Source organism: Phodopus roborovskii, unplaced genomic scaffold (assembly GCF_943737965.1).
Source record: "Phodopus roborovskii unplaced genomic scaffold, PHOROB, whole genome shotgun sequence".
Lineage (NCBI taxonomy): Eukaryota > Metazoa > Chordata > Mammalia > Rodentia > Cricetidae > Phodopus > Phodopus roborovskii.
Window position 1 is genome coordinate 1 of NW_026125856.1, and position 114,329 is coordinate 114,329.

At 42.0% G+C, this 114,329-nt stretch overlaps 2 protein-coding genes and 1 pseudogene across 2 annotated transcripts; 2 read left to right on the top strand and 1 right to left on the bottom strand.

The window, feature by feature from the left end:
- Positions 1-1,172: 1,172 nt before the first annotated feature.
- On the top strand, positions 1,173-5,954 carry Taf7l (TATA-box binding protein associated factor 7 like; the record flags this gene model as incomplete). Its single annotated transcript, XM_051178831.1, has 7 exons — positions 1,173-1,214; positions 1,951-2,023; positions 2,440-2,541; positions 3,121-3,384; positions 3,570-3,682; positions 5,096-5,155; positions 5,891-5,954. Coding segments are annotated over 7 exons (699 nt in total), but the record flags the coding sequence as incomplete, so codon positions are not given.
- A 9,368-nt stretch (positions 5,955-15,322) lies between these two features.
- On the bottom strand, positions 15,323-67,943 carry Drp2 (dystrophin related protein 2). The gene is made up of 23 exons (XM_051178815.1): positions 67,371-67,943; positions 45,067-45,244; positions 40,842-41,005; positions 38,794-38,950; positions 37,802-37,922; positions 34,246-34,514; positions 33,770-33,916; positions 33,255-33,333; positions 31,120-31,180; positions 30,753-30,814; positions 29,229-29,303; positions 28,142-28,343; positions 27,857-27,942; positions 26,873-27,030; positions 26,386-26,552; positions 24,513-24,624; positions 21,644-21,780; positions 21,305-21,370; positions 20,997-21,062; positions 20,101-20,244; positions 18,306-18,543; positions 15,949-16,069; positions 15,323-15,639 (listed from the first exon to the last, which is right to left on the bottom strand). Exons 2-23 carry the CDS (start codon positions 45,181-45,183, stop codon positions 15,515-15,517), a joined length of 2,874 nt encoding a protein of 957 aa, XP_051034772.1. The 5' UTR covers positions 45,184-45,244; positions 67,371-67,943; the 3' UTR covers positions 15,323-15,514.
- LOC127217816 (PRELI domain containing protein 3B-like) lies at positions 52,405-53,012 on the top strand (annotated as a pseudogene).
- Positions 67,944-114,329: the final 46,386 nt, after the last annotated feature.

Consider the following 114,329-nt stretch of genomic DNA (forward strand, 5'->3'; position numbering starts at 1 on the left):
TTATATTAACACCAATAGTATATAATGCATTCTCCACCTCCCCACCTGCAGTAAGTCTTGTCATTTTTATTTTATTTTAGCCATTCTTGTAAGTGTCTAGTGATTTGTATTTTTTGTATTTGTTTTGTAATTTGTATTAATTTGTATTTTTTGGATAGATAATTGCCTTGAATTTTCAGCAGTACTCCAGCCTCATTGTCTGAATGCTGAGATTGCAGACATGCACCATGACATCTAGCTTCTTTTGCCATTTTCTCAAATGACTTGATTGCTAAGTCTCAATAGTTCTTTTTCTATTCTGTATACTAACTAGTCTTTCACCATATATACATAGTTAACTAACAACTTCTCATAGTTGTTAGTTTGAGTTTTTAGTCCTCTTCATAAGCTTATAGACAGTAAGATTTTTAGTTTTTTTTCTTATTTTACATATGGATCCCAGTTCCCTCTCTCTTCCTCCCTCCCATGCTTCTCAACACCCCTCCCATCTCATCCCCTCCCCACTCCTCAGGGAGGGTAATGCCTTCCAGGAGGGGTCAACAAATTTTTTTTTAGTTTTGATGAGGCTTAATTTATTCATATTTTTGTTTCAAGGATTTTGGTTTTTTGTTATTAAATCTAAGGAGTATTTGCTTAGCCTAGATGTTATATTTATGCCTGCAATCCATATTTTAGTTTTATGAAAGCACAAGCTGTAATTTAAGATTCCCCTTCTCCCTTTCCTCCTCCTCTCCTCCTCCACCTCTTCCTCGGGAATATTTGTATGGAACTGTTTAAGGGTTCTTTATTCTGTCCCACGGATCCATGTGTTGATCCCTCCACAGAGACTGTAATGTGGTAAGTCTTGAAATCAGAAGATTGACTGCTACCACTTCATGTTGCATCACCAATATAGCTTTAAAAAATTTTAGAATCGGTGTCCTTCATATGAATTTTAGAATAAGCTTGTATATCTAGACAGAAAACCTTGTCTAGAATTGTCAGAATTTTAAAACTGTGTTAAAGTTGTGGATCAGCTTTCCTAATTTATGTGTTAACATTAGCTTAATAAACTTCCAGTCAATGAAATTTGTTGTCTACTTAAATATAAAAGAAGTTGTAGAGCTCTTTAAGCTTGATTTAAGTAGAAAATCAAAATATAATGTTGTTCTTTGTTGTACTTTACTTCATAGCTTCCTGATGTCAAACAAATGGATGAAATTAGCTTCAGTGAGGTACAGCAGTGGTCATAATCTTCGTTGTTTACTTTAGTATGCTTGATATAAACATACATACATACACATGCATATGGACTTTATTCACTGTGAAATAATTATTTATTGTTCAATAACAACTTCTGGGGTAAAAGATCAACAGTTTTGTTAGTGTTGCAATGTATTACAAACTCTTACTTTCATTTCAAAAGGTATTCCTTGGAGTTAAGGGTTCAATTTACCAAACAATTGCTTGAACTAATGGGATTTCTCATCAAAAGCCTTGATTTATAATTGTGTCATGAGGGATTAATTGCTCTGGAATAATTGTTTAAAACTGTGTTTAAGTGAGAACAAGCAGATGGGATTTGATTTTTGTAGGAACATTTTGATAAGATGGAAAAAATGCAGTCTGGGAATTCGGATTTTAAACCAAAATAGTCATAAGTAACTAATATGGAATTATTGCTCTTTGCCAATGAGTCAAGGCAAATAAGACATACATGTTGAGACTCTTTTCCATAGAGTTGTATATAGATAAGGTTAAATATTTAAAATGATTTAATTGTGAAAAAATTAGTTTGCTATAAAAAATACAGATATTGGATAGATTCCTTCATAAATAGTACTATTTAAGTTGGATGAACATCTAACAAGGCCCAATCATTTCAATCTGTTAACATATAGAAAAAGTGTATTTACATAAAACTGGATGCTAACTGACATTACTGCTATTTCCTTCCATACTTTGCTTCAGTATGCTGAATCTCCAAATGTGGAAAAGGAAGTGAAGAGATTGCTGTGCTCAGATGCTGAAGCCATCAGTGTCCGTATCCTTTACATCACAAACTTTCCCTATAGTCTGTTTCATGTCATGTGCATGTGGTTTTGCTTTTGTTTGAGATGTTGAAGATCAAATTCAGAGCCTTACTATGCTAGGTAAACCCTGCAGCACTAAGCAGCATGCTTAGTCCTCACTTGTAGTGTTCAAGTGCCAGGTTTGATGTGTATAACTTAAAAATTTTGAAATGTTATTTTCTAGGTAGAAGTGGTAAATAAAGAGAGTAGAAGTGTCTTTATGCATGTAATTTAATATAAGGTAGTTCTCCATACTAGGAATACAGATACAATTATCTAAATTTGACCTAAATTAAATATTAAGAGCACTTTTAGTTAAAGAGCCACTTCCCTTTCAAGTATATGTTCTCTCTGCCTTCTGCTTTTTCCTTGACTACTATACTTTCAGGCTGGGAAGTCATTGCTGATGATGAAACCAAGGAAATAGAAAGTCAAGGGTTCATCTCAGGCATGCCAGGAACCCCACAAATGAGTGGTCCTAGCTCATCAGGTACTTTATTGAAAATATAGGAGGAGCTTCACATAAGGGCAAGTGTTAACTGTGTGATAGGTCCACAGACTCACAGACCAATCAGAAAAAGGATGCCTTTGTCCTTCCCTCATTGGTCCTCCCTTACTTCCAGGGTTTTTAGATTGAAATTCACTTATTTTAAAACAGTCTTGTTTTACATAATAATCCCAGTTCCCTCTCCTTCCCATCCTCCAGCTCCTTCACCTTCTCCCGACTCTAGTCCCATCTATTGCTCAGAGAGGATGAGGCCTCCCATGGGGATCATCTGTCACATCATTTTTAGATTGGAATTCTATTCTCCTATCTGCCCTAGTATTCAACTTCCTATGGGCCCTTAATTTCCCTAGATATGTTGATAACTGAATACACAAATGTTAGTGTTTCACATTCCTTGTCCTTATTTTTCATAGGGAATACTCTTCCTATAGGAAAATAATTCATAAAATAATTCACTGGTTGCCCAGTAAAGTTCATTGTAAGGCATGTACTTCTACTTGGGATTATGGTCATTTCCAAAGACTCAGATTGTTTCATTTTATCCCTGCTTAAAATCAATAGACTATGATATGCTGCGAGAGATGTTTGGTGATTCTGGCAGTAACAGCAATGATGTGGAAGAAAAGGATGGTAAAATTGAAGATGAGGATGAGGATGATCATGAGGCGAGTGATGGTGATGATGAGGATGAGGATGATGAAGATGATAAAGAGGATGAGGAACAAAAGGAGATGGACAAGTCTGAAGCAGCCTTAGAAAGGGAGCTGCAAGCCAAATTCAATCAACCTGGCTTCTACGAATCAGACAAAGATCACAGTTCAACAAGTAAGTCAGAGGAAAAGACAAAGGAATTGGGTGGGGGGTGGCAGTATAAAAGGCTAACTCTGAACATGCATTATGTGCAATGCTTAGTTTTTAAAAGTTTTTTGTCCTTGGAGTTTTACTTGATTTGTGACTTGGTTCATTATTTAAAGATATATTTATATACAAAAATCCTTTATTTCCTTTAGTCACAGACATTCAGAAATTGATTCATTACAAAGAAAAAAAGCTCCAGCAGATTTATAAAAAAGCACAACGTCAGAAAGAGCTCCTTCGGAATGTGGAAAACTTGACCCTTAAGGTAAGTTCTTTTTAGCTGTTAAACATCCTGGTACCTTACTTTCAGAATTCCATCTCCGTGTTTCCACTCGTGCCACCACTAAGTATTTCATCATAAATCTAAATAACTTCTTAGAAACTTCTACTGAAAATATTCCTGTTTTATTATATCTGAGTTTTATAATCTAAGCATTTTTATGGGGGAAAGGACCAGGTGACCTGAGATACTGACCCATACTGAGCATTTACTATGCAAATGGTGCATAATAGAATTATGCATTATTATTTAATCTTCAGTTTCCTGAAACATAGATACTGTCACCACTTACATTTTACAAAAAATTAAAACTAGTTGGGTGTCATGACACATGCTTTTTCCCCCAGTACTGATAAGGCAGAGGTGGATCTCTGTGAATTTGACAACACCTGGCCACACATAACGGGTTCCACATTAGCCAGGGCTACACAGTAAAAAAGAAGAAAAGAAAAATAGAATTAAAACTGCAAGAGGAACCATAGTAAATAGCAATACCAAAATATATTTCAGTAAAAAATAACCAAACTAATTTAAAATACATATCATGTATGCTGAAACATGAACAAATTATTTTATTTTTATGGATATATTTTTCAGAGTTTCAGTGATAGGAAAATATATTGCTATATCACATTTACTCCCATCTTGGTAGTAAGGTGATTTTAAAGCACTGAGCAAATCCTTTGCTAGATTTCATTTTTTTTTCTTTTTTGGAGCAGTAGTTGTCAAAGGGAAGCAGCTTGGCATAGAGCTATGGACCCACTTTGGCTGTGGTCCTTTGGAATAGCCAAAGTTAATAGGTCTAGATACATCCTGAAAGATTTAGATATCTGACACTGTTGTGATATGTGTGATTTACATATATGTGGTGTTGTATGTAGTGTTAGGAGTAATAATGTTCTGTTCTAGTGAGAGGAAATGGAGGATTTATACAATACCTGGAAAAATGTAACATGTAGACATTTAACCCATTTATTTGAGGACAAGAAAAAATTTAGTTTACCTATTTTTCCTTACTATTTTTCAATATATATTATGTCTTCTGGTTTTGTGTTCTGATGAGATTCCTGAATACGAGAATATATATCTCTATTTGTTTCTTATATCTTGGGGGGACTTTTTAAAATTCTCTTTATTTTGTATTATTTTGATGTTCATTTTTGTTTCATAATATTATATTATAATTATCTAAAAAAAGAAAAATGTTGAAGAGAGTACACAAAATAAGATTGGATTGTTAGGTAGCAGTTTTGTGCTCCAGTTTTTCTAAAAAAAAAAAAAAAAACTGTTCTTCCTATAATTGACAGCTTTGTTATCAAATATGTGACAAACTGTGTTCTGTGGTTCTCTCTTCCTTTAAGATACATCTTTCATCACTGCTACAATTTATTTTTTCAGAGGCATTTCCAGTATGTTTTGGGGCAGCTTAATGTATTGGAAAAACAAAAGCGTGAGGAGGTAAGAAGCATGTTTTTAAATAAATAAATTGCTATGAAGAATTCACCCACCTCTAAGCTAATTTCAGGCTCCTTGTCTTAAAGAGTAGTGGTAAACATATATTCTGAGTGAAAATAGCAGGGTGGATGGATCAAGATCTTTTTGAAAATCTGTTCATTCAGCAGTTATTAAATACCTCTGGAGTGAAAAGCCCTGGATAGAGTGTTGAATAAGACAGTTAAAATACTTGTCCTCCAGCTGACCTGAGCTAGTGGAAGCTCACTGACTCTGGACTGACAGCGAGGGAACCTGCATGGGACTGAACTGGGCCCTCTGAATGTGGGTGACAGTTATGTGGCTTGGGCAATCTTTGAGGTCACTGGCAGTGGGACCAGGATTCATCCCTAGTGCTTGAACTGGCTTTTTAGAGCTCATTTTCTTTGGATGGATACCTTGCTCAGCCTAGATATAGCAGGGAGGTCTTAGTCCTGCCTCAAAGTGATGTGCCAGACTTTGTTGACTCCCCATGGGATGTTTCCCCCTCTGAGTAATAGATGGAGTTAGGGTAGGGGAAAGGTGGGGAGAGCAGGAGGAGGGAGGGAGTGAGAACTGGGATTGATATCAATTCTTTGATATGGTAAAAGCAGAATTTTTGTCATACTTCTGAAATTGTAATGAAGGATGTTTTTAAAAATGAAGTTTGGAATACCAGGAAAAATTCAGATAACTTTTATAATGTTTGTAATCTCCTTACAGATTTATCACCTACAGGAACAACTGAAATATTTTCTGAAGGAGTAAGGAAGCCCTCAGTGTAGCAAGTGGACCTACCTTCCAGATGAAGACCAGGGGGAACCACTAGCTACTTTGTGTTCACCAACTGTATTTGCTTATTTGGATATTTTTCCCAAGTTCTACTAAATTTAAAGGTCATAGTCATATAGAAGAGGGCATTATAAAATGTGTTGTAGGTTTGGAGACCTCACTCAAAATGGGATTTTGTTTTTCTTGGTCAATCTAAGATTAAATAAATATGTGTGCATATCTTTGTCTTTGTTCTATGTCACCATGAGATCATTCAGTCATGCTTGCCAAAGGCAGTTGGTGTAGCCTACAAAGATGTACAGCTGTTCTACAGATGTTAATTTTTCAAATCCTGTTTTAAATATTCCTTACAATATAGAAAATAATCAACTTGTTGAGTTGTAATCCCAGCATTGAAAAGAAGGGTCACAACTGAAAGCCAGCCTGGGATATATGTGAGACCCTGTCTCAAAAAGATAAAAAAAATAACCAAAACCCCCCACAAATCTCTGCATGGAAGCTGCAGGGTGATCCAGTGAGTCACACAGTATATCCTTTACTCCATACATCTTTACTTGTTAAGTGTTCATTGCAGTGAGTCATTGGTCTGGTTCCAGGCCTCTGGCTTCAGCTACACTATGGATACTGGGCCATCACTGAGACTCCTCTTGGCTATCCTGTTGTCCTGTGTTGTGAAGATCCTGCAGCTTTACATCTGTAGGTCTGGCCCCTTCACATGCTCCAGCAGTTCATAGATGAAATGGATGTTGGGGTGGGTACCTTGTAGTCCTGGTTCTGGGCCTGAGTGGTAGCTGGGTTGATCAGCCTGCCAGCTTTATCTCATCCATCGTCACTACCCAGGCGCACTCTCCAGCACTGCGCCTCCCCGCCCCCACCCCTCTAGCTCATACAATGTAGCAGACAGAAAGGAGTGGGGCCAACCCTGCTCTCATACCATCAGGTCCAACTCACCCACACTCCTACCACGAGAGCCAGCGCTTCTGTTTTGCCCAGTCCAGGTGCAGGCTCCAATCTCGGGATTGCTACTTTTGGGGAGGAGCAGGGCCCACCCACTTGTCGCAGGTGGAGGGGGGTGAGAGGAGGAGGGCACATTTCCCTTACCCTTGTACCCCATGGCATACAAGGGAGCGGGTGGGGGCTGCTCTCACATCGCCTTAGCCCCCCCCCCCCCCCACTAACAGGATCAACTCTAGTGTGCTCTCAGTTGAGGAGCTGTGGCCGCTTTCCCATGCGCTGCCCCTGATGCAGGGTGGGAGCAGCTCTCCCACTCTCCTGACTTCCAGGACCACCCTTTTAACCTGCTGCAGATGGCAAGGGGAGAGGGGAGGCTTTTCATCTCATCCACAGCCACACATGGCAGATGGGGGTAGGGCCGGTCCTCCTGCTTTTATGCTCCCCGGGCAAGCTCATGGCACCCCCTACCAAAAGGGTCAGCTCTATTGTGCAGCCTGGGTGAGGTGCAAGAACCTGAGTGCTGCTGCCAGGGGGTCAGTTCTCCCACTCTCATGACCTCAGGGTCAACTCTACTACCCGCCACAGGCAGTAACGGGTGTGGGAGGGGAGAGGTCATGTAGCAGATGAAGGGTGGGGCTCGATCTCCCATGTGAGTTCAAGGCACCAGATTACTTGGACCCCATTAATGTGGTCAGCTTTATTGTGTGGCCTGGGCTAGGTACAGGGCCCACCCTCTTGTGTTCTGTAGCTGGTGAGGAGCAGGATCAGTTCTCCCATTTTCCTGCCGGGGAGCAGTAGGTGATCCACCTGCAGTAGGGGTCGAAGGGCGAGGGGCAGCGGCGGGGAGGTATTTTTTCCTTGCCCACACCACCACATGACAGACTGTGGAGCCCGCCCTCCCACTCTCATGTCTTCATGGCCAACTCACCTGCACACGTGCCAGCAGGGACAGTCCCACTGTGCTGCGCTGGGGAGGTGTAGGGCCTGCTCTTCCAAGTGCTGCAGTTGCAAAGGGGTAGGGCCAGTTCTGCCCAGTACTGCAGCCAGGCCTACTCTGTGCAGCCCTATCCTCACTGCCTTCAGTGGTAACAGGAGCCATGGGCATCAACACAGACTGGCTGTGGCAGGGCCAAGGACCCAGATATGGCCCCTGGCATCAGCCCAGGTCTGGATGACACCATGACCTTGTGTGGCAGCACAATCTACTCAGATCTGCATGGCCGTGGCAGAGAGAGGTTCAACCCTCGGACACTAACCTAACCCCTGATGTTTATGTGCCCTAATTGGCAATGTAGGGCATGGACAGCAATACAGACCCCAGTTGTGGGTAGACCACAGACCCAGACATAGTTCTTTTTTCTTTTTAATGAGTTTATTCTGGAGTCATGATGATGGCCCTGGTTACCCAAATTCTATGTCCCAACATGGAAGCAGTTCCACAGTTTTTTTTTCTTTTCATTTATTTATTTTTTACATATCAATCCCAGTTCCCTCCCTCCCTCCCTCCTCACATGTATCCCAACCACCCTCACCTCACTCCACATGTAGGGTGATGCCATCCAGGAGGGGTCATCTAAATCTGTCTAGTCATTTGAAGTAGGGACTTGGACTTCTCTCCTATCTCTAGGCTAAGGGAGTACCCCTCCACGGGGGATGTGCCCCCAAAGTCCTTTTGTGCACCAGGAATACATCCTGGTCCCACTGTCAGAGGTCCCTTAGATTGTTCCTCCCCCACAGAGGTACCTCACTAGCTCCAGGGAGGGCTGAAGGATGCTACGGGCTTGGAGATGCTGACAGACATATAGTTCTTAGCAGCAGCCTGGGCCCAGATGTCACCATGGTCCTGGTTGGCAGTGTAGGCCACTTAGATTGGCATGAAGCCAACAGCCCTGTGGTCCTTGAATCCCTACATGGCCCCAGGTGTGGGCCCAGACCCTTGGCATCCATACTACCTTTGATGGCAACAGGAGCCTCAGACATTAGTGCAGACCCTGGCTGTGGTAGGGCCCTGGACCCAGACATGGCCCTGGCTATAGGTCAGGCCTGTGAAACACCCTGGCCCTGGGTGGCAGCGCATGCCACTCAGGTCTATATGGGCTCAGCAGCAGCACAGCCCTTGGGTACCAAGAGGGCCACAGGTGGAGGTCCAGATCATGGGCATTTGGTAGCAACACAGGCTCTGGACATCAGCACAGACTCAGGTTGCAGTAGGACCAAGGACCCAAACATAGTTCCTTGGCAGCAGTCTGGGACTGGATGTCATCATGGCCCTAGTTGGCATTGTAGATCACCTGCTCATCATGGCTCCAATGGTGGTGTGGCCCCCAATTGCTAGCATATCCCCAGATGGCAGCCCAGACTCCTGGCATTTGCTCTGCCTTCAATGGTAAAAGGAGTCCCAAACATTGACACAAATCCTGTCTGAGGTAGTGTCAGGGACCCAGACATGACCCACAGCTGCAGTTTGGGACTAGATGATACCATGATCAAAGGTGGCAGCACGGGCCACCGAGGTCTCTATGACCCCAGTAGTGGCAGCTTGACCTTATAAGACCAACATGGTCTCAGGTGTTGGCCTGGACTGCAAGCCTCTGCACAGTCCTGGGTGGCAACAGGAGCATGAACATCAACTAAGAGCCCAGACAAAGGGCCATGGACCCAGACATGGACCCGGCAGCCATGGATGTTGCCATGGTCCTGAGTTGCAATGTAGTAATCCTGGATTGGCATAGCCTCTGTGGGGGCACATCCCTTGGACATCAACATGGTCACAGGTCTGGGCCCAGAGTCTGGGCATCCACAAGGCCCCAGAGGTAATAGGTACCACAGGTATCAACACAGACCCCAAAGTTTCATCAGGGTCACAGACCAAGTTTTGGCCCTTGGCTTCAACCCAGGCCCAGACATTGCCATGACCCTGGGTAGCAAGCAGGGCATCTAACTCACCCCATTCTTCACCATCCTTGCCTCTCTCCCTGGCACATGAATTGTTCTGCCCCTCCCCCCTCTCCCATTTCACCATCCTATGCTCACTCTGACAGCCCAGATGAACTTGTGGGTGAATTTTGTGTTTGTTCTAGGCCTGCCAGATCTAGAAACATGAAACAGTTTGTAAACCTGGACTTCTTAAGGCCTTTTAAAATCTATGTCATTATGGTATTCTGGTGTGTGTGCTTTAAGGAAAAAATGTTTATTTTAAACAAATGGCTGTCAAAATTTATGTGTGTGGTGCTTGAGATCAAACTCAAGGCCCTGCACAAGCTAGGCAAGTACTGTTCTATTAAGCTAAATCTCCTACCCTAATTGCTCTACAATAATCAGGTTCTGTTTTGTTTGTTTGTTTGTTTTGTTTTGTTTTTTGAGACAGGGTTTCTCTGTGTAGCTTGGGAGCCTATCCTGGCACTCACTCTGTAGACCAGGCTCGCCTCGAACTCACAGAGGTCTGCTTGCCTCTGTCCTTTGAGTGCTGGGATTAATGGCATGTGCCACCACTACCTGGCAAAACCACTTTCTAGAAACAGAACTAAACAGATGTGAAGAAGGAAAAGGACAATGGGGAAAAGAAGTTCTATGTTAGAGTAGGCCAAGAGGCTGAGCTTGAAATGGAGACAAACCTTCCAGGGCAGCCAAGGCAGAGGACTGGGACAGCAGAAAGGTCTAAAACACACACTAGACAGGCTGAGGCAGGAAGGATGGCACATGTGCAGGTGGCATCCAGGAGTGAGGCATGTACGAGACCCTTCACGAAGTCTCTGTCCAATACTATAGCTTGAGAGCAGCCAAGAACTCTGCTGAGAGGTGAGGGAAGAGGTCAAACAATACATGCAGATAGAGTTAAGCTTGTACATCCTGAGTGCCCCTGTGTCCCCTCTGATGTCATTCCTCAGTGTCACTCATGGGGACTGCTTTACCACTGCTTCTGTCACAAAGTATTTGTTGCCATGCCTCTTCAAACTTAACAATGACAAACACATGAATTAAGATGTGCATACACACTGACACCTTATGCAGTTTTCCTTTGCCACAGCTCACTGATTGCTTGACAAGTTATAGTCATGTGATCTCTAATAGGGTATCTGTAACATGTAAAACAAAAGACTCAGAGACAGATATTGGGGTTCAAACTTCAAGCTTCATATCAGAAAAACAAAGCAGCTTAGCCACTAGCTCTTGCCTCTACCTTAGCTCAAACCAAAGGGGTGATCCTCAAACTGCTCCCAGCTTCACTGCTCCTCAGATTCACTCAGACTGCTATGCTTTCCTCAATGTGGCAAGAGACTAATTCTCAGACTGAATGCCTTTACCTTTTATGCCTCTCAAATGCCAGGATTAAAGGCATGAGATCGGATTCACTCTGTGGTAGCTCAGTGTGGTCTTGGCCTCCTATTTAGCTTTACTTTTTGGATACGCTGTAAAATTTTAAATTATAAATGTGACTTGCATTTGTATTGGACAGTATTGCTATGGACTGGCAAGGAAAGAAAAAAATGGAGCAGATGAAGGATTTACAGCTTTCTTTTTGGCATGACACGCCATTAAATAACATGATCATTATCATTTCATGGGGCTATTTTAACCCCAAAACTATACAGCCACAACTCAACTCAAAATAATGGAGAGAATGTAACTGAATAAATATGCTTTCCTGGAAACTCACAGCAGTAGTCCTGATTTTTCTCATATTTCACCTGCCAGAAAAGCTCAGATCAATGAGAAAATTTAGGAACCATTACTTCTCCTGTGAGGCAAGCTCTCTTTTGGAAGGGGATTCTTGAAGGGGCATGAACAGAGGGAACGTGGCCTGTTTGGCAGTGTACCTGTGGCTTCTTGACTTTGCTCTTCTCTTTCCATCCTGAAATACTGGAAGAAGGTAGAATGTCATAATTGGAGAGAATAACCAGAGGAACCAAAGTAAACAAATACAAATTTATTCTTTTTTAAAGCAGAATTCAAGGATAAAATGGGAAAAGCACCACAGTGAGTGGCAATTTTAGTTAACCCATTTGCTCCTAGCCCCAACCCTTCATCCCAAATTTTTATACATTTGCATGCCAGCCTTGGCACTTCCCCCCAATCCTACCCCTAATCTTTATTCATTTGATCCATTCTTGCTGCCAGTAGGCACAGCACACTTCAGTCTGCCCTTAACACTGCCTTGGGAACAGCAAGGCTTCATCAGGTCTCCTTCCAAATATGGCAACTAAAGAAAGAGGAGGGCATCGGAAGAGGAGACCTGACCTTGAGTCTTTCCCTGTCTCACAGTCACAAGTGTTACAACACTGAGAAGTTGTTCTGTTCCAAGAACCAGGTTTCTGCAGGGAGGCGGCCCACAGATTGGGCTATCCAGCTGAGGAGCTAAGTTTCCACAGCCTTAGGGTAATGCCTCCAGGCTTTCATAACAAGGCAGCAATTTTGCTGATTAACTGTCCACCGTATCAAGGGAAACTGGATGGAATTACTGACAGACAATGGTCCCAACTCTGCCACCGGAAAAAAAAAGAGTAAAAAAAAAAAATGCTCTAGCCTGAATCTGGACATGGAACCCCCAAACTCTTTTAAAACACATACCCCATGAAGCAAGGAATTTTTTCTTAAAACTACTCTGGTGGTAAAGATCTCCCAGGCTTGGCCTCTGCCTTCCTTTGTTCTTAATTATCGTGGTCTGCCAGACCAGTTCACAGACCACCTGAAATCTCAATCAGGTTTTTCCACAGGAAAAGATTGCCTCACTCTGGATCTTTCAAGAGACATTGAGAGCCTTTATTACAACTTTTGCATTCTGAAGAGAAGGGTACATTTCCTCTTGGGTGGAAACTCTCTAGGGAATGATGCATTGCAGCCTAATGTCTTCTAGCCAATCAGCTTTCCCTAACAGTTGTCAATGTGAAGCTACTCTACTCTAGCTGAAAACACAGCTACCTTTCCAATGACTTATTGTTCTCGATCTAATTCACACTATTTGATGACAATTCCAGTAAACACATTCCTCATCACTGTTACTCATAAGTCAGAAGGTTTTCCTTAGGCTACTAATCTAGCAATTCACACACTACCTTCCAGTCTAGGGTTATACATTACACAAGATCCCTTTAGGAGCTACAACACGCAACTTACCCAAAAACATAGAACACATTTTGCTAAATTCAACCCCAGTGTGGATTGACACTGTTCAAGGAACCATTTTCATCACTGCATGCAAACTGCTTACGTATGTGGCAGTGACTGCTACTGAACCCTTGAACAATATACTCACCTCAGGCATTTCAGGCAAACACAAGATGGCAAAGTGCCAGTGACTCCCTTAGCGAGGCTTCAACCATGACCTGCTGCTTCAGTCTACCTCCAGCACAAATCCTACGTAACGAGTTCAACATCTTTTCTACCAAGTCCAGCCCAATGTAGTTGTCACAGACCCTCAGCAGCCTAAGAGCTCTTGAGTGGAGGCTAACAAAAGGACTCTCCTCATAAAAACTGTTCTATAGTATCTGTCCTCATAAAGCATAGGGAGGCACATATTCATGGTTTCTGAGTCCCCTGCTCCACATCAAATTTGTCTAAATACTGCCTACAATATAGGCCCCTACAAAGATGCCTCATTCTGACAATGTCCTGGCTCTGTGTGTGATGCTTGCTTCCCATATGCTCACCATATAAGCAGATACCCTGAACCTGTGGCTTGGTTGAGGAGAATGCAATCTTGGCTTCTTGAGCCAAGCTACACTTCCTCCCCAGAACAGATCAGTCTAGGTTCTTAGCATTTCTGTATGTTGGTTTATAACACAAACCTCTAATCATCTCACTCCCTCCTGACCTTGGTGACAGCCATTTCTTTCTGTAAGGCCATGTTCCAGACCTTAGGAACTTAGGGGACCATAGGATGTACTCTGTGTCTTAGCCTGGCAAAGGCTAACATATGCCTTTTGTGCCTCCTCTTCTGTGTGGAGTGGGTAGAGGTTGGATGCGCTCTATTTTGATTCCTGAATCATTGCATAGGGGTAGGCAGAAAAAAAATTTCCCAAGGCCCAAGTCTCAGAGAAACAAAGTTTGGAATTAGTGAAGAGAACAGAATGTCTCTTCCTGTTCGATTACTCTGTGGCCATAGACTTCCATTGCTTTGGTATTACCGTCTGCTCACCTCAAATATCAATGGAGAGAAACATCGTAAGGGCACAGCCAGGTTGTATCTATCTTCCCAACCAGAGACTGAGGCTAGCAAAGAGCAAGGCAGGGCACTAATTCTTCAAGAAGTATTAGAATTTAATGTGTCAGTGAGGCTGGGAGAGCACTGATATACAGTAGATATGTAGAATATGTATGTATGTATGGATGGATAAACCCAAAATTTTGTCAATTTCAAGGCTCTGGGGAGAAGGCTCTCTGTAGAAAGTAGCCCAAGTGGGCTTTGTCTCTGTTCCAAGTTCCCCAGCCAACTCTGCCCCCATCTCCACAGTCAATTTTGAACCATGGTATGTACAGTTTAGGAAAAGTTAGTTCACTTTGAGGACAGGGTTCATATTTCAGAGTTAGCAACTGTTTTATGCATAGGAAGACTTTGCTGTTATCTGGGTGGAATGTGGCCAGTTTTCTCATTCAAGTCCAGTGGCGTTTAGCTAAGGACCTCTATTCAGGCTGGTCAGTTGTAGCCTTCCAGTGAATATCTGGGGGCAATCAGGCACCTCATCTAATCCAGCCTATGGTTATAGCTTGGAGAGTGGCAGGCTCACACTCTCCTAGGAGAGAGGGTTTCTTTTCCTTTCTCACCAAAGAGAGAGATAGAGATAGAGATAAATAGATAGAGAGGGGCATCTTTGTTTAAGAGGCTGCCACTCCTGCCCCAGATCTGTGAGGACAGACTCAGAAGACCAAAGAGTGGTTTCAGATGGGTTCCAGAGCATCTCAAAAAGTCTCTTGGGATGACAAGGTCTTCAGGAAACAGGAGGATCAGGGGAAAATATGAACTCACAATTATTTCTTTAGTGTTTCCAAATATAGGGTGGAGGCACACCCACACTGTAATTGTTCCCCAGGAGAAACTGAAGATACTTGAAACATGTAGGTAGAATCCTGAAGGTGAGAACTATGTTCTGTAGCTGAAGTAATAGGACATACCAAAGGGGCACTTTGGAGTGGTGTCTCAGGGATACCCATTTGCCTCTCTCAACTGGGCCAGAGAGCAGGACTAACCCCTCCAGGGATCCATAATGCAGACACCCTGGGGTTATTAGGCTTTCCCCTCCGTGATTCTATGGACAAGGGAAAGGGGCCCATAGGTACGGCTTAGTTCTGCAAGGTAATCCTCTGCTCCTGACCTGGATGACAAGTGTGATTTGCCTTTGCCTGGGCCGCCAACAGCAGGATAACACAAGGGACAGGCTCAATCTTAAGGATTAATGGGAACAATTCTAGAGAAAGCACACTTGTCCTCCCCATCCCCTGCCACATCTCACATACCATCAGTTCCCTGCTGCTGCCCCAGGTCCACATATCTCTGGTTGAGGAATGTGGGGCCAGTGGGTACTGGAAATGTTGGACAAAGGTTGAGGGAAGGCATTGACAAGAATCAGGAAAGGAAAGGTACTACAGGATGGGGATATTACTCCATCAAGAGGCTAGCAGGGTGTTTGCAGTCACATCAGAGCTTCGCACATTGGGGAAGGCGTGGCGGAGTTTCTCCATGATGTCTTCTAAGCATAGGCTGACATCTTGACTCTTTGACCCCACATCATCTAAGTTGGAAGAGAGAGAGGGAAAGATTACTTGAGCTCTCCTTTTATAAAAAGGAAACCAAGAGGCTGAGGTAGGCTGCTGTTAGCTGGATAGCAGGTCCAGAGTACTCTCACCCTCCCATTTGAAGACTAGTATGTAGGAGGCATGCACTAGACATTTTTAAGAAGATGCGTATGAGAGAGAGAAATCATATGAGAGCTAAGAAATCAATTACACACAACTTTGGTCCCAGCTCTAGTAAAACTTTGGACAGGCAATCAAAGCTAGGACAAATTGCTGGAGGAAGGTGCTAGATGGGGGAAACTTACCCGCTGCCTCGGTGTCTGGAGTAGTCTGGCCCTTCTCCCGGGGATGACTGCCTTCTGACTGGTGTGGAGAGGATGCTAGGGATGAGCTGGCAGAGCCATTGCCATCTGATTCAGTAGGTGGCTAGCAAGAGGTAAGACATGATTAAGTAGCTTTGCCTTTCTGACCCCAGCTTAGAAAGGGACCTTAGAGACCTCATGCCCATCCTTTTAGTTCAATTATCAATTAGATTCTTGCTTTAACAACAGGAGGCAAAGACTCCTGTTCTAATAAGAATGTCACTACACCTAAAGGTCTCTTGTTGTCATTTCAACTTAATTAAGCTATTCAGAGCTCAATTTTCTCTGGAGTTTCATCACTGCACATCTGAATCTCAGTTCATGACATAATGGCATGTCAGAAAACATGCCATTCTAGGAATTCACTAAACACTGTCTCTTAAACTAAAGAGGACAATGAAATACATGCATAAAATAGCAGAATGGGGGCCTTGCTAGAGGAGAGAAGGAAGGGAACTAGCTAGAAGATGAGAGGGGGCACAGGAAGGGCAATGGGGGAGGAGACTAGATAAGAACCAAGTATGATGACACAAATGTACAGAGACCAGAATGAAAGTATTTCTTCAAATGTGAACTTAAAAATTGATCTAGAAAAAAAAAGCTATTCCCAGATAATACAGAGAAGGGGTGCCACTGTTTGTTGCACATGATGACAATGATAGTTAATATATGTTTACTATAGTCTTGGTATCTTGCTGAATTCTGCAATATGGCAATGTGCACTTTTAAATTTGTTTATGTGTTTATTTGAGACAGGGTTTTTCTGTGTCGCTCTGCCTGTCCTGGAACTCATTGTGTGAACCAGGCTGGCTTTGAACTCACAGAGATCTGCTTGCCTCCGCCTCCCAAGTGCTGGGATAATTGACGTGTACCACCACTGTCCACATGTTATTTGATTTTTAGGATGATTACACAATCATATGGTATTGTGGTATTAGTTTTTAAATTTTTATTTATTATTATTACCCTCTCTCTCTCTCTTCCTCTCTCTCTCTCTTCCTCTCTCTCTCTCTCTCTCTCTCGTGTGTGTGTGTGTGTGTGTGTGTGTGTGTGTGTGTGTGTGTGTGTGTGGTGTAGACTCATATGTGCTAAACTTCGTGGAGTTGCTTCTCTTTTACCACCTTTATGTGAGCTCCAGGTATTGAACTTGGGTTGTCAGGGCTGTGTGGCAAGAACTTTACCAGCTGAGCCATCTTGCTGGCCCTTTTAATAAAAGATTTATTTTTATTTGTGTGTATGCATCTGTGAGTGTATGATACATGTGTGTGGTTACTTCCAGAGGTCAGAAGAAGGTGTCTGAACCCTTGGACCTGGAGTTACTCATGGTTCTGAACTGCACTACATAGGTGCTAGGAACTGAACTCGGGTCCTCTGGAAGAGCAGCAAGCATTCTTGACTGCTAAGCCATCTCTTCAGCTCCGTTGTTTTGTTTCACTGAAAAATTATTTTTTAGCTGGTATCAGCATTACCTCTCCTTTACAGATAAGAGAACTTGAGCCACTTTTCCAGCACCCCAGGCTGTCTGACCTCAGAGCTGCCTGACCACCCACAGACAAAAAGGGGAAAAAATGCAACAAAAGAGCCCTTTATTTTAAGATAGCTCTCTTGCCAAACATGTCCAAAACTAAAGATGCCGCATTTTGGATGGCGTGCTGGTGTGTATGCATGCGTGAGTGAGCACACATTTGAGTGGGCTCAAATGTACATGTGTGGGCATCCATGTGGAGGCCAGAAAACAACTTTGGGTGTTAGTCCTCAGGTGTTGTTCACCTTTCTCTTCTGTTTTCTTTGTTTAAAGAGACAGGGTCTTTCATGGGCCTGGAACTCACTAAGTAGGCTAGGCTGGCCAGCAAGCACCTGTAATCCATGTCCCTGGCACAGGGATTCCAAGTGTGTGTTACCACATCTGGCTTAAAAAAAAAAAAAAGTGGTCTCTGCAGGTCCAATCCTAGGTCCCTGTGCTTGGTGCTTTATTGAGCCCCTTTGTTTCAAATGGTTTTTGACGTTTGTTCTTTTTAATAGCAGATTCCAATGGGCTGTGAACTAAAAAGTCAGTCCTCTGCCTCCAGGCCGGAGATGGGATGGAGTGAATGGGAAGAGGACTGGTTACGGATGTAGCCATATTGCCTATTTTCTTCTTCATCCCTTCATCCCTTCATGCCAGTCAGCTCTTACCAAGATGTCACCTGAGAGCCACAGCCAAGAAGCACTTTCTCTTTTCTCTGCTGCATCCCCAGCTCTCTATGCCCTCCTCTTTCTCCTGAATCAGGGGCTGCCCTGGTTCATGCCTCCAGCCTCACCTGCAGGAGCAACTCCCTCAGGCGTTGCAGCTGAGACTCTAACTGCTTATTGTGGTCTTCAAGGATCTGCATTCGGGTCTCCAGGCGGCTCTTGTGCTGTCGCAGGATCCTGGCTTCAGCCAGAAGCTCTTCATTGTGGTGGTCAGGAGTTGCTTCAGTGGAGCCCTCAGCCAGAGTTGGGGCCTCAGCTGCTTCCTCATGCTGCCACTTCAGGCGCCTCAGCTCTCCCTGGAGAATCCTGCCACGGACACGGAAGCCAAGGCCTAGGGCTTTAATGGGGTCAGCCAGCTCTCCAGATTCCACAGATCCCCTCTTTCCCAAGTGTGATGGGTCACTCTGCTCTCCCAAACCAACCCTTGGCAATGCTGTGCTTAAAATGGCCACAGCCACTTCCTCTCTAGCCTAGTTGACATTTACTCTGCCATCCAGAGGCCTTAGAGCAGTGAGCTGACATTTCACATTAGGGCTTTATGCTTTGGGGATTAGTTTTGACCTTCAAAATCAGGTAAGAACATGTTCTGCAAATAAAAGAGGCATTAGTGCCGATGGCTTACCTCTTCTTCTTATAGATTTTTTAGATTCTAGGGGGAAGACATAGCATAAATAAAGAGATCACCCATCCTGCCTCTTCTCTCTCTCTCTCTGCAGCCTTCCAACTTGACCTGCTTTGAAAGCTTGTCATCAAGGAGACAGCCAAAGAGACAGCCTGCTTTCAGGCAAACAGAATCACTCTTCCTAGCAGTGCCTGCTCCCCACTGCTTTAATGCAGTGCTTCTCAAACCATCCCTAGCAAGAAGCCAGGCTTTCGATCATAGTTCACTCCATTGTATAATGATAGCCTGCCCTAATGGTCATAACTGGTCCATAGTTCAAACCACTGTCATCCCCTGCCCCTTACGTTCAACAACACTCAAACTGTTCTCTAACCTGTTCAACATGGTGCTTGAACCTGGCAATGTCAAACTTGCCAGAAAAACATCCAAACTAACTCTCTAACTCTCTAACTCTCTCTCTCTCTCTCTCTCTCTCTCTCTCTCTCTCTCTCTATCTATCTATCTATCTATCTGTGTGTGTATCTTTTCTGGACTGGCAACACACACTTTGCAAACTAATTCTCACCTGCACTCCACCACTCGAGGAACACTCTTCTAAGGTTTGTCATTCCAAGAGGGGCGCATGTACCAGTGACACTAATATTCCCTAACAGCTGGATAGAAACAGAAACTCTGCCCCCACTTCAGAAGTCAGGACTTGCATTTCCCCCAAGCTTTGCAATCGACTCCTGTGCACACTAAGGCTTGAAAAGCATTGCTCCAAGAGGCTCTGCAGATGTTACTGCCCTCACTCCAAGAGCCTTCAACTTTCTTCAGGCCCATGCAGCCACCTCTTCTTTTGTGGAGAATAATGCCATCCCTCGTACTTTGTCTCTTCTGGTTTGGAAATGCAGTATGCAATGTCGTAACCCCCTGAGATAATTTCACTCAGTATCAAGGACTAGCTCAGTACAGAAAGTTCTTTGAACAAGGGCAGGTTATGGTCTCTTTTGCATTCTTCTAGGGTTCTCTCAACCTGTATTTAGTGGGTAGTTGGAAAAGTCAGGGTTATATTACCTCTGGTCTTCAAAGTAACCCTGGGAAGTTGGTATCATTATTATCCTTATTATACAGCCGAGAAAATATGATCATAGGATGTAAGTGACTTGATTTAGGTTGTGTAACACATTAAGTATCAAGACTGACACTCAAGCCATCCGGCCTCTGGCACCCATGCACATTTATGTCATGGCCACACCTACCGGTTCTCGTCTTCTAAATGGGCCAGTATCTTCTCTAGCTCCCCCTTGCTTTCTGCCCCCATGCTGCATGGAGCCTGCTGTCCAAAGGCTGGCTCCCTGTCTGTGATGGGGCTAGAGTGCCGCAACAGGTACTGGTCCTCATCTCTGCAAAAGTGTAGGGAGAAGAAAGGAGATGAGCAGGCGCTGAACACAGACACAAGTCAGGGAGTCAGTTCTGAGATCCCAGCTCAGCTCCCAGGAAATGCATGCTGGAAGATCTACTTTGAAGTCACATACAGAAAGCCAGGCCTCAAGTTCAGGCTTTGGGAATTTAAAAGAGGCAGTATCTGAGAGAGGATTGGAAGATACTTCCAGGATGTTGAGGTTTCTGCGGTCTTCTCAGGTATAATGAGAAAAAAAAAATCATTTTTCTTTCTGTACTGTTTTCTTTCTCACCCCCCCCCCCGAACGATCTGAGTCCCAGCCAGGACCAGACTGTTCCATGTAGTCATCTGTCCCTGGATCTTCTTTACAAGCAAGAAATCTCCCTTAGACATGCATGGGCTCTCTGTGTGCTAGAGCTCCCTTAGGCCACACTTTAGTCAAGGCTCTGCCTTCTCCTAGGGTGGCTGTGGCATTAGATGGGGTTTTGCATAGTGAGCACAAGGTAACAGCTCTTTTCTGTAACGTTAAATAGGGGCTTTCCCCCCTCAAAGTTGGGTATGGATGGATGGGCTCTTGTGATATAGGGGGCTTGGGTAAATGGCTTCTCTTACTAAATAGTGTAGTCAGGAAGCAAGCAGCCTTCCTTCCTCAGAGAATCAAGGACCCTAGCCACCAGCCTCCCATTCCCAAGCAGTGGCAGAAGGATCCCAAGGACAGCTATTTCTGGAAAATTAGCAGCTATGGAAACTCACATGCTGTCATCCGGGGACAGGCTGTCATTAAAAAAGGAACAATTTTGACTCTCCATCTCAGCAAGCCTAGAAAGAAAGAGCCACAGTAGGAGAGAAAGCTGGATGTGGGGCCTGCTTCCACTTCCAGCACTGTAATGGCACAATAGGATACCTGGCTTAGGGAGCTGACCCGCACCTACCACACTACAGGTTGGGCCTTGCTGACCATGGCACACTCCACTCTGAATCACCCCCTAGTCCATTCTAATTTCCTTGTCCTTGGACTTCCTACAGTCCCCACCCCAAGCCCCACCAAAAAGCAGTGGTACCTGCTGGCAAAATGCTCAATTCGAGAGTGTGTGTCAGCATGTGGCAGCATCGGGGAAGAAGCAGGTCTGGAAGAAAGTAGCAAAGATTCAGAGGACCAACGACAACTGAAAGCCTGTCTCATCATTCCCGCCCCTACACTGCCCAGATGGTAGTAAGATACGGAGAATCCCACTCTATTTCTCAGGCAAGACTCTAAGTCAGACTCTAGCTGAACTGCCTTGCTGCTAGGGGTTTTCACTTGGGAACACTTTCCAGCTCATCAGGGACTCAGCCCCTTCCCAGCACATACATGAGCTGGAAGAGGTCGCCACAGCCTCTGCTCGGCCACTCATACTCACGTCTCACTGCAGTCAGCCTCCAGTACTGATTGCACAGGCAGATAACCTCGCTGAGGGTGTTTGCTGAAATATTGCTTTGAGCGGAATTTATTCTTTAAGGTTGTGGCAAAATCCCTCATGTTTTCACTGGATGTGGTCTGCAGGAAGACAGGACAGTGGGACTCACCCGGGTGGCTTCCAGACACTATGAGGTGTTGTGACTCTCCTACTGGAGCACAGAATGTGACTGGCACCCCAGTGTTGTTTGTGCCTACCATACCCACCCCCAAATGTCTCAAAAAATATGTCCTAAACTCTAAACTCTGGGAAGGTAGATTGGAAAGGTGAGGGTCAGGGTGAGGAGAAAGGAAGATTTTCATTTGAGAATTTAAGTACCTCTATCTACATAGTTTGAATCTTTTACAGTACATTTTAAGATACCATTTTTATTTTGTCATTATGCTGGGTTTGTTTGGGTAGCCATATTGTTAAAAGTTCACGGGTTCTTTACTGTCAAACATAGAAGGCACTATCTCAGAGCAGGTGTCCTGTGCTTCTGTCTCTTACAATCTTTCCAGGTCAATTTCTGTGACTGTCCCTAATTTTAGGTGTAGGGTTTGTGTTGAAGACCAGTCAGTTGGAGTGCGGGCAGCTAACAGTCCCTTATTGTCTACATTCTGACTAGTTGTGGATCTAGTATTATCAGTGTGTAATACTCCATGATGGATTAGTGTAGCTTGTTGCCTTTGCTGGCCTATAATAGTATCCATAGTGGCAACACCAGCTGACATGCCAACACGGATAGGAAATTGAACATGGTCCCACACCTAGATGCAGAGCAACAAGGGGCAAATGGCTGTTGAGAGAGAAAGAAACAGTCTTCTACAGGAACAAGAACAAGCTCCCATATGGGTTGTCCAATCCCAAGTGGTCATCCCTGAACACATGTTCATACTAGCAAAGCTAGTATGTGTGCACATGTGTGCACATGTGTGCACATATGTGTATGTATATATATGTGTGTATGTATGTACACATGTATATATAGTTAACAATAATTAAAGAAGAGATCATGCATTTTGTAGGGAACAAGGGAAAAGTTGAAGGGGATATATATAGTATGCTGATACACTCCTCATTCATGAAGTTCTCAAAAATAAAATTATTATATAAAAATCCTTTTAACCGAATACATGTTTATAAAATTTGAAATTTTGTTTATATACTCTGTGTGTTTGCATGCATCCACACTCTATGATGTGTAAGTGGAGTCAGAGGACGACTCTCAGGAGTTGGTTCTCTTCTTCCAGTTATTTGGCTTGGCAGAGAGTGCCTTTACTGCTGTGCCATCTTGCTGCCTCTTTTCTATGAATTCTGGGAATGCAGAAGATGAACAGGAGGCAGAGGATTATGAGCTTACCTCTTCTAGCTAGCCTTCTCGGTTTGCCCTTGATAATACTTTATGTAAATGATAATAAAGGGAAATTAAAGGGCATGGCCCCTACTCCCACTGCCTCACACATTCCTGTGCTAGAACAATTTGAAGATAACACCTTAGAAAAGTGGATTATAAAGAAACAGGTTAAAGATGGAGAGGTGGGGTGGGCGAGAAAGCTAGATAGAGTGTACCTGGGGTTCTGGAAGAATCTAAGGGAATAAAAAAGTATAAAGACACTGAGGGCAGGACTGGGGAGATGGCTCTGCAGGTAAGAGCACAGCTGTCCCAGAGGACTGGACTTCGATTCCCACATGGCAGCCCACTGTTTGTCACTCCAGTTCCAAGGGCTCTGAAGCACCAGCCTCATTGGCACCGGACATGCAAGGGGTCCATAGAGACACATGCAGGCAAAGCACCCAGATGCAGAAAAGTAAAGATGAATACATCTTAAAAGACACGGAGGGAACGAGCTCAGGATGCTACAGCTCTGTGGCTGAGTTCACGGACACTGACCAAGATGGGCTTAGGTAGCTCTGAAGGGAAGGCTGCCTACGGAAACTGAGTAGAACTTGTGAGTACAGGTTAAAAACATATCCCTTTCCTTTTAATCGACTGAGTAATTTGAGCACAGACTTTGGTATTGGCAAGAAGGAGTAGAAAAAAAAAAAAAAAACAAAACCAACAGCACTTGGGAAGCAGAGGCAGGCAGATCTCTGTGAGTTCAAGGCCATCCTGGTCAACAAAGCTAGTTTCAGGACAGGCTCCAAAGCCACACAGAAAAACCCTGTCTCAAAACAAACAAACAAAAAATGAAAAATACAAAACAACCCCCCCCAAAAAAACAAAAGAAACAAAACAAATGAACAAATTAAACAAAACCCCAAAACAAACAAACAGAACAAAGCAAAGTAGCAAGAAAAGCCCCAATGATTTAGCATGAGAGACATACATTTTGATTAGTTGTGGATCTAGTATTATCAGTGTGCCATACTCCATGATGGATTAGTGTAGCCTGTTGCCTTTGCTGGCCTGTAATAGTAGCCATAGGGACAACGCTAGCTGACATGTCAACACAGATAGGAAATTGAACATGGTCCCACACCTAGATGCAGAGCAACAAGGGGCAAATGGCTGCTGAGAGAGAAAGAACTAGCCAGGGAAACAGACATGAGAAGAGAGGGGGTACCAGGGATCACTTTGCTCTTTTTTGTCCCTTGGGATATTTTTGGGCAGCAAAACAGCTAATGCTGATAAAAAAGGCTGAGTGTCCCCACTCAACTATGGCTGCAGTGACAGAGAAACTATGATAGAAGACTAAAGGAGCCCGAATTTCCCAAACCAGTGAGTACCTACTATTTGGGGAATGTTCCACCAGGAGAGCCGACATATGCCAGTCAAAGCCTAGTGTCTAAGAGATGTTCACCCCTCCCACCTGGCCCAGAGATGCCGTACCGGTGTGTAATACTCCATGATGGGATAGTGCAGCTTGTTGCCTTTGCTGGCCCTGCCTGTCAAGAAGCAGGTCTGGCAGATATCCACATTAAACTGTTTCAAACTCCGGTACCTTGGGGAGAGAAGACATGGTCACAAAGACAATCCAGTGTACCACAATGACCTCACCATTTCCCCAATCCAAATAGGTACACAGAAGGGAGTGGGGTTCAACCTACTATACCTAGCAGTGTGAAGTCCTCAACATGTGAATAGTCTTATTCTACAGACTGAAAATCCCCATGAAATCATACGTCCCAGGGAGTGTGGGAAAGGGCATTGCTTCAGCCAGGGTTTAAAGGGGGCCAGACGGGAGGACACATCTCACTACGGTAGTTGTCTGACCAAAGATGGCCCCAAAGGTCCCTTCTGTATGCTGGAGAAGTTAGACCACCAATATGAAGGCAGTTTATTCACTAGCTGTGGTTAAGTTGGCTGAAGGTTGTTTTCAAAGGTTTTTCATAACAGACAGAATATAGAACAGTCTTTCCATCTCCTTCTCAAGAAAAGTTAAACTTCCATAGTCATAGTAGCATCAAAGAGTGAAATGCCTAGTCTTCCAAAATCCAATATTTACCCCTGGGTTTACAGCTAAATAGCCAGGTTTTTTTAGGCAGTCATGTTTTGCCTCTGTGTCTAGTTTGCTCAAGTTATAAAAAGCAGAGTGTTCATAGGGACATTGTATGTTGGTACTCTAAAAAACTAAATGGCTGAATGGATTGAGGGTACTGGTCAGTGCTTTCCAAGCATGCCGAAGACCCTGGGCTCTGTCTTCAGCAGCATACCGGCAAACATTAGGCATTTAGGGATCAGCTAGCTTTGTGGAAAAAAGTCATGGATTATAAGAAGGGAGGTTTCAAATGAATTTCAATAATGTTTTATCCTTTAAGCTACAGTGTGCTGCTGTCAGTTGGCACTGTAATGTATTGCCATCTATGAAGTTCATAGCTGACAGGAGTATGCAATTAACTTACTAAAGAACCTCAAGAAGTCTGTAAGTTCATGATTTTGTGTTGGGCTACATTCATAGCCATCCTTGGCTGCATAACTGCAGGTTGTTCATACCTATGAGGCCATTCCCATCTATGGTACTGGTTGGGTCTCTTTTGTGAGAAAGGCTGGTCATGTTTTCTCAGGCTTTCATGACAGGGCATCTGGTAACCCAGAAATTCCTTATGGTGCATTGACTACAGATCTCAGACTTTTAAAGATTTATTTTTCATGCATTTTATATGTATGGATGCTTTGTCTGCATGTTTGCCTACACACCAGAAGAGGGCACTGGATATTACAGATGGTTGTGAGCCACCACGTGGGTGCTGGGAATTGAATTTAGGACCTCTGGAAGAGCAGCCAGTGCTCTTAACCAGTGAGCCATCTCTCTAGCCCCTCAGATGGAAATGCTATGAACATTGTACATGTGAGTGTGTGTCTTTTTCCATTTCTGCACTGGGATCTTTTGTGTGTAACCTGCATTTGTGGTGGGAATATTTATATTACAAATGGTATAAATCAGGTTTCCTCTTCTTCCTTTTGTTCTGGGCAGTTGATTGTGAAATATTTGTTGACTGAACATTTTGTATATAGATTTTTTTAAAAAAAATAATGATTACTACATATTTCTAAAAATCTGTAGTACTTTGTATTACAACCAGAACAAAAAGGTGTCTTTCTCATTTTTCAGAAGTTAAACTTTTTTCAATAAAAAGGTTACAATAATACACCAATAACAAACCATAAATAAGTTGTAAAGCATAATTAACTAATGCCTTTTTGTACCCACTTTTGTGTCCCATGCCATTTTCCCCATCCCAGCAGGTATCCAATCCCATACCTGAACCCCTTGATGGGGCACTGCCTACAGATAGAGCACTTGGTCTGATGCTTTACTTGCTCAGCAATGGTGACCCGATGCAGAACGGCCAGCCACACCATAGACTGGGGCTCCAAGTTGACCCACTCTAGGAACTGGGAAGCTTCAATGACTGGCTTGCCAGCGCTCTAGACAAATAAGAAATCCAATGGATTTGACTGCGCCCAAGTATCTTGCTGCTTGAGTGCTAGCCAGCTCTTAGTGAAACAGGGGAACCAGCACCCCTCCAGAGGTGTTCACTTTCTGTCTTATCTTAATGGACACCTTTCCTTGAAGTACTCCAGCTCCACACTCCAAAGAACCATTAGTTATGTTGTCCAATCTCAAAAAGCACCTTTGTCTCAAAGTACTTTGCACCAAAAATTGAGATGCGTGTTCCCCTCCCTTCCACTCACCATCCCTTCCATTTCACTTCCCTTCCTCCTTGAGTCTACAGGTCCATACTTACAAAACGGAAGCAACTACGGACACTGGGCTCCACATTGCTGCCCCCAAATGCTGCCACTTCACCCAGCTGACGGGGCACTTGAATGGCTTCATGAAGCAGGGCACCAAGATGGCGTTGGTCACACTGGCTGCCTGAATTGGCCACTTGGCTGAAGAGGTCTGCTGGGCCATCATCAACAATAGCCAGCCCCAATTTAGGAATAGCCAGAGAATGGTGTGGGGAGGAAGAAGCAGAAGAGAATGACATAGAAAGCACTTTGCTGAACTAATGCCTTTTGAAACAGGAAAATCCAGAAAGTCATCCCCAATCTCAACACCCAAGGGTTCTAAAAAGAGCGTTCCTGAGTTTGGCATAGGAGAATTAGACAGACACAAATAGGGCATCATCAATAGGGAAGGAAGGAAGGACAAAAAGGGAGAGAAGAGAGAAGAGGCTGATGAAGAGATAGAAGAGAGAAGAGAAAGAAAATAATGAATATTGGTGGGGTGGCAGGGAGAGAGAAAGGCGGGGGAAGAGAAAGAAAGTGGAGAGGGAGGAAAGGAGAGGAGAGAAGGGTGAGGGTGAGAGAGAGAGAGAGAGAGAGAGAGAGAGAGAGAGAGAGAGAGGGAGGGAGAGAGAGAGCACACTAAGTAACACTACCAGACACAGATGTTACAGTACTGGGAAAGGAGATACCTCACGAATGTGGAGACACACTGGGCAGCTTTCCCTGCCCTCAAGAGAGGGCAGCTCTTCCACGACCTCATTAAGCCCAGGCTAATGAGCTAAGCAACCCCCTCTAGACACATCATCCTTTGCTTCAAACCTCACCTAAGACCTAGAAAGTACACAGGGGGGGGTGCTGAAAAACATCACCAGGTCTTGCAAGTACTCATCTGCTGAGTCAAAAGATCTAAATTCTGCTTATTTTATGGTCTCTCTTTCTTCCCCCTGCAACACACCTTCCCCACCCAACATCACTGCAGATGCTGGGGTTGTACTCACACTGGAGTTTTTCTTTCACTTCGGTGCCACACAGGCATGCGATGCCAGTCTTAAAGGACAATGCTCGCATTTTTCCACTGCGACCACTAGGTTTAAAGGAAGAGACAAAGAACATGAATATATGTAAAGGGCTAATATCTTGGCAGTCTTTTTCCTTACTGATTGGACCCAGTGACCAACCATGCCCTAAGCTGAATTGATCCATGGGCACAAGATCTTCCCACCATGGCCAGTGGAGAAGCCCCATTGGTTTGAGCAGGGAGGTTTCCAGGACTGAAAGCTTACCTATCAAAAACATTAAGGAGCCAGTTGAGGCTCATGTCTACACACAGTGGCACATTGACCAGGATGCCTCTTTCCTCCTCTAGTCGTTCATACAAGGCAGTCAGGCAGTGAATGACCTCCACCACGTCCATCACATGTTCACTGGCCTGCAGATCGTGCTCATTGAAGATCTCTAGAGCTGTAGTCAAAGTTACCAGATCCACTGGGAATAAAGACGAAAAGGAAAATGCAGCCCAGGGAACTGATGAGGCAAGGCCACCACATCACCAAATCTGGTACCAACTCCAGACCAACCACTGATAAATATGCCATAAACTTATTTTTCCCATGACCCCCATCCCATGAAAGAGAAAAGCAGTAAGATGTCACCCAAGTTAATGTAGCATGTCTCTGTATACATAAGTTCTTTCACATCAGTGTTGACAAAATGGTGACATGTGAATGAACATACATCTCTTACTCCCAGGGGATCATATCTCATTTTACACTTCTCTATTTGCAAAGTTTCTTCTCTCTTTTAAACTAATTTCAGAGGTACAGAGGACTGAGCCCTGTTCTAGGAAGCTTAGTACTGTTTGCAAAGAGTTGTGCATGGCTGGCTGAATGTGACATACACCAGGAAGATATTTTAATTTCCTGTGGCACTGAGTCAGCCTAGCTAGACACCTGGGAAAGGATGTTTAAATGAACAGTACCTCTGAACAAGGCCAGAAGGTACAACATATCTGCATATGCTGATGACCAACTATTGTCTTAAATAGTTGTCTTAACAATTCTGTTGCTGCATCTAATAACCCCAAGACAGCAAACCATGAATCAGATACTGCCTGCTGCAAAGCAGTTTCTTGTTTATCTAAGCTGGCTAGGGAAAAGGGACTAGGAATCGGATAGCTGTGGAATCACTTTGAAAACAAGGCTTGGGGTGAGTAGAAAGAGCAAAATTTCAGTCAGTATGTCCCAGTATCTGTAGAGTTCCCATCAAAATGTCAATGACTCTGGCCAGGGTTGGATGCAAATGGGAAGAAGCAGACAGGCGAGGGAGATGAGGATGAGGGTGAAAGCCATGGGAAGAACAACTGAAACATACAGCGCAGGGCCTTCTGGACTCTGCGGAGCTTCATGGCAGTCCGATAAGCTGAGAACTTAATGTTGTTCAGATCAGCTGCAAAGAACAGAAAGAGACTCACTTAGGCCAGACAAGGGTAAAGAAGAACAAGTTCAACAAGGATATGTATGAACTAGGGCTGTTAGTGGAAGTGAGCTCTGATCTGACTACTAGGAAAACAACTTGGTATTATTACTCAGTAAAGTGGAACCTATACATCCTGCCATCAAAGCAGCTATATTCCACAACAGTCATATGCAAACACTTCTTTGCTAAGACTCACGGTAAGAAATGTATTTAATATCACATTTCAGAAAGCAAATCATTACTGGACAAAAGAATAAAATTATTATCAAATCTGACCCTTGCTCACCGATAGTTCCTGCTCTATTTCTGCTTTTGAAGAAGATTGTTTTAACATGCTAAAATAATGTTATGATCTACGCACTAAAAGCATACCCTGGAAAAATCCTTGCACACATGTAAGAGAAGCCACACACAAGAACTTTTCAGCAGCATTACACATATTCACTCTAAACTAGGGACCCATGTTCCTGTCAGCAATACAATGGGTAAATAAAGGCTATATCCAGTAGTATCCCCTACAACAGTGAAAACGTTCTAATTGTAGCCACATGGATAAACTTGTGACATATGATATATTTCTCCTAGCAGGTAAAGACAAGACATGAAAGAGTCTCCCTCATTGTAGACCAGAGACTGCCATTCAAATCACATTAAAATTCATGTCTTCAAGACTAACTTTCTAAGGATACTAAAATTGGTCCAGAGGGGAATGGAGATATGCTGTTGAGGGAGATGCAGAGGAGCTGTTCTACCCTTTTAAAAATTACCTTATTGAAGTACAATGGACATGCAAAAAGCTATATGTGAAGTGACAGGAAGCGCAGGCATGTATTTTATGTATATCCCTTGGTAATTTTGATGACAAGTATACACCATGAAGCTATCACCACAATCTGTGTCATAAACCTATCCAATGTTAACAAAGTTTCCTCCCATATTATTTATCAATATTACTATTAGTAATGTATATTGCTGCTAAGAACACTTAATGTAAGATTATTCTCCTAGTAGGCTGACACATGAAAATAGTGCTGTTAACTATATTCACTATGTCATACAGCAGAGCTCTAGGACCTATTCTTGTGGCATAAATGAGACTGGCATATGACCATTACCTTCTTGTTTTCTTATCCCTTAGTCTCTGATAGTCACCATTTTACTGTCTGATTCCATGAATCTATCTTCAATTCCTTATGTAAGTGGGATAATGCAGTGTTTGATCTTGTTTTCAAGCCTTATTTCAGTTAGTCTGATATTCTCTGGATTTATCCATATCATCCAAAGGGTATTATTTTAAGACTAAAGAATATTATTCCATTTTGTGCATATGGTACATATTCTTCATTCATACACTGATGGAGTATAAGACAAAGATAACTGTACACATCCCCACCACATATAAGAATCTTGCATTCTCACCTAGGGTTTGGTATAACTCAGTCATCTTGGGATGGTCCCAGCATGTGGTCTGAGCCTGGTGGCTACAAACAAAAGCATCAATAGCACCAACATCACATCCTCAACACCCTTTGCAGGCACAAGCCCATTAGTCAGTGAAAGGTGGGTTGCAAGAAGCTGCACAATGCAAAGACGAACTCTGCAGATACTAATACACTAGAGTTTACCATCATTCAGGCAGAACCTTCAGCACTTCTGACAAGCTGCAGGAATCATTAGACTAAGCAGGGGACTCTCAATGCACATAAGTGACCAAGTTAGGAAAGTGAAAGGCAGGTGATGGCATTGGCAGGTGACTGACCAACTCCTGGTTCTGATGATCACTCACTTGATGTAGTAGGGAACTTTATTGGGAGAAATTGCTCTTTCCCAGGGAACCTGGACAGAAGCTGGTAAAAGAGAAGAGAAAGAAAGCTGGCCACTAGTATTCTTCAAGCATTCTGGCCTTTCTTAAATTACTTAATTAGATTAATTCATTTTATGTGACTGTTTTGCCTGCATGTATGAAGGACTGTGTGCCACATGTGTGCTTGCAGAAGTCAGAAGAGGACATTAGATGCCCTGGTACTAGACTTAGAGATGGTTGGGTGCTACCATGTGGGAACTAGTAATTGATCCCCTGTCCTTGGCAAGAACAAGTGCTCTTAACCAATTAGCCACCTCTCCAGCCCATCTTGACCTTTCGGGGGGGGGGGAGGGATGAGGCAGGGTTTCACTGAGTAGTCCTGGCTGTCCTGGAACTCAATCTGTAGACTAGACTGGCCTCAAACTCACAGATGTCCGCCTGCCTGTGCCTCCTGAGTACTGGGATTAAAGGCGTGCACCACCACCTTGGCCATTCTTACACTCTATCCTTCCTCAAAGGTTAGACACAAAAGGAAATAACAATTCCTTCCATCTGTTAACAGCTCCCAGGGAGGGACACTTACAATAAACACACTTTGTTTCTTGATGCTGGAGCAAGAGAAGGGGGAAAGGTTGTCACTGATGCCCTAATTGAACCAGACACAGGGCTAGAACATGAGCAGGAATATTTCATAACCCCAATATTTGCCTTAAGAAGTCTTTTTAAACCTATTTAATGCAAGTAACTGGCCTGCTCCTGCAGCTATGAACTATTGTCTCATGAAGCTCAAAGTCATTCCCCTATAAAGTTAACCTTCTCAGAACTGTTGGGGAGAGGGAGTAGTACTGGCCATTTCTCTTTTATAAGTGGCTCTTTCAACCCTCTGTCTATATCACCGAGATCTTAACAGGCTCAGCTAACCTGGCCCCTCTGCTCACTCACTGCAACTTAGCTGAATATAAGAATTCTCTGCAGCTATAGCTCTGTGAACCTGGCTATAAGGCAATAATCCTAACCACATTTATTGAGCTCCTCCTATGTGCCAGATACTATGCTCATGTCTTGTATCCTTTTTGGATATTTTTGCCATCTCCACTGTGACCTCCTTGGTCTAGGCCAGTATCACCATGTGGATTATTGTGCAACAAATTTTGAGAGGTCTCTCTGTACCCTCTCTGGCCCCTAACAATGTATTCTGAAATCATGCCGAAGTGTCTAAGTCAGATCATGTCACCCCACTCCTGAAACCCTATCAAAAATCCTCTATTCCATCTGGAATAAAATCTCAAGTTCTTACTGTTACCTACAAGGCCCACTGTGCTCTGACTTCTCTGCTCTTCCCTTTGTGTTTTTCTCCATAGGTCTCCTCACTATCCCTCAGCCCACCCTAGCCCACCCCAGCCCACCCCACTCCATTCCCGCTTGAAGGGGCTAGAATTTCTGCATTGTGGTTCCCTAAGCTTCCTATGTGGTTATTCTTTCACTGCCTTTAGAACTCTGTAAAATTGCCACCTTGTCAATGAATGTGCTGCAGTGTTACTTCTCTCTAGCCACCCTCTCAGCGAGAACTCTTCAGTGTCTCTTTCCTTTAAGTCTAGTCCTCCCTAGGCATGCCTTCTTAGCTTTAAGGCATATTTTCCATAGCACTTGCCACAAATGTCTCTTGTACCTGTCCACTTGGTTGATTATGATCTGTTTCCTTCACTAGAATGCAATCTAAATCTAAGGGTTTCTGCCTGCATTTTTTTCTCCCACCAGCATGTCTCCAGTGCCCAGAAAAGTACCTGGCTCACAGCAAAACTGTTGCACAAATAAACATATTTAATATTTAAAACATTAAGAGTTAAGAAATCTCCCCTTTTCAGATTGGAAAGAAGAGGTTCAAGAGGTTCAAAGAGAGTACACCAATTTTTCAAATTGGCAGACTTCTTAGGTCAAGACCTAGCTCTCTCAGACTGGGGAGGCTGCCCTAACCATCACACTACACTGCTTTTTCCTTATTGTTTCTTGGATGCCAAGATATACTGGACTCTCACCAGACCCCCACTGGACAACAGTAGATTCTCTTGGAAAATGGCTAAGGTTCTGCTACATGCACTCTAGTTTGGCTCACGTACTGGAGAGGAAGTGCTGTGACCCAGGTCCAAAGTCGCGGTGGGCATCCTGGAGCTGCTTAAGTCTTTCACCAACTGACATCTATGGAAAGAACAGTGGGTTATTTCTAGCCATTTGGTATGGAATCTGCAGTTGCTTTCGAGTATCCTTATGAGCTCCCTCACAGGCTAGCCTTTCTCCCGTTCCAATCCCATCTACAGTCACCCAACTCCCATCCTCCTCTCACACTGACAAGGATCAAAGAAAGTTCTGAGCCAAGGTAATTCTCCCAAGTGTGCTTTCAATATAACCAGTGTGCTTAAATCTAGACAAGCTCCTCACATTCTTCCAGTTCAGCCACTTCCTGCAGTCCAGAGGTTGAGAAGTTTCTCTTCTGACTCCTCATTCTCTCCTATTACTTTCCTGGGTAGTTTTCATTTACAAACCCATGATATTCTTTGGGCCTGCATACACTTCCTCCCAAACCCTGACCGTACCCAGATGCCACCCAAATGCTCATTTCAGGGTGCTCCTCTACCTGAAGCTGCTTCCACCGGATGTTGATCTGTTCCAGAGCCCTTGAATTCTCCATTGACAAGTGTACATCAGAAATGGCCAGTTGGTGGGCCAGATCATTTACTAACTTCACTCCATCTTTCACAGGGGAGAATTCTTCTTTGAATAGCTAGAAAACCAGAACCCAAGTGCCACAGCAGACAGAGAGTAGGAGAAAGGACACATTACTCATTCACCTTCCCTTCCCATGTTCAGTGTCAACATCACCCAGCTACTTGGCCATTTGTGCCACAGACTAAGATGTGAGTGGTCACTGGATTTATTCTTTCTTGTAATCATATCAGAAAGCCAGGGAAAGAAAACAGTAGGATAGAGATGGCAAAAGACAAACTAGCACATAACTAAAAGAGGCTCAGCTGAGGCCCAGGCCAACAACTAAGTCTCAGCAGAAGGAAGACTGGTACTGTGAAAGGACATCAGGAAAGGAGGCCTCCATACCTTGATGGCTTGAATATGCTCTGGAAGGGAATCAATGAAGAGATCCCCAATGGGTTCCCAAGTGGCTCGGACTCCCTCGGCTTGGGTCAGAGTACTGCTCAGTTCCTCCATTGTCCCTTGGATCTCCAATAGATGTTCGAGTGTATGCTCAATGTGGCGATGCTGATCCACACAGCGGGCTGTCAGCTTCTCCCACAGCTCACTGGCTACCGTTGCCTGCTTCCACACAAAGCGGCTAAGATTCTGAATTCTCTGTCTGGGGGAGGTATCTGTGAGTACAGTCAGGAAGCCAAGTCAAACTACCTTGGCAGAGGCAATCCAGAGAAAGACTTAAGGCAAATGCGCATGCTTGCCTATAAATGTGGCGTTTAGGACACCAGTGTGTGCCTGTTTGTATGCAAATATTCATATTCACATATATATTTCCATGGCTGAACTCCTTTTGAACATTTGGAGCTTTAAATTTTTATTACATTTATTTATGTATTTATGTATGTGCATATTTATTTTGTGTTCATGTCTCTGTGTGTGTGTGCATGCATGTGTTTTTTACAGTGCCTGTGTGGAGGTCAGAACACAGTGTGCTGGAGTTGGCTTTCTCTTTCTACAAAGTGGGTCTCAGGGATCAGGCTCTGGGGCAAGCACTTTTATCAAACTGAGTCATCTCACTGACCCACATACCAAGGTTTCTTTAAAAATTAAACTTTTTATATTGAGATTATTATACATTAGTTTTTGGTTGTAAGATATAATATTGATAATTCCTGCACCTTTTACCAAAATGGTAATGTCTTATAAACTGATAATACCACATAACACCCAGGATTTTGGCATTGATATAATCTGTCAATTTTGTTTAGAGTTCCCTGGCTTTTCTTGTATTCATTTTTGTGCAAGTGCACACACACACACACACACACACACACACACACACACAATGCAATTTCATCATGTATTGGTTCATGAATCTACTGCCACATGAGGCCATTTTAGTTTCCTTTCTCCCTTACATTAAAGCTTTCTCATTTTTAAAAGGTAGGGTAAATAATGAATAAACTATTTTAAGAGGTGTGGTGAGGTAAATCATCTAGTCCTATTCATATGCCCCCAGGAAATGATTTAGGCACTAGTGTCCACTGTTCACTAAAATCCAAAGAAAGGAAGCTCCAGTACCTTGTGCCAAGCTTTTCTAATTGAGCTCCTTCTTTTTTGGTTTCCTCCTTGTCCCTCAGACTTCCTGCCTAAAGGGGATTCAGTGTTTATAGACCCAGGCTATGTGGGATGGCCTTACTCATTCTGTACCCTGCCATACTTGAAGCCCATTGAGCAGCAAGTTATGTGCTAACTGGCTCACTGAGAGACAAGAAATCAGCTGAGCTTATAATCAGTGTGTAAAAAGGACTCTACTAGTGAAGGCTTCTTTCTAGTCTATTCACTTCATGTGTCAGGGCTCAGGATTCTTTCTGGAGGGCTTTACTTGACCAACACTCAGACTTAATTTCCATGGATGCCACATTAGCAGTTTACTGGAATCTAGACAGAAAATGTCCCTCCCTATGAAGTCAGTTCCAGAAGTCACCAGGGTCAGTATTGACAAGCCACAATCAATTTTAATCTCAAAGGTTATTACCTAACTTCTTTGCTTTTAAGATTGTTTTGTAGTTTCTTGGAGACTGTAAGAGTTACAGCAAATGACAACTAGTGTTGAACAGGCCAATCTACCAGATGAGCAATCCTCTGTTGCAGAGCCCCACTTGGCATGGCCATGGGGTCACTGACTGTGGATAAATGTGTCTCTGTAATTTCTCTCATGAGTCACTTCATGTTTTCCCTAAGAATAGCTTTGGGTGTTTTCCTACTGTTTGTATGTTTATCTCGTAAAAATATTCCATCTATACTGCTTTCAGTCTTTTGTTTATAATTAAAATGTGTGAGAAGCCCCAATTAATGTTTTAAAATGTGAGGAGATATCAGACTTAACATATACTACATGCAAGGTCAGTCTGGAATAAGAAAAGTATGGTTCAATATAGCAAAAGTAGGTCCAGGTAAAACATGTCATTTTTTAAAAAGTGTACTTGGTCTTTTGTCTGTTTCTGTTTCATTCCACTAGAGTAAATGTGTCCTCAATGTAAATGCAAAGCATTTACTAATTCCTACATGCAGACTTTACAATATAATTCAATAATAAAGTAATTAACCCCTAAAAACAATTCCATCTACTGAGAGAACATACATTTGTGGATGGTCAGGAAGATGAGTTCTCTCCACTGTGCTCTCCACATTATGGTGAAAAACTTAGAAGCCTGTTCTGTATAATTAACTACCTGACAGTATGATTTTGCCAGACAGAAGTCCTTGCAGAGGGATCACAGGAGGAACTTTCACAGAGAGGAATTGCAGATGCCTGGCCTTACTAGATCTAAGTCCTTCAAAGATTTATGACAAATTGGAGAGGTATTACAGGTGTCTGTCCTTGTTCTAGAGATCAGTAGCACATAACTGACTAACAATATCCAGATATTATTAATCACACTTAAGAAATGTAAAATAATACATGTATTCCTTGTCTTTTCCTTTGATCTCTCAGTGGTTTAGTTTTCTCACCTTGTAACCTGTAGCAGAAACCTCCTCACAGCAGCAGCTGTTAAGTTTTGTTATGTATCTTCAAAGAATGCCTGTACCTCTGAGAATTTTCCTTGTAGTTTTTCTTAAGTATTAATAAGTTGCTAGTGAATGGAGGTATATATGCTTGGGATTTTGTAATGGCAGGTAGAATAATAATATAGAGAGAAGACAGAAGATTGAGAACATATAAGATTAGAAGAGTGTAGAATGTAGAAGGAATAAGAATGATAGAACTGGGACAGAAAATCAGAGAGAAATTATAGACAATTAAAACAAGAGAATTTGAACTAAAGAAGAAATAATGAAAATGACCCTCAGATACTATGTGAAGTTACTACAGAAATCTTTTACCCCCTTCTTCGCTCCTGAGAAGCATTTTACCTTTGGAACCTTGGGTAGGGGCTGGGGCAGGTCTCTTAGACCTTACAGTAGTTGTTGGCTAATACCAACATTGCCAATTTCCCTCTATGTTGGAATAAATCAGGTTTTTCTAATGTTTTAAATTTATATTCCATTTATTTATTGGTATCCTCTCATGCAAATTTGAAAATGAAGGTAGTAATTTCAGCTTCTCACTCCTCTCCCCTCCCTCCTCTCCTCCTCCCTCCCTCCTCCCTTCCCTCCCTCCCCTCCCTCCTTTCTTCCTAATATCTCCTTACATAGCTACACATGCTACTCTGAAGAGCCATATACCTCTTTAGGTCACACACTGGTAAAGCCTGCTTAAGATTCCTTTTTTTTTTTTTTTTTTTTTTTTTTTTTTTTTTTTAAATAACTGTGACTCTTGTCCCTTTCTGACTTTGGGCTCACTAGAGAAAACTACCTTCCTAAGTAACCGCTGAGAAAAGGAGCTTGTGAAAGGCACAGAGGTGTTTGTTTAGTGGTAGGGATAGCTCAAGAAGTGGGGGAAGACAGGAAGTCCACCTACCTTTGCTCTCAGAATGAGGCTCTTCTAATTCCTCAAATGGGTGCTGGGACAGGAATGCCTGAGCAGATTCCAGAACGGAGTAGATATAGGGGCCCTTAGACTTGACTTCTTCCATAAAGGCCTGTGAAGGTTTGCAGTTAACAGGAAAAGAAAGCCTTTCAATCACTTCATTTTTTTCCCATGGTCAACAACCTTTCTTCTCAAAGTAACTTGGTCCTGTGGCATTACTAGGTATTTTAGTGTTACCCAGGGTTGAAAAGGTCGGTCCTCCCTATAGGCAGAAAATAACTCTAATGCTAGGAAGTCTGGTTCATGTGCAATGAGTCTGGCTATGGCACAGAGCAGAAGAAACATAGAGTAGAGCTTAGCTTTATGGAAGACTCAGTGTGAGGCCAGCCTGGGTTTTATAATTAGCTTGAGTCCAATCTGAGCTATGTAGTAAATTGGAGGCTAGCTAAGTCTATGTAGTAAAAACTTGTCTTAAAAACAAAACAAAGAGTTATTGGTCATTTTCTGATTATAGAGGTGATGTCACAGAAATATTTAAAAGTTCGGAAACCTATAAATTAAAAATTAAAACTAAATTAAAAATTATGGAGAATTACAAAAATCAAAGAGAATTACAGTCTTATCACCTAGAGTTAAACACTGTTAATGTGTTGGTGTATTTCCCCCACCCCATGCCACTTCTGAATATATACACCTATCTATATACATTTTTATGTAACTGAGATCTATAGTTTTATAATTTGCATTTTAAACATCATAGTATAGTCATTTGTCCATGTTCTCCTTATAAATCACAGCAGGGTTTTAAATTTGATGGCAAGACTTGGCTAGCTCTGTGGAGTGCAAGCTCCACACTAGGATGGCATACCATCACCTTCTGCTTTAGGTGACTGAGTAGAACTGAGGGCCTGTGTGTCAGGGTACTGTGAAAGAGTATTTCCTGCTGAGTGGCTCCATACCAAACCTCCAGGAGTCTAACCTACCGCATGTGTCTCCTTCTCCTGTTGTACCAGGGCCACATCCCCTTGCAGGGGCAGCTGAGCTGATAACTCCTCATCCTTTTGGCTGAGCCAGTCAATAATCTCTTGGAGTGGAAGCTGAAGTTTTCCACTGTGGTCTGAGAAGGCCTCTAGGCGAGCACTGCATGTAACAGTAAGTTCAGTGACTCAATTACTTTTTAAGTGACAAAAGCAATTCTTCCTTTACTATACAAATACTTTAATATACAAAATGCATTCAAATGAACTGCTGTAACTGAAGTGGAAGGAGGCCCAGAAGGCCCAGGAGGCCCTTCCCCTTATATCTACTGATGAACGTTCCTGAGGTTTCACCACAGGTGTGCAGTAGTAGAATAGTGTTTGGGAGCTATTCCATTGCAAAATGGTTTAAAACATTATTTTGTGGGTTTTGGTCACCTCAGCTGCATGTCCAGCACCATGCATGACAAGATGAGTAAGAAACTGAGCAAGGACATTAGGGGTGGCAGCAATCTGGCTCCCTTCTTGCCCTGGCAGAATCCAAATCACATCAGTCTGCTCAGCCACATAGGATACTCTGCACAGAAGAGAATGCAGCTTTTGGGAAGGGCAGGGTGGATGGTTGAATATGGGCAAAAATTTGAGCAAGGATGCACATAAACCCCACCAGCCCAAAGGGACTCAATAGATGACAAAAACATTGGAAATGCCGAATCAAAAAATTATCATATAATCATATGTCTGTTTGCCCCCAACTCTCAAATGAATTATGAGTTAAGGTCTAATGGTAGTAAGTTGGAAGCTGGTCAAGGCCTGATGCAGCTATTAATCTCATTCCTCTTAGTTGGCACTAACAACTATCTTTGTCTTCTGCTTCCCTATACCTGGAAAAAACTTCTAAATTATGTCAACTGGTTCTTACAACAGTCTTATAGGGTGGGCATTATTGTTTCCAAAGATTAGTTTGTTCATAACTACAGATTTAAGTGACTGACGCAGATCTGTGATTTGAAACCAGTTATATCTGGTGCTCCAGCCTGCTTTCTTTCAGCTTTTCTACACTTCCTCACCTCATTACAGACCTCTAGAAGCCACAAGCTTGGGCTTTGGTGGTAGGCAATGGAGATTTTAAAAGAATGAGACTCACACAAGGGCAGAAAGAAAAAAAAAACCACATAGAAATTGCCCTTAGGCTCTTACTGAGTTGCACCTATCCAAGCTGATATAACCCGTGGATGGGAGCAAAGGACATAAAAAGATGCCAAGTGGGCTACAGATGCAGCTCAGTTGGTAGAGTACTTGCCTAGCAGGCATGAAGTTTGATTTCCATGACCAGATAAACTGGACATGGTGGTTTATGCCTGTAATCCAAGTACGAAGGAGCTGGAAACAGAAGGATCAGAAGTTCTAGATAGTGACTTTAAGGACAGTCTGGAATACATGGACCCTGTGTCTAAACAAATAAATAAAACAAAATGCAAGAAAAGGATGGGAGTGTACAGATGAAACGCTCCAAGGCCGGATAGCCATAAGAAGAGGAAGCGGGAACAATCACTTCATTTTTATCAACATAGCAACACTTTTAAGTTTAGAGATCATTTTCCCATGTCATTTGGATGCTCATGACAATGCTGTGAGGTGGGGTAACAGGTGTTATTTATTCCTCCACTGACCAAAAACCAAAGAACGAAGCCAAGTGTAATAAAGCCTAGCCCTGGAGAGGTAAAGTGATTCCATGATTCAAGGCCAGCCTGCAGAGAATGCCGAGCCAGCCTGAGCTACATTCTTAGGACAAAACCAAACCAAGTGGAACGTGGAATTCAGAAGACCCCAACAACTCATTCAAAATGACACAACTACTTAAAACATGTTAAGACAGAAATTTCCTTACTTCTAACCCAGGATTCTTCCCTTGGTGCCAGAGAAAGATGGAAAGAAGTAGATAGTGAGGCTGTTGTGTTTGTGTGTCGGGGGGGGGGGCTGCAGCCACAAAGGTAGCCCAATACTGTCCTAGTCAATCCCTAAAGTATCAGTTTCTAGGAGTTAGTCCTTACCGGAGGTTGTGAGACTTCTTTTTTATTTCATTCCAACACAGATTCATGGCTGATGATTCCAGGGGGCCAATGGCTCCAATGGATCCGTTCAGGAGCTTTGGACTTTGGCAGGGATCCCTGGCACCATCCCAAGGGGGTGCAGGGATGGTGACCGCAGCTCTAACCTGGACAGAAACAAAAAAAGTCTGTGGTCCCTGGACTTTGACATGGCCTGTTCTATGCTAAGCTAAATGTGGGGCACAAGTGAGGAAGAAAAGAGAAAGTCCAGGCCCAGGGTCCAGAAATCCTATCCTACTTTGTGTGGGTGTGGATTCAAGGGGTGAGCTGCAGGACTCTAGAGTCCCACTCACTGGAAGGTCTTCTCTTGGGACAGGCATAGGAGTTCAGTATACTGCTTCCTTCTCTCTTCCCCCTTCCCCATTAGAAATTTTGCCAGAATGAGTGTGCAAATGGGCTCCTGCATCCAATTAGAAGTTGGTGGGATTTGTTCAAACATGAACAATTATAGCATTCAAACAAGGCTATAGACTCAATCCACAGGGGCTCATACTTTGCCCAACTTTCTAGAAAATACAGCTGAGGGGCTGCCCCACAAAGACTCAGATAAAAGGCAGATAAGGCAAAGAAAGTGACCCATTACCCATATCCTACTTTTCAGTGGATCTGGGCCTTTGAGGCCACTTTCCCCCAGTTATAACCCACATTTCAAGCCACTTAAGAAGCCCGGAAATCTTCCTAAAGGGCACTGCTCATGAAGGTGAACATGGACTGAGAGAGAAAAAAGGGAACATTCTGGATTTTTGCTAAAAGGGGACTCTGCCCAATGTCAGCAGACATGAGGCCTAGTCTTGAAGCTCTCCAAACTGTAGCTTAAGTTCTCAGTTCCATACTCTACTGTTGCAGTCCTGGGCACTGGTGAGAATACTGTTTGGTCTAGGTTATAGTTGACCGAATCACCCAATTGAGCATAGTGCTGGAAGTACCCAGCCAAGAGGCAGTAGAGAGTGGGCAGAGGGAGGGGAGTTGGAGGAGGGAATCTATATCTGAGCTGATCTACGATTCTCATGCTTGCTGGCAGGTCTACCTGCATCTTGCTTACCTAGCTGGCCCACCTAGAGGCTGTGGCTCCTCGATTTCCCTGTCTGTCTTAAAATCATACTTCTTACAAGACTCTCTAGGCAACTGAGGATGCCAACCATCCCAGTAAAACCACAGCTCACAACCACAGCATGAAAGGAAAAGTGATGGGGGACAAGTTTTGGGGAACACGCTGAGATCTCCACCACCCTGCAGCCCATGTGCTGACCCTACCTGTGCAGCCCGAGGAGTCCATGGCAGGACCTGGGACTTCCATGATTTTTCCCTTAGCAGGAATCTGCACCCTGTGTTTGGTGAGTGCGGACAGGCAGAATCCTGAGGAGCTCTGAACAAGCCCACTCAGGGAGACAAACAGAGCTCAACCAGGCCAGGAGGTGGGGTCTGGGGGGGTGATACCCTGTTTGTTTACTGACCCCCCAGGAATCTGGAGGGGGTGGCCATGTCAGAGCCTACCCAGTGAATCAGAGCTTTGTTGTGGGGAATTCCGGCTAACTCCCAGGCTGGCAAGGATGGTGGGAGTAGGACTGGGCATTCCATGGTGCTGAGGAGGGGTGTAGAGAGGGCAGCCCCTGTTGACTAACTTTCCCTTTCTTGTGGAAGATACAAAGCACTTGCTGCCTTCAGGCCCAGCCCTGCTCTGAAGTGGACAAAATGATAACACGACTTCAGTAATAAAATTTGTGAAGGCAATTTCTCCAAGGCCTGATGGAGGATGAGCTCGGGAAATAAGCCTTGCTGTCAACTAAGTGAGCCACCTTAGAATGTGATCAGCACACCTGGGGTCAGGGTCCTGAAATGTCTGCATTGGGAGGCTGGGGTAGCAGAATCCTTCTGCATTTGATTATCTTCCATGAGTACAGAGGCCAGAAGATTCACCGAAGGACACTGAAAAGAAGGCTTTGTCCTGCCTTTGAGAGGTAGAGGGAGAGCCATGACCTGCAGACCTCTGTAACCTGAGGACAGAGTCATGGGCTCTGGGTATCCCATTGAGCCTCTATAATGGAGGAAGAGAAGGCAATGAAATGTAGCAGCTCCATGAAGAGAGCCAGGGATGGGGACACCCTTGTGCCAGCCTGTGCAATACTGGGTGGGACTGAGGGAGGCCTCTTCCATTAAGCCATTGACCGAAGGGCAGAGCCTCTACTGGAAATGACCACTAGTATCTCTCTTTAGTAAACTTGCCTGGAAAAAGGTTAACATTCCCAAGCTCAGGCCCCACCCCTGGGCACTTTCAGAAAACACTATGTTTATACCAAAAAGGGTTCTGTTCCCATCCTTATTTATCTCCCACAGTCTTCTAGGCTTTCCACAGTTCCACATTGTTGCCACGCTGAGGTCCACCTACAGGAATAGCTGCAACAGCTGCCTGACCCTTTCTAGAGGCCTGAGTGGAGCCAACTGGGGTGGCTGGAGGATGGCAGGGATGACAAGCCAAGAGTGGGGTGTGGCTTCTAGTTACAGGCATTACTTGTGTTAGGTTAATTGGGCTAAAGCCAGTGTCACAAAGTCCTTTGAACTGGGAATGCCCCAGAGTTGGAAACAGCCCTGCCCCTTGTGACCCAGCCGTGATCAAGCTGTCCTGGCTGTGCTCTGGAGAAGAACACACAATGAGCTGGGCGCCGTTGGCCGTTAGCCTTTCATCCCCTTCATCACTCTTTCTTCTTAGTTTCCTATTCCCCATCCAGCTCCCCCCCCCCCGTGTTCTCTAGAGCCCTGTTCTCCTCTCCTTTCCCCTCTGAAGGGGACCGAGGACATTTCATAGGCAAATGGGGAAAAGGAATAGCTTTCTTTCCCTTTCCATATCAGTTTCTTTCCCTTTCTGGTTTTTATGGATAAGATGTTTGCTGCTCACACCCCATCCACAGAATTCTCTCCCCATACCTTGAACCCTTGAGACAATAATAGCGCAGGCAGGAAGAAAAACTACATCAAAGCAGGAACGAAAGACTGCTATGCCATTCACAATCACACACTGAAGCCCCCATGTGCTCTGCTCATGTAAGACAGCTTGCTGGTTGGGGATGGGCAATAGGCAAAGGAAGCCTTTTGAGAAAACTCGGGCTTCTCAACACCTCAACACTATGAGAGACACACTTCAAGGAAGAGGTAGATTACTGGGCAATTCTAAATTGACCCTGGCTTTAAGGATGTAATCGATGCAATGATTTTACTCTGGCTAAATGCAAAAAGAGAAAATGACTAACAAAGACCTGATCCTCATTCCCATCTGGAGCTTGACTTTTCCTTATGTAGCTTTCCCCAAATGATTTCCCGAACATCTGTACTCTCTCTATTGCTTTCCCCCATCTCTTCCATCTGCCTACAGACTGACCCGCTGTCAGTGCCCCTAGAAATGACTCAGCATTCCAGTTTGTCTGTTCTCTAGGATACACTGTACTCCCTCATGCCCCACCGTCTCTAGACCTCAGAGCTTTGTAGGGAAATCCAAAGTGTATCTATGTCTCCCTCTTTTCCAGACAGCTTCCCCTGAACTTCTTTCCTCATTGTCAGGAAAGGCAGGTTCTCTATCTGGATTACTACCTCTCCCCTACCTAACAATATAGACAGATAGACAGACAGACATGCACGCGTGTGCATGCACACACACGCATGCACACACACACACACACACACATACACGAACACTACCAATATCATCACTGTACTCCTAGAGAAGGAGAGAAAATTCTAAACAGGACTGAGCCAGGAGCTGCAAGGGAGACTAGGGACTTGAGGCCACGAGCCAATGGAGAGAGTGAGAAAAAACCCAGAAGAATATAAAGTACACTACCAAAGCCTAAACCATTCTGTGAAAAACCATGCTATTTTGGGACCTCCACAGACATACATCCCTCAGAAGATTAACATGGGATTCGTCCCCATTAGTCACAATGGGCCTTTGGATTGCCTACCCTGACAATTTTCTTTGCTGTATGTCCCTAATAACTACCTCCTGGCTGAAGAGGGATGGGCTGCAAAAGGCTGTGTGATATCTAAGGGTTTTCATTTACATGTGAGTTTCCTTGCACCTTAGGAAGTACAGGTATCACAAATTCACCCAGATCCTACGTCTGGTCTTTTTACACAGCCCCCCCTCTTTAAAAAAAAAAAACTAATGGATACTTACCTGAGGATGGGGACAGGTGTTTCTGAGGCTGCGGCTGTGATGAAACCTGTCAGCAGCATGCCACTCATGACATCGTGGGAGGGTGTAAGGGCATCCCTGCATGACCAAAGGTTGCATCAGAACCAAGGCTCATGGAGGATGAGGATTGGCAGTACACCAACTGTTGAGCATCAAGTGCCTAGAAGAGTAATAAGGAGAGGATTAGAGACAAGACTAGAAAAAGCCAATGAAGTCAGCACATCCTAATAGCTGTATGGACCAGCTAACTATTGCAGATAAGTGTCCACAGCTAACTGACCTATATAATAGTTCTTCCCAGGATACTGTGCCATACAAGATTAATTGCTAGCCAAGGAAGGATTATTGTTAATCTAGTATGCTTCGTGCTAGAGATACAAAGATGAATTACTATGAGATAGGTTGGAGACACAGCTAGGTAAGCTAGTAATTATAATAAAATACTCATGTGTCAAATACTATACATAAGGCTAGACTAGATTAGGGGAGCACAAAGCAGATCCAAGGCACCCAAATTCAGAAACACTGAATTTAGGGCCCAGGGAGACAGCTCAGTCCATTAAATGCTTGCTATATAAACATAAAAATTTTAATTTGATCCCAAGAACGCACACTTTTAAACAGTCTTGACATGGTAGCTTGTGTTTATAATCCCAACACTGGGGAGGGGAAACAGGCAGATCCCTGGAACACTCTGGCTAGCCAGCCTAGCATACTTATTGAGCTCCAGACCAATGAGAGACGGTCTCAAAGGAAAGGAAAAAAGCGACTCCTGGGGTTGACCTGTGCTTTCCCTAGAAATGTGTGCACACCTGTATATGCTCCTGTATGTAGGGCCCTGTATGGATGCCCAAGGCACCTTGAGCAAGCCTGAAGCTCTTGGCTAGAACATCTTGCCCCCCACCCCCGGAGTTGTTATTGGTACTCTTCCTGTTTTGCTAACACACATCTGCTGGGGAGGAGCTAAGCCTGAGAACCCTGTTGTTTTCCACTGTGCTGTGAGTCAGTTTGTAAGCCCACCCCAACCCCTCAATAAATGGCATTTGGCATTCAGCATCCCAACATTGCTGAATGAATGACCGACCCTCTGTCTTGTCTCTTATTTCAATCTCTATGCCTTAGCCCTATTAGTGGAGCAGATCATAGTACGAGTGCTTACAAGTGGAGGTCCCACCAACATAGGGAAGAAAGGATCACCCAAGAGATCGCCCTTGGGGGCCAGCCAGCAAAGTAAGTGAATGAGGATGTATTGAAGCATGGGTGCCAGTATCTCTCAGAAAATTCTCAGTGGGCAATTAGTGGCCCTATTGAAAAGGCAGGGTACCAGGATTAAAACTAAGACAGCTAAAGAATTCAGTGCCATATTAGAGAAACACAATTCCTGGTTTATGCACTCTGGAGGCTTTGACAACCCCGATTGGAACAGGTAAAAAGAGATCTCCAAAAGGCTCATAAAGGAGAGGGTTCTGATACTTTCCCTATTGCCACCTTTTCCCTTTGGCATCTAGTTAAAGCTGTGCTCCTGAGCAACAATGTTAAAGTAAACGAACAAATGGCAGAGATGAACAGGACTTTTGAGGAAGTACAAGATTTAGAATCTGTGAAATCTGTCAGGGAGCAAGAGGGATCTCAACTAGGAGATGATAGTCCTACCGTAACTGATGAAGAGGATACTTTGGAAGCAGAAGCAGAAATTGAACAATTAAACAAAGAATTTCTGAAGCTGATGAGTGCAAGTGTCGTGTGCCGTGGCAAACCCCCTTTCTTGAGATCCCTTTAGTAGGGCCTCTGTGCCTCGAGGGATAGAGGAGAAGGTCAAAGATTTAATAACCAAGGTAGAAGCCTTAGAAAAGTAAGGACAAATGTTTCCAGTGATTGAGACAATGGATATCCTCAGGATAACAGGGCTAGAACAACTGAAGGAGGCTGTCACTGCTGATGGGCCCTATGCTCCTTCCACTCAGGCAATACTTGAGTCTTTCCCAGAGTTAAGTTGCACCCCTAGTGATTGGATGCAGCTCTGTAGAGCCACACTGAGTGGGGGTGATTATTTGCTCTGGAGAGGTGAATTTCAAGAATATTGCAAAGAAACCACCCAACGCAATGCTGCTGCTGGATTTCCTGCTAGGAATTTAGATATGCTCACGGGCGCTAGGCAATATGCTACCCATGCAGCTCAAATTCTTTTGACCCAATGGTCTATGCACAAATTGCTATTGTTGCTAATATTGGAGGAAGTCTCGATTGTTCTCAGCAGGTCTGCCAACTGGTTAGCTGTTAGATGTATGAAGTAACAGCGGTCATGGTCATATGCAGGGTGGTACCTATGCCAGAGACCTACTCTACAGATGACCAACTTCTGCGGCATACAGGAAAGGAGCTTTCGGGATCAGGTCTATGATTGTTATGGCCCTTGCGGCCTCTGCCACTGAAGCAACAGTTTCAAGGATAGCCCTCTCCCAATCTGTAAATATTGCAAGCACAGTGGATCAACTATCAGGTGAATTGGCTGAAGCCTTAGCTACCCAAAACACACTTGGTAATCTAGTAATAATTGGCATTTTAAAACTAAACCTACAAACTAGCTTTCTATAGGAACAATTGGATTTATTGTGGGAGGCCCATATGGCTTCTTGTTCTCTCTCTTTCACACATATCTGTGTTACACCCGCTAAAGCTAAGAATGCATCCGTTGTAGTTACTTTTCTCCAGGGGTCCTGGAGTGATCAGTTTCTAAATTATACACATGCTTTAGCCATGCAGATCATTAACATCAATGAAACCTGAGTACCACCTGCCAGTGGAGAAGACCTTTTACAAGGACTTCAAATTGCAAGCAGATTAATCAGAGAATGGGCAATCTCAATCTCTCTCTCTCTCTCTCTCTCTCTCTCTCTCTCTCTCTCTCTCTCTCTCTCTCTCTCTCTCTCTCTCTCTCTCTCTCTCTCGAGCTCATAGCCCTTGGTGCTATCTTCCTGACCTGCCTACACTACCATAGCATTAGATAGGTCAAGGGCAACTTTCAACACAAGACAGATTCTACTGTTTTTGGCTCAAGAGAAAATGCCTCTGCCCAAGTATGGCTGAACTTACAGAGGAACTAATCACCAGAGATGGGTAAGGCAGAAGGGGGCAAATATCCAACCTAAGACAGGAAGGCTATGGGCCTGGGTGACCTCTCCAATGATGGGTAAGGAATTATGCTGACGTCCTCTGCCACCCAAGATAGGTGTTATTTTCTATTAAAAGAAAGGGGGATCTGTAGGGCCCTGTATGGAACCCCGAGGCACCTTGAACAAGGCTGAAACTGTTGGCTAGAACATCTTGCCCCAACCCCCCCCCCCCAGTTTTTGGTACTCTTCCTGTTTTGCTAACACATATCTGCTAGGGAGGAGCTAAGCCTGAGAACCCTGTGTTTTCCACTGTGCTGTGAGGCAGTATGTAAGCCCACCCCAACCCCTCAATAAATGGCATTCGGCATTCTGACATTGCTGTCGAAAGAATGACCCTCTGTCTTGTCTCTTATTTCAATCTCTAGGCATTAGCCCACTTTGTGGAGCGGATCATAGCAATGGCACTACACCTGCACATACACATTCATCCACTTGCAAGTACGATTAGGAGCATGCACACGCGTGCGCGCACGCGCACACACACACACACACACACACAAGCACACATGCACACACGATACAAAGAGGATGCATTTTTGATAAGCATTGGAAGTAGTGTTTGCCTACATAGAAAAGGGGAGAAAGGGAGAAGGGCACTAATTGTTGACCCACCCATTTAAAGGCTGATGTCACAGAAAGGCAAAGCATACTATAGCCAGAGTTTTGAAGATAGAGAGGGAAAAGACAGTGTCTGCTCCAAGGAGTTCACATACAAAGAAAACAAACAGTGAAGAGTGAAGACCATCAATTATGTGCATTAATTTTAGAAATAGTGATAGTGTAAAGAAACAGATGAGGACAAGGTGAATTCTTCCTGGCCATGTCAAGAAAAATTTCCTAGAGAAAATGTGCTTTAGATGAATCATGAAAAAGAAGTGGGGTTGCATTAAATAGAAAAGATAAAAAGAATTTTCCAAACTGCACATAAAAAAGTGTAGTATAAACATAGCACAAGATAGGTGCCTGATTGGGTCATGTCCTGAGTGACAACAAAAGATTGTAGCTTTTATCTTGTAGATGAGAAGGAGGCCCTGAAGATTTTAAGCAGGAGACTGACATGGCCAGAATGTTCTCTGCTTGCCTTGTGTTGTAATTCTCCCAGGGGAAGAACATGCTAAGAAGCTAGTATGTAATAAATAGGAAGACAAGATGCATGAGCAGAGACCAAGCTTTGAGATACACTGGAGAGGTAAAATGTTTGGGACTTAGTGGCCAATTGGATGTGAAAGGTGAGGGAGCTGAAGGAGTCAAAATTTCTAATTTGGGAGCTAGGTGAGTAACTTTGCCAACAGCAAGAGCAGGAACACAGGAAAAAGAACTCATTTGGTGTGGTAAGAGGTGAGGGTAACGTTGTATAATCAGATGTGCGGGAGACATTTAGCTTTACACATCAGAATTGATGAGCTTTGAAAAGGAGATATATGAGCAAAAATTAGATGTACAAATCAAATAAATGATGGCTTTATAAATGTATACAGCATGAGGATAGACAGCAGGGATGCTGCTTGCAAATGATAAAGGTGACCTCTTTTAATGTGTGGCCAAAACAAACCCTTATCCAAATGATAAGGAGCAATAATCTTTGATTCGGGTGGTGATGATTAGATAGTGACCATTTTTAGGCTCTATTCTACCAGTTCTCAACATTTTATATATAAGGGTCCCTTCCTAAGATGAAATACAAAGTCCCACTTCACCCACTCATACCCACAATAGTAGCTGTACTTTTAGAATGTACAAAATGAGAAAAACACTTAACACATTTAGACATCTGTAGACTTCATGCATTAAGCACACTATTCTTCAAGGGTCCATGTTCCCAAGATGGAGGGCTATTACAGATTCTGGTGTTTGTAGTGTGATGGACCCTGTTATAGCTAAAAATTCCTGGTAATTATACAGCCACACAACTTTCTACTTACAAAGATATTATCTAAAGGATGGCTGAAAATATAATTCCCCCCAATGAAATACCAACAGAAAAAGACCAGTCACTCAGACAAAATATAATGTATTTAAGTGAGTGTGGTGATGTGCCCTTTAATCCCAGATCCCAGAAGGCAGAGACAGACAGCTATCTACAGAGTGCAAGGGCAGCCTGACCTGCACAATGAGTTCCAGTCCAAATGCTTTTATTTTTGTTGAATTCACAAGTAATTCATGTTCTTAATATTAATTTTTTTTCCTATGGTGCTAGCAATTGAATATGGGGACTTGTGCATACTAGGCAAGCTCTATATTGCTGAACCACAGATTTTTAACCCTTAAAACCTTTTTCATAAAAAAGAAAAACTTTTTAATTTGAAATTTATTATTGTTTGTTTGTATGTATGTATTTATGTGTAGTTCCAGGGGTTGGGCCCAGGGACTTTCAAATGCTAGGCAAGAGCTTTACCACTGAGCTGTATCTTCAACTTTCATGTACATTCTTTACATAAAAACTGGAAAATGTGAAATAAGTCATAGGATGGAACTGAAAATAACCTCCATGTTAACACAACCCAAAGATAACCATCACTAACAGTGTGGTCCTTTGTCTCTGAAAAAATAAACACTGATAAATGCCCCTGGAGGCCGGGCCCCCTGCTTCCCTTTATACAATTCTTTTGCCCTAATTAAACACACACACACACACACACACACACACACACACACACAAAAAAAAAAAAAAAAAAAAAAAAAAACCAATATTCCGGGTAATGTGGAGTGCAGGAAACTGGTTGCATGGGACCAAGAGAAGATTCAGAATAATTAAAAATAGACCATTTCAAAAAGAGAAGGAGAGGAAGAGCTTTGAAATTCCAGGAAGGTGGTATCAGTAAAGCAGAGAAAGTGCAGAATACTCTAAACTGAACAAGCTTTGGCCATGTGGTTCTCTGAACAAAGGGAGGGGAGCTGAAGTCCCATCCTAAAGCACTTTGTTTTCTCCTCTCTGCATTGTCCTAGGGAATTGCGCCCTCCAAAGAAGGCTGTTCAATCTAAGTAAGGCCCAGTAAAACTGAAGAGCTCTGCAGACAATGGAAGTGCAAATTTTATCCCAGCAACCCAAAAAGAGCACAGATCCTCTGTTATTGAATTAATAGATAAAGGAACTGGTAAATGCTAGGTAAAGATTTCAAAGGTTTACGACTAATGAATGACCAATGGTCAATGACTCCAAAAAGGTAATAAGCACATGACCCTCATCCAAGACCTAGGCAAGAAAGTCAGTAACATGGAGGAAAAAATCAGCAAGGAAGTTAAGATTTTGAAAACTAGGACAACATACAATACAAATATTAGAAACAGGGACATTGAGGTAGTTTAATGAGTTAAGGTGCTTGCCATCACTGACAACCTGAGTTTTCTATCAGTAGATGGAAAAAAAAAACTCTCAAAAATTGTTCCCCTGGGTAGGCACTTGGGGGGGGGGCAGAGGTAGGCAGATCTCTGTGAGTTCAAGACCAGACTGGTCTACAAGAGCTAGTTCCAGGATAGGCTCCAATGTTACACAGAGAAACCCTGTCTCAAAAAAAAAAAAAAAAAAAAAAAAAAAAAAAACCAACAAAAAATGCTCCCCTATAATAAATAAATAAATTTAATAATAAAAATGTTAGAAATGAAAAGTCAATAGATAAAAAATTTAAAAATAGTCACAAACACCACCAGTAGACTAAACATACAGAAGAAAGAATATCAGGGATGGAGGACAGTTTCAACAAAACACTATATTTACAAACAAGGAAAAATAAGAAATTAAGTCCAGGTGTCACAGTACACAGCATTTGGGAGGCAGAGAAGGGCAGATCCCTGTAAATTCAAGGACAGCCTAGTCTACATAGCAATTTCCAGGACAGCCATGACTACACAGAGAAACCCTGTTTCAAAAAACTAAAAAAGAAAGAAAAATGAACATGACTGTAACTTCCACAAATTCTGGGTCAAAAGATCAAATCTAAGAATCCATAGGATAGAAGTTGAGATAAAAACAGAATACACGGAGCACTCGGCCCCGGCGGCCTCATGGTGGCCTGGATGGAGTGTTCTGAGCTCCGAACCTCTCGTGATGGCCTGGGGTGCCCTGACTGAGGCCCCCATTCCATGGATCTCCCGCAACAGACATCCAGGCCACCGTCCAGCCAGGGCTAGTTCCCACCCCCGCCACCCATGGGAAATGGTTACCACCGCTGCAATGCAGAAATACCCAAACGCCATGAACCCGTGCGTGGTCGGCGTTGATGTATTGGACAGACATGTTGATTCCTCTGGAAAACTGCACAGCCACAGACTCCTCAGCACAATGGCTTGCCTTCCATTGTGAAGTCTCTTATAAGTGCAGCAAGGATGAAAACGTATGTGCAGGAGCATTCTGTGGTTGACCCGGTAAAGAAGACTATGGAGCTCAAGTCCACCAACATCTACATTTACAAATATGGCCTCAGTAGACGAGAGGCTCACATACAAGCCACACCCCCAGGACCCAGAGAAAACGGTCTTGAACCAGGAAGCCATCATCACCGTGAAAGGGGTCAGCCTCAGCAGCTACCTTGAAGGACTCATGTCAAGCACCATATCTTCCAATGCTAACAAAGGCCGAGAAACAATGGAATGGGTGATACATAAACTGAACGCTGAGATTGAAGAATTGGCAGCATCAGCAAGAGGAGGCATATGGACACCAATGGCGGCCGCCGCAGCATTTGTGGAAAAATGACAACAGAAATAGATGCAGCTACAGGGACCCCAGGACTCTCCAAGATGACATCATATTTATTTGTTATTTAAAGGATACAGCTATTTTAGGTAGATTTTATAATTTTTTTGAGCTGGGATAAGGCTGTGGCTTTTGGTCAAAACAAAAGATGGAGAACTTCTAAATCAGAGTGATCGTCTGAGGTGGAAGGACTTGAGGGAGCCGCCTGGAAAGTCTTGTGTTCATGCGAATGATTCGCGGGGTTTTTTTTTTTTTTTCTGTTTAAGTACTTAGAAGAAACTGATGTTGATCTCAAGTCTCCTTAGGTAGAATCTTAGAGCCTGTCAGGTACTGGAACACTATCTGGCTGTGGACCAACCAGAACAAAAGCCAGCCACCCTCAGGTCCACACAGTTGCCCACTGCTGTGAACTGGATCTGCCTACCTGAGGAATTCATTTTAAAAAGAGAAATTGTAACTTGCCCTCTTGGAAACCAGTGTTTGGATTTGGTACTTAAATGATATTTTTGGAGTACAAATTAGTGTTAAGGTGTAATATATAACTCCAGCAAAAAAAAAATAGTGTTTTATTGTATTAACGGGTACTGTATTAATTTGCCAAAGTTTTGTGACTTAGTAAAGGCATTCCCTTCCTTGAAAAAAAAAAAAAAACAGAACACACACACACTGAGAATCTAGTCAATAAGATAGCATCATAAAAATCCCCAAATCTAGAGAAATAATTGAAAAATCCAGAGAGACATTTGGAACCCAAAATAGGCATGACAGCAATCCTCTCTATGGCATACTACAGTCAACAAACCAAAAATACAAAACAAAGAAACAATTTTAAAAGCTTTAAGAATCCTACCACTTACTTACAAAAGGAAACATGTCATAAAAACATCAGGTCTCTTATCAGCAACCCTAAAACTAACCAAAGAAGGAGGAAGAGGAGGTGTAGGCGGAAGAGGGGGAAGAAGAAGAGATATTTCAAGCTCTGAATGTAAGTAACTACCAACCAAGGCTGTTCTACCAAACATAAACCTATATATTTTTAAATTGATGGAGAAATAAGGACAGCCAGTACAAACTAACCACTGAGCATAAGATTTTTTTATTATCTGTCTTTCACATTATGCATCTGTATCCCATTCATTTCAACCCTCTGTCCTTGCAACACTCCCCCTCCCCACCATCACATAAAATATAATGTAAGAGAAAAATGGAAAGAAACAAGAAGGGAAAAAAATCAATCTTGTCATAGAAGCTATAGTGTGACACAGTGAACCCTTTTAATCATCTGTCTTTACGTGTAAGTGTTCATTGCAGAGTTGGTTCAAGGCCTCTGGTTTCTGCTACACTGTTGGGCCTTCACTGGAATGGCTCTTGGATATCCTGCTGTTGCCCTGTGTTGTGGGGATCCTGCAGCTTTGGGTCTGTAGGTCCAGCCCAGCCCTGTCACATGCTACAGCAGATCACAGATGGGATGGATGTTGGGGTGGACCAACACATAACCCTGATTCTGGGCCTCAGTAGTTGCAGGATTGGTCAGCTGGCCAGCCCTCCCCTGTCTTCACCATCAGGGTGAGCTCTCCTGTGTTGCCCTGCTAGTTCACATCTTTCAGCAATGAGCAAGAGGTGGGGCCAGTTCTGCTTTAATATCCTCAAGGTCAGATTTCCCCACACCTACACCTTCAGGGCCTGCTGTACTGTGTTATACAGGCATGGTGTTGGGGCCACTCTCTTGAGTGCTTCAGCTGATGAGGGGAAGGGCCTGCTCTCTCACCTGCCTTGAATGTTGATGATCAGGGGCTTCTCTTCCCTGCCGTTTCCACCACATGCAGGTGAGTAGTGGGGACAGCTCCCCCCTGCTCACAACTTCAGGGCTGACTTACCTACACCTCTGCCAATGGGGGTTTCCTCTATTGTTTTATTGTACTATTATGCTCTATCTATTGTGTGTAGGGCCTATCAGAAGATATTTGAAGGAATATTACATGCAAAGGAGAAAGAAAAACAGGAACTCTCAATCATGAGATCACAGGGTAGAACAAACTTCGTGAGAGACATAGATGAACAAAGAACAATTAAAGAATCAATTGTGGCCAACACAGTAAAGCAGCAGACCTCAGACTAATATAAGATAAAGAAAAGAGTAAATGATAATCAAACTTACCAAAAAAAAATGACAGGAGTTTTAGAATCTCTCAATAATAACAAGAACTGTAAGTGACCTCAGCTCATCAACAAAGAGATGCAGAACAGCTGGCTGGATTAAAATACTACATCTAACTCTAACTCTGAGTTATCAAGAAACAGACTGGCAAAGACACACTAAATATCAAAGGATGGATGTTTAACTATTAAGTTAACAGAAGCTGAAAATATACTGGCATAGTTAGTCTAGCACCTAACAATGCAGATTTCAAATTAAGTAAGACGAGACAAAGACATACATAATAATAAAGAGGCTATAACAATTGTAAATACACATGCATAAATATTGAGGTTCCCAATTTCAAAAAACAAATGTCAATGGGCATAGAGGTTCACATGGTCTTGATATAATAATAGGAGATGACTTCAGTATTCCACTGTCCCCAAGATATGACTTCTAAACAACCAAAAAAAAAAAAAAACCTAATAAATATTTGAAAAAAAATGAAAAAATTTTTTGTGAACCCATCTCAACCCGTATCAGAGAAGGCACCAGTGAATGGAGGCAACGAGGGAGGGCTATAAAGTAGAATAATATATAGAGACATGGAAAATGCCATAATGAAACTCATTACCTTGTATACATACTAATTTTAAAATTTAATAAAAAATTTGTTGTTGCTTATTTTTGAGATGGGGATTCTATATGTAGTCCAAGCTAGTTTAGACCTTGTGTTTTTCCTGCCTCTACCTCCAGTGTGCTGAGATTACTGGTATGTACTATCATGTCGGGCTTTCAATGAAAATGACGCCGCCATATGCTTTCTATCATTTGTATCCTGCTTTGTTCACGTATCATATAATGGCCATCATATAATGTTATTATTCATCTAAAACATGGTTTCTATTTCTCTCCCCATCCCACTCTGTGTGTTTGTGGGTGCTTAGAATTGAACCCAGAGTCTCATATGTACTACACAAACAAGCACTGTACCTCTAAGCTGTAGTCCCAATCGAAACATGATTTCTAATAACTGCACAGAGTGCTGTGGTTCTGGTCTTTAGCTCTGGCATCAGATCAAACCCAAAATTCTACCAACAGTGTGGCCTGGAATTCCATTTCCTCTTGGAGCATCAGTGCTCTGGTCTGTAAGATGGGGATAAGAATTACACTGACCCTATGGAATTGGTCTAATTATTAAAGTTCATCATGGATTTATACAACTTAGCATACGTCCTGCAATAGGGCATGGCTTAGTTAGCTATCATCATTGTCGCATGTTATTTCTCTGAACTGATATACCAGAATTTATGGGTTGGCCATATATTTATAGTTCTTTTGCTTTAGAAGTCAAATGCTAATGAACAACCTTGTACATAACTGTGATTCTCAGTATAATGTCCTGAAAGGGGGAACTCCTGGAATAAAGATTGTAAAGTTTCAGATTTGTGACATATATATTTAAAGCATCCTAGAAAAAAGTTACACCGATTTATACTACCACCAGAAATTTTTGAGAGTGCCAGTTTGGTCAACCGTGAGCAAAAATGGGCTGTTTAGTGAATACTTTGCATTTTCTCAATTACTAGAAATGTGGACTATCCATATGCATTTTAGCAGTCATTTGCATTCCCTTCATTGTGACTTCTTACCAAACATAGTGGCACTTGTTTGTAATCCCAGCATTTAAGAGGCAGAGGCAGGGAGGTTGCCACAAGTTCAAAGCCAGCCTTTTCTACATAGCAAGTGCCCAGCCAACCAGGTCTATTGTGTTTGAAATCCTGGTTCCCCAAACCAAAACAAGATAGAATTCTTTACAGATTAATGCTTTCCTTAACACATCTGCAGATGTGTTACCAGACAATACTAAGATAAACCAAGGAATAAAAACGTCTATACCTTTCAGGTCATGGTGGCACAGGCCTTTAATTTGTGCACTCACTCAAGAGACAGAGGCAGTTGGATCTTTGTGAGTTAAAGGCCAGTCTGCTCTACAGAGCAAGTTGTAGGCCAGCCAGAGAGAGACCTTGTCTCAACTCTGTCCTACCCTCAACAAAAATTCATAGCTTCTAATTATAACTTAGACATAAAAATACTAACCCCTTCTGACTGGGTGGCAGTGGCACATGCCTTTAGTCCAAGCAATCAAGAGACAGAGTAAGGCTAATCTATGGGAGTTCAAGGCCAGCCTGGTCTACAGAGTGAGTTACAGGACAACACAAAGAAACCCTGTCTTGATTTTTAAAAAAAATACATTTAACCCCTTCTGGTCCCAGTATTAGGATCTTCTGTTTTCACCCTTTGTTCTATGTCTCAAGTAATTTTACCTCTCTAAGCCTTACTTTTTAGTTTTAATTCATTGTCAATTTCATACATGTATATAATGTATTTTGATCATGTTCATTCCTCTCCTCTCCCTCCAGGTCATCCTCTTCTTCCCAACAAATTCTCCTACTTTTTTGTCTTTTGTTGTGCTGTTTGGAGGATCTACTGAGTTTAATTAGGGTATCTGCATAAACAGATGAGACTGGGACATTATTTACTGGAGCATGGGCAACTAACAAGGGACAACACCACTGAAGACAACGGCTCCTTCTCACCCAGGCACCCAATAACTGCTAATAAAAACTCAAGGATGGGTGGGGCCTCAAAGCCCCTCCTCCACTTATGATTGCATATTGAAGAGCCCCATCATTTGCAGGCCTTATACAGGTAGGCACAGCTGCTAGGAATTCATGACCACAACGGTTCAGGACTTACTTTGCTAGTCTGTCAAATATAAGTGGTTAAGATTGGCAGTTATCAAAACACCATTATTCCCACTCTTTGAACAGCATGAACTTGAAGCCTGCTAAACTGTCTTTCAAGATCACCTACACCTAAGGCAGGCACTGTGGTCCGTGCCTATAATCCAGAATTAGGAGGTAGAGAGAGAAGGATAGAGATTTCAGAGTCATTGTTGAGTATATAGTGGTTAGAGATTCTGCATCAAGCCAAGAAATAAACAAAAACAAGCAAACAAAAACTTGTTTTAGAATACTCTGGCAAGTTTGTTTCAGCCAGAATTACAATTTCATTTTGAGGTGAACACACTGAAACATAACTGAACCTGTTCAGAGTTCTTGATTTCTGAGCCAGAGCTTTGGCTCTATGGTGTGAATGAATGAGTGAGTGTGTGTGTGCAAGTGCGTGTGCGTGTGCATGTGCGAGTGTGTGTAATTGGGGATTCAGTTTCATGCATGCTAGTTAGTGCTCTACCACTGAGCTACAGCCCTTGCCGCTTTCATTCCAAGACAGAGTTGTACTGTTCATCAAACTGCCCTTGAACTTGATATCTTTCTGCCTCAGCCTCATAGGTAGCTGAAATTATAGGCATGTGCCACTGTGAACAGGTAAAATATATTTTCCAACAGGAAAAAAGAAGAAATAAACCAAGACTAACCATCTTGGTTTATTGAGCTTTATTTGCTCACTGAAAGGCCCTTATATTTGCAATAAAATATCTTCTGGGCATATATAAGATAATTTGTTACCATTGGAGGAGTGAAATGAATTGCTATTATAGAGAAATTCTCTCCCACTCCTTTGGGACTTTCTCCCTTGAAAAAAGCATTATCCTTATTTAAGAAAGTACATTGAGCATGTATGTAAAATATGTTGAATTATTATAAGTACAGTCCCATATAATCATGGACAAGGCTGAAAAATAAAATTATAATCCACACTATAAAAATCTCATGTCATCAATAAGAAATATGGGTTTTACTTATTTTTGCGTGTATGGATGTCTGCCTGCATTAATGTATGTGTACCATGGAGATCAGAAGAGGGCATCAGATCCCTTGGAACTGGAGTTACAAACTGTTGTAAACTACATATAGGCTGGGCAGTGGTGGCACATTCCTTTAATCCCAGTACTCAGGAGGCAGAGGCAGGCAGATTTCTTTGAGTTCCAGGACAGCCAGGTCTTTCACACAGAGAAACCCTGTCTTGAAACACAAAAACAAAACAAACAAAGATCAAAAGAACAAAAATAATCTCTAACATGAATAATAAAAACCCAGAGACAGATATTGAAATTCAAGGTGAAGATCACAAAAACAAAGTAGCCACCCAATAGAGAGTTCTTACCACTACCAAGACTCAGACCAAAAATGGTCAATCCTATTCTCAGCACGACTGCAGACTGATTGACTCCTATCTCCCCATCTTACATTCCTCTCTAGGGCTGGCATTAAAGGCATGCACCACCACCTCCTGGTCTCTATGACTAACGAGTGTGGCTGCTGGGATTAAAGGTGTATGCCACCACTGCCTGGCCTCTATGGCTGACTAGTGTTTCTAACTTTGCACTCTAATCTCCAGGCAAGCTTTATTTGTTAGGTCATAAACAAAACATCACCACAAATCTCCATGTGGATACTGAGAAGTGAATCCAGGCTCTCTGCAAGATAAACAAGTGCTCTTAACTGATAAGCTGCCTGTCCATCTTAGAAATATGGATTTTAGACTCAGTGTTTGTACTTTTTGAATTTTACCCATGTAAATATGTTAATAATTTAAATGTATCTATTTTCTCCTTTCTCCCCATTCCACTTCAAGATGCCATAGAAGTCTGTGACAAGTAGTGCCAACTGTCAACTTGACAGAATCTAGAATTACCTGGCAGGCCATGAAGAATTATCTAGATTAAGACTAGGCTCTGAGAATGTCTGTGAGGGGTTGCCTCCATTGTGCTAATCAGTTTAAAGAAAGGTCCATTTTAACTGAGGGAGAGACCTGTGTGGAAAAACCTGGACTGAATAAAATGGAAAAGGAGAGCTGAGCATGCCTTCACCCTTCTCTGTTGTCTGATTATGGATGTGGTATGACCAGCTGCCCCAGGCCCCTGCTGTCTTGACCTTCCTGAAGTCTTAGTTAGGGTCTCCATTGCTCTGATAAAACACCATGTCCAAAAACAATATAGGAAGGAAAGGGTTTATTTAGGTTACATATCCTAAATCACAGCCCACCAAGGGAAGCCAAAGCAGGAACCTAGTGCAGAGACCATGGAGGGGATCTGTTTGCTGGCTTGCTCCTCGTAGCTTCCTTAGCCTGTTTTCTTATAGAACCCAGGACCACCAGCCCAGGGATGGTACCACGCACAACAGTGTGGGCCAATCCACATCAATTATTAACCAAGAAAATGGCCTATAGACTTACCTATAGGTGATCTGATGGAGGAATTTTCCCACTTAGGATTCTTTCTTTCCAGATACAACTAGATTTGTGTTAAGCTGACAAAACCCAACCAGCACTCTTATCATGATGTAACACCTGAACTTTGAGCTAAAATAACCCTTCTTCTTTCAGTTACTTTTCCCCAAGTATTTGTTAAATCATCATTTTTGTTATGTGTCTGTATGTAGGTTTGTGCATATGGAGGCCAGAGGTACTAGATCCCCTGGAGCTGGAGTTGTAGGTAGTTGTGAGTGAGTGCTGGAAATTGAACTGGAATCTTTTGGAAGAGGAGCAAGTACTCTTAACCACTGAACCATCTCTCTATCCAAGTATTTTACCATAGCAATAGGAAAAGAACTAAAACAAGGTCTTCAGTTGTATTGTGGAAAAATATCATGTGGTTTTCCATATCCAAACGAACAATAGTAGTTAAAATCTTATCACCAGGCATGGTGGTACACACCTGTAAAACTCAGGAGTCTGGCTGGGTAAAGGTGGCAAATACCTTTAGTCCCAGCACTTGGGAGGCAGAGGCAGGGAGAGCCTGGTCTACAAAGCAAGTTCCAGGACAACCAGGGCAGTTAAACAAAGAAACCCTGTCTCAAAAAAAAAAAGGAAGGAAGGAAAGAAAGATAAAAACCTGAGGAGTCTGCAACAGGAGGATTATGGGTCTAAAGTTAGACAGTCTGGGCTACACATAGAGGCCCCATTTTAAGAGAAAATAACTTACCAAATTCCATTGTATGTATGTATGTATATGTTAACTAAATGTTAATATATTTAATTTTCAGACAGTTCTATAAAAGTCATTATTGTCTTCAACATGCAATGAGAAAACTGACACACAGACAAAAAGTAATGTGTGCAGTCACACTGGAGCCATTTGGCAAAGAGCTGAAATCTGTACCTTGAGCAGTACTTCATTATGTTGTCTTTGTAAATTCTAGAACCCATGCTATGAGGCACTGTTGTCACTGGTCTCCCAGAAAACAAAGAAGGGGAGCTAGCTGGCTGAGAATATGAAGGGAATTAGAAGAAAGAGGGAGGGGAACAAGAGAAAGTGAGAGAGTAATGTACGCGCGCGTGTGTGTGTGTGTTTGAGATCTAGACACACTATGAACATGTACGAAAATGTCACAAATAACACAAACACATATATCTGTAACAATAATATAGAAAATGAGGCTAACAGCTTGAGTGGGGGAAACATAGGATGGGTTCCAGGAGAGTAGCAAGGAGGAGCTGGAGGGAGTTAAGGGAGGAGGGAAAATGATGCAATTGTATTTCAATTTAAAACATTAGTTTAGGCTGCATATGGTAGCATGTATTTTTTTAATCCCAGCACTCAGGAGTCAGAGGCAGACGAATCTCTGTAAGATTGGGTCCAACCTGATCTACATAGTGAATTCCAGGATAGCTAGGGCTATGTAGAGAAACCCTGTTTTAAAAAACCAAAAACAGAAAACAAAATCATTATTGTAACAAGTGTAAATTTTATTCAGCTCAGTTTTAGAAGCTATAAATTCAAACAAAGAGCATGACACTGGTTCAGGCTGGGTCGCAACATGGTGGGGCCTTTGTATCTCTATGTGTATGCTCTCTTCCCCCTCCTCATTACTTCCTCCCCTGACAATGCCAGTAGCAGTCAAGCATTACAGCTCCACCCTAATGATCTAAACTAACCACTTCCCAAAGTGGTGGTGTTTTTTAATGCCTTATTAGCATATATTTATTTCAAATAATGTATGTATGCATATGCACAAATATATAAATACTACCTGCTGAGCCTGTTTTTGTTGTTGGGTATATGGCTGCAGGGCAGAGCACTCTATGTTGTACAACCAATAAGGGGCTCATCTCCGGCAAAGGCTACTTTTCCTTCTAGCACCCATTAGTTACCTGTAGTACTTTGTCTAGGGTGGCAGACACACTTATTTGCTGGTGTAAGGATAGTTTTAGAATGTAGTAAGGAATTATGCTTGTATAGCAAAGTGGCAGTGGCAGATTCTTTTTCAAAGTCCATGACCTCACTAGCCCCCAAAAGCTGGCTAGGTTCCAGTACCACGAATGATTTCCCTCCTGTTGAGTGGGCCCCATCTAAGAAGCCTCTCTTTATAGCAAATGGAAATGATCATAGAAAAACACACCACTGGACACAATGCAGACAAATGAATTACACACACACACACACACACACACACACAAAGGTAGAAGGCAGTGAATGTCTTGGGTAGTATCAGGCTAACAAATCCTGCAAAGCACTCAACTGCCCTTTGCAGGACATGTTAGAAATAAATTTCTGGACTGACAAGCTTCTCAGTTTGAGCTCAGAACTTCCTCAATATCTAGAGCTCAATCAATACTTTAAAATGAACAAATAAATTCTTTCCACCTAAAAGCTGATGGTTAGAAACTTACACTACAAAGAGTTATAGAAGTAGGCAAGGATTTCTACTGCAGTGTAATGTGAGAGAGCGAAAATGTGCAATTGACTAAAATGTCCATTAACAGGGGACTGGTGAGTGGACTATGTCTGAGAGGAAGCACAGCATGATGGTTAAGGGCATAGGCCCAGAGCCAGAATGTTCGTCTTTGCATCTGGCTCTGCCATTTACTAGCAAAAATCTGCACAAGCTCTCCTACCTTATTGTACTTCAACTGCTATATACACAAAACAGGGCAACAAAAAGACCTAGAACACATGCCTCCTCTTTTACTGCCAATGTAGAAACACCACATTGTGAGAGGAAAGGTGGTCGGTCATGCAATGTCACCTTGGACTGAGGAGAAGTCTAGAACCATGGGAAAGAGAGAGATCTGTGTCTCTTTGCCTTGCTGCAAGCAGTTACTGCATGTGTTCTGGTGTTTAGCAAGTACTCAAATGTTTTCTATTGGAGTCACTCACACAGGACTGTTATATAGCTGCTAACTCTCTCTGTGCACTCACTCACCAGATGCTTTCTTAATTTGCTTTCTATTGCTGTGATAAACACCATAACCAAAGGCAACTTGCAGAGGAGAGGGTTTATTTCACCTCACAGCTTCTCATGAAGGCATCGAGGCAAAAACTCAAGGCAGAAGCCTGGATGCAGAAACCGATGCAGAAGCAATGGAGGGATAATGCTTTCTGGCTTACTCCTTATAGCTCCCACACCCTGCTTTCTTACACAGGACACTCTGCCCACGGGTGCACTGCCCACAGTGGGCTGGGTCCTCCCACATCAATCATTAACCAGGAAAATGCCCCAAGAACTTGCTCACCCACCAGTTTTACGGAGCCACTCCCTCAGTGGAGGCTCCTTCCTCCAAGGTAACTCTAGCTTGAGTCAAGCTGACAATACTAACAAGCACAGATTTCAAACATATATTTTAGGTCAAAGAAAACAACTGCTAGAATGCTATGCTTGATATAAGTCCAATTTTGCAAATGCATTTATAAGTTCATGTGTGAATTTGTGCAGGAAGCCCAGGCAAACATACACCAAACTGTTTATTGACAGTTCTGGGGAGCTGTGTAAATGGAATTCTCTCATTTTTTCTTTATTATTCTCAGGAAATAAAAGCTTCGAGTTTTAAGATGGACAAGTGTAGGGGCAAACAGAATGAGAAGTCTTCCTGCAGCTACAGACTCCTCAACTCGGTCCAAGGTGACATGACCATCTTCCCTCTCACAATGTGATTTCTCTACTAGACAACATGCTAGGAAGAGAGGAGGCACATATTGGGTATGTGCTCCTAAAATCATTTCCTGTAGCATAGCCAAAGCCAAGCTTCTGCTTCAGATGCAGCTGACTCAGTGAATAAACCTGAGAAAGTCCAACTGTCAAACAGGGTGAGACCAGGGAGATTGTCTAAGCAACCCCTTAACTGACAGGTGGAAAGAAGGAAAGGTGTTCCTGAGATAAAGCCTATCAAGCACTTTTGAGAAATAAATCCTATTTCTCATTCAGAAGCCTAAAGATCCATCCTCATGGATGAGAATTGTATTCTAAGAGCCAACTAACTCAATATAGCTGAAACTTTCCTATACTGCTAAGTGAGAATATACGACAGTATGCGATTTTAGAGAGGGAATTGACAATGTCCCTTAAAGATGCTGCTGTTTATATTTTTTGAGCTGACACAGATAATCTTCCTGACTGAAGCATTCACCTAAAGTTAACTACCTAAGAATGAACACAGAAGCCCTGGTGATCATAGCTTCAAGCTGGAGGGATAAATAAATTTTGTTTATGTTCATGAATACATAATTGAAAAATGAGTATTTTGAATTACAGCCACATATTACAACATGGATGGATTTCACAAGTATAATTTTGACCGTAAAAACAAGTTGTGGAATAATATAAAATATACATTGAATACCACTGATATAAACTTTTACAATAGAAACAGGAGTGCATGTTCTTTAAACATACATACACACACAGAGGGGGGGAAGGATTATAGCATGAAAGGAAAGAGAATGACAAACACTACATCCATACATCCCGGATAGTGTTCACCATGGAGAAGGGAGCTTTAATTATGAAAGAATCAACTCTATTGGTAACATCTTTCTTAACCTGGACATCATATTAATCTGTATGCTGTTCTGAGTGTACAAAAAAATTTATAGCAGAGTGTTTTTAAAAATGCAACAAATCCCATGCTAAATGGAGAACTGATCATTTTCGGATATAACAAGACACTAAACACAATGTAATAAATATACATGCTGAATTCAAACTTAGAAGATTATTCCTTAAAGCTTTTTCATTTTCCAGGGACTAGTTCCTCAGAAGAGAACCCACTAGAGACCTAGCAGTTGGATGCAGTCAGCTGGAAATTGGGAGGTAATCTCTCAGCCACTCATTAGCTTTGGGAAGGGGAGCAATTTTGTTAAACTCTTGGGTTTGCATGTTTAAAAATACAACGCTAGAGCAGATTGTCTTGCAGATTTTTGTTTTCAGATGACTGCTTCCTTCAAGTTCTTTTGTTGTTGTTGTTTGTCTGGTTGGTTAATAGGTTAGTTTACAGCAACTGCTAAACCCATCCCTGTAAAATGCTGAAGTGTCTCCTATGTCAAAAAAATATTCAGATTTATCCATAGCAGTACTCCTTAGAGCCTTTAATATGGTTTATGTACATTGTCACTCTCCAAGAGAAAAATTTAGTTTAAAACCATTTCCAAAACATTGCTGTAAACCCCACATACACACTTTAAAATCAAACCTATTACTATTCTCCTAAAACTGTTGCTCTAGAAAGATTTTCTTATTACTTTAGCAGCCAGGGTTTGAATCCTTTGGAAGGACTAGTAAGATGGCTCACCTGCTGCCAAGCCTAAGGACCTGTGTTTGATCCCTGGGACCCACATGATAGAAAGAGTAGAGCCGACTTTTGCAAGTTGCCCTCTGACCTCCTCATGAGAGTCACATGCCCTCTTTCACATGAACATGAAATAAATTATTTTCTACTAAAAAGATATTTTTAAAAAGGTCAGGTTCCTTTTGAAGGACAGACTATGATTGGATACTGTAACACCCACTGAGTGTGCTTTCTCAGTGAATGCCCTTGATCAGTGTTGAGATCTAGCCTCACAGGTTTTATGGCAGATGGAACACTAGAAACTTCTGAGCATCTGCGATGGGAAGGGCTGTGTCCTAGATGTGTTCTTTCCATCTGGGTTTTGGGCCTATCCTAAGTTTGCTGCTTCAAGCCTAGGTCCTCTCCTTTAGGTGACAGCAGAGCTGAAAGGTGTTGCTGGTGGGAGCTCAAAGCCCCTCAGCTAGGGTCTAATCCAGAAGGTACAAGTATCTCCCTACCTGCCTTCACTCAACATTAAGGGTCGGCAGGGATCAGTAGTTCAAGGCAGTAAGACCTGGTCTCCTAGGGAAGGAGTGGCTCCATCTTCCTTCAGGGACAGGACATTTCCTTCAATGTCCAGCACTGAGATTCCTCGGACTCGTCTCCCACCCAAACCTCAGAAGATGAATCTGTTGAGGTTTGTGGCTTCCATCAGACTTTCTTGGAAGTGACTTAGTGGTGGGGGCTTTTAATTTAGAAACGAAGTTTCCTTTGTAAAAGTACACATAAGAGATTTTTAATGCCTTTGTTCTTTAGAACAATTGAAAGGAAAACACAAAAGTGTGTTCTCTTCCTGACGGTAAGCACCATGCTCTCAATAGCAGATAACAGGAGATGCTCCCAAAACCACTCCTCTCCAGCCCCAGCCACCTCACTGGCTTGGAACCCATGAGGTCTGTCCCTATCTACCTATTAGAGAAGGATAAATCCCATTTACCCATCCAGTCCCAGGCCCATATACCAGACTAGGGCTCGGAGAGGCAGAGGGTGTAGAAGGAAATGGGGTGCTGGACTCTGGAGAAGTAAGCTCTGTTTGAAATCACTCCAAACTATGCTCTGGAGAGGTAAAAGCTGCCTCACTGTTCCAGGAGGCAGAGAGGGAGTCAGAAAACAGAAGAGACAATGGGGGAAACTGCACCAGGGAAACGAAGGGGCCAGGAAGTCAGTGCAGAGATGCCATGATCCCTTCACCCGGGGCTCTGGGGCCTGAGCCCAGTTCACTTCAGGGAAGAACTCCTGTGTCCTGTCTTCTGGCCAGAATACTCATTTGCTCAGAAAACTGGAGGTCGGGTATTCTCTCTCTTCTCTTTCCAGCAAAGGCTTTCCACGCATACCCCTATTCTCTCACCAGTAAATCTACCTTTAGACAAAAAGCATGACATTGAAAAAAAATCTAAGATAAATAAATAAACACCCCTTTCCTATCAAAGAAGCAAACCATGCACCTTCCTCTTATCCATCATTTAGATGGCAATTGCTCAAATTGGCTTGAGTTACTAGTCTTCCGTATCTTCTTTCTCCTTTATGAATCCAATCAGTGACTACTTCATTAGAAGCATTTATTTAATGCAAGTTTTCCCCCAAAGACACATGCAGGCAGACCAGAACAGGCATACAGACACCCCCCTTAGACAGTGCTACCCCTGAAGCTTCCCTTCTTTCAGCCAGCTGAACCAGGGCGAGGCTTGGAAATAATTTCTCTGTGGCCTACCTTCTGATTCCGTGAGGTCTGCGAAGCAGGCGGTAGCTGGAGGCTGGGAGGCCCAGGCTAAGCTGCCTCTGTATCAGCGAAGAAGTCCCTGAGACAGGGATGCCGACAGCTGCTGTGTGCACACTCTCCCTCCGTCTCTCCCACCTCCCTGTCCTCCTTCTCCTTCTCCTCCTCCCCTCTCCGTGCTGCTCTGTGTTGCTATGCAATCATCACCAGGACTAACAGCACCATTCTGACCTCAGGGAAAGATACCCTTGGCTGGACAAATGCAGAGAGAGCAAGGACAGTTTTATGAAAGTAGCAGAGCCGTGGCAGCTCTCGGAGATTTCAATTCATTAGAAGCAGAAGAGCAAAACGGAAGAGCCTGAAAAGCAGAGGGAGAGAGGGGGAGAAGGAGGAGAGGCTTCCACTGGGAGGAGGAGACAAAAGAGCCCCGGAGATCAATAGGAGCTGCTGAGCTGAGCAAAGTGTCTGGCCCCCAACTTCCACATCTCCAGCCCAGAGCCAAAACCAACTTCGGAGCCAGCAGCTGGCAGGGGCCCCTCAGTAGTCAGTCCAGGATTCAATTTCTGTTCCCGGAGCTGAAACACTCTGCTCTAACAATTGTCATTGACACTCAAGGTACAGTCTGGGGGACAGGGCAGTCTGCCAGTGACCTCTGAGCTCTTGGAGTCACTCCCTCTTAGACCTTCAGTGTGTGAAACTCAACAAGTAAAGGACAGATAGGAGATGTTGAATGATCTGAGCAACACAGCTGCTTCCTGGCTCACCTCACTGGCTACCCACTCCCTGCCTCTTCATTGTTAATGGTTTAAGTTCCAAACACCCCAACAGATCTGGATGCTGGGTATCACATTCCTTTATGGAGGGCTCAGCACACAGCAGGTCATGTAACACATATTTGTTGACAGAATGAAGAATGAATGGATGGCTGGGTAAAAGCAGTCAAAAACCCTCACCACCATCCTCCTACCCCAAACAGACCAAGGCTTGAAGCCCTTGCAGCTCCAGGCCTTGGCAGAGACTCAGCCTTGCCTCTCTCTGCTTCTGAGAACTATACTGGAGCAGAGGAATGATTTTGGGTTTTACTGAGTTACACTGAGAACAGAAACTCCATATGCTCTGATGGTACTGGAACTTAAAAGAGAACGTGCTTCTGAATTTGGGAGAGCTAGGACTGGTGTTCATATGTCTAAAGGACTGAGATTATTACAATGCCCATTATCATTATTATTATTTCAGACTTGCACTTCCTTTATTGTGAGTGCGTGCGTGCGTGCGTGTGTGTTTTGTTTCTTGAGACAAGGTTTCTCTGTACCTTTGAAGCCTGTCCTGAATCTCCCTCTGTAGACCAGGCTGGCCTTGAATTCAAAGAGATCTGTCAGTCTCTCCTGAGTGTGTGCCACCAATATCCGGATAATTTGTGTTTGTTTTCAATACAAATGGTTTTTTATTTGTTTGAAACAGGATATTATGTATACCAGGCTGACCTCAAACTTGCTATGCAGTTAAGGGTGACCTTGAATTTCCGATCATTCTGTCTTCACCTCCTGGTGCTGCCATTATGGGCATGCAGCACCAAGCTGGTTTAAGTTGAGGAAAGGGACAAACCCATGGCTCCATATATGCTAGTCAACCACATCATGAAATGAACTCTATCCCAAGCCCTGAGAAAAATATTTTAGAATAATTTCAATTGAAAAATAGTAATTGCACATATTGAGTGGGGTCTAATTTGATGTATTAATCTATATTTACTTTATGCAACCACTCCAGCTAATTAATATAGCACCATCTCACCAACTTAGCATCTTTTCTTGGTAAAAATGCCATAGCCTTTTAGAAAATTGGAAAGAAGCTCATTATTACCTGTGGTCATGTTACAATATTATCATTATGAATATTTTAAATATGAACATTATTCAAGAGCCTTTGTTAGGAAAAAGCGTGTGTGTGTGTGTGTGTGTGTGTGTGTGTGTGTGTGTGTTTCAGGATGCGATTTTTAAAAAAAATTGAAGTTTCTGACTTCAGCAAATGGCTAGAAATAAGGCCTGGTCTCTTCAAAGCAAACAAAATGTGAACTAATCGCCCGTCCCAGAAACTTTTTTTGTAATTGTTTGGTTTTTCAAGACATGGTTTCTCTGTATTGTTTTGGACACTGTCCTGGAACTTCCTCTGTAGACTAGGGTGGCCTCAAACTCAAAGAAATCTGCCTGCCTCTGTCTCCTGAGTGCTGGGATTAAAGTCATGTGCCACCAATGCCTGGCTCCCAGAAGCTTTTTAAAAGATTTATTTTTTCTTTTATGGCTGTGAGTGGTTTGCTTACATACATGAATGTGCATCATGTGCATGTCTGGTACCCATGGAGGTCAGAGGAGGGTGTCAAACTCCCTAGAACTGGTGTAGATCAGGACAGTACTGAGCCAACATTTAGGAGCTAGGAACTGATTCTGGGCCCTCTGCCAGAGCAGTAAGTGTAGGGACACCAGGTCCTAGCTGGGCACAAGAAAGGTCACTGATTTCTGGGCTAGGGAAATTACTTGATTGGTAGAGTGCTCACTTGATTGGCTTCATTGGTAAGTGTGAGTACCAGAGTTTGATTCCCGAAAAACATGTAAAAATGGCACAGGGGGTAAATGCAATGTTAACAAGAAGGACAGCAGAGATACTTGGAATGCTAGAGCTTGCTGGCCAGCTAAGTTGCCCACTTGCTAGAGTTCCAAGACAAAGATACAACCTGTCTGTAAAGAAAAGAAAAATGGCCCTTGAAGTTGTTCTTTAATCTGTACACCAAGACCTGTCTCCATCTCCTACCCCCAAACACAAACATGCATGGGTGTAAGCATTTTGACGGCTCAGATGGGATGGACCGGGATTCTGGCACTCAGGAGCCCAAGAATACTGAGTGCTACAGCTCAGATGGAAAGGTATTATGGCACTCGGGAGCCAAGGAACACCACAGGTCACAATAAGCATAGCAGCTTACAGCCCTGCTTCAGGGAAAGGCTTCCCCAGCATAACAGCTCTGCTCCTGCAGGAGAGGGCTTCCCTTGCGAAGTTGTTACAGTTCTGCTCCAGTCCTGGGAGAGTGGAGTGTAACAACTTCACTTTGCCAACTCTGTTCAGGGTCTTCTCTGTGTCTCGGCTCTGGGTCATCTTTGCATCTCTACTCCAGCCAAAGCAGTGAAAGAAGGTCTCACCCAAACCTCCATCAAGAGATTTATTGGGAGGGAAGAATCCAGGAGAGTGGCTGCCCTCTGCCAGGGTGGTAGAGGACAGCCAGGGAGGCCGAACAGCCACAGGCTGAACAGACACAGGGTTTGTATAGGGATTCTTAGGGGGTGGAGTTTTTCGCGGGTGGGAGGATTGGTCAGATTTCAGTCCCTGAGCTCAGGGCAGAAGTGTGTTTCTTTCACTGGTCCTTTTTAACCTTTTGGTTCTAACTTTAGGTTCAACGGGTGTATTTCTTTCACTGGCTCTGATTCCAGGGACAGAGTGTGAAAGAAACACACTTCGGCCCTGAAACCAGAGCCAAATCTGACCCAAAACCAACAGCCTGTAGCTGTTCGGCCTCCCTGGCTGTCCTCTGCCACACTGGCTGAGGGCAGCTACTCTCCTCTATTCTTCCCTCCCAATGAATCTCTTGAAGGAGGTTTGGGTGAGACCTTCTTTGGCCGCTTTGCCCGAGGAGATACGCAGACACCACCCTGAGTCCACCGGGCAAAGTGAAGTTGTTACACTCCACTCTCCTGGAGACTGGAGCCGAACTGTAACAACTTCACGAGGGAAGCCCTCTCCTGCAGGAGCAGAGCTGTTACACTGGAGAAGCCTTTCCCTGAAGCAGGGCTGTAAGCTGCTATGCTTACTGTGACCTGTGGTATTCTGTGACTCCCGAATGCCAGAATACCTTCCTATCCAAGCTGTAACACTCAATATTCTGGGACTCCTGAATGCCAGAATACCTATCTCATCCTATTCACCATCAAAATGCGTATAGGAAGTGGTTGAAAGTCTGATTAGAAATCCTTTGAACTTGTTGAAAGAATCTAGACAAGAATTTTATGAGGCAGGGTGCCATTAGTAGGATTAAGAAAAGAGAGAGAAGAGGGATTAAGAAAGGTAGCATTCAGTTCCATATTGGACTGTCAGTGATCAAAAGCATCAAGCTGTTCCTTATATTTTTGAAGTTGTTGAATCTTTTACTATACCTGATTGGTTAAGCAAAGAAGCAACATTCTAGATAGACTGAAGGGTGAGGATAGGCTGAGCTACCTGTTGGAAATCCTGGATGAATTGAGAGGAAAGTACATAGCTAGGGAAGTAGTCAATCCTGCTGCTCCTGTGGCCACACCTGCAGTTATGCCTAGGGCTGCTGGAAGGGTATGACCTGGATTGCTCGTTTGTCCTGCTGTGCTGCTATAAATTTAGTGATGGGAATTGGCCAGGGCTCTTCACTAGGTACCCCTCCTAATTTAGGGATAAGGAACATCCGCGCATAAGTCCCTGACCATCTATCTAGCAGCTAGGCAGTGGTATACTTGTGTGCCACAGAGAATTGAAAAGCATTGTGAATGATTGGATGTAGGGGCCGTGTGGTGGTACTGAGTGTTGTGGTATTATTGCAGTCTGCAGAATCCAGAGTGGCCACAAGGTGTGCTCCTGAGAAGTTAAAGCAGTCTGTGATACCAAAGAGAAAAGAGATGTGGAAGAGATAAGGGTTTGGCTCAGAGAAATTTACCAATGGAAAGGTAGGGAAGTCTAAAAAGACAATGAGTGAGGTCATAAATGGTGGTTGTGTGTTTGACTTAGGAGGGATGTACAATCAGCATTTTTCAAAGTGATTAGGCAAAGCATTATTCAATAGCTGACATACAGAGTGGTGGGATTTGATGAGCCTGACAAGGCTGTCCACCTATTCTGACAATAGAGGAACAAGGAGTGGTGGGTTCCTAAAACTTCATCAGAATTGAAAAAGTGGCTCTGGTGTCCAGAGGGAAGGAGATGAACCACCCTGATATTGTGGTAACTACCTGAGACTCCCTGTTAGACATGGTAGTGCTCAGGCCAAGAGAGCCTAAGCCTCCTCAGTCATTCTTGGCCTGCCCAAGGAGGTCAGATGAAAGGTGATCTGGGGTTGATGTCCTCATGCCACAAAGGACATGGGAACAATCAACACTCCAGTCCCCTTCTTGATGGCATCTTGGACATGGTCTGGGTGGTTTACTAGGATTCTGACAGGCCTGAGCCCAGTGACCTTCCTGACCACATTTGAAACAAGGGCAGCGAGGTTCTTGGGCTTTAGGAGATCAGGGAGCCTGGGCTTGTGGTTTGGCCACTGAGAGACCTTAGTCATCTTCAGATGTTTTTGTTTTGGGGATTTTTTCATCTCTCTCATGGTATACCTTGAAGGCCGCAGCTAAGACTTCTGCCTGTGGAGTCAGGGGCCCCTTTTCTAGACATTGAAGTTTGGCCCTGATATCAGTATAACTTTTGGAGAAACGTAAGTCATAAGGAGTTATTTAAGAAGGCCTTTGTAAGGTGGTTCAGGATTTAAGATGGATTTTGCTACTTTTCCTGGATGACTCTTTGGACTTTTTCATAATTTACTGCTTGCTTTAATAGCAGCCTTGCTGAGACCAGCCAGGAGGCAAGTTAAAAATCACTTGATAGCTAGGATGCCCCTGGGGTATTGTATTCCCATTTAGGACCCTGGTCAGGGACTGCCATAGCCCTAACTGGATAGGTGTCATCAGTTTTGTGGATTCATCTGCATGAGCCCTAGCTTGCTCCCATACTCACCTGCGCTCCTCCAGGAGACTGTTGTCAAGAATCAGATAAACATCATGGTAGATGAGGTTATACGATTGGGAATATATTGACTACCTAATTGGTATTCATGGGGCAAGGCCTTATAGGTGATAGTGGAGTACTCTGCTTTAATGCCACATACTTAGCCTTGACTGAGTGGGCAGCCTGTTGCTGAGGGAGAAAGAAAAACCAGAGAGGCTGAGAGGCTGGAGAGAAAGAGAAGGGACTGCTGGTTGAGTCCAATGGAGGGTGGTCCATTAGTGTGATAGAAAATAGCAAGCAATAGTCTGGTTTGAACTTCATAGGTAGGAATTGTTTCCTCTTTGGTTGGCTTATCCAAACATGACATCATACCACATGGTTCCTTTAAGATGCCTTAGCAAAAGGGTTTAGAGGATAAAACCAAAGCCTATGAGATGAGTAGCAATAGTCCCCATTGCGGAGGACCTGTCCCTTTATTTTGTTTTGTTCTCCTTTCTGACATATAGCAAGTGGCTCACCTGATATGGGACAGAGATTTTTTTTTGAGGAAACTTTTTAAGTAATGCTTTTAAATAAGCATTCTTGGTTATAGAGGAGGGGGGCATACCCCAACTCCAGAGCCAGCTTTAAATTAAAGTGGGACAGCACACAACAATGGTCTGATGCCACTCATACCTAGAGGAAACCTGAATCCCAGTAAAACTGAATACAGTAAGCTTAACCAAGATGCTCGAGATAGGAATTTCAAACCCTAAACAGAGGCAGAGGACACTGCACAAGTTACTGAGAGATACACCAGCCAGGGAGGAGTGGATACTGCAGCTGGCTTACTCCTCTGCTTTTGTGCCCTACCAGATCCAGCTTCTATCTCCCACTTTGCAAAACACTTATAGATCCATCAGTCGTTACTTAAAAGACATGTACACAGTATGTGTGGGGAACAAAAAAAAATGGGCTTAGAGTGGAGAAAAGAACAGGTTTGAATGTAGGGAAAGGGAAATCTCCTTCCACTTCCCCGATCACTCTGACTAGTTATAAAGGTCCCAAATAACACTGGGATCTACCATGCCATTATGTGGTCATTTGGACTGATTATCTAAGGAGTATTTAGGCCAAACTGGATTACAAAAGTGATTAAAGTTAGGGTCCTTCAGTTCAAATGTCAGGTGTAGAGGCTGGAAGTTTTCTAAGAAGCATTCCACTGGGGAATAATAGGGTGTGGATGACACCATTCCCATGGTTGAGAAAAGATGGTCATTGCAGTCTGACACTGAGGGTGTCCCCAGGACTCAGGGAGGACTACTGAACGAGGACCAGACAGTTAAGAGGGTCATCACCCAACTCAATGGGGTCAGGCTTAGCCAGAGGAGACTTGGCGCCTGGTGTGATGGAAAAATTAAAAATTAGGGCTTATGGCAAGAAGCGAAAACTAGAGAGAACAAGAATTTCTGCCAGTAGATAACTCTCTGACTACAGAGTACAGAACCCACATACTGTTCTCAGGAGATAAAGAAAAAAAGAAAGAACCCCCCTCCCCACCTTGCAGGTGTGCTAATCAATCTCTCCTATCCATAAGGAACTTGTAAAGAAACTTTGTACTCTGCGAAATGTCTGTAACCTTGAAAACCTTGTGAACTGAGACTAGCAGTCTCTCAAGCCTCCCTTTCCCTTTTCCCTTTTAAAAACGCTGTGCAATTGTAAGCAGGTGCCTTACTCTTCTGATAAATTGAGGTCCTTTTGCTTTTGCAGTCCAGAGTCTCTTCCTTGGAGGTTGAGGAAACCCATAGGCATAACACTGGTACCAGGGCTTTTGTAGAGGCCAGAAAGCATAGACAGAAACCAAGCTTTAAGAGGGATCTCATCCACAGAAGAAGGGTCAGAAATGGAGTTGCAGAAGCCACAAGGGCCCAGAGGAGCTGTGGGATTATAGCCAGCTCCAGGGAGGAGATGGGAAAGACAGTTAGAAGGGGGCGCAATGACCCATTTGGGCCTAATGAAACTTCAGGATTGCAGTTCCCAATGGTGGTGGGATGGGGTCAGGTGAAGAGGACCCGACATAGACTTAAGGACTGTGGCTGGGGGAGCCTGGGCCTCTAAGAGTACCAGAGGGATGCCAGACAATCAATGGTCATCTCCTTGGACTCAGGGAAATGATTACAGGGACTGAAGGGGAAACTTACGCAATTGCTGCTGGTGGATGTGGTGATGAGCAATCAGTGAGCTGGAAGTCGAGATTGATACAGATGGACAGCAGATGAGGGATAGGATCCCAATGCGGCTCAGACCACTATGGGGAGCACAGGTACCAGGAGAGCCTATCCAATTCACGGCACCAAATGTAAGCATTTTGACGGCTCAGATTAATGGACCGGGATTCTGGCACTCAGGAGCCAAAGAATACTGAGTGTTACAGCTCACATGGAAAGGTATTATGGCACTCGAGAGCCAAGGAATACCACAGGTCACAGTAAGCATAGCAGCTTACAGCTCTGCTTCAGGGAAAGGCTTCTCCAGTGTAACAGCTCTGCTGCTGCAGGAGAGGGTTTCCCTCGCCAAGTTGTTACAGTTCGGCTCCAGTCTCCAGGAGAGTGGAGAGTGGAGTGTAACAACTTCACTTTGCCAACTCTGCTCCGGGTCGTGTCTGCGTTTCCACGTCTCTGCTCCAGTCAAAGCCGTGAAAGAAGGTCTCACCCAAACCTCCTTCAAGAGGTTTATTGGGAAGAAAATAATCCAGGAGAGTGGCTGCCCTCTGTCAGTGTGGCAGAGGACAGCTGAGGAAGCCGAACAGCCACAAAACAGCCAGAAAGTGAACAGGGACAGGGATTATATAGAGATTCTTGGGGGGGGTGGAGTTTTTCTGAGGGGAGTGGGTTAGGATTGGTCAGATTTCAGTCCCTGAGCTCAGTCTGACTAGCTGTAGCGCTCAGGGATTGGTTGGTTTTCTGCACAGGTTTAGGGTCAGATTTGGCTCTGATTTCAGGGCTAAAGTGTGTTTCTTTCACTGGTCCTTTTTAGCCTTTTGGCTCTAACTTTAGGACCAGGGCCTATTTCTTTCACTGGCTCTGATTCCAGGGACAGAGTGTGTTTGTTTGGCTCTGGTTTCAGGGTCAGGGTGCATTTCTTTGGTTCTGGTTGCAGGGCCAAAGTGTGTTTTATTTGGCTCTGCTAGGGTGTGTTTCTTTAGTTGGCCCTTTTTCCTTACAGTGGGTACACCCACATGAACACTCAGCTGGTTAGTTTTTGCCATTGTTTTTGTTTTGTATTTTTGTTTGTTTTTTGTTTTTGTTTGCTTTTTTTTTTTTTTTTTTTTTTTTTTTGTCAATTTGTCACAAGCCAGAATGATCCGGGAAGAGAAAACATCAGTCAGTTAAGGAATTGCTTCCATCAGATTGGCCTGTAGGTGAGTCTGTGGGACATTTTCTTAACCAGTGATTAATGTAGGAGGGCCGAGCCCACCGTGGGCAATGCAATCTCTAGGAATGTACCTGGGATATATACGTTTGTGTGTGTGAGTGTGTGTGTGTGTGTATACATACATACATATATATGTGTAGCTATGGAGACCAAACCAGTAAGCCACATTTTGTCTATAGTCTGTGCTTTAGTTCCTGCCTCCAGGTTTCTGCCTTGTCTTTTCTGATGAAGGATTATAAACTCTAAGTCATAGAACCCCTTCTCTTACCAAGTTTTTTTTCTTGATATTTTACCACTGCAATAGAAAACAAACTAAGACAAAAACTACTACCACCACCACCAGAAAAGAGTGGCTTGTCTCTGGAGGAGCTTTTGAGGAATACCCAGGGCCTCAGTAGTCCTTTATAACTGACTGGGAATGACTCTAAACAGGTGATAAGTTAGAAAGAAGACCAGAGGGAATGCTCTAAGAATGGGTTTGAGCTAACATGGATGTAGAATAAAAATGCAGATACATGGGAAATACAGGGAGCCTGAGTCACTGCTGACCTGTGGCACCACCTCATTAGCACACCTCACAAACCACAGCCAACGTCTAGAAGGAGGAAGATGAGGGAGTATGATGGGGGTACATGTACATGCTCTTCACTTTGATGACACTTGAACTTGCCCAGGACACATGAAGCACTTGTAATAATCTTTTACATTTCTCCTTCCTGTTTCAAGAGCAAGAATTCAGGCTGCAGCTACAAAAATACAGTGCCAGTTTCAGTGAAAATAAACCCACAGAGTTTATCTTGAGGGATGCAGCAAAATGCTTCTCAAAATTTCTTTCTCACAGACTAGGGTAGCAGACAGGATTTTTCTTCTCTGTTGTTTAGATTAAGGTTTCTCGGGGTCAGGGTCACCATGAGACAGAAAACATTAAAGCTACCATGGGCTGGTGTCTTGCTTTTCTCACTGTGGTGACAGAATTCTTGACAAGAGCAACTTAGAGAAGGAAGGGGGCTGGGGAGACAGCTCATCAGATAAGGTGCCTGCACCCAAGCACAACAAGCTAAAATCAGTCTGGAGACCTTGTTGTGTACCAACTTCCTCCAATGGAAACATTCCAGCCTGTAGGGAAACTCTTTAAAGGTAAACAACTCAAAATAGCTCCAGGAAGTCCCTGAAACTGTAAGCACAACCAAGCTGAGCTGTGAAGAAGACTTGGGCAAGCTGAGCTGCGAAGAACATTGAGACAAGACCACCTGCCTGGAAGAAGCAGAAACCAGCTGAGCTGTCTAGAAGAGGTTCAGGGCTGACACTATTCAACCTGTTGGGCTGCCTGCAGGCTGTGCAGTGTGTTCCCAGACTCCCAGCTTTGTGAGCTGTCACCCATTCTTGGGTGGGCTTTGGTGATGCAGCAGTCTTTGAATCATTTCTGCTGCTATAAGTGGCCCCAGTAAAGCAACATTGGCTCTAGTGGACTTTGGGGGGTGTCTGTACTTTGGTCAGTCCCAGACTCCCTATCTGGGGTGATAGATGTATGCATTGTATCTCCTCAGGAAATTGTCCTCTGACCTCCACACATGTGCTGCAGCTTGTGTGTACCCATTTACACAAAATAAATACATAAATGTAATAAAGGAAGAGTTTGGACCCACAGTTTAAGGATGTAGTCTACCATGTGAAGCAATTGATCCTATTGTATGCACAATCAGGATACTAAGATGCAATTGTTCAATAGTAATTATTATTATAATAAGTATTATTATTACTATTATTATTAAACATTTACTATGACCTAGGTACAGCTCATAGTATTGTTTTGTTCAGCCAATCTTCACAAGCAAATACTTCGTATTAATATTTCAATTTTCAATACAAATATTATGACACAGTAACATTAAGCAATAAGGTGAGCAAGCCCAAGGTCACATAACTAATAAATCATGAATCTAAGGCTTAACTTAGATCTCAGTGTCCAATACCTACATGATTCTCGTATGCTTTTATTTCCTCTGCCAAGGCATAATCCACTGTCAGTTCTAGTAAGTCATTGAGACAAATGTGTCAAGGCCAGGTATATTTCCAGGATAGCTTCTATATCTTTCATGCTTTCCCTAAAGATATTTTACCTAACCAAGATGTCTTCCTTTTTTTGTAGGTTAAAAATATAAGGAATCTTAGGAATTATTCTTAGGAATTGAGGAGTGCCATGTTGAGATGACCCTCCAAACACCTGGTTTATACTGTGATTGGAGTATAAAATGGGAAATGTTTTAAGTGACTTTTATATGAGGTAAAGCATCCCAGACTGCCATGATCCCCACCCTGCCCACTGCTCTCATCTTCTCACTGTACTTTCTCCTAGGGCAGTAATGCTCATTCCTTGCTGCTGTTGGTCTTTTGAGATGTTTAAAAGAGGGTTATTTGGTTTGGGTTTTTCCAGGGGAGTTGGGATGAATGGAGCTTCTAGTTATGTTTCAAGAGAGAGAACTTATTTGCTTACCATCACATCACAATCGAACAGTGTGTTTATTTTGTCACTTGAATACAAAGAAAACTTACTTTACTCAGTAACAATTTGGAGCAAGCAGAACAAGCATACAGCCTAGTCAACTATATCTCTTGAGGCAAACAGACGAAGAAGGACATGTCTGGCCACAAGTTTTGACTTTACCACTATCAGTAGCTACAAGAGAATTTATGATGCCAATTCTGGTATCACTGAGCCACACTTTCCAAGGTGGACTAGGTCATCTAGGGCATTTCAGGTAGAGAGAAAGAATGTATAAGAACACAAATGCCAGAGAGCATGATTTGCTAAGGGACTGTAAGTTCTTGTTAAGTATGTAAGTTTAAGATATATCTGCAGGTGTGAAAGTGGAGAAGGTTTCAGCAGGAGCTGAAACAGTGGACACACCCAGATCAGGCCATAAAAGGAATGGAAAGCTATGCTAAACAGGAAATTAAGAATTTTAAGTGTAATGTGATCAGATTATTAGTTTTTAGCAATATCAATTCCAGTTTTTGTTCACAAAACCATTAGTGAGGACCTCCCATATACTGAGTTCTGTGCTGCATTACAGGGCTGTACCAAAAAATTCTGGAATGACTTTCAGGTTGATCACCATCAAATAATTGAGGTACCTACTGAGACATAAACACAATGGAGTAGTGAGCATTATGAAGGATGGACCAAAAGAAAGAAAGGTCATAAGCCATCATTCAGGGCATTAAGCAGGGCAATGGGGCTGAGGATGGAAGATTGGGCATTTAGAATCATCATGGAAAAATGTATCTTATTTCCCCTAATTGATCTTATTTATACATTTTCCTCTTACCATTTGTTCCCTGCCTGGTTATTTGCTAAGTATCTTCAGGAGAAATGAACTTGGAGTATAGGATTTTTGTTATTGTTTTGTTTTGTTTGTTTTTGTTTGTTTGTTTGTTTTGTTGTGTGTGTCCCTGTGTGTGTCTGTGTCTGTGTCCATGTGTCCTTTGGCAATGATAGAGTTGGTATGGTTAATTTCCATTCCCTTCTGCCATCTCATGGCCTTGTTCATTGGCTCCATGGCAAACTTTACCAAAAGTACTACTTCAAATCATTTCTATACTTCCTAAATAGCCAATACCAGGCACTTGCATCAGCCAATAACTGCTCTTCTTTACTGAATAGGTCTATGGTCCCTCTGCAAACTTCTCTTCCTCATATTTTCTTCGTCTTCTTTTCCTTCATCTCCAGGCAAAGCCAAATTCATTCTTCCTTAAGAACAATGCCCACGATCTCACAATATTTTACTCTCAATGACATGACATCATGCATTGTGCATCACCTCTAAATATTGCTCTCCTGATTCCCCAATTCCCTCTCCCTGTTCCTTTCTCTGTCTCCATCTCTTTTATTGAATACTTTCATGGCCTCTCCCTCTTCCTTGATGCCTGAAAAGATGAGAGGGTGAGAAGTTTGCTGGCTGCTATGCTATGGGAAGTGGAAAGCATAACTTCCCCCTAGAGAAAGTCCCCTGGCACATCTCACACACTTCACACACAGCCAGGTTAAGACTGTGTCACTGACAAACTAGAAATTGTTTGGAGAGATGGAGCATCAGCAGAATAGCAAACTCTCAGGTTTCAGGAAAGCCAGAAAAGTGAAAAGTAGAACTAAAACTGTAGCAGACAAAAATAATTGTAAATCGTCATTTATTATCTGCAAAATGTCTCCTGTCATATTTTATCCATACAGAAGAAATTCTTTCCAAGGAATGAAAATTCCATGCAGTAAAAATCAAAGTGGCTAGCAGAGAAACATGGAAAATATCTCAGGACAGTCAAGATTAATGGGGATTGAAATGGGAGGAGTGAGACCCACAGGAAGGAGGGATTTTCATTAAGTGTGTATAGCCTAGATGAAGAAAGCAACAAGTTGGGAGATAGATTGTATTTTAGGAAGATAGTGTCGCAAGGCTGAGAAGGCTGGCTTTTGTCACTGGAGTTGATAAGGAATAATGCAAAGCCATAATACATTAAAGGGTGAAGAATTAATGTTCCAGTCAATCCCACTGGCACTCTGTTGGGGTTTGCTGAACATCTCAAGATGCTGAACTCATTTGACACACTTGGCTCCTCCCACCCACGTCTCCGTTCTTCATGCTTCTGCTAAACCAGACCCAGCAGCTGAGCAGTTACATAACCAAATAGTATGTTCTATTTATGTTCTCAAATATATTCTGTTTAGACCCAAACCACTCAATCTGCAGTTAAAGTGGTAGAAAGAACATTGAATTAGGAGTCAAAGGACAAAGGTTCTAACCCCAATTTTATTACAAAAGTACTGCTAATTTTTTTGAGCTTGAGGATTTTTTTATCATTCACCAAAAATTAGGCAATAGCTTCCCTGTTTTCAGTTCATTAGGTGGGCAATCCAATAGAAGAGTAGGTGTGAATATGCTGCGCATATAATAAAACCATAAAGTGTTCTTCAAATATAAGAGGTTATTATCTCCATTGTTTCAAGGTCCTGGTGCTTTCACTCTCGACACAAAGACCCACAGTAAATTACAGCAGCTGAGAAAAATGCCAGGAATGTATTTAGCTCTGCTTCTATTGTGGATCAGATACTATAGTTTTTCAACAACACTGCTAACCATTCAGTTTCAGGCAATCCTTCATAGTATCTGCCTTCCAGCCCAGATTGTTAGACATATGCACATCCCCCAACAACCTTTCCTATGTGAGCTTCTAGGATAAGGTGTACAGCTCACTAAGAGCTACAGGCTCTGTGGGCTAGACAGAACTGTTATTGATTTGTACTTTCATAGTGTTCGGGTTGATGAAGCAAGGCAGGCACCTGCATTGAGAGAGGCAGGGGATTAATATTTTAGAGGATTACATCTTGTGCCAGATACAGCATAAAGCACTTGATATCCATTACCTTTCATAATGCTTACAGCACTCTAGTAAGGTAAGGATTGTTATCCCCAATTTCACACAGAAGGCAACTGCAATTCCAAGAGGTTATATGAAATGCAAGCTTGGATTCCATCCCAAATTCACCTAACTTCAAACCTCTCCTCCTTTCTCACTTCTCTCCCATTTCCAGGCAAGCTCATAGTGTTTAAAAAAAAAAAAAGTCATGTCCTAAAACTTACCACTTTACCACTTTTGCTACACTTGATTGCATGCATTGCCATGGCATATGGCAAACACCTTGGCTACCAACTGGTAAATGACCCTTTCCAGGATGCCTTTAAAACCTGACATCGCCTTGAAATGTAAAGTAAGCCTGGGCCTAAAAGACAACAGGTGTGTTTTACATGTAGTAGTGAACTCTAGATGTGGAGAGCAAGTGATAGTTTCAACCCGAAAAACTGTTAGTAATAAAAGAAGGCTCCACACAGTCCTGCCTTGCCAGTAACCAACCAAACCAAACTCAGAGCTGCCATATTGATCCCTTCTTAGATTCGACCTTAGATTCATGTTACAGGAGTGGGCTGTCAGTAGTTACCACCTTAGTATAATTTGACGAAGGCTGACTCATCAAAATGACTTCCCTCTCTGGCCCTACAACAGTGTCTATTAATCATTTCTTTCCAGTTAAGGCATCTGTCAAAATTAAGTGCTACCTTCAGTTGATACACACTACACACATTACTTTCTCACTTTCCTTGTAATCACCAGACTTGAGACACAGAGCAAATTGCTTCAAAAGGGGAAGATCTTATGTGATATCCACTGCACAGATACATACATAGCAGGTTCAGGTCAAAATATTTAGGAATGCAAAACACCAGTGAGGTAACAGCTCGAAGCCTAACCACCTATGTAGTGTTCAAATTAAAATAATACTAACCTGTAAAACAAGCTAAAGGAACTCAACAACGCCCGATTGTTTCCGTAATTAACACTGCAATCCTTTCTTGTCACCATACAGTTCAATGGCTTTTAGTGTGTTTAGGGTTATGCAACCATCAACACAAAGTTTTTGTTGGGAATTTTATAATGAAACTTTCAATCCAATGGACACACAAACCAAACTGTGTGGATAAAAATACCTTTATAAATTAATAACTGTTAGTAAATGGGAAAGAGGTCCAGGTCACAGAAAATGGAGATTCATCATCATTAGTCTCCTCATTCCCTCTTCCTCTTTCCTCCCTCCATCCCTCTCTCTTCTGCCCTCCCTCTTGCCTATCTTGCCCACTTTTTTGAGACAGGGTCTCACTCTGCAGTCCACATCAGCCTGGAATGTAGATCAAGCTGACTCTAAACTTGCAGCAATCCCCCTGGATGAGCCTCCAGAGTGCATTTGGCTGGGCAGTCTTTCTGTCAGTGGTCATGTGACACTTAACACAGCAGAAACAGGATCAAAACTATAATGAAGTATATTTCATACAAATGAGTAATGGTACAAGGTCTAAGTATAAAATAAGATTTTCTTTAAAAATGCATTTGGTACATTTTTTAAAAAAGCATGTGTTAGGGGATTTTTATTTTAAGCCAGTACTGTGTTTTTATATATTATGCTAAATTCTGCATATCTCACTGAGAAACACCTCTTTTGCTCCAGTTTGCAAAATTTTTGAATATTTCATCCAGAGTTTCTCCAAAATCTTCAAACCTATTATCAGTCATTTTCCCATTTCCTCCACATCCCTTGGCGCTCATTCCAAGGGCAACCACTCACTCAATTCATGTCTCAATAGACATAACTCTCATTCCATACATTTTACATATATGGAATCATACATATTGTGATCATTTGTGTCTGGATTCTTTCACTTAGCATAATGTTGCCAACAGTCTTCCATGTTGTACCAGGTACTGGTATTTAATTCTTTTTATGACTGAATAACGTTCCATTGTATGGACAGACCACAATTTCTCTTTATTTTTATTCTTTGACAGTTTCATACACAAATGCAATGAACTTTAATTTTTTTCACTCTCTATTCCTTTGTCTTATTTCCCCTCCTTATCCCACTGAAACCTTTCTTCTTTGCAACAAATCCTCTTCCTCCTTTCATATCTTTTTTTGTCCTGGGTGATCCCCTGTGTTTAAATGGGGTTGCCTGCATGAGCATGAGTGGGAGGTTATTGACGGGAACATACCAGTGGCTACACTACTGAAGGAAGTGATAACCATTACCCTGCTACCATTAACTGTCAATAATCCTATGAGCTTTTCGTCATTCTTTGATAAGTATTGACTATCCCAATCTTGTTCGTGTAGCAACAGCTGTAGCACTTTCTTGGCCATGTTTTGACCAGAAAATATTATTTGGTAACAATCCTCCCCATCCTCTGTTTCTTACATTCTTTCTGTCCCTTCTTTCTTATGTTCTCCAAACCTTGGGTTTTGGAAGAATGTTTTAAATATAAAGATAAGTATGGGATGGGGAGGTGTGGCAGGATGACTCATCAGGTAAAAGGGCATACTGCCAAGCCTGATGACCTGAGTTTGAGCCCCAGAATCCACATAGTAGAAGGAGAGAACTGCCTGCCCCAAGTTGTCCTCTGACCTGTGGACATATGCTGTGGCATTCTCTCTGCATCCCCACCAAGTAATAAGAATAAAAAATTTTAAAAGATAAGTAATTAGAATGCAGTTTGACAAATGTCTAACTAGCAGAACAATAGTAGTAAGTTCTCATCTAGGGCCTATGACTTTTCCACCAGGAGTTCTTGGCCAGATTGATAGTATCAAGCATAAGTTCTCTATTGTGGAGCAAGCCTTCAATACAATCATAAAGCGGTTGGTTTCCCATACATTTTGTGATGGGAGATGTCATTCTGTATATGTTTCTCATGCTGGTTAATGAATAAAGCACTTTTGGCCAATAGGAAAGGAAGATAGGAGGGACTAGGAGACAAGGAGGAAATAGGAAGGAGGAAGGAGGAGTCAAGATGGAGAGTCTGGAGAGACTAGAACCACCAGCCACCTCTCGCTGGTAAGACCACATGGAAATACATAGAAATAGGTTAATAATTAACACAGAGCTAGCCGATAAGAAACTACTAACTGGCCAACAGAATTATATCATATACAGAGTCTCTGTGTGTTATTTGGGGCTGGCGCGGCAGCGAGACAAGACTCGGCGGTGGGACAAGACTTGGCAGCGGGTGGAAAAAACTGTACGCCTTACACATTTGTGCTGCTGTTGCATCCATTGGCATATCTTGCCAGGGGATATGACTTTTGGTTACTTTTCTCCCCCGGTGCATTCTACAGTATTATGAAAACTAGCCAACACAACAGGGAGGAATCCTCCAAGTCATTACAGCTTGATCTCTCCATATCCTACAATAAGACTGAGGACTATTTTCAGCAACAAGGTCTTAACATTAATTTCTGGTGAGCAATCAACACCAATAGCAATGGCCTGAATAGATCACATTTTATTCATCCATTTACCAGTTATAGATCACATTTTATTCATCCATTTACCAGTTATAGACATTAGGCTTACTTCCAATTTTTCAAACATCCATGAACAAGTTTTTGTGTGGACATGTATTTGCTTTTTTGTTAACATGTATTTTCTATGTAAATTAGGTTGGCCTTGAACTTACTATCTTCCTGCTTCAACCTCCTAAGTGCTGAAAACATAGTTTTGGGTCATTACATCCTATCATGGTTTAATAAGGATCAGGGTAAACAAATAGGCCGAATAGGTGTTTATTCAGGGAGAAATAACTTATAACCTAGACAGATGAACACCAGCAAGTTCCACTGGATGCTCTCCTCTCCACTTTCCTCCAGCAAGAGAGCGTTCCCCGGCTCTTCCTTAGACCTAGTTCCACAGGTCACTTCTGCCCCTGGCTCCACCCCCCAATGGATGTGGTCAGTGTCACAGAAGCAGACAAAGTGAGTATCTCACTACAACATCCAGCTTGTTTTCACATTTTTTCAAGTATATACATAGGAAAAGAATTTCAGGATGATCACTTAGCTGAGCATGGTAGTGGTACATACTGTTAACCCCAGCAGAGCAGGCAAATGGATCTCTGTGAGTTCAAGGCCAGCCTGATTTCACAGCTAGTTCCAAAACAGCCAGATCTATACAGTGAGAATGTGCTTAAAAAAATTAGATGAGGGCTAGAGATGTAGCTCAGTGGTAGACCAATTGTCTATCTTGTATGAGGCCCTGGGTTCCATCATTACTCCTTAAACAGGAAAAGAAGAGAAAAAGAAAGAAAAGACTTTCTAAATTTTATGTCCAACATGATGAGAATGGGGCTATTCAGTAAGTGTGTGTACCATTTTATAATCTCACAAGCAAGTACAAGGATTCTACCTTTTCTATAATCAATATACAGTCTATCTTTATAGTACAGCTAACACTTCCCTTTTTGAGATAACAAATATCAATTCTTTTTTAGGCGGTAACCATTAATGGCAGTACATAAATGGATTCCTGGACATCTGACTGATCTTCCTATTAGGCCATCCAAGATATGGACCAGCTGAGTTGATTAGTTTAGTGGGGTTGGACAGCACATCAGTAAGGACCTAATTTGTGAAAAGCATTTCTAACACTGAGCTAAATTTTATTTTGTTTTGTTTATTATTTTTATGGGTATGGGTGGTTTTCCTCTATGTATGTCTATGCAGCACATGTCCATTAGTGCTGGTAGAGATCAGAAGAGGGCATCAGAGCCTTTAAAACTGGAGTTACAGACAGTTGTGGGTGCTGGGAATCAAACCTGGGTCCTCCATAAACTTAACTGATAAGCCATCCGTGCAGTCCAACCAAACCAAAATTCAAAGATAGCTAATACACCAGGCAGTGGTGGTGCATGCCTTTAATCCCAGCATTCAGAAGGGAGGGGCAGGTGGATCTCTGTGAGTTTGAGGCCAGTCTGGTCTACAGAGTGAGCTTCAAGACAGCCAAGGATACAAAAAGAAACCCTATCTTGAAAAAACAAAGCAAAAAGATGGCTAATATCGTCCCTGACTAACAGAGAAAAAAGAGCCCTATTCAAACAACTCTAGCACGAAGGGGAATTCAAAATGTGCTATAGTAAGATCATGGCAGAACCGAGGGATGTTGGGGTAAAGCTGACATAGCTCAGCAGTGTGCTTCACAGTAGCTCCTAAATGCCATAAAAGAGCTCCGATTTTCATGATCAGCTCCCCTAGGAAGCCAAGGTATTCTGGAAAATAGCTAAAAGAGCAGGAAATGAGGCACTTAGAAAAAATACTGTACTGAGCTACAAGGTTTATTTGTCATTTTCTCATTTAAGTGACTATCTATACTTTCTACTCACTGGCTGCCTTTTTTCAGCCTGGCCTATTTACTTTTAAGTCCATGTCAATTTGTACAGCTGCACTGAAAATTGGCTACAAAGTGCCTTGTAATTTTAAAGTATATTATAACTAATAAACCTGTAATGCAACCTTTTTACAGAAAAAACCAAGCAAACCTTATTTTAGCAGATCTCAATGGCCCCTTTCTAATCTATTTTGCTAGAATCAGTCCCATTACACCTCTTTGCATCAATATACCCTAGTAAGTGGAGATAATGCTGAAAACGGAGTATGCCCTTAGAGAACCTTTACAGTCTTACAACCACTTTGCTTCAGTATTTTGCTTTGAAAAGAAAAAGTAGATCAGGGAGGTTGCTTCTATGCTAGTCAACTTCACAATTCTGTAACAAATTGCTTGAGGTAGTTAACTTATAAAGAGAAAAAGTTATTTGAACTCAGTTTTTAGCATTTTGATTGGAATACATTAATTGTACATAATAACTTGTACTCCAGCTCACTCTCTTACTTCCTGGTCGGAGAGAGCATGGGGGGGGGCATCCTTAAAGCAGGAACCACGGCTCTCAGGTCATCTATTCTGGTGTAAATGATTTTCCCCCAAATAAACATCCATCAACCTATATTGTGTCCCAGAATCTTATTTTCCATGCAATACTGCTCTTTCTTCCACTATGTTCCCTGAGCCTTGGCAAGGGAGAGGAAGTTGATAATAGGTGTCACAGTTGTGCCTGGGTTTTCAACAGTCAGTAACACTCAGCACTTGGACCAGTTATAAGTCTCTGTAGTTATTGCTTGCCATTTCATAAAGAACCCAATCTAACCAAAACTGAGAGTAGCACTGTCCTATAGGCATAAATGTACTTATTTAGAAGGCAACTTAATGGGCACAACATTGGACTTGCAGTTTGGGAAGATTCAGGCCATTATCAATTGGCCCAATTTCTTTGCACTTGTGGTGAAGTAAGACATCCTGGTGGAAGCATGAGGTGGAACTAACCACCCACCTTACACATAGGAAGCAAAAGAGAGGAGCATGAGACTAGAGTCTCAGCTGGGCAGTGGTGGCACACTCCTTTAATCCCAGCACTCAAAAGGCAGAGGCAGGCTGATCTCTGTGAGTTCAAAGCCAGCCTGGTCTACAAAGCTACACGGAGACACCCTATCTCAAATAACCAAAAACAAAACAACAAAAAAAAACCTAAGACACTAGAGTCTCAGAGTCACTTTCAAGGACATACCTCCACTGAATAACAGCCCCCATTAGGGCCTCCTTCTCAAGGATTCCACCACTTCCCAGTACACTCTCTAGATGCTTTTAACATGAGAACCTTTAAGGGATAGTCAGACCCAAAGCATAATACATCCATTCTCTAAGCATAGACACTTAGGAGTATCCAGATTAATGGAGACCACACTGCCAGATTCAATGTCTTTGTGTCCTTCCATCTTACTTTTACTCCTCAAAGGAGAGAGCTAAAGTTATTAAAGTTATGTTTTTAAGTAGATATGATGGCACACACCTACAGTCCTTGCATTCAAGAGGCTGAGACAGGAGAATCACAAATTTGAAGCCAGCCTAAGCCATATAGTGAGATTCTATCTCAACAAAACCACAAGCAAAAAGGCTAGGGATGTCAGAGCTTGCCTGCAATAGGGAAGGCCTTGCCTAGATTTGACCTTCAGCACTGCAAAAAGAAAAAGGAAAGCAAATATGAATAAATATAAAACTATAGGTTTAGGGTACTTATTCCTTAGTCCTAAGCCTTTCTTCTAAGTATGAGTAGCCTAGCAGAGCACAGCTAACTGGTATTAAACAGGCCGGAGCAGGTAACTTCATTTTTGAACTCTACTTTCATGAATTGGGGCTCAATTATTCTTGAAAAACATCATCAAGTACAACCTAATGGCCTTCAACCATCCATCCAAAATCTCCTCAAAAAATGTGTGGTTCTCTTAGATAGAGCCTTAAGGAAGCCTTTGGAAATTAGAGACATCTTGTTCAAGTAGTTGTTGAGCTCTTGCCAACTTTAATATTTCAGAGAGGTATTAGCTTCCTGGTTATCAGCACAGGATCTGAAGGCTTGCTGCCTACTTAGTGACTTTAGTTCTTTCTTGGGAAAATGAGAAGTCTAAAGTTATTCACAGAAGAGTGTAGGTGTGAGGATGAAATGACACCCACGTGTGATGTATCTAGCACACTGAAGGACACATGATAAACATTCAATAAATGTTCTCCACTAATGCAATTCAGGCTGAATTGGAGCAAATCTGTCATGGATCACTGGGCACTGGATAGAAGTTGGTGGAATAAAATTTTAGAAGCTCTTTATGGAGCCACATGGACCCACTCACTGTTCAGAGTGCTTTGGGGAAGAAGCATGTGTTGAGAAAGTAGTGGCAAAGGTGTCATGACTTGTGGCAATTAAATAGAAATACCACTCAAATGTCAGAGAATGACTTGTTAAGCCACTTAAGTTTCAGAAGAACATCAATACCACAGAGAACGTTATTGAACACCCATCGGCACAGCCTAGGTCCTAGCATCCTTGCTAGCACAGGACAAAAAGTGCAATACATTTTTATTCTTTCCTTTTGTATTTATTTAATTATTTTTAGGAAATAATAATGTCATTTTCCCTCTTCCCTTTCCTCCCTCTAACCACTCTCATGCACCTCTCACCTTGTGGCCTCTCAAATTTGTGGTCTCTTTTTCTTTAACTGTTATTGTTTTACACGGGGGTGGGGGCCAAACAGATTGACAGACACTCAAGACACATATATAAATACAACCTGCTCAATCTGTTTAGGGTACATTGCATGTATATGATTACAAGGCAGACCACTTGATATTGATACCCAGTTATGGGGATCATCTTTTGGACAGACGACTTTTCCTGCTCATAGCACTCCTAGTTGCTTTTGTTTAGGGACAGGGTCCATGAAAATTTCCAAGTTACTATGTCTTTTGGTGTTGTCATTGTACAGGTTTATTTAGGCAACCATATTGTTGAGTCTTCATGGGTGAAGTATCCCTGTCATTTCTAGGAGACCATCTCACAGCTTGTTTCCTGGTCCTATGGCTTTTACAACCCTTCACCTTCTCTTATGAGATGTTCCCTGATTGGACTTAAGACTCACTCAACAGGAAAGAAAACACACTGGGTACTGACATGTACCCAACATCCTGAGGCTAGTAAAGTCATGGATCTTAGAAAGCCTTCAACCAAACAAATATAATTGCTACTTTACCTTATACCCACAGGTAAGTATAGCTCTTGTCCTTGATCAAAAAATTTTCTCTTTGCAACAGAGACTGTTGCAGACTGTTACAGACTGTTACAGAAAAATTCATAACTGTTCAAAATGCAGAGAACCACTGGTCTTGGTGTAACCAGCCCCAGTGGATACATCTACTACTTAAGGCAGCGGTTCATAAATGCAAATCCCAGAACTTAACACATGAGGTCAGTTTCCCCAAGCAGCATTGTATGTGGAATTAGACTGGCACCAAGAAAAGTTAAATGAGTGGTAGAGAGAAAAACTATCTGACCAAGCTTACTTGGGAAGACTAATTTAGGACTACCTCAATGTTCTATATACCTTTCACTGGAATATAATGTGCAAAAGAAATGTAGGTGGGGAAGGCCAAATTTTGTTTTGATTATATTAATGGCAGTCATGCAGGAATCTAACCTCATTTCTGGCTTTTATGTGTATGAGTCTCTCCTCTGGTCACAGAATGGTCAAGTACTGGAAGGGACACAAAAGAAGCAACAAATGAGCTTCCCGCCTCCCAACTGTGATTAAATTGAAGTGGGAAAAATATTCAGCATTTTGTGCCTGTAACTTAATTCCAGATTGGAGAATACAATGGCAACAGCTGCACTAATTACTTTTATTTTACATACAGTGCTTAGAGTTGGGGCCTCTTGAACTCAATTCACAAGCTGACATAAAAGCATGTGCGTGGGCACTTCTGTTTGTTATAGGATTGCAGCCAGAATTGCATAAAATTCTATGTTTATGCTCTGCACTGCACCAATCCTTCTCTGGGCTGGCATTTCACGGTCTTTAACCAGTAACCAATGTGTGTTAGCATCCCAGGTCACTACTGGGACAGCTCTGTTTTCCTATCAGGTCGGTTTGCCATCTGGAGATTCTGTTTCTGTTTTCCACTTCCCACAGGTTACTCTTCAGAAACAGGAGGCTGAGGAGCAGCCCTTTGTAAGTGACCTAATTGTGCAGGAGCCAGGGCAATGGCATACTTAGCAAAATGAACTTTAAGCATCAGGGAGCTACCAGCCCACTCATCACCACAGCCTTGCTACATTCTTCCAGATTCTTTGGTCAAAGATCCTTGTACTTCCCACAGAAGGTAAGGGATTCATGGTGAGGGGGCGGTAGGCAGCAGCAAGCAATGTGCTAAGATTGTTTTCCCCCTTTGCAAGACAGGCTCAAAAATTCTCCATCACAGGTGCAATTGTGCCTGGAAGCAAAGAACCAGCCTCTTCCAGCCATGAACAAATAGCATGTGCAACATACAGCCCTGGGTTTGATTCCCAGCACTTCATAATGCAGCCTTGGAAAATTGAGGCAGGGGGGATCAAGAGTTCAAGGCCAATCTTGGCCACACAGTGAGTTAGAGACCAGCCTGGGATACAGGAAATATTGTTGGAAGGAAAGGAGGAAGGGGAGAAGAGAGTGAGGGAGGGAGGTATGGAGAGAGGGAAGGGTGTGGGTGGGACACATTTATGGACACAGTAGCAAGAACTGAATGAAACATAACAGATTTGGACAAGAAGAAACAGTGGGATGTTGGTGAGCAACTGGATCTCTAGAGGGAAAAAAAGAATCCTCTAGAGTGTTTGCTAATTTCTATGGTATCAATACTTGTACTCATGGGTGATTTCACGCTTGAGGTAGAGTTGGGAAGATATGTTTAACTTTTTTCAAGTCAGTCTGAGCAAGCAGCAAGCTGTAGCACAGCACCATGAAATGAAGACCTTTGTTAGACTTTTCTTCGAAACAGTCTTTTCTATGTGAGTTTGAGGGTTTCCAGTTAGCGGTTATAGTATATCACTAGGCAACCTTCCTAAATACTTTTCCTGTCAATAATATTCTGCTTCTCCCATTATTGATTTACCTATAAAATTAGGAGTGTAATAAGGGAGCTAGAAAACTATCTACTAATGCAATAAATATGTACTAGCTGATTTGCTACATACCCATTAGCTAATCATGTGGATGGTGTATGCATGTGTACATGTTTGTGTGTGCAAGTGTGTATACATGCATGTGTGTAGTAGGCCAGAGGCCTCTTTCTCTATCACTCTCCACCTTATTTTCTGAGGGATAACTTAGTGAACCTGGAGCTTACCAATTCTACTAGACTGATGGGCTAGAAATTCCCAGGGATTCTTATGTCTCCATCTTGGTGATGTGAACTCAGGTCCACATGTTTGCCCAGCAAGCATTTCTCCAGAGGAGTCATCTCCCCAGACCTATCTTTTAAAATTTTTACCACAATCCCAGTTTTGTTGATTATGCTATTTCCACTTTTCAAATGAGGTTGAGAATATTCATCTTTTCATTTGTGCCAGTTAATGTCTCCTGTACCCCAGGCTGACCTCAGACTCACTAGGTAAATAAGGATAACTTTGAAGTCTTTATCCTACTTACTGCCTGGACTGCCTGAGTGGTGGGATTACAGGTATGTGCCAACAAGTCCATTATATGTGGTGCTGAGGATTGTACTCAAGGCTTTGTGCTTGCTAAGCAAACAGTCTACCAACTGAGCAACATTCTCAGCTCTTAGCGGCTATTTGTCTCATAGGTGATATTCCAAATTGAAATGTCTGTCTTTTAAATGATAAATGTAAAAATAAAATAAAACAAAATCCCCCTTCTACCCCTACCAAGCAGCATGGCACATTCTTTGGGCAGTCGAAAATTTCTCTGTCATTGGCTTATTTGCATATGAGACTATCAGGCTGAATCTTTTATACAGATTTTCTCTTTTTATTTTTATCACACCCTTAGGCTTCTAATGTGTTGTCTAGCACATAGTATTCACTATGGTTTAAAAAACGACTATCATTTATTAGCTATCATTTAGTGTTCAATGGGTCAACATTCATTATAAACTCATTACATGCAGTGACTCATTTAATTTGTCCAATACAATGAGACAGTGACTCTTACACCTATATTTTATCATACCTTTATCTCATAAATATATTTAAATCTTTAAAAACTTCATACATGTCTATATACAATGATGTATGATCATATCTACTCCTCGTTTCCCTCCTCCAACTCTCCATATATTCCTTCCAGCACATGAACACTCACTTCACATCTCTTTTTATAACTCACCAAGTCCAGTAGTGCTGCCCATATATCTGTACTGTATGGGTATAAGATCATCCACTGGATGCAATGGCCAGATCCTCAATAAAGGATGATTTTTCCCACTCTTGCGACTATCCACTGTCAAGGGTCCTCAATGTGGGGTAAGGCCTGGAGATCATCTATGTCACCTATGCTGGAATTTTGGCTGATCCTACCCTCCATACACCCTTCTCAACAGTCCAGTTCTGACTGAGTCCCACATCCAGTGTCCCAGCCTAGTCTTTTCACTCTTGCCTACGATACAATAAACCTCTAGGCTTTCACCGGGACCTGTGCTACCTGACCCTGCCCCACAGGTCATCCAATACCACATTCAACCTCTTCGCCTAGCCTGCACATTCTCATCTCTAGAGCCTAGCAAGGTGAGCCTGTCTTATCATCCTCTCCACATATCTACTCCCAAACTCTAGGCCTTGACCAGGGCATCCATCCTGAATACGAGTCCAGTCCTATGTCCACCTGACTTCATTCCACCTAAGCTATATGCAACCTCTAGGCCCAACCTGAGCCATACACCATCTCTTCTGTTCCTACCTGCTCTGTTCATACTAGCCACAAAATTAACAAAAGAAGTTCAGGTGCCCAGATCTCATTGCTTGGTGCTGATTATATATATATATATATATATATATATATATATATATATATACACACACACACACACACACACACACACACACACACACACTTATGTATGTATGTATTCAGACTTATGTGTATTATAGATGTCTTAGGTAGTTAATGATTCTTCTTTATGACTTTTTCAGATATCTAATTGCAAAAATATTAACAATATGAAAGATCAAGGCAGTATCTTCTCTCCAGAACCCACCAATCCCATAGATGTTTTTGCCAATGAGACTTATGTAGATGAACCCCAGGACACAGAATTTTTTTTAAAAAAATCATAAATTCATTTTAAATATTCAAGAAGTTAAAAGAAGACATGAAGAAACAGCTCAATGTGATCAGGTAAAAGAGCTTATAGAAAATAAATGCCTGAGTGATGGTCAAGAAAACACAACTATAAGGATGATGGAGATGACTTCTCATTATTTCTAATGAAATTTCCCATCACAGTGCCTCCAGCTCTGTGCCACAATATTGGGTATGTGCTCTCAGTAAGATTCTTTTTTGTAAGGAATCTGATTGTCAAGCGCATAAAGACAGAGTTTGGTTAGGACTTGGTTGCCTACACCATCCTACAGGGACATCTCCATTTTCCTGCTGCACAAAACCCACTACTCTATTCCTAGTCTTTCTAAATTCTGGGAGCTCAGTCTCATTTCAGGCATGACATATTTCATGTCCTTTCAATAAATGTCATTTGGGTCAGGCTCATTTGGAGTCTTTTTAAACTTCTTGCAGCCAATGTACTCTAATTAAATCAAACTCAGTGATGTTACCATTTTCTTTACTGTAACTTAGGTTAAACACTGAACCCAATATGCTTCTATATATTCAATCAGAAAGTTCAGCGTGGGTTCAACTTCCTAAATCTTTCTACACTGTCTCCATGTTCTTACTGTTGCTGTCTTGACTCAGGCCCTCATCTCACCTTAATTATAGCAAGTGTCCTAATAAATTGATCTCATTATTTCCAGTGCAATCCCTTCCAACATACACCCTGCTTAATCTACATCATTCCTCAAAATGGAATCTGACCATGTGATTCCACAATGTAATATGTTTTAGTGGCTTCACCTACCAATTAATATGGGATTGAATCCTTCAATTTAGCACAAAAGGAAATTTGTGATGAAGTCTCAATCTGCCATTCCTTTCTTTGACATAAATACAAAATAAAAGCCCAGGATGAAGACCATGCCTGGAAAGCTAGTACTCAGGAGACTAAAGAAGACCAGAGTTTGAAGCAAGCCTGGACAAACTAGTGAGTCCCTGATTCAAGAAAGAGAAATGGAAGGTAAGTTTATTTATGTCAAGCTTATAAGACTAGGAATAGTAGTGATATAGGATTTTACTAATTGTGAGCTTGTGATGAAGTAACAGTCTCATCCTTTTCCTATCCATTCTAAATGTCTTACTATCAAATTCTGGTGGGCAACCAAGAGCAATAGAAGTCTGTGTTATTTTGGGGACCTTAGAGGGCATTCATTACTTACCACTGTGTAGCACTGGCAGTCCTAGAACTCATCCTGTAGACCAGGCTGGCCTTGAGCTCACAGAGATTCACCCGCCTCTGTCTCCCGAGTCCTGGGATTAGAGGTGTGCACCACCACTGCCCAGCTCATTATGTGTTCTTACATCTTTAGTTTTGGTTAGCCTCTATTCTTCTTCCCTATCCCCAACCTTCTTTAAACCTTATTACTCCAGTATTCCTCCCATCTACTCACATTTTCCATGAGTTCTAGTATCTACTTCCCCTTAAGACACCCCTCCACCCTAGTTCCTCTCTAGCTTCCTGGTCTCTACAGATATTTTAAGTTAAATACAAAAACAAATTTGAAGCTATGATCCACATGGAAAACAGAACATGAGTCCTTTCCATTTGTGTGGCTAAGTTATCTCATTCAGTATAACTTTTTCCAATTCCTTCTATTTTCCTCCAAATTCCATAATTTTATTTTTCTCTATTGATAAATAGAATCCTGTTGTAGATATTATTTTAAGTTGTGTTATGCTCTAAAACATTTGTTTTAATGATGCAAAGATGTGTTGCCTCCTTTTTATGCTGCATTTGTTTAACTCTGTGAAGCTGTGTTACTTTGCCTGTCTAAAACACCCGACAGTCTAATAAAGAGCTGAATGGCCAATAGGGAGACAGGAGAAAGGATAGGTGGGACTGGAAGGCAGAGAGAGTAAATAGGAAGAGAAATCTAGAAAGAGGAGAAGAAACAAGAAGAAGGAAAGAAGGACATTGGCCAGCCACCAAGCCAGTAAGATATAAAGAAGTAAGAAGGAAAAAGCACAGAGGCAAAAGGTAGATGGGGTAAGTTAAGAAAAGCTGGCAAGAAACAAGCTAAGATAAGGCTGAGCACTTATAAGAAATATTAAACCCCTGTATGTGATTTGTTTGAGTGCTGGGTCCCCCAAAGAGTAAAGAGCCAGAGAGAGAGAGAGCCAGAGAGAGAGAGAGAGAGAGAGAGAGAGAGAGAGAGAGAGAGAGAGAGAGAGAGAACAAAAAAACCCAACATTTCCCAACACCAGAATTCATCGTGTAAATGTACTACATTTTTACTCTCTTTTGGTTTTTAACCTTGAATTTGCTATGTACCCTATACAAGCCTTGAACTTGCCATTCTCCTGTCTCAGCTACTCTAGAGGAAGGAGTACAGTTGTATACCACCATACCATACATAATCATCATATTCTAAGAGGGCAAGCTAGTAATTTACCCATCATCCCTCAACCCATGTTCTATCCTTTGATGTGTAGATGTCCTAGGCTACCTTGCCAACTGCACTTCCTATTAAGGCCTGCCAATAAGAAGCACTGGCAGGAGATCAGAAGGCAGGAGAAAGATGGTCTGTGTTTGGCTGACAGCATGTTGGTTCCCATAAAGAACTGCAGTGGCAGCAATAGTAGTTTCCTGCCATTGTCAATGTAGTATTTACTACTTCAAAAAATCTATGTCTGACTGCAGTAATGTCTCTTACAGAGCAACAGCAGGTACAAGCTGTACCCCAGGAATATTAATTCCCAATCTGTAAGTATCATATCTTCTTTCTTTTGCCTGCCTCCTTCCTCCTTCTGCTTTACTGTTCCTTCCAAATTCTTTGTAACTATTTCTACATAATTCCCTATTTGTAACACAGAGAGTGATTTCTCTTGGTGTCCTAGGTGGTTTTATGTCAACTTGATACAAGCTACAGTCATTTGAGAGAAGAGAACCTCAAGTGAGAAAATGTCTCTATAAGATTGGGCTGTAGGCAAGCCTGTAGGGGACTTTCTTATTTAGTAATTTGATGGGAGATGTCATTCTGTAAATATGTTTCTCGTATTGGTTAATGAATAAAGCACTGTTGGCCAATAGGAAAGCAAGATAGGTGGGACTAGGAGACAAGGAGGATAGAGGAAGTAGGAGGGAGAGATTCAATATGGAGGACGAAGAGAGAATGCCAGCCCCTCTCCCTGGTAAGATAAGACCATGTGGAAGTATTTAGATTAATAGAAATGGGTTAATATTTAAGACAGAGCTAGCCAATAAGAAACTAGTAACTGGTCAACAGCTTTATATCAGATACAGTGTCTCTGTGTGTTATTTGGGGATGGTGCGGCGGTAAGACCAGAGCAGCAGGGAAAAACTTCTAACAGTATTTGATTTGGTGTGCATAGTCCACGGTTGTTGGGGTCACCCCTGGCCTGCTGGTGCTAAATTCTATAAGAAAGCAGCCGGAGCAAGCCATGAGGAGCAAGTCAGTAACCAGAACTGATCCATGGCCTCTGCATCAACTATCGCCTTCAGGTTCCCATCTGGTATGAGTTCCTGCCTTGGCTTTCTTCAAAGGACTGTGATTTGGGACATGTAAGCCAAAAATCCCTTTCCTCCCCAAGTTTGCTTTTGGATGTGATGTTTCATAACAACAATAGTAACCCTAACTAAGGCACTTGGCTAGTCCCTCAATAATTCCAAAGAATTTAAGATAAGAATACTCAATCCTCACGGATGATCTTTCAGAAGAAATGATGAAGGGATAGCATCAGAGATCTGAAAACATCAAAACACTGCACTTAAAAAAACCTAGAGCCAGGTGTGGTGATACACATCTTACTCCCAGCACTCCAGAGACTGAGTCAGGAGAATCTCTGAGTGTTTCCAGCCACTCAAGGACATATAGTGAGACCCTGCCTCAAAAAACATACAAAAGACAAAACGAAACAAACAAAAACCCCTTGAGGCTGGGGCTGTAACTCAGGAGAATACTTGCATATAGCATGCTCAGAGTCCTGGGTGTGATCCCCAGCACCTAATAAATGGAACACACTTACCATCTTAGCATATATCCTCGAATGATACTGGCTTGGTTTTGATGGTGTTTGAACTTTTCATACATATCAGCAAACAAGGTTTAAAAGGCTTCTTTTACTAAAGATTCTAGTTCTGAAATTGGTCCATTGTGATGCATAGAACTGTAATTCACTATTTTACTGCTGTAAAATCAATATCTGGTCATATAAACAAACTTGGGTGGCCAGTCAGGCTGTATTAATAATGTAGATAAGATTGGGTAAGAAATATTGGTGAACTATATATCATATTGAAAATGACCAGGACAGTAAAAGTATAGTTACATATACTGCAAATATAAAGGTTTGAGGCAAGAAAAAAAGTTATGATTGCTTAAATTTAAAAAGAAAAACAATTGGAAAGATTGCTTAATGGTTAAGAACACTTGCTGCTCTTCTAGAAGACACAGGTTCGATTCCCAGCAGCTTCATGGCAGCTCATGACTGGCTGTTAACTCTAGTTGCGGGCGATCCAAGGCATTTTACCATCCTCTGTGGGCATCAGGCACACACATGGTACACAGACATACATTCAGAGAAAACACACACATAAAATAAAAATAAATTTAAAAACAAAACTACTGTGTAGAAGATAAATTGAACTTATTTCTGACATTCCAAAAGCAAAAAATTAGGGTTATGCATAGATGGCATGCATAGATGGCATAAATAAGATACCTCCACTCTCACTACTATACTATTGTCTGTGTTGTTCCATAAATTTCTTTCAGATAATCTGAATTATAGATTACAGTAGCACTACATACATATAAACTAAAATTATCTTCATGGCTATTTGCCTGAACCCAAAGTTTTCAAACTAAATAAATAGTTCTAGAAATAATCCTTAGCATTCTATGAAAGCTTTCTCTCTCTCTCTCTCTCTCTCTCTCTCTCTCTCTCTCTCTCTCACACACACACACACACACACACACACACACACACACACACACACCATACACACACACAGAGGGAGGGAGGAGAAGGGCATTGATGTACCATAGGCAAGCCAACAGAATAGCCTAGGTACCTAGAAGATACTGGCCCACTGTATATGAATATATGAGTCATGAGAAGTATGTAATGTTGAAACCTCTAAATTAGAAAATTAGGATGCCATTTAGGTTTTATACTAATTTGAAAAATAATTTCTTATGCTATATCATGCTTTGAATCATTCTAAGAAAAATGTGACCCTGTGTATATAAAGTTAACAGATAAGACAGTCAAAATATCTGAGGGCCTGTGAGTGAGTAGGTTTAAGGAGTTTGTGCACATATGCTGTTGTCTGATCAACTATAAATTTTAAACGAGGTAACAAAAACGTAGACACTTCGTGAACCCTAAATCACATTACACTAGAAGATGAAAAGGGACACGCACAAGGTTTCAAAGAACCCTGAGAAGAATCACTCTAAAATTTCAAACCAGTGCCTACTTAGGTGGCATGATTTTTAATTTTATTAAATTTTATCTGCATATATGTTTGCCTGCATATAACTGTGTACCACATGCATGTACTACCTGCAAAGGCCAGAAGATGGCATCGAGCTCCTCTGGAACAGATGGTTGTGAGCCACCATACTGGGAACTGAACCCAGGTCTTCTGCAAAAGCAACAAGAGCTTTTAACCACTAAGCCAATCTCCCTGCCACCAGGAAGCACAATATTTAAGAAATAAAGTTCTAAAAAATTTACTGATGAAATTGTTGAGCAGAATTTAAGATAAAAGAAGAATTTGCATCTGATGAATTGAGTTAATTTTATAAATAGTGAACAAACATAAAAAGGTATACTGGTAAATTTTAGATCCTCAGGTCAAATTTTTGCTATGAAAATGCCTTTTCTAGTTTTAAGCCTCTTTGAGTGCATTGCCAGAGGCTTTCCTTTTACAAGCTTGCCAACATATTAAAGAGCTTACATGGGTGGTAATTGCTGAGATGATTGATAATCAAAATTGGCTTTACTAAAATTTCTAAGCATATTCAGGAAAGAGGTATGGAATCTCATATTAAGAATAAATAGTGGGATTAAGAAGGTCTATTACTTTAACCAGATTCCATCTTAACAGTTTTGTGATTAGTTTATAATATGTAAGGATTTCAACTATACTGTCCTCAGTTTATTATTAGACACGGTACAATGATATAGTACCTCTGTGGAAGGTAGAAGCAGAAATAACACACTATTTAAGAAAAAATCCAGGCTGGAGAGATGGCTCAGCCATTAAAGGCTAGGCTCACAACCAAAAATAAGAAAAAAAATCCTGTTTAACAAAACAATACTGTGATTGGATTTTGTTTTTAAGACTAGTGGGAATAGATAAGATTTTTGTAATGTTCTTTTAAAGATGTAGAAGAACATATTGATGCATTTGAAAATATAAACATAATGGATTTATCCTATTACTGGGGAGAAAATTCATGTAACATGTTAATTGTATCCAGAGTGATATATAGACTCACCACAATCTCAATAGAAAATGGCAAGTTTGTCGTGGAAATCAACGAGATGATTTGCTTACTTTAACCATTCTATATTTCACACACATTATATATATATACATATATATATATGTATATATATGTATATATATCCTATAAATGCAAAATCATGCAGTTTTTCCCAATGAAAAACATTAGTTTTAAATACATACAGAAATGCAAACATCCTGGAAGGGCCAAAGCATTTTTAAAAGGACAACAGAGCAGGAGGGTTTACACGATCAGAGACTTTTCCTAACATTACATCAATTGAAGTAGGATAGTATTTGTGCCAGTATCATCCAAAGGACCAATGAAGCAGGATAGAGAACACAAAAAGGGAATGACCTGTATCTGTTCATCAGGTAGCAATGAAGGTGCCATAAACCTCAAGGGAAAGATCAGCCATGCAACAAATGGAGCACCCACTGGACAGAATATATATATTACACACACATAATATGTATGTATGTATATTTATATGTATATATATATTAACTATCTCAACACACACAAAATTCATTTGAAATAGATTACAGATCCTTAAATTAATGTAGTACAGCCATCTGCACACATTTTGTGTCAAGGGCCAAATAGTAAATATTTTGGACTTTGTGAGCCAAACTGTGTCTGTCATACCACACTGGCTATTCTGAAAGCAGCCTAGATAATACAGAAATAAAGAGTTTTAGCTGCATTGCAACAAAACATTATGTGGGCTAGATATGGCTTACTGACATTAATGTATGCCTCTACTGTACTTGTCTTACAGACCCACATAGGAGAACACCTTCTTGTTCATAGGAATAGGCAAATATTTCTTCATGTAGGAAACCAAGAACATTAACCTCATAAAATGGATTAATTAAACATGAATAAAATTAAGAATTTTTTGCCAGGTTTGGTAGTTCATGTTTGTAATCCCAATTATCAGCAAACTGAAACAGGATGATCGCCACATGTGTGAGGGCCAGCCTGGGCTACAGAGCCAACATGCTGTCTCCAAAAAAATAAAACCACAACAATAACAACAAAAAAAACAAAAATAACAATCAAAAGTTCTGATTCAAAAGCTCCTAACAAAATATGAAAAACACTTGGTCACACATTACTCTAATCCCAGCACTCAAGGCAGAGGCAGGGTGAGGGGCAGAGGCAGGTAGTTCTCTGTGAGTTCCAGTCAGTCAGGGATGCATAGACTCTGTCTCAACAAAGGAAAACAAGTGGGAAACTGAGGAAAACATATGACATTGACTTCTTTTTTCCACTTGCATTCATATATACATGCACCCCTTTACATATAAATGTGCATACATAGACCCTTAAAAGAAGTCTATCCTATTCAATTGGTCATTCATTTGAATGATGCTGGCACAAATACCACACTATTTTAATTGCTGTAGTGTCCAGAAAAGCCTCTGGTGGTGCAAGTCCTCCTGTTTTGGTATCATATCAAGATCTTACTTTGCTGTGGAACAGAAAGAGTTACTAAGGCTGGCATACGTTTAGGTTTCAACATTTCTATAATCCTGCAGTTTTTACTGAAGTTAAACATACATCTACTAGAATACCTCACCCTCTGTGTTAATTTAATATGGGTGTTAATGTTCCCTGAAAGATACATACAAGGTTGCTCATAGTAGTGTTTGTTCTTGACTCAGAAACCAAAGAACCAAATGTTCTTCTCTAAAATGGATAAGCCAATTGTAAATTCACATAACCAGATCAGTACATAGATTTTTTTTAAAAAAAAATGAATTGAAAATCCTGATATTAACCCACACACCTATGAACACCTGATCTTTGACAAAGCAACTAAAATACAATGGAAGGAGGAAAGCATCTTCAACAAATGATGCTGGTACAACTGGATGATGGTGTGTAGAAGACTGCAAATAAACCCATGGCCATGCACAAATCTTAATTCCAAATGGATCAAAGACCTCAACTGAACCTCTTAGAAGATAACGTGGGAGGTACCCTTGAAGGAATTGGTACAGAAGACTGCTTCCTGATCATAACACCAGTAGCACAGACATTGAGAATGACAATTAATAAATGGGACTTCCTCAAACTGAGTAGCTTCTGTAAGGCAAAGACACAGTCGACAAGACCAAATGGCACCTCACAGACTGGGAAAAGATCTTCACCAACCACACATCTGACAGAGGGCTGACCTCCAAAATACACAAACTCAAGAAACTAGTCACCAAAACACCAAATAACCCTATTAAAAAGTAGGGTACAGAACTGAATAGAGAATTCTCAATAGAGGAACCAAAAATGGCTAAAAGACACTTAAGAAAGTGCTCAACATCCTTAGCCATCAGGGAAATGCAAGTCAAAACAACTCTGAGATACCATCTTTCTCCTGTCAGAACGGCTAAAATCAGAAACAGCAGTGACAGCTAATGCTGGAGAGGATGTGGAGGAAGGGAACACTCCTCCACTGCTGGTGGGAGTGCAAACTTGTACAGCCATTTTGGAGATCAGTATGGTGGTTCCTCAGGAAAATGGGAATCAGTCTACCATAAAACCCGGCAATTCCACTCTTAGGCATATACCCAAATGATCTACATGCATGCCACAAAGGCATCTGTTCAACTATGTTCATAGCAGCATTATTTGTAATAGCAAGAACCTGGAAGCAACCTAGATGCCCTTCAACTGAAAAATGGATAAAGAAGATGTGGTACATTTACACAATGGAATACTACTCAGCGGGGGGGGGGAGGATGGAATCTTGAAATTCCCAGGCAAATGGATATAACTTGACAAAGCCATCCTGAGTGAGGTAACCCAGTCACAAAAATAGGTACATGGTATGTACTCACTCATATGTGGATTTTAAACATAAAGCAAAGGATCACCAGCCTACAATTCATACTGCCAGAGAAACTAGGATACAAGGAGGAACCTAGGAGATTCATAGAAGGTCCTTCACAGAGGTGAAAGGGACAAGATCTTCTGGGCATATTGTGGGGGCAGTGAGTGTGGGAAGGGAATTAGGAGAAAAAGAAGGGATGAAGAGGAGAACATGTGAGACCAGGAAGATTGAGTTGGGAATGAAAGAGGAGAGGAGAGCAAAAAAAAAAAAAAAAAGAAAGAGAGAGAGAGAGACCATAAAAAGAGTGAGTCATTATAGGTTTGAAGAGAAAACGGACTCTAGAGAAATGTTCAGAGACATACAAGGATGACCCCAACTAACAACCTGAGCAACAGTGGAAGTGGAGAGGCTACCTTAAATGCCCTTCCCTGATAATGAGATTGATAACTAACTTATATTTCATCCTAGAACCTTCATGTAGTAGCTGTTGGAAACAGAAGCAGACACCCACAGCTGAACACTAAGTCGAACTCCTGGAATCCAGTTGCAGAGAGGGAGGAGTGATAAGAAAAGGGGCCAAGACCAGGCTACAGAAACCCACAGAGACAGCTGGCCTGAACAAGGGGGAGCTCATGGATCCCCAGACTGAGAGCTGGGAAACCAGCATTATAGTGACTCAGACCCCCTGAACTTGGGTCTGTTAGAAGGTCTGGGCAGTCTAAGAGACCTCTGACAGTGGAACCAGGATGTATCCCTGGTGCATGAAAGCACTTTGGGAGCCCATTCCCCATGGAGGGATCATCCCTTAACCTAGAGGCAGGAGGGAGGGCCTAGACCTTAATCCAAATGACTTGACAGTTTTGAAGACCCTTCCTGGAAGGTATCACACTCCCTGTGGAGTGGGTGGGGAATGGGACAGAAGCAGGGGTGAGGAGCATGGGAGGGGGGAGAGGGAACTGTGATTGATATGTAAAATTTAAAAAAGCCAGGACTTACTAGAAACATGCACAGGACATAATTAGAAGATCACATGAGTATAATGTTGAGCCAATCTCTAATACACAAGTTCACAGTCTGATTTCACTAAAAGACAGACACATTATAATGTCTGTTAGGGCTGGAGATGGATCATCATGTAAGAGGACTGGCTGCTCTTCCCAGCATCAACACAGCACCTCACAACTGTAACTCCTGCTCCAGGAGGCTGACCAGATTCTGCCCTCTATAGGTGCTACATGTACGCAGTGCACTTATATACACTAAGCACACACATACACACATAAAATTTAAAAATATTAATAGAACAAAGGTCTACAGAGCTAGTTCCAGGACAGAGAAACCCTGTCTCAAAGAACATATATATATACTGATAGATTTTAAAATGGTGCTCCCCTTAGATTACTGATTGTGATGGGGAGCTAAGTCTTCTGGTGTTATAGAAATACCCTGCATCTTGATCTGTGATAAATGTATGTCTTTGCCTGTGCACATGTATTAGCATGGATGTAAATAAGTGTCCTCTAGTTAAAATCTGTGAACTTTAATGTGTAAAAGAAAAATATTTTAGAAAGAGAAAGGATGTTATCAATTTAAAGAGAATATGATATGTCATCACACAAGGATTTAATAAGTAAATTAGTGCTTTTCCTTCTAATTGACAGTTGCAAAAAGAGCAAATAGCCATTATTTTTTTCTAAACAGATCATTCTAGTTTTCTTTAGCTTATTATAAAATGTTTCTGCTTTGAATGTATTATCTAAGTACAATACTCTAACAATTTTGTTCCTACTTCTGGATTTTATTAATAGGTCATACACTCATGACATTTTATTTGGAGGACTTGCTCTGGCAAAATTCAAGATTCTGTGGTTTTGGCAAATTATCAGTGTGAAAAGTATTTCACTCTGTCTGGTTTTACAGTCACCTAGGGGTACTCACACCCAGTGTGCCTTTGAGTCACCAATATAATCACTGTAACTAATAATCAAGAAAAGTCCTAAAGTGCTCAAAGGAACCAATGTCCCTTTTTCTTAGTGATGAGCAAAGATATCTTTATAGGTAATAAAATTACAACTCTTACTTGGCATAGTAACATGTAACTTTAGTCCTAGTGCAAAGAGTTCCCTGTGAGTTCCAGGCCAGGCTGTTCTACACAGTGAGTTCTTAGCCAGCCAAGGCTACATAGCAAGAAATTATAATCATAACATCCTCCCTTTATTCACTAGTAGTATTTGGCCTGATGTTTTTCCTGCAGCATGTAACTCAGAGGTAAGGGAAGATGCCCACAATGCCTAAAGCACCAGTAACAAAAGTAGTCTTCATTTTCTGTCTTAATAAGAGTGTTTTATATCTTTTAATCTTAACAGAACCAAGTATACATGTTTGTGTTTATACATAGGTCCACACGTGCATGTGTGTGACTGTGGAAGGCAGAGGGCAACCTCAATTGTGACTCTCAGGAACATCATCCATCTCTTATTGGCCTAGAGTGAGCCTCTCATAGTCCTAGAGTTCATCTATTGGTTGGCCAGCAAGCCAGGGATCTTCTTGTCCCCATCTCCCCAAGTCTGAGATTACAATTGTCAGTCATCACACCTGGCACTTTTACATGGTTCCTTTGGCCATGCATCTCAGCCCAGGAATCATTTTTTTTCTTTTGTGGGGTCCTGTGCAGGCTTTACAGCAGACACAGAAATGATCCAGCTGCCCTCTACATTCTTTACCCAGTTTTCAAATATATTTTTCTTTGAAGGAAGTTTTGGTGTTTTTATTGTTTCCCACCAGGGTTTAATCCAGGGCTACAATTCAAAATGTTTGAATTATGTCTAGTGCTTGGTTTTAATTTTCCATGTGAGGAAGTGGTAAGTGGAGATGACATTAGCCTAGTAATGTTACAGGTATTAAATGGAGAAGAAATCAGTTTTCTTTACACTTGTATGATTTATTATGGCATGGCTCATACTTATAATATGTATTTCCCCTATTACAGGATTAGTTTTTACGATACTACTAATCTTTGAAAGGAGGTATTTTTTCTGAAGAAATGCACAGAGAAGTTTGGAATGCCATATGGTTTTATTCTGAACAAGGTATAATGAAAAGTAGAGAATCTGTGTCAGCAGATGTGAAAAGGCTAGACTTCACTCCATTATGAATGACTGTAAGAATTACTTAATCTTTCAAAGCTTACCATTTCTTCACCTGTGAAATGAGACTATTAGCGTAATAGCTGCCATACTGAAGAAATGCGATCAGCCATATAATATCTTAAACTATGAAATGGATATAACACTATCCTTTAAATTACAGTAAAATTAGAGATTACAAAGACTGATATTCTGGTATCAAAGAATACCGCAGTCAAAAGCTCATTATAAAAATTTCCGTAATGATAGTAATAGAAATCTGTATTTTAATGGGAAAAGGGTACTTTCAAGTTCTGTGAAATAAAATATGTCATTATAGGGAAGATGGATATGAATAGGTTTGGGAGAAAGGAATTCATAGAAATAAGAGAGTATCATTATATTTTTATGTTCTAAGCCATTTATAAAGGCCCAAGACAGGAACCAAAAGATATTCTTACAGTATAAAGAACATGAGAAATAAACATCAGAGGTGAAATGCTAGAACCAAAAGATTCTATTGCTTTTAATTAAGACTGACAGGGGTCAGCAGAACATGTTAAATAATACCACAGAGACTGAAGCAGAAAATCCAGACTGTGGGAAACTCAAGAGGAGAAACAACCAATTCCTTCAACAAATGAATTATAACATAAAAAAGGAGCAAATGGGGGCTGTGGATGTAACTCAGTTGATGGGGCTTGCCTCAAATGCACGAAGCCCTGGGTTCCATCTGCAATACCACATAAACCAGCATGGTGTTGCTTGACTGTAATCCCAGCATTTTGGAATTAGAGGTGGGATGAGCCAAAGTCCAAGGTCATATCTTGCTCCATAATTACAATACATTGTGTATATGCATGAAAGATGTCAACACAAGAATAATGAAATTTTAATGTAATTTTAGCCTATTCTACTTTTTTCCACTGTGCAGCTGTGTTAAAATCTTTAAAAAAAATTATAGGCCACATTTGTGAAGGAGAGCATTAGTGTGGCAGACACATGAGGAGGAAGAATGGAGCTGGCGCTCTTTCAAGCCTCAATCCCAGACAATTGCCACTGTTGGATCTGGATGGTTCCCTGGAATACACTAAAAAGGCTGGGATGAACCTGACCTGATACAGGCCAAATACAATGCTAAATGCATCCTCTAGGGGGAGCCTTTGTCAAAACCAAACACAGGCAATTGCCTAGCCGAGGAAAAGGAAGAATTAAAACACACAACAGGCTCAGTTTTCTCTTCAAATCTATAAAACTGAACCTAGAGAAATGTCCAGAGACCTACAAAACTGACCACAACTAACAATTTGAGCAACAGTGGAAAGGCTACCATAAATGCCCTTCCCTGATAATGAGATTGATGACTAACTTATCCACCATCATAGAGCCCTCATCTAGTAGCTGATGGAAGCAGAAGCAGACACTCACAGCTAAACACTGAGCCGAATTGGAATCCAGATGCAGAGAGGGAGAACAAGACCAGGCTGCAGAAACCCACAGAGACAGCTGACCTGAACAAGGAGGAGCTAACGGCCCCCAGACTGATAGCTGGGAATCCAGCATGGGACTGACTCAGACCGGCTGAACATGGGTCTCAGCTAGAAGGCTTGAGCAGTCTAAGGGACCTCAGACAGTGGAACCAGGATGTATTCCTGGTGCACAAAAGGACTTTGGGGGTACATCCCCATGGAGGGATACTTCCTTAACCTAGAGACAGAAAAGAAGTCCTAGTCCCTACTCCAAATGACTTGACAGATATAGATGATCCCTCCTGGAGGGCATCACCCTACATGTGGAGTTGGGGGGGGATAGGAGGGAAAGGTGGTCAGGGGGTATGAGAGGGTGGGAGAAAGGGAAAGAGGGAGAGGGAACTGGGATCGATATGTAAAATAAAAATAAAAAATAAATTAATATAAAAGAAAATAGCAATAAAAAACACACAACAGACTTAAAATGTGTTGAGGAGAGGCACGCAGATTTGTAGGTGTTCATAGCCTGCATGGTCTGGAGTTCCAGGTCAACCAGAGCTACATAGTGACACCCTGTCTCAAAAACAACAAAAACAAAAAAAGTCCCACATATTCCAGGGAACCCAGAAAAACAAATGCATACAGATAACATTAGTTCTACCCAAGAAATACTGCCAGAAAGCACCTGTACTATTTGATCTTGAGCTTCTACAGAGGAAGTAGGCTAAGACAGTATTGTCATGGCAGGGGTAGGTACTGAAAATTCACTTCAATCCTTCTCCAATCATAGTAGATTTATTGGTCCTAGACGTCTAAGAAACATTGTCCAATCACGAGATGACATCCACATAAACTAACTAGAACATTCAGTGGCCACACATGACAAAAAATAACAAATGTTAAAAAAATACAGAAACTCACTAAATAACTACAATCAAAATAAGCAGAAACAATATACTGAGCAAGGATATGATTTCTAGAGCTGTCAAATCAGATTATTCAAAATGTCTACCCTCTGCTGTGGCTCAGCAAAAGAGTCCTTGCCTAGTATGTGGAAGACTCTGGGCTTCTTCTCTGACACAAGTCCTTTCTGTATATACTCTGGTTTCTGTTTTTCTGGGATCTCTATGAGAGTGAAAGTGTGTGTCTTTGCATCTGTATGTATGTATGTATTTCTTCAGCCTTTCTTTGGCCCTTTTTCATTTGATTGGTTGGTTGGTTCTATTCTGGTTTATTTATATGTTATCTAATTTTATATTTGTATTTCAGATAATATTATATATCCTATTGGTAACTAAAAAGGATGTGGATTGGAGCGAGTGGGGAAGTGGAGGACATCGGAGGAGTTGGAAGAGGGAAAACCATTATCAAAATGTATTGTATAAAAATATATTTTAATTAAAAGGCAAGTGAAATTTATATAAGATCCTACTTGCACTAAAGCTATTATTTTCATATTAGAACGTGAAAGCAATTGAAAAATAAATACAGACTTCTACTCTTTATTAATATGAGATTAACTTTCAAAGAATGAAAGTGATTCAATAAACATTAATCCATTTCAACCCTGAAAAAATAATGGCATATAGTAATAAATAAATGCCTACTTAAGGTTGGCATTTTTATTCAATGGAAATGAAATATCTGAAATTAAATTCATGCAGTATTAAAAGATTTTCAATTTATCACCATATATTTATAAAATACAATTATTCCAATTTATTTGCACAAATACTTTATTTCTAAACTTCAGGAATCATACATGTAAATGAAAATAGTAACTTTCCTTATCCATAAGCAAAATTTACATCCCTGGGGTATTCCTTTTCCTCCAACACCCTGAGACAGAATCTCACTCCCTCATTTCCTTTTTCCTGTTTGCATCACAAATAGCCAGGAAGACAGGAGGAAATGCTCACATCATCTATCATTAAATAAATAAAAAGACCACAATGAAATACCACTTTATGCCCATTGATTCTTAAATTTATATCTACTATGTAGATGCTATGGAGGTAGAGAGGACTCTAATTCCCCTCAAAGACTAAACTGATTCCCCTCATTGTGCTTAGAACTCCTCAAGGTCAAATCCATAACTCCTGGAGTGTTTGAAGGAGAGTTGACTGAAGTGCCAAAAGAACAGTAAATCAGTCCAAGTATGAAAATCAGCCACACATCATTAAAATGCCCAAATACAAGGAGAGTGCTGCTCACCGTCAGTCTAAGCAGAAGTTTGGAGACTAAAAGATTCCACTAAGGGAGTGCAGAAGGCAGTCAGATGAGTTTAAAAACTGTTTATCTGTCAAAAACCCAAACCAACTTAAACTTCATGGCCAGCACAGGAAATACCTGTTTCTAAGCCGGGGCTGTGGGTGGAGTTCAGTTGGTCAACAGTTTATCAAGCTAACATACAAGGCCAAGCGTTCCATCCCTAGCAGCTCAGAGAGTGTGCGTGGCAATGCACACCTGTAATCCTAGCACTCTGTAGGTGCGGGCAGGAAGATCAGAATTTTAAGGCCATTCTGGGCTACATGATGAGATTGAGGCCACCCTGGGATACAGGAGGTCCTGTCTAAAAGAATGAAGTACCAATTTTTATCCAATAAGGCTTTTCTTATATAAAGAGGCTTACAGAATACGGTGGTCTGCAGGAGCAGTAGTTCTTAGGCTCAGCTACTGCCTGGGATAGCTGTCATCACCATGAAAAAATACCTTAGGAAAGCTCCTAAATGAAGAGCTTGAGTTCAATTCGAATTTCTTGCTCTTCCTGAATCTAGACTAATTTTCTTGTGTTTGGAAATGAATTGAGATGACAGGTCTTAAGGATCTGTGACCTGTAGGTTAGGTTAAGGGCCAGCGTAGTGCTATGAATTGAATATGAAACTTCTGACCCCCTCCAGCTCATGTGGGTACTGCTACCTTGAAAGAGTAGAAACTTTAGAAGGTGGGGAAAGAAGTACATCACTGGGATCACACCATTGATGGTTATACCATGTCCCCTTCTTTCCCTGCTTCCCATGCAACATGGGGTGAATAGCCCTCGTGTTATTTTTCCTATCTGCAAGTTCTGCCTCGCCATGTACCCAGCTTCAAAGGAGTCTGGGACTATGGACTGAAACCCTGAACCAAGACCAACCTTTACAAACTCATACTATATACTCACACCCTTCTGGGAAAACGGCTTTTCAGATCCTTGCTCCACTCTGCATATTTTAAACCACAGAGCTGTGATAGTTCTTACATATATCCTTAATACAAGATTATCAATTTCCAAGTCAGGCGGTGGTGGTGCATGCCTCTAATCACAGAACTCGGGAGACAGAGGCAGGCAGATTTCTGTGAGTTCGAGGCCAGCTTGGTATACAAGAGCTAGTTCCAGGACAACCAGGGCTACACAGAGAAACCCTGTCTTAAAAAAAAAAAAAAAAATTATCAATTCCCATTTTGTGTTTCCATTTCACAGTAGTTTTTTTTTTTTTTTCAAAGAGGGGGTCTTGCTATTAAGTCCAAACCTAGCTCAATTCCATTTTCATAATGGTGTCATCAGAAGCCTGAAATTTTTGTTTTCTTTCTTTCTTTCTTTCTCTTTTCTTTTTTTGAGACAGAGTTTATCTGTGTATGCCTAACTGTCCTGGAACCCACTCTGTAGACCAGGCTGCTTTGAAACTCAAGAGATCTGCCTGTTTCTGCCTCTCGAGTGCTGGGATTAAAGGTGTGTATCACTACATCCATCCAGAAGCATGGACATTTTAATTTTGATTTTCAGTTTTCATTGTGTGCATGTTCCATAGCTTAAAAAAAAAGCACTGCCTGATGTAAGATTATAAAGATATACTCCTGTGTTTTGTCTAGGAATCTAACAGTTTAAAACATCACATTCAGGTTTATTTTGTGCTAATTTTTGCATATGGAATGTTGTAGAAATCAAAACAGAATCTATTGCATTGTGATAGCCAGTCCAGCACCATTTTTGAAAGGACTGATTTTACCACACTGAGTTTTCTTAGCAATTGTGCCTCAAGTCAAATGATCCCAAATGTATGCATTTATTTCTGAATTCTCAGTTTTACTTCATTGATCTATGTCTATTCTTTCTGTGCGCTCGTGTGTGTGTGTGTGCGCGCGCGCGCGCACATGTGCATTTGAATGCCTGCAGGGGTTAGATGAGTGTCAGATACTATGGAACTGGAAGTACAGGCAGTTGTGAGACACTTAATGTGGGTGTTGGGAACCAAACCCACGTCCTCTGCCAGAGCATCAAGTGCTCTTAAACTGCTGAGTCATCCCCATCCCTATTCTATAATCTATTCTCACAACAGCCACACCACACTGAGATTATAACAGGTGCCCAGACCTTAGCACAACTGGCTCCATAATGGAAGTACTATTCAGGCCCTAAAACTCCATTCAGCACAGACAACACCGCCTGCCAAAATGAAAATTAAGACTTAATCCATCGCAGTTTCAGAGTTCTGGGAAAGTCTCTAAATGTACTACTACCCTTGTTTTTTGGGTTCTGTAATTCTGCTTCTGGCTAATTGTTCTAACTAAATGTTGTATGTCAACACAAGATATTGTTTTTGTGCTTAAAAGCTCACCCTGAGGAAAACCTAGAGCTACACTGAGATCCCAAAACACCTAGTGTAGTCACCAGCTGGTTATTGTTAGCATAAACCAGTGTCCAAGTAATCTTCTCCAGAGGACATCCCAAAACAAGATTAGTGTACTTTTATAGTAAGCTTTGAAATCAAGAAGTGTGAGTCCTCTCATGGTTTCTAGTTGCTTGTTTTGTGTATCAACACTATTGTAGCAATTCAGAGTCCCTTAGATGTCTATCTGAAGAAAGCTTTATTAGCTTACCAATAAGTAGATTTCATTATGACATTTTCCCCCAAATATTTACTTCTCTCTCTTCCCATGACCCCTTATGTTCTCCTATTTGCTCTGACTTCTTTACATACTCACTTTACATATGACCTCTTGTTTCCCTCCCTCAACCCGTCCTATTGGAATTTTAAAATTAACTTGTTGGTTTCTGTAAATGTCAGCTGAGATTTTAAACGAGGATTGCATTAAACTGTAGAAGAGCATGATATATTCAGTCTTCTAGATGAATATGGAATGTCTCTGCATTTATTAGATTGTCTTTACTTTTTAAAAGAACATTTTGACATGACATATTAAGTCATTTTGCAATGTTAAATGAACCTGGCATCCCTGGGGTGAATCCCAGTTTGTCACAGAATATAATTAATCCTTTTTTATACAGTATATTACTAGATTTGATTTGCTAACATTTTTTGAGCTTCTTGGATGTAGATTTCATCAGGCTTAGGGCTCTGTTAGCCATAATTTAAAATATTTCCTTCTTTCATTTTCTGTCCTCTTTAAAAACGGTTTGTTTTCATGTGGATAAGTGTTTTGCTTCATATATGTATGTACTCCACATGCATGCCTGGTGACCAAAGAGTACCGAAGAGGACATTGGATCCCCTGGAATTGGAGTTACATATGAATGTGGTCCTCTGTGTAAGTGCTGAGAATGGAACTTGATGCATGTGGTAGTTATTACTTGTAGTCAATTTGACTACTTCTGGAATTAACCAAGAACACAAGCCATTGATTTTTAGTTAGTTGGGTCATTTGAGGTAGGACAACTCAACTTAAATATGGGCCACACCTTCTCATGGAAGACTATATAAAGGACAAGAAAGGAAGT

Coding starts and splice junctions, on each gene's coding strand:
- Drp2 (XM_051178815.1), bottom strand. CDS start 45,183: ATGCAACCTTTGGTCATGCAGGGATGCCCTTACACCCTCCCACGATGT. Junction 30,815..31,119: donor AAAGTTCCCTACTACATCAA/GTGAGTGATCAT, acceptor TTTTGTTTGTAG/CCACCAGGCTCAGACCACAT. Junction 27,031..27,856: donor AGTGAAAGAAAAACTCCAGT/GTGAGTACAACC, acceptor ATGGCCCAGCAG/ACCTCTTCAGCCAAGTGGCC.